We start from the raw sequence: 142426 nt of genomic DNA, 5'->3' as shown, positions 1-142426 counted from the left end.
GGTCATCCTGTGAGACACGAACAAGAGAATCTAGTAAATTCATCACCCATGACCCCCGATAACAGCTTCTTTAGCCCCTGGTCTCTGCGCACCTGGCCAAGTTCTTTGCAATGTCCTGCGTCCATTGTGCCTTCAAACCCTCAAAATAGAACACAAACACAACATCACATAGCGATACAGTCACCCATCCCCATCTTCCCTCCCACTCCAGATCACCACTCACCTTCTCGAGGCGATCCACTCGATACCTAAGTCACAACTTATTCCTCAGCATCTGTGAAAACATATATAAAACGAACCACCCAGAGGCCCAACCACAAACAAACAGTTCCAGAGGTCAACACTATACAAAGCTATTCAGAACTCAATTCCAGCCTCTCGTTAAATCAAATCCCTAGTGCTGGACCTCACACCCACCCAGGCAGAGTGGCTCCGAGCCCTACACCCATGTGCTGACATCGACATCTCAGGGAAGGTGGACACTGATATACAAACAGGAGAAAAGTCCTGGAGAGAGGATGCCAAACTGGAAATGCCATTGAGCAAAAAGGCCCGTCGGGCTGTGATGGTGAGGCAAGGAGGCTCTAGGGCAGCCCCAAACAGGGGGAAAGATAAGAGCCCAGGATGAGAAGCTGCTGTCAAGATAGAGATGGATGCATGAGAAGTCTGCTTCGAGTCCGAGGAAGTCACACATGAAGGAAACAAAACCCAGTCTGGAAAAGGATGACAACAGTCAGTGGACTGGACAACACCACGAAACCAGACTGATGGAAAACTAAGAGATGTGAAACCGATCCACAGTTTCGGATAAAAGGAAAGTGGCGCCCGACCAGCACTGGAATGGTGAGGACTGCGATTTGAGATGGTATGGATAAAGTCTGAGATGCATCCTGCGCTTGAGCACTAAGAGGATTTCAGGACCTGAGGAAGTTCGGAGACACAAAACAGATTACACGACAGACAACACAGAGGCTCAAGCCACCCTGCCCAACCCATATTAGCTACCTGCTAAAAGCTAAACCTAATCCTTCCCTTGCCCAAAGGGGATGGTTCCCAAACCCTCTCTCTCCTCCACTCCCTTTGAACCCCCAACCCTGAGATGACCGATGCTGTCTGCCCCTCCCCGATCACATTCCTCACCTTAACTTCTGTAGAGTCTGAAGTCCATCCCCACTAAAACCAGGGCCCACCTGCGAGTGTCACAATACTCTTAGGCATCTGCAAAGACACTAAAAGAAACCCCACAAATGGGGATCATTGGGGCAGCCCATGTCAACATCTGTTCCGACAACCACCCCCTGTAGCCAGACAGGTTCTGCTCACCTGCTCCTCCCAGAGTCTGATGCCACTGCCATCGTCCCTTTGGCACCTGAGATTCAAAGACAGAAAATAACCATGGCACTCTGCAAAGGCACCGGCCCCGATACCCTCCTTCCTACCAGCCTGGCTCACCACAAATGCTCCGAAGGCTGCGCTCATGGCTCCTGCAAAACAAGTAAAGCAGTTCACTGCCTTACAGCAGGAGAGTTTTAAACACCATCATGGATGACATGTGCCTCACCTTTTCAGTCTCCTCCTTGGTGTATGGCTTCACGTCTCCAAAGTACCTTATGCCACCTGTAGAAACACCATAAACAAACATGAAACTAAAAGACATAAGATACTGTCCAAACTCACACAGATCCCCATCTTAGGATCCTTTACCTAGACATCTAACCCTCCACCTGGGTCACTCGGTCCTGCTGCGTCAGACTCAGGGACCTCCTGTGAGACACAGATGGCAGAACCTTGTAACTTCACCAATAACCCTTGAAAACAATTGCTTTAGCCCCCAAGTCTCTGCTCACCTCACCACATCCTCTCCAGTGCCGACGTCCTGCCTCCACCATGCCTTTGAACCCTCAAGACAGAACACAAACACAGCATCATGTAGCGGTACATACACTCTTCCCTCTCATCCCACTTGATCTCCCACCTTCTCTTGGCAATCCACTTGATCCCTGAGTCGCTCTCTGGGGCGCAGTTTGTTCCTTTGCATCGGTGAAGACACACATAAAACAAATCACCCAAAGGCCTGACTGCAGACAAACAGTTCCAGAACTCAACACTGTACAAAGCTATTCAGAATTCAACTCCAGCCCATCATTAAATCAAACCCATACTGCTGGGACTGACACTCCCCAGGCAGAGTGGCTCCTAGTGTGATGCCCATGTGCAGAGCCCGACACTGCAGGGAATGTGGACGCTGACATACAAAGGAGAAAAAAGTCCCAGCGAGAAGATGCCAGACCGCAAATGCCATTAAGCAAAAAGGCGCGTGGGGCTGCAATGATCAAGCGAGGGAGCTCTAGGGTAGCCCCACACAAGGGCAAAGGGCAACAGCCCGGGATGAGAAGTTCCCTTCCAGACAGACAATGGATGCATGAGAAGTATGCCTTTGAGGATGAAGAACCCGAGGATGAAGAACCCAAGGGTGAATGGAAGGAGATCCTATCTGAAAAAGGATGACTGGAGAGTGCAGCTGCCAATGTGGAATGGGGCTGATGAAAAACTTCAAGATGCAAAAAACGATCCACAGTTGAAGCTTCTTACGCAAGAAAAGTGGAACCCGATCGGCACCAGAACCGTGATAAGCGTCCTTTGACGTGGTAGGGATGACATCTGAGTCTTCAGCACAAACAGGATTTGGGAACTCCAAGTCCTGAGACACAAAAAACAAACTAGAAAACACAACACACAGAGGCTATAGCCACCCTGCCCGGCACATGCTAGCTGCCTGCTAAAAGCTGACTCTCTCTCCTTCCTTGCCCCGAGGATATGGCTCCCAAACAGCCTCTCTCCTCTGCTCCCTTTAAATCGCTCCCCTGCAATGCCTGACCTGGTGTATCCCTCCTGACCCTCCTCTCTGTACTTGGCTTTCAGAGAGCCAAAGGGTTGATTCTGACCTCAAAAAAAGCCACGTTGGTTGAGACCTTCCTGCAGTCACCAGGTTCCTCCTCAATGAAAAACAAAAAAGCACAAATCACAAACAGTACTGATGGGCCACATCTCAGGAACTAACCTCTTCTACCTCACGTCCTCTCAGAAAGACTGTGGCTGTCCTCTTGTGTCTTTCAATGGTTAGACACTGCGGCCTCCCTTCCCCTGCTGTGTCTCAATCCCCAAACTTCAAAGGCTTCTTTTTCCTCCTCTGATCTGTCGGGAAAGGAATCTGCTCCTGCTCGACACTCCTTGCCTTATAGGTCACAGCACTGAACTTTGTCAGCTCACGAGTAACCATTCTTCCCAGCGGGATCCAGGATTCTGTGGGCGCTTCTCATCTTCCACCTTCCCTTAGACCCTGGGCTATGCTCTAAAGCCATAAAGTAAATGAAATGCTCACGTGGATTCAGGTCCAAGGAGTCTTCTGCAAGCTGCTGAACGAGTTGTGAGAGTGACAACAGGCTCTGAATAACAAGGAAAAAGCAAGGGCTGTCCTCTAAACTGTCAGGTGCTCTACCTTACCTGCTGCTGCTTTTCTGGGATTGCAAGAGTTGAAAGGCACCTTGAAAGATTGCCTAGTCAAACCACCCTGCAAAAACTGCAAACATGCAGAAGAGATACTCACCCTAAACCTGTTGAAATTGTCTTACCTTCTGGCCCACTAAAGGGGGTAATGTCAGCAACATACCCAGCTTAAAACAAAAGGGTATAAAAGGATAAGGTATAGCCTTCATCAGTTCAGAATCTGTAGAAAAAAATGATACTCCTCAAAAGAAAAAAAAAAAAAACCCAAACATGCTATTAAATCCTCTCACTACCACTGAATACAAAATTGCTGACCTGAAAAACATCTACTGAATTATAACTTCTACTAGATACACTCAAATTTTGAGTGACTACCTCCATTTATCTTGATAGAAAAATCTCTATGCCCAGATAACTTAACCTCAGTTGAGCACTCAGCTGAGCAAGTACCAAAAGCACTTACTTGAGAGTAACCCAAGAGGAGAATGAGCTTCCTAGGCAGGGGCTGTGGCTCTTATACCCCAAGTCCCTCCCACTGCTCTTAGGGCTGACACCTGGAAGAGTGGAGGGGAAGGGGAGGAGTTACTGATCCACAGCCATAAAACATTCCTAGGGAGGATCCTTCAAGTTTCTTCTCTGCCAGAAAGCTACTGTGTGTAAAAGATTAAATAGAAAAAGCTCCTCTACCTGCAAGACATAAACCGCTCTTGGATTGTGACTGCGTCTCGGAGACCTGCAATGTGACCAGGTAAGAATTTATATTTAACTACACTATAGAGCAAATAGAAAAAGAAATATACTGAACTTAATTGCAGAGAAAACTACATAAATTAGCCATCAATTCTGTAAGTTTCAGATGTGTGCACACAATAAATTTTCAGCAGACTACTATAATGGAAAACAATTCACTAAATTCCACATATACGTACATAAGAAAACCAACACAGTACTCCAATAATCAGACAGAAATTCTATAACTTTCATATACGGGTAAGAATAATTTTACCTGAGTATAACAATTACCAAACAAAAAAAAATCAATAACTTTCACAGAAATGCACACAAAAGATACAGAAGAGCACTATATTAGAAAAAATCTTTAAATTTGTAAAATGTCCACATGATAAATTCAGCAAAGTGCTCTGTAGTATAGAAATTATATAAGTTTCAAAGGTCTGCAGGTAATATATTCAGCACACCACCTGATCACATAAACTCGATAAGATTCAGGGATTCACACATGACAAATTTGCCAAAGAACTCTATTGTGCAGAAATTCTGTAAGGTTGCAACAGCTGCAGAAAAGTCATTCCACAGATTATTCTAATTAAGGCACAGAAATTCTGTAAGTTTTAGATAACTGCACACAACAGATATGGCACACAACTCTATCAGAGAGGAATTCTAAAAATTTCAGACGTGTGCGGAGAATACGTTTGGCAGCATACTTTATCACAATAAAATTCTCTAAGTTTAGGATGTGTGCATGCAATAAATTCAGAAAATTGCTCTATCAGATAGAAAATAGTCAGGTGACAATTAGGTGCACACGAGAAATTAACTGGACTACTCTGTCAGAAAAAAATAAAATAAAATTCAAAGATCCACAAAAAATAAATGTAGCAGAGTACTCTATCACATAAAAATTGTTTCATGTGTGTGCACGTAATAAATTCACCAGAGAAATCCAATTATAGGATAGAAATTCTGAAAGTTTAAGATATTTACAGAAAAAATACAGCTGACTAGATCGATTATCAGACAAAAATTCTGTAACTTTTACAACTATGCAAACCATAAATTTGAAGACATACACCAACTGTGAGATGATTTGTTAACTTTTAGAAATCTATACAGAATGAATGAAGCACGCTACTCTAATTATCACATGGAAATTTGGTACAATTAACTATATACACACAATAAATGCAGAACACTGCTATACCACAAACACATTCTGTAACATTCAAATGTGTGTACGCAACAGATTCGGCAGAGTACTCAAGTTATAGAAATGAATTTAAATGTTTCAGATACATCAAAAAAAAAAAAAATCACCCAACTAGTCAAATTACCTCAAAGACAGCCCGTAAACAGCATAAAAATTCAACCCAGCATAAATTCAACCAAGCCCCGCAATTAAACAGTCAAATTCTATAAATCTCAGATATATACCAGCATTAAATTCAGAAGAGTAGTCATCGGGCAAAAAATCTGTACTTTTAACAATGTACACACTATAAATTCAAATGAGTCATCCAATTATCAATAAAATCCTTTTATCTTCAGATGGGTAACTAAAATAAATAGAGTACTAGAAACCTCAAGCAAAAATTCAGTATATTTAACTGTGTGCATACAGTAAATTCAACCAGCTCCTCCAATTATCAGTCAAATCCTATCAGTTTCACATACCGACCAGCATTACCTTCACAAGAGTTGTCCAATTATCAGGCAAAAATCATTAAAGTTTAAGATATCTACCTGTAATAAATTCAGAAGAGTACTCCAATTCTCAGAAGAAAATACTGCATGCTTCACTGTGTGCACAGAATAAATTACACTAGGTCTTCCAATTAAAAGTCAAATCCACTCAGTTTCAGATAGATATTAGCAATAGATTCAGAAAAAATGTCTAATTAGCAGGCAAAAACTTGGTGTATTTTACTGCGTACACACAGTACATTCAACAGAATCCTCCAAATATCAGTCAAATCCTTTCAGTTTCAGACAGCTACCAGCATTAACTTCAGAAGAGTTGTCCAATCCTCAGGAAAAAATTCTGCATGTTTAACTCTCAGCACAGAAAAAAATCAAAAGACTCTTCCAGTTATCAGTCACATTCTAACAATTTCAGATATGTCTAATTAGCAGGCAAAAAATCTGTTTGTATTAATGCGTGAACACAGTAAATTCAACCACGTGCTCCAATTATCACTCAAGTTCTATCGGCTTCAGAAATCTACCTCTAATAAATTCAGAAGAATACTACAATTTTCAGATGAAAATTCTGTAGGATTACACTGTGTGCACAGAATAAATTCAACAAAACTCGCCAATTCTCAGCCAAATTCTGTAACGTTCTGATATATACCAGCATTAAATTCAAAAGAGTAGTCTGGCAATCAGGCAGAATTCTGTACGTTTTAACTTGTGTGCACAGTAAATTCAATCACATCCTCCAATAATCAGTCAGATCCTTTCAATTTCAGATATTTACCTGTAAAAAATTCAGAAGAGTACTGCAATTCTCAGATGAAATTTTAGTGTGTTTCACTGTGAATGCAGCATAAATTCAACCAAGTCCTTGAATTATCAGTCAAATTCTTTCAGATATATACCAGCATTACACTGAGAAGAGAAGTCTAGTTACCAGGAAAAAATTCTGTATGTTTAACTATGTGCACAATGTAAATTAAACAGAGCCCTCCAATTATCAATCAAATTCTTTTAGTTTCAGATAGCTAACTACAATAAATTCAGAAGAATACTTCAAACCTCTGGCAAAAATTCTGTATGTTTAACTGTAAGCACAACAAATTCAACCAAGTCCTCAAACCCTTTCAATTTCAGATAATATCAGCATTAACTGCAGAAGAGTTGTCCAATTATCAGGCAAAAATTCTGTATGTTTATACCATGTGCACACAATAAATTCAACTGAACCCTTGAATTATCCATCAAATCCCTTCAGCTTTGGATAGAAACCACCAATAAATTCAGAGGAGATGTCTAATTGTCAGGCAAAAACTCTGTATCTTAAAAAGTGTGCAAACAGTAAATTCAACGAGCCTTCCAATTATAAGTCCAATCCTATCAGTTTCATTTATCTTCCAGCATTAACTTCAGAATAGTTATCCAATTATCAGGCAAAAATTCTGCATGTTTAACTCTAAGCACACAATAAATTCAACAGACTCCTCCAATTTTTAGTCAAATTTTTGCAGTTTCAGATAGAAGAAATGCAGGGGAAAACTCAGATAAGTGCAGCTGTGGTACGTGCTATCCGATCAGCAGGGGAAGAAAAGGAGGGAGTGACTGAAAAAGGAGGGAGTGACTGATCCCCGGGTTGCCAGAGCCCACCTCTTCCTACCCAATCAGTAAAAATGAAAGAGAATCCTGGGGAGGAGAGAAAATAGAGCCTGGACCCTGGGTGTCCACTGATGTAAAGGATGCTCCTATAATAACTCCCGAGCAGAATGCAACAAAGGTGCCAGGAGTTAGGGTGTCGCCCACCGCTCCGTTGCCACTTTATTCTACCCCAGTGCGTCGTGCACCACTAGATCTTGCCCAAGTACCACTCTCCATGGATGTGGACGAGGAGGTGCAACCCGGCCCATCACAACTTTATCCGTCCATAAATAACCTTGACTCACAAAAACAACTTCATGATCACGAAAAAACTATGAGAGCTATTGATACAAATGCAGCATCTCGATAAAGGATCCAGTAAAAAATCAGTCAGAGATGCATATGCAAAGGCACATCAAGCTATCACAGAAGGGCTTCATGCGGTGGAAAAACATTTTTCTGATGAAAGCTCCACCTGCAGCCCAAAACTAACTACAAATACTAAAGAATCAACATCTGTAGTGCCTGAATCTAAAAGACAAATACAGAAGGCAAAAGAGTGGGTGTTGCAATGTCTGGAAGATCAAGAATGGACTATAGAGGAGGCAGATAATTATTTACAATCTAAATTTGGTAAGGAGGGATGACTTACTCAACAGGAGCTTGATAGAGTTAAAAAACTGTGGGATCAATTAACACAGGCTCCACAACAGACAAATGATGAGGAGGCAACAGGTTGGACTGATTGGTTATAAAAGAAGTTAGATACTGTGACAACGACATCACCTCAGAAAAATAAAAACTCTATTAGCAATCCACCAGCGCCAGATGATTCCCCATCTCCACCGAGCGATCCTAATTATAATCAAGGACAGAGATGGAAAGGAGGAATTGAAAATGCTGTAATTGAAGGTATAATGCTGCCATCTAGCGTCACAGCCTCGCCAGTGTTGGTTAACAATGATGGAAATCGGCAATGGCATCCCTTTGATTGGAAAACAGTTAGTCAATTACAAAGAACGGTCATGGATTATGGGTATAATAATAAACACGTCCATATGCTAGTACAGGCATTTTTCAAAAATCAAATATTGGTGCAGGCTGATATAAAAAGTCTAATGGAGATTTTGCTAACACCTACGGCATACATGATGTTCAAAGACAAATGAAGAGAGAAGTGTGATTATGCTGTTTATCAGAATTTACAGGACCGTGATCCTACAGATCCTCTGTGGTATGCAACTCTGGCAATGATGACGAGTGAAGGACAATATACCAATGGTGCCATGCAAGCGGCTATGAACCACAGAATAATACAACAAACTCAGGCACTTGCTTTAGCTGCTTTTCAAGAGTTACCACAAATTGGGAAACGATCTTTGCCGTATACAAAAATTGTGCAGGGTCCTGAAGAGCCTTATATCCAGTTTACTGATAGGCTCAAGACAGCTTTGGAAGCAGCAACAAATTTGGAACCAGATGCAAAATCAGCGATAGGAAAAAAATTAGCATTTATAAATGCTAATAAAAAATGTCAACAAATCATTGCCACATTACCTGCTGGATCTTCACTCAGTCAGATGGTAGAGGCCTGCTCTCGAATCCCAAAAATTATGGAAGAAGAAGAAAAAGCAAAGATGTATCCACAAACACAAACGCAGGCAATGGCAGTAGCATTAAAATCAATAGGTATTCAAGGGAAGGGAGATCGCAAACCGATGAGATCTGAGTATTCCAATTGTGGGGATAAGGGGCACTGCAAAAAACAATACTCAAAGTGTAAAAGAGGAAGCTTTGAAGGTACATGTCATAAATGTGATAAGTATGGTCATAAAGCATCAGAATGTCTCGTTTTAAGAAGGATGGTACTCCGATACAGGGAAACTCGAAAGCCAGCGTCTGGACGGGGAGGCACCAAGACAGTGAAATACCCCCAGAGTGCGGCTGCCTCGATGAGCTTTCCGCAGTCACTCGAGGAAGCGCAGGTGTTGATCTGGCCGTGGGTGAGTCAGTAACTCTCCTTGATACTAAAGTGCACACAGTTCCATCTACCTGCACTGGGCCTCTCAGCCATGGACTGTCAGTGCTCCTCCTGGGGTGCTCATCCATGTCTAAACAAGGACTATTTGTTGTTCCAGGAGTCATTGATGCAGACTATCAGGATACCATTGGTATCATGGTGTATAACTCCTCCAGTAACCATCGCTCAAGGAAGCTGTATAGCTCAATTGGTTCCATTTAAGGCTCAAGTACCTTGAGCGATTAACAAAGAGCGAGGTACTCAGGGATTCGAATCCACAGGCTTTCCTATGGTAGCCTTTGCACAGTCTATGACTAAAGAAAAACCTCTTCGAGAGGTTAGCATTAAGAGACCTGGTGGTCATGTTTTGCGACACAAAAAGATGTTATTTGATTCTGGATCTGATGTCACTATTGTCCCTTGTAAAGAATGCCCATCACACTGGTCCTTGTCAGCAGTTTGTGAAACAGTCACAGGCATTGGGGGAGCATCTCCCACCCAAATCAGTACTGAGTTTGTGACAATCAGAGACTGTAAAGAAAACTTGCAAGCACATGTAAAACCATATGTGCTTAACACTACTATCTGGATTCTAGGACGAGATGTCCTTGCACAATGGGGCTGCCAACTTTAACACCTTTTTAGCAGCGGCCATTGATGTAAGCTTCTCCTGACCCACTTTAAAATTAACTTGGCTCACTGCTCAACCAGTGTGGGTGGATCAATGGCCGTTACCTCAAGAGAAGCTTGCCCATCTGGAAACCCTTGTCACAGAACAAGTTGCAGCAGGACATTTAGTACCATCTAATAGTCCATGGAATACACCTGTATTTACCATTCAGAAAAAATCTAGAAAATGGCGTTTGCTACAGGATTTGCGAGCAGTAAATGCAGTTATGCAGGACACGGGAAGTCTTCAACCAGGAATCCCAACTCCAACAATGCTACCCACAGAATGGGATGTTTTGATCATTGATTTGAAAGATTGGTTTTTTACTATTCCATTACATCCTGCAGATTACGAGAGATTTGCTTTCACTGTACCATCTATTAATTGACAAACTCCTGCCAAAAGGTATCAATGAGTTCTTTTGCCACAGGGTCTGAAAAAATCACCTACTATCTGTCAATGGTATGTAGACCTGGGCCTTGAACCATGGCAAAAGAGCCACCCTAATGTGATTTTGTATCACTATATGGATGATTTATTGATATGCCAGAAAGAATCCATCACAGAGAATTTAAGTAATTCTTTGATTAAACAGTTGCAACTATGGGGCCTGGTGATTGCACCTGAAAAAGTTCAGCGACAAGCCCCGTGGAAATATTTGGGCATGATTATTACTAGTTCCTGCAACTATCCTCAAAAGCTTGCTGTCACAGAGACTGTAAATATCCTCAGAGATGTACAAAAATTAGTGGGAGACATTCAATGGATAAGAACCACCTGTGGAATTACCAACGAGGATATGAAACCACTTTTTGAATTGCTTCACAGAGGAACGGGAGCAAATGATTCTCGATCCTTAACACCCCAGGCAAAAGTAGCACTTTCTCAGATTGCTGATAAAATTGCTCATAACGTATGTTACCGAATAGACCCGCAACTGCCAACTGATATTTATGTTTATAACACTGATAAAGAAGTCAGTGGTATTATTGCTCAGTGGGATTCTCATGCAAGGGATTCATTACGCATTTTAGAATGGGTCTTTCAAGTAACCCAAAAGTCACAGTTTTGCCCAGACATGAAGCTATAGCCTCATTACTAATGAAGACACAAGAGTGATTGTATATATATCTGGCAAAAGGGCTGACACAATTATTTTGCCAGTTAATCTTGATATCATTCAACACTGGTGTCAAATCAGTATTTCTTTTGCATTAGCCACACACGGAATGATATTAGTTAATCATTATCCAAAACATCCGTTATTTAAAACTCGTTTGCAATTGGAACCACAACCTGTATTAACAAATACGCCAGTAGATGGCGGGACAGTCTTTACTAATGCAAGCAGCTAAACCAGTAAAGCCGGCTATGCCTGGCGAGACAATGGGGAATGGCATCACAAAACCTTTAAATTAGAAGGTTCAGTGCAAGTTCTCGAATTAAAAGCAGTTGTTATGGCCTTGCAGTATTGGAATAATGAACCAATTAATGTGGTCTGTGATTCATTATATGTAGTTGGTGTTGTGCAGCGTACTCATAGATCTTTGCTGGGTCATGTTAATAACAGACTGTTGTTTCAGGTCATGCTAACATTATGGAATACCTTACAAAACCATCTGATGCCGTTGTTTGTTACTCATATACATAGTCATACTACCCTTCCAGGACCACTAGTAGAAGGGAATGATTATATTGATCAGGTTGTATCTGCTGTAACCACGGTTTCTCCACTCACCCCCTTACAGCAAGCACATAGGTCTCATGCATTTTTTCATCAGTCATCATCAGGCTTGTGAAAACAGTTTTCTATTACAAAATCAGAAGCTCGAGCTATAATTGCTGCGTGTCCACACTGTGCACGCATTTCTGCTATACAAGACCAGGGAGTAAATCCCCGAGGTCTCCAACCACGACAAGTGTGGCAATCTGATGTTACTGAATTTTCACCTTTTGGAAAATTAAAATACGTTCATGTATCTGTTGATACCTGTTCACAAGCTGTATGGGCTACACCTTTAGCTTCTGTAACAGCAAAAGCAGTGAAACAACACTGGACTCAGGCCATTGCGGCTATGGGATCTCCTGATGAAATTAAGACAGACAATGGATCGGCATATACCAATAAAGCTATAGTTCAATTTTGTGAAATGTAGGGAATTAATCACTCTACTGGTGTTCCCTATAATAGCACTGGTCAAGCTATTGTTGAGTGTACTCATCAGTTGCTCAAACATTATTTTCCTACTTTGAAAAAAGAGGGGGAGGTGTCCCCCCATGTCATTGTTCATAAAAGACTTTATATACTTAATTGGCTAAACCTAAGAACTGAGAGTTCGGTTCAACCCGTATTTCGTCATTTTGCAACTAATTCAAAGGATTGAACAGAGAGTAGAGTAGAGGTATCTGTCTTTTCTCCCATTACAAATAACTAGGAAGGACCAATGATATTGTTAACTTGGGGAAGGGGATATGCTTGTGTCGTGACAGGTGACGAACAACCCAAGTGGGTCCCAGCTAAATGGGTAAAACCTTACATTTGTGAATCCACTACAACCAGATCCTGAAACATTTCATCTTCACTTTGGAGCCCTACAAAGACAGACATTCTGAATTGTAAAGACACTGGTTCCGTGGTTGAAGATAATCAGCCCAGAAGCAGAGAAGGCGATCCTCCTTCTCCCTGATGTGAATGCCTTTGTAGCAACAGTTAGCAACATTGGACATTTTACAGCAAAACAACAGCATCAATTACAGACTGTTTGTCCTCATCACAACGGTCTAAGCCAACCGTGGATAAAAGTCTGGTGTAATACATGTAAGAATAGTTGGTGGAGAACAGTTAATCATACTGATCGAGAAAAACATTGGTTGTGTGAACGTTGTGAACAAGCTTCTATGTGTTTTGGTCCTGAAGCACTTTTGGAACAGTTCATTAATCTTGGTCAAAGATCAAATACTGTGCAAGGCCAAGTATCAAGAATTTTGAGACAACAGCAGCTTTGGGAAAATTATTTGTGTATAGAAGATTTAGGATCTAGATTAGCAGGCTTGTTAGTGGCTTATATTATACCAGCTGTAGGACGAGCATTTAACATCAATAATAATAATAGAATAATTGGAAATGAGTGTGGTTTGGTAGCTGCAGTGCCTCATAGATGGTGAGTATCAGAAGAGAATTGGGAACAAGAAAAGAAGAGATGGCACAAAAGGGTGAGATGCAGAAAACTGTGATAACAATCACGTTAATCAGTCTGATGTTTAGATCTGTTGTAGGCTTACTAACCATGACAATGAACAAGTGGATTTGGTGGATGTTTAGCAGTTTGTTAATGGTTGTGGCTATCATAGCTGGACAGAAGTCAAATGATTCTGCTTTTGTTTCTCTCCCTAAACAAAATGTCTGGGTCACACTTGCAAATGTAACTGGGCAAGATACCATATGCCTGGCTACTACTGACCCAAGAAATCTGTTTTCTACTTGTTTGGTAGGAGTGCCAGTGGACAATTGGCCTGTTCCTAAGAGATACAGAGGGATGTTTGCTCGGGCAGAAATTGTTAACAATTGGGATGGTTAAACCCCTTATTTACCTACAACAAGTCTGGAACCACAAGAGCTTGAGCTTTTAGGATCTGTAAAGATGGATTGGTGTGTCAGATTTAATTATGCTGGAAGAAATCAGTCTAAGGCCTGGGATGTTACATCAAGGCACCCTATATACAGAAATGCAAGTGTGTGGTGTAACTTCACTTCAGAAAAGATATCAAAATCTAGCAATGTTCCTTTAAAACTACCATCAGGCATATTTTTCATCTGTGGAGACAGAGCTTGGCCTGCTATTCCATCACATATTATTGGGGGTCCTTGTAGTTTAGGATGACTTACACTGTTAGCTCCAAACATGTCTATGATTTTCCAGCGCAGGCTGGTACGCAAAATTCGAGTTAAGTGTAGCATGCACGCATTTTCTCCTGAGTGTGATGATAAATTTGCGTTTTGGTCTGTAGAGAAGAGATTTACTGCTGCTTTGTTGGCACCAGGCGTTGCAGCAGGGAAAGCACTGGGACTTTTGGACAAGCTTGGCTGTTGGCTTACAAAACAATCTAATGCTACTAGTAAAGCTTTGTCAGAATTGTTAATGGATGTTGATAGTATTAGACATGCAACTTTGCAAAAGAGACCTGCTATAGATTTTTTTGCTTTTAGCTCATGGTCGTGGTGGTGAGGATTTTGAAGGCATGTGTTGTATGAATTTGTCAGATCATTCGGAGTCGATATAAGCTAGTATCAAGCAGTTGAAAGACAGTGGTTTCAAACTTCAAGAGGACGATGGAGGTTTTTTTGAGAAATGATTGACAGATTTATTTGGAACAATCTCTAGATGGCTCCAAGGATTGATTAAGGAAGGCCTACCCATCTTAGTTGTGATTGTGGTGGTTTTACTTGTTAGCTGTGTTTTGCTTCAGTGCATTAGGAGAAGCATAACAGCATTGTTTGAAAAAAGAGGGGGAGATGTTGGGGCCTGGGCTATAATGAATGTTATGGAGTCAGTCAGAAACGAAGAAAGTCTGCAGTTTGTCTTTGAAGTGCCTTTTACAGCAAAAAAGGACAGAAAGGAACGCCCATGTGATAGCAAGTTTGAGCAAGGGGAAAACCGAAACAGCAGATTGTAACAGAAACAAGGTCAAAGCAAGAAGATAGGACATTAAACTAAGCATTGTTAGAAGACTGAATAGAGCATTCAATTTAGCATTATATGATTGATTGTACTTGACTAATAAATTGTAACATATGTAACTAACAATAATATAAAGTTAACTAAATGTAAGGTAAGCATAACCATAGTGTGAGAGAAAACTAACTGAAGGCCAAACAGAGGGGGTGATATTTTACACAATAAGGCTGATGTTTTAAGCACAATAAGGATGGTGTTTTTACACAATGAGGTTGGTGTTTAAGTTGTTACAAAAATGAAACTTTGAGGCCTTATGTATAGTGCGTGATGCTTAGTATTAACTTTCTGCCATGAATTGTAGCACGTACACAGCATTTGGAAAAGGTATATAAGTGATGATTGTGTGATAATAAATTGAAGCTGATGCACATCATATTGGTGTCTAGTCACTCCTGTTTCATGCAACAAAGAAGAAGAAGAATGCCTGCACAAAGAAAAAAGAACCCTGCAGCCATTAACTACCATAGAGTGGGAAGGGAGTTTGGCTGCGAGAATGCATCCCCCAAAGGCAGTAGCTTTCCCACAGGGCAGTCAGCACAGACCTTCCTTCTGACAAGGGCTGTGAACAAATCTCCCCTCCTGAAGTGGGCTCAGGTCTGCTAGGGACACTGTGCAGCCAAGGCCTTTGGTGAGAGCATTGCCAGGGAGCGCTGCCAGGAGACCCCAACAGGGCTCATTCCAGTCTCTCTGGAGCTGTTGCTGAGCTGAGCCTCTGCTGTATCTGAGAACATACTGGGTTGATTCCTCATGGCGTAAAAGATACTGTGGAAAAAGAGAAGAGTAGGGGGGTTGTCTACGTGGAGTTTAGCAACACTTCGACAGCCTCTCATCCTTTCTTGATGGCCAGACTGGAGATGAGTGGGGCAGGTAGAGATAACAAGGTGCATGGAGAATTGACATGAGTGTCAGGCTCAGCGAGCTGTGAGCAGCATTTTGGCCCTGCTCAGGGGAAGCTATGTTGGAAGCTGTTCACAGCAGCCACACTGGCAGCCAGAAGGGACTGATGTCAGCTCAGGGGCAGCTGTGTGCCCTGAGGCCTTCAGGGGTGCCAAAGAAAACACAGGCTGTGTTCCTGTCAAACTGTGTCTCTGTGAGGTACTAGAAAGCGCTGAGAAGCCCCTTTGGCACCTGGATGGGTAAGCAAGCTGTGGATTGGATCCAACCCCCCTAACCCAGCAGGGCAGTTCAACTGTGTGCTCATCCTCAGCTGCACTGAAACGTCTCTAGGGGTGCATTCAGCATCTTGCAGGAAGTGCAGGACACCTGAGAGGGTCAAAGCTTTCAAGTGATATGTGCAGCTCAGCAGCAGCCAGATTTCATCTCCTGTTTGAGAGATGCTGGTTCCAGGGGGCTGAGGAAAGAAACAGGAGATGAGGGAAATAGAAGAGCCTCCTGTTCCCAGAAGTTTTCAGGAGCTAATGCCCCCAGGGAAAGATGGGCAACGTGGGTGGGGAAGAAAGCCCCTGAGCCGCAGAGTGTGTCCCAGCAGTGGGTGTGCAGCAGAGCGGGCACTTGGAGCTGGGGAGGTGAGGGCTGCTCTGGGAGCTGAGCAGGAACAGCCCCTTCCCAGCACCAACACTCCCAGGGCCCTCCCTGCAGAGATGCTGAGGCAGCCACAGGGGTGGGTGGCTGCTGCAGGAGAGCGAAGCCGAGAAGGAGCCTTTCAGGAACAGCAAGAACACAGCCTTTCTCTTCTTCCTTTGCTCTCCCAGCAGAGTCATTTCCTGCAGCTCTGTCATTTCGGGGCTGGCAGCTGCTTTGCTCACTCTCTCTCACACAGCAAACAGGCAGCTTGGTCTCGGCATGCACCTGGGATCCCTCATCCTCACTTTCCTTTTGGGGACACTGCTGGGTAAGTCCTGCCTTTTCTTTTTCCTCAACATCTACTTCTTCTTCCCCTGGGGAAACCCTCAGTAGCCTTGTCAGACCATGTGAGGAAATGCTCTTGAACACCAGGAAAGCGCTGGGAAATGTCAGCTGGCATGTGTGGCTCTGTCCTGCTTCTCTCAAGGTGCTCTTACTGTTTGAAAGCAGAAAGGTGAGATACCTGGTGCCAGCACACAAAGTTCAGGTACGATGGACTGTTCCCTGGTGCATAGGAGTGGAGGCAGGAAGGAGCAGCAGGGACACAGCACAGCTGTCCCCAGGTTCCACGCTGGGCTGAGAGCTCTGAGCTCCTGCCTAAAACTCCTCTCCCCTGGCTGTCCCCAGCATTCACCAGACATTCCTGGGTTGCTTCCCAGAGCCTTTCCCTGCAGAGCTACTGACCTTCTCTTTCTTCCAGGCACCATGGGGCAGATCACCGTCACACAGCCTGAAAGAGAAGTCACACTGAAGCAGAGGGACATTTTCCATGCAACTTGCACATACCAGGGCTCTAACTTTTATAGTTTGCTCTGGTACCAGCAGAGGAGAGGCCAAGCTCCCCAGATGCTGTCGTATCAAGCAAGATCTGACTCCCAGCTCAGTGGCCGTTTAAGGACCGTGCTGAACACCACAGGGAAATACAGCCTCCTGCAGCTGGAGGCAGTCGAGGCCTCTGACAGTGCCTTGTACTTCTGTGCTGTGCAAGACACAATGGTGCAGGGAGCTTCCTGGGCTGTGCAACAAGCCTTGGCAAGGAGGGGATTTTCTTGCCAACTTCAAGAGACAGTGACTGCGAGGGCCCCACTGCCTCATGTGGCAGCTTCTCATTGCTCTAGCACTGATCAAAGCCCAGCTTCTGCCCCCACCTTGTCCCTGCCACCCAAGGTACTGCCTTTGCTCCTTGGCAACACAAGGCAATTCCCACCAGGAAAAGGATCACTCAGAGGCAGAGGCTGGGATGCAGAAAACTTTAATGACTCTGAGGTGGGAAATCTCCAGAGGAGGCTCCCAGAACAGAGAGAGCAGCAGCAGCTGCAGAAAGTCTGTGCCTGTCACCCATCGGGGAGATCCCCAGGGCATTCATCTGCCTGCCTCACACAGGGATAGGGGCCAGCTCATGCCCCAGCTTGGCTTGGAGGCTCTTACAGCCCAACACAACAGGAGACAGGATATGGGAGAGAGAATAAAGCAGGGAAGGGGGATGTTGGCCGTGATTTCAGAGAGCCCCAGGTGCCCTCCTGTGCAAGGGTAGCCCTGGATGCTCAGTCTCTGCCAAAGTGATGGCCATGAGCTGTGTCCTCAGTCCAGCATCTCAGGCTGGATTCCTGGGGGTCCTCATCTGCGCTGGCAACAGCAGCTTTAGCAGGGGGAGAATCTTCTGCCACAGTAGCAGCTGGTGATGCTGGAGAGGTCAAAGTCCCGGGAGATGGGCACTCCCTGACTGCTGAGGATGCTGCCAGTGACAGTGAAGGCGGAGGAACCCACAAGGGTGTTCTGAGGGAAGGAGCTAAGGATGGGGCCAGGTAGGGTCACTAGCACATCAGGAGGCTTTATGAGCACAGTGGAGCTCTGGCACTGCCTGACACAGGGCTCACTGCAGCTGTTGACCAGTGGGGTTGGGTCACAGGGCTGGCATGAGGTGTAGCTTTGTGCCTGAGGTAGCAATAAGACCTTGCAGCCAGACGTGCTGGGGAGTCACTGTGTTGGAAGCAGATCCCCAGAAAAGGATATTGCGGTTTTGGAGACACTTGGGTGAACATAAGCAAGAGATGTGCCCATGCAGTAAAGACCAACAGCATCCTGAGCTGTGCTGGTACAAGGGTTGTCAGCAGGGGCAGGAAAGCATCCCTGACTCTCTGTCCCCTGTGGGACCACGTCTGGAGATTGGCATCCAGACTGGGGCTCCCGGGGACAGGGAGGACATGAACATCCTGAGCAGGGTCCCGCCAAGGCCCCGCAAGGTGTGAGGGCCCTGTCACAGCAGAGCTGGGCTGGGACTGCAGAGAGGCAGCTGAAGGGAGGCTGTCAGACTCCTCAGTGCCACCCGCAGGGAATCGGTGGCCACTGGCGGCGGCCCCGCAGCACGGCCACAGCTCTGGCTGCTGCTCCCTGGGCTGGGCCGGGGCCCTGCTGCTGTGGCTAGGCTGGCGCTGGCGTCGGGCAGCCTTGTCCTTGCCAGGGAGCCCGTGCCGGAGCAGGGGCAGAGGTGGACTGGCAGCAGCCGCTCTTGTGCCCGAGCAGACCCTGGAGCCATGTGAGGCCGGGGGCGGCGCTGTCAGCGGCAGCCGGGCCGGGAGGGCAGGGAAGGGGAGGGGGCGTTGGAAAGGAGGCGGTGGAGCCGGAGCCCAGAGCCGGGGCTGGCGGGGCACAGAGAGGCGCGGGCGGCGGAGCGTCGGGATGCGGCGGGGCCGGGGCACGGAGCTGGCTGGGCTGACCGCGCTGCTGCTGGGTGCGCGGGGCTGCGAGACGGCGGGGTTGCTGGGGCCGAGGCAGGGGCCGAGGCCGGGGCTGAGCCTGGGCTGGCCTCGCAGCTCCCTCGACGCTTCCTTACCAATCTCTATCCCGCACCAGCCTCCTGTCCCCCTGCTGCAGCCCCTACAAAAATCAGCGCTCGCTTCTGTGTCCATCGCTCGCTCTTTCCTGACTTTCCCCGGGCTCCTGCCGGATCGCCCATCAGTCGTTGCTTCCCGCTCGCTTCCTCTTTTGCCTTTACTTTCCTTTCCTTCCTCAACACCTCCAGCCTTCTCCCAGTGTTCCCGCACTCAGCTCTCCCACGGCAATTAACAGCCACTTCCATCAGGGCACCTGCTGACAGCCTATGCAAAAACTCTTCTGCTCATCATGTCGGGACGTTGCTGGCGGCGGCTGCGGGGTTTGTTCGAGCAGCAGCAGGCAGGGCTGGGCACATAGCAGCTTTGGAGCGCTTTTCCTTCTTTTCTCTCGGCAGTGGCTGCGGGCAGAGCCCAGGTGCAGCAGGAGCCGTGGGCAGAGACCACGGAGGACACCGCCATCACTATCAACTGCTCTCACCCCGACATCAAGTTAACCGAGTTCATCAACTGGTACCGTCAGTTCCCGGGCCGAGGTCCCGAGTGGCTCGTGAGCGGTCACAAAGGGTCCCAGGAGCTGCGGTCGCCGTTGGGGCGGCTGTCGGTGTCGGCAGACCGGCGGTCCAGCGGGCTGCGGCTCTCCCGGCCCCGGCGCGGGGACGCGGCCGTGTACTGGTGCGCCGTGGGAGACACGGGGAGAGGAGCCGGGGCTGCGGCCGCGCACGAACCGCCGCGGGCGGCACGGCGGGGCCGACAGGGGGCGCTGCCGCCCGCCGCTCCGGCAGCACCGGGAGAGCGACAGCGGCACCGACACAGAAACAGGGACACAGGGACACAGACAGACGGGCACAGGGACGTGGACACAGGGACAGAGTCAGGGACACGGGGACACAGACATAGGGACACAGGGACAGTGAGACCGATCTCGCAGGACACGGGTAGGAGATAAAAACTGCTCCCACATGAGCTGCTCAAGGGAAATCGTCCTCAGTAATGAACAGCCACAGCACTTTCGCTGTTCCTTATCTGTAAACGCTTGGATGGGCTCCTGGAAAGCAAATCCTCCAGCTACAGGGTTTCAGGGGACTTTCAAAATTTTCCTGAGAGTGTTATAAAGTCATCCCACATCCACACCCAGAGGAGAAGGGGATGTGGAGGTCACAGGCCCTGCCACATGCAGCTGCCCAGGGTTGTCAGAACCAGCTTGTTTGGTTGGACACAACACCTGTGGAGGCCCAGGAGACAGGCAAAAGTGTGGGCTGTATGCCCTAACCGTAACCTCAGGAGATGCCAGGTTCCTACTCCATGAGTGAGTCCAACATGGATTTGCTGAGTTGCCCCAAGAGGCTGGAGGTCTGAGGTGAGTGAGAGCTGTCAGAAGGCCTCTGGTAAGAGACTGTGGGCTCCAGTCAGTTCCCAGCAAGTGCCTCAAGTAGCTGATAGAGCTGTTAAAAAAACCCTGGTCACATGCTTCTGAGGCACAGAGTGAAGGATCATCCTGCACTCTGTCCCAGCGGGACTTCATAACTATGTTTCCAGGGAACAACTGACATGGTGGCAAACAAGGCAGAGCAACAGCCTCAGCCAGGCAAGCACATGGATCAGCCCCATGCTCACATGGGGTCTGCCCCTCTCCCTCCTCTCTCCACTTGTCTCTCACATCTGTTCCTGATGTCCAGCAGCTCCTGACTTGAAGGGATGGGAGCAAAGAAGAGCCCTCCCAGTGCTAAACAACCTCTTCTTGGCCCTTGCACACCTGATACACAGTGAAGGTTGAAGTTTGGGGGTTTTCCTTGTGCTGAGCATTTCACCAACAGTAATTTCTCCCCCTGCAGAGCTTCCTCACAGCTGAGGTGTGCAGTCCCAAACACAGCAGACTCAGAAGTCTCTCCTCTTCATTCGCTCCCATTACATCCATTCCAAACTGCCCTTCCAGCCTTCTCTTCCCCAGGCTGAACACCAACAGCCCACACAGATCATCCTCACAGGAAAGATGCTCCAGTTCCTGCACCATCTTGCTGATCTCAGGTCAATAACTGTCATGAAGAGGAAGGATCAGGTGCCTTGTGCTGCTGGCCATGTTCTTCCCGTTGCAACCCAGGATGCTCTTGGTCCTCCTTGCCATGAGGGTTCATTGAGCCAGCAGGCTCGGGAACAGCCACGAGCTGCCAAAACAGAGCAGGACACAGCAGTGAGTGCTCAGGAGAAGTGTCCCAGCTGCCTGTGCAGCTCTGACTCTTCCCTCAGCACCCACCAACCACCATTGTTGGAGACAGCTCTTGTTGTACCGAGTCTCTATTGCAAATCCCATTTTGGCCCTACTCAGGGGAAGTTGTGTTGGAAGCTGTCCACAGCAGCCACACTGGCAGCCAGAAGGGACTGATGTCAGCTCAGGGGCAGCTGTGTGCCCTGAGGCCTTCAGGGGTGCCAAAGAAAACACAGGCTGTGTTCCTGTCAAACTATGTCTCTGTGAGGTACTAGAAAGCGCTGAGAAGCCCCTTTGGCACCTGGATGGGTAAGCAAGCTGTGGATTGGATCCCCGCCCCTAACCCAGCAGGGCAGTTCAACTGTGTGCTCATCCTCAGCTGCACTGAAACGTCTCTAGGGGTGCATTCAGCATCTTGCAGGAAGTGCAGGACACCTGAGAGGGTCAAAGCTTTCAAGTGATATGTGCAGCTCAGCAGCAGCCAGATTTCATCTCCTGTTTGAGAGATGCTGGTTCCAGGGGGCTGAGGAAAGAAACAGGAGATGAGGGAAATAGAAGAGCCTCCTGTTCCCAGAAGTTTTCAGGAGCTAATGCCCCCAGGGAAAGATGGGCAACGTGGGTGGGGAAGAAAGCCCCTGAGCCGCAGAGTGTGTCCCAGCAGTGGGTGTGCAGCAGAGCGGGCACTTGGAGCTGGGGAGGTGAGGGCTGCTCTGGGAGCTGAGCAGGAACAGCCCCTTCCCAGCACCAACACTCCCAGGGCCCTCCCTGCAGAGATGCTGAGGCAGCCACAGGGGTGGGTGGCTGCTGCAGGAGAGCGAAGCCGAGAAGGAGCCTTTCAGGAACAGCAAGAACACAGCCTTTCTCTTCTTCCTTTGCTCTCCCAGCAGAGTCATTTCCTGCAGCTCTGTCATTTCGGGGCTGGCAGCTGCTTTGCTCACTCTCTCTCACACAGCAAACAGGCAGCTTGGTCTCGGCATGCACCTGGGATCCCTCATCCTCACTTTCCTTTTGGGGACACTGCTGGGTAAGTCCTGCCTTTTCTTTTTCCTCAACATCTACTTCTTCTTCCCCTGGGGAAACCCTCAGTAGCCTTGTCAGACCATGTGAGGAAATGCTCTTGAACACCAGGAAAGCGCTGGGAAATGTCAGCTGGCATGTGTGGCTCTGTCCTGCTTCTCTCAAGGTGCTCTTACTGTTTGAAAGTAAAAAGGAGAGATAGCTGAGACCTTCTCAGTCTCCTCTCTGCTTTTTGAACTCTCTCCCTGTCTCTCTCTTCTGATCCATCTCATCTCATCGCAGGAGATCTCAGCTCTCTCTGCTGTCCATCTTTTCTCCCTTCCCCATGCTCATGAGCAGATCTTGTCAAAGCTGCCCCAGGGGTCTTAAAGCTTCCATCCCACTGACATGAACAGAGGTCCCATTCTGTGTGCTGGCTGCATGTGTCTATCATGACCTCAAGTTTTCTCCTGGTTTCAACCCTTCCTAACACTCAACTCAGCACTGCAAGTGCTCAGAGAGCTTAGGAGTGCTCTGAGGTGACAGGGAGGAGGAAGCAGGAGGAATCTTTTTACCCAGAGCTTTTCCCTGAACAGCTGCTGACTTTTGCTTTCTTCCAGGCACCATGGGGCAGATCACTGTCACACAGCCTGAAAGAGAAGTTACACTGAAGCAGAGGGACATTTTCCAAACTACCTGCACATACCAGAGCTCTTATTTTCAAGGCTTGCTCTGGTACCAGCAGAGGAGAGGCCAAGCTCCCCAGATGCTGTCGTATCAAGCAAGATCTGACTCCCAGCTCAATGGCCGTTTAAGGACCGTGCTGAACACCACAGGGAAATACAGCCTCCTGCAGCTGGAGGCAGTCGACGCCTCTGACAGTGCCTTGTACTTCTGTGCTGTGCAAGACACGATGGTGCAGGGAGCTTCCTGGGCTGTGCAACAAGCCAGGGCAAGGAGGGGACTTTCTTGCCAACTTCAAGAGACAGTGGCTGCGAGGGCCCCACTGCCTCATGTGGCAGCTTCTCATTGCTCTAGCACTGATCAAAGCCCAGCTTCTGCCCCCACCTTGTCCCTGCCACCCAAGGTACTGCCTTTGCTCCTTGGCAACACAAGGCAATTCCCACCAGGAAAAGGATCACTCAGAGGCAGAGGCTGGGATGCAGAAAACTTTAATGACTCTGAGGTGGGAAATCTCCAGAGGAGGCTCCCAGAACAGAGAGAGCAGCAGCAGCTGCAGAAAGTCTGTGCCTGTCACCCATCGGGGAGATCCCCAGGGCATTCATCTGCCTGCCTCACACAGGGATAGGGGCCAGCTCATGCCCCAGCTTGGCTTGGAGGCTCTTACAGCCCAACACAACAGGAGACAGGATATGGGAGAGAGAATAAAGCAGGGAAGGGGGATGTTGGCCGTGATTTCAGAGAGCCCCAGGTGCCCTCCTGTGCAAGGGTAGCCCTGGATGCTCAGTCTCTGCCAAAGTGATGGCCATGAGCTGTGTCCTCAGTCCAGCATCTCAGGCTGGATTCCTGGGGGTCCTCATCTGCGCTGGCAACAGCAGCTTTAGCAGGGGGAGAATCTTCTGCCACAGTAGCAGCTGGTGATGCTGGAGAGGTCAAAGTCCCGGGAGATGGGCACTCCCTGACTGCTGAGGATGCTGCCAGTGACAGTGAAGGCGGAGGAACCCACAAGGGTGTTCTGAGGGAAGGAGCTAAGGATGGGGCCGGGTAGGGTCACTAGCACATCAGGAGGCTTTATGAGCACAGTGGAGCTCTGGCACTGCCTGACACAGGGCTCAGTGCAGCTGTTGACCAGTGGGGTTGGGTCACAGGGCTGGCATGAGGTGTAGCTTTGTGCCTGAGGTAGCAATAAGACCTTGCAGCCAGACGTGCTGGGGAGTCACTGTGTTGGAAGCAGATCCCCAGAAAAGGATATTGCGGTTTTGGAGACACTTGGGTGAACATAAGCAAGAGATGTGCCCATGCAGTAAAGACCAACAGCATCCTGAGCTGTGCTGGTACAAGGGTTGTCAGCAGGGGCAGGAAAGCATCCCTGACTCTCTGTCCCCTGTGGGACCACGTCTGGAGATTGGCATCCAGACTGGGGCTCCCGGGAACAGGGAGGACATGAACATCCTGAGCAGGGTCCCGCCAAGGCCCCGCAAGGTGTGAGGGCCCTGTCACAGCAGAGCTGGGCTGGGACTGCAGAGAGGCAGCTGAAGGGAGGCTGTCAGACTCCTCAGTGCCACCCACAGGGAATCGGTGGCCACTGGCGGCGGCCCCGCAGCACGGCCACAGCTCTGGCTGCTGCTCCCTGGGCTGGGCCGGGGCCCTGCTGCTGTGGCAGCACATGACTGGGGCTGGTGTTTCACCTGGGACACAACAGGGAGGGAGCAGAACACATGCTGGCTGAGGAACAGCCTGGTGATGCTGGCACAAGGTAGCCAGCGCATGACCAAGTGGGGAGCTGGAAGCTGTGCCAGCAGCCACACGCTCTGCATCACCCTCCATGGAGCAGCCTGCACATGGGAAGCTCCTTCCAAATTTCCAGACCAAGTCAGACCTCTCCCTGCTTCCTCCTGGCATGAGAAGAAGAATCAGAGCCCAGGACAGGACAGAACACTATCAGCAGAGAGGTTTCTTGAAGAGAGATCTCCCTTTGGAAGGGGAAGAGAAGGACCTGTCACAGCTGATCTGGGCTGGGACTGCAGAGAGGTAGCTGGAGGGAGGCTGTCAGCAGAGTCCCGGAGCCCTGTGAAGACCCTGCAAGGGGCTGCTGTGTTGCAGATACACAATTATTTTAGTTAACAACTTATCATCACAATAACTAGTCAAGCACTTGTTAAGCACTTATTAATCACCTAGTAATAGTTCAATCAATTAGCTAAGCACTTGCAAACTTAAACACCTATTGAGTAAGTAAGTATTAATTTGAATCACATAGGGATCAAACTGCAAGAGTTACATACCACACCTGTTACCTTATGCATGCTTCTGTTGGCAAATGTGATTCTTTTGTTTGAGCTGTATAAAAACCCCGAGAATGGTAACTAACAAGCAGGTATGGAGAAGCTAACCCCTGTGTTTTCCCAGCGCTGCATAATAAAGAAGTGCCTGCTTATCTACATTCCTGTGTAGATTCCGGATCCGTCAACAGCTGAGGGTTGACACCCGGGGCGGAGCTGTCAGCAGCGACTGGGCCAGGACGGGCCGGGAGGGAGGGGAAGAGGAGAGGAGGCGGCGGGGCGGGAGCCGGAGCCCAGAGCCGGGGCTGGCGGGGCACAGCCAGGCGCGTGCGGTGGAGCGGCGGAATGCGGTGGGGCCGGGGCGCGGGGCTGGCCGCGCTGCTCCTGGGTGCGCGGGGCTGCTCGGCGCCGGGGCTGCCGAGGCCGGGGCTGCCGAGGCCGGGGCTGAGCCTGGGCTGGCCTCGCAGCTCCCTCGACACTTCCTCATCGATCTCTATCCCGAACCAGCCTCTCGTCCATCCCACCCTCTGCTGCAACCCCCACAAAACCCAGCGCTCGCTTCTGTGTCCGTCGCTCGCTCTTTCCTCCCTTTCCCCGGGCTCTGGCCAGATCGCCCATCAGTCGTTGCTTCCTGCTCGCTGCTTCCTTCCTCTTTTGCCTTTGCTTCCCTTTCCTTCCTCAACACCTCCAGCCTTCTCCCAGTGTTCCCGCACTCAGCTCTCCCACGGCAATTAACAGCCACTTCCATCAGGGCACCTGCTGACAGCCTATGCAAAAACTCTTCTGCTCATCATGTCGGGACGTTGCTGGCGGCGGCTGCGGGGTTTGTTCGAGCAGCAGCAGGCAGGGCTGGGCACATAGCAGCTTTGGAGCGCTTTTCCTTCTTTTCTCTCGGCAGTGGCTGCGGGCAGAGCCCAGGTGCAGCAGGAGCCGTGGGCAGAGACCACGGAGGACACCGCCATCACTATCAACTGCTCTCACCCCGACATCAAGTTAACCGAGTTCATCAACTGGTACCGTCAGTTCCCGGGCCGAGGTCCCGAGTGGCTCGTGAGCGGTCACAAAGGGTCCCAGGAGCTGCGGTCGCCGTTGGGGCGGCTGTCGGTGTCGGCAGACCGGCGGTCCAGCGGGCTGCGGCTCTCCCGGCCCCGGCGCGGGGACGCGGCCGTGTACTGGTGAGCCGTGGGAGACACGGGGAGAGGAGCCGGGGCTGCGGCCGCGCACGAACCGCCGCGGGCGGCACGGCGGGGCCGACAGGGGGCGCTGCCGCCCGCCGGTCCGATCCTCGGTACGCCGGAGCCGCAACGCTCTGTGGAAGGCGGGAGCTGAGCGGGCTTCTGTCTGGGTGCCCCCCGCATGGCTCCAAAGCTCTGGCTCCCGGGACACCCGTTGACCTCCGCTACCGCCTGTGAGCGCTGGCCAGGACGTACGTGGCGGGGGGCAGAGATGTGAAGCCAGCCCGTGTCGGGCTGCCTCTCCCCCTGTCTCCCTCCTCCTCTTGCCAACGATGCTGAGCTCTTGTTGTCCTTTACAAATGTCAAGTGACAGCCATAGGTCCTTCACGTTAGGATGTGGCAGAAGGATTTCGTGGTGCCATGAGCAAACATCCCAAACGATCCAGAGTGGTGCCCAGCTCAGTGGTTGTCCCTTTGCAGCAGGCTTTCAGGGGAACACGAGACAACAGCAAAGAAAAGAGAGAAAAGGGAGAGTGAAGACAGGAGATACGTTGGTGGTGTTTTCACAGAGCCAGGACGTGGAGGCCATGCCAAGACATACAGGGGCTTCTTCACCTCATCCTACCATGGCCGAAAAATAGCCACCAGCAGTTACTGCCGAGTCCCTGAGTCCAGAGGCCACCTTGGTACAGTCCCACCTTCCTTCCATCTCCAACCTTCTCTCCACTTCCCTCTACCATGATACACAGTTCCACATCTAGTGCAGAGGAGAGCTGGTGGCAGCTGAGAGGGCCACTGAAGTAAGACCTCCTTTCTGAGAAAGCAGAGAAAATTGGTCTGGAGACTCACATGACTCTTGAGGAGAAGGCGGCAAGACAAGTGGATGAGGGAGCAAGGAGATGGGTTGGCTTTTACTGTGGGCTTTCCCTGCCCCAGGCTGCCAGACGCTTCCTTTGCAGAGGTGATGTTTTTCTGGCAAGGTCATCCTAACTGCAAAGCATCCCAGGTGATGCTATGGGCTGTGTTTTGGCTTCCTGAATCGCTGCCTTGGCAATTTCTGCTTTCTGCCAGGCACATTCCCCAGTGGAGGCATCTTTTGCCTGACAGAATGAGAGATCAGATCCTTTCTGGTGCAAAACACATCACTATGGGCAGTAACTCCATTCATACGCTGGAGGAGTTCAGTAAATTATATCAGCCTGGGTCACACCTTTGGGTCTCTGTCTGTATCCCTCTTGGCAAGTGGCCTGTCTGTCCTGGGTTGGACCCAATTCCAACTTAAGAGTGCTCAGAAAAATTGTGCTGGCCTTTTTTGCCTTTTGGAGGCATTGGGGGAGAAATGGTATGGGCCCCTCTCCAGATCTCAGAAAGGCAGGCTTGACAACAAATGTGTGATAAAATGTCTGGTTTTAAGATCTGTATCATTGATAAAGATGCCAATCAGAACAGACTGCAACACTGAGCTCTGGGGAACACCACAGGTGACTGGCATCCAGCTGGACCACACTCCATTCCCCACCAGTCTCTGGGCCTGCTCATGCAAACAGTTGTCTCCATTTCTCCACTTAGCGTCTCCAAACACCACAATTTTGCCTGTTCCACCCCTTCACAGTCTCAGTCCCTTTCCCCTCTGCCATGCCAGCAGCATGTGAGGAGCCCCAAGCCCTGTCCTTATGCCTTGCACAGGTGTAGAGCTGCACTGGGGATGGGGATGCAGATCCATCCATTCCTGCTCTATCCAGCCAGCACCGAGCCAACCCATGAGAATCAAGATGCCATTCCCCTATTCTAGTATTTTATATGTTCTCACATTAAAATATCTTTCTTTCCCTTTTATCAGTTTTCTCCCCATCTCCAAGTTATTATGCATGGAGAAATATGAACAGCTGCTTCCAAAACGATGGGCTAAACTAAGAGACATCTGAAACCTACACCTGTGTTTCCCAGAGCCCTGAACATTATGAGAAGCTGTTGTGCTTTCAAAAGCCCTCCCACCAACAAAGAGCACACAAAAGCAGATACACTCTACAGTGAGGGAGAGATGTTCCCTTACAGTGAAGAGCTTACAAAGGGAGAGGAAACCCGTGAAGCAGTGCAGAATGCCATCAAGACTGTTCCTGTCTGCTGTGAAGACAAGCAAAGGCAAAGGGTGAATGGCCTTTGTTCTTGCTCTCCTCATCCCATAGGTGTGACTGACACCGGCTCTGGCACGCTGTGCTGCTGAGAGTCTTTTTCTACAGTGTGCCGTTTCCCTAAGAACAGGGATACTGGAGGCAGGAAAAATGATCTTCAATATGGCTGTGCCAGCGTGTGTCCTGCTAATCCAGTCAGGTGAGTGTACAAATATACTCGTATTTGTGCATTTCCTTTTGTCTCTCACAGTTTCTAGTAGGCTACACAGAGGCCTGTGCTGACAAGATGGAGAAGAAGCAAGGGAGAAAGGCAGAGGGATGATGGAAGTAGATACTCAAATATTCCTTTGGAAAGACAGAGAGATTTGGGACAATGTGGTGGTTTAGCCCCGTGTCCACCAAATAAAATCACTTTCCCTCCCAAACTGGACAGGAGAGACAGAAAAATATAACAAGCGGCTTGTGAGTTGACATAAGGATGGAGAGATCACTCAGCAGTTAGCATCACAGGCAAAACAGACTCAACTTAGGGAGAAAAAGGTTTGATTTATTAAAGAAACAGTAAGAGCAGGGAGATGAGAAATAAAACTGTTGTAAAAAGATCTGCCCCACTCCTCCCTCTTCACAGGACTCTCCTTCCTTCCCCCCCAGTGACACAGGGAATGGGGTTCAGGGTCAGTTTGTTACAGATGGACTTTTCCGCTGCTGCTTCTCAGAGGGAGGCCTCCTCACACTTCCCACTGTTACACTGTGGGGTCCCTCCCACGGGAGACACTCTCTCACCAACTTCTCCTACATGGCTCCTTCCCATGGGCTGCAGCTCCTGACAAACTGCTCTGGCAAGGGGTCTCCCATAAGGGCAGCTCCTCACACCCTGCCCAGCATGGGTCACCCACTGGGAGAACAGTCCAGGGACAGACTGCTCCAGCCTGAGGCCCTCAAAGGATCACAAGTCCTGACAGGACTTGTCAGGCCAGGCTGGGGCAGCTGAGGCACGGGTGCTGCCGCGGCGAGGGGCCAAGATGACAGGGCGGGCAGCAGCAGGCCCGAGCGTGGCTCTGCTCGGCTCCTGTGCGGCTCTACCGGGCCCTTGGTCTGCTGATGATGGCTGGGCTGGGGCCATGGCTGCTAGTCTTGGCCTTGGCTACGGGGCCAGCAGGTGAGAGGTGGTGGGCAGGGAGGGCAGTGAGCCCAGGGCTGGGTCCGTGGCAGCGGGAGATGGGGACAGAAGGAGGTGGAAGGCAAGAGAATGGGGAAGAAGAGGGAGAGGGACGGGTAGAGAGAGAAGGAGAAGCTGGGAGAGGGCAAAGGAAAGTGAGGAGAGAGGGAAGAGCTGTGCAAGCGAGGCTTTCGGTGCCCATCTTGCCCCAGTGTTGCAGCTGTGTCCAGGCCGCATGGGGGGCGGTGGGGCGGGGGGTGCCCATCCTCGGGCCATGGGCACACCATGCCCGGTGCCCACATTCTCTGTCCATCCGTCCATCTGCAGGTGTGGGGGCGCAGCTGAGGCTGGTGGAAGCCGGTGGAGGTCTGTGAGCGCCTGGGGACTCCGTGCTCCTCTCCTGCTGCGGACACAGCTTCGACTTCTGGAGTTACTGTGGTACTGTCAGGCACCCAGAGGCAATCTCCAGTGGCTGTCCTTCACCAGAGACTACGTGGTTTCCAGCTTCTCAGCATCAGTGATTGGTCGAGCCAGGGTGTCCTGGAACAATTCCCATTCTGAGGTAACTCTGTCTCTCAGTGCCCTGCATGTCCAGGACTCTGCCCACTACTTCTGCGCCATTTGTACAGAGAAAAAAATCCATCTGAGTTTCAACACAAACCTGCTGGGGTCCAGCAAATGGTGCAGGGGCTGCTGTGCAGGAGAGTGCTGGGGCTGGGGGCCTCACAGCTGTTCCCAGGCAGTGAGGTGCCTTCACTCTGCACAGCAGGTGTTCCTGCCCTTTCCTGCACACTTAAGAACTGTCTTTTTAGTGTCAACTAAAGTTAAGTTGTGAGAAGGAAAAAAACCCCTTCCTCTCTGCCCTCCTTCCTCCCAGGCTCAGATTTCCTCCTTCATTCAGATTCTCTCCTGTTATGGAATAACGTTGGGCTACTCTTAAGTCCTTGTGGAAATACAGTCCTACACAACTGAGTCTTTTGTCCAGTAGTCTCGTGTAGCGGTTTTGCCTGGGCCAGGTTTTTTTGGTAGCAGGGGAGGTACAGGGGTGGCTTCTTTAAACAAAGAGTTGCCAGAAGCTTCCCCTGTAGCTCACAGAGTTAGGGCCAGTCCGTTCTAAGATGGACCCTGCACCTGACCCAGGACTGGCCAATTAGTGACGGAGATGATACCTCTGTGAATAACATATTTGAGAAGGAGGAGAAGTTGCTGGGAAGTTGCAAAACTGCAGCAGCAACAGGGAGTGACAATGTCAAAACATCTTCGCAGACACCAAGGTCAGTGGAGAAGGAGGGGAGGAGGGTGCTTAGGCACTGAAAAGGCTCCCCTGTGATATGTGGTGAGGACCATGGTGAAGCAGGTTGTCCCCCTGCAGCCCATGGAGGCCATGAGGAGCAGAGACCCACTTGCAGCCTGTGGAGGAGCCCACGCTGGAGCAGGTGGATGCCTGAAGGAGGCTGTGACTGCGTGGGAAGCTCACCCTTGAGCAAGTTCCTGGCAGCACCTGGGAGTGCGTGGAGGAGGTGCCCACGCCAGAGCAGGTTTGCTGTCAGGACTTGTGATCCTGTGAGGGCCCCAGGCTGGAGCACTCTGTTCCTGAAGGACTGTTCTCCCAGTGTGGGTCACCCATGCTGGGGCAGGGTGTGAGGAGCTGCCCCTGTGGGAGGTCCCATTCCAAAGCCGTTTGTGAGGAGCTGCAGACACTCTCCAGGAGTTCCCTGTCTGTCTTGAGCTGAGGAGCCCAGAACTGGACACAGGACTCCAGGAGGAGGCCTCAAGCAGGGCAGAGCAGAGAGGGAGCAGAACCTCCTTTGACTTGCTGCCCACACTCTCCTTGACGCATCTCAGGGTGCCATTGACTTCTTGCCTACAAGAACATGTTGTTGCCTTTCCTTGCTTCCAGTATGATAGTATATTGATTTCTTTTCTTTACCATTTGTTTTCTGGTCTTTGAGTCAATTTTTTGGGGGAAACCTTTGCACTTTGCAGTTTTCCCAGTGCCCAAACCAGTGGTATTACTGCATTGGACACTGGAGTGTGTGCATCCTCTTTCTCTTTATCTTTCTGGAGTAACAAACACATCTGGGCATTTTTTGCAGGAATATGGAACTGCACCAATTTTTCAGAGAAAACTGTTATTTGTGCATAACAAACGTCACTCCATCAGAGGTAAGGGACATTGGCATATAGATAAATGAATGAGCGGTATTTCCATTTTTACACTCTATTAATAGTCTGTAAAAATTATTTCAAAGTTCTTTTCCCAGTGGCACCAATTCCATTAATTTTAATGTTATGTGAAGAACATTTACAGTCTGTAAGTACTGAATCAGTTACTTCACTGTTGAGGAAAAAAATCTGTTGTTTCATTCCCCAGCTTTGCAGGAACCAGAGGATCATCTGAGGAGACTTAAGTAAATGCCTCATGTGGCCTTCAGCATGACCCTACTCTGCCTGTTTCTAGGGGAGGTTTTCTTCCTTTCCTCATTGATTAAATAAACATGAGCGATCGTTTTTCCCAGTGCATTTCTCCTCAACAATAGGCATACTGGTTTTCTCCTAGAGCAGTGTTACAGTTGCTGTTGCTGACATCTTTACAACCTCCTTCTCTACCTCTAAATCCTTCTAATGAGCATATAATTTCGATAAAATGTTAGTTTCTGTAATTTATACAGGATCTCATATAGAATATTTTTAAAACAATACTTTCTGTAGTAAAGTAAAAACCAGAGTATTTCTTGTACTGTAATCAGTTGGAGAGCTGAGCAACAACACGCCAGTCTTGTCCATCTTCCGTAGCTCGTTTCAGACTGTCTTTCTGTTCAGCTCTTGCAATGACACGGGAACAGCATTTCAATCAAGCAGCTGAGACAGCCACTTAAGAGATACCCTGAATATGGAGCCATACATAGATAAGAAGATGCATGAGGGCTGAGACCACAGATATGAGGAGAAGGATGATGTCCCTTGACATGCTGGCAGCCCTCTGTGTAACGTAGGCCAGGATGCCACTGGCTGCCTTTGCTGTCAGGGTACATTGCTGGCTCATAGCCAGTTTGGCGTCACCACAATCCCAAGGCCTTTCTCTGCAAAGCGCTGCGGGCGAGCAGGTTGCCAGTCCGCACTCTTGCTGTGCCGCCGGCCCCGCCCCGTGTCCCGCCTCTCGCCGCCCCTTCTCCTGGGCCAAAGGGGCCGCGGCCCCGGAGGTCCGGGGCGGCTGAGCGGCCTTTGGGCAGAGGCGCGGGCTGAGGCGACGGGGTGGGCGGCAGCGGGCCCGAGCGCGGCTCCGCTCGGCTCCTGTGCGGCCCCGCCGGACCCTTGGTCCGCTGATGGCGGCCGGGCTGGGGCCGTGGCTGCTGGCCTTGGCCTTGGCCGCAGAGCCGGCAGGTGAGAGGCGGCGGTCGGGGAGGGCAGCGAACCCGGGGCTGGGGCCGCGGCAGCGGGAGATGGGGAGAGATCGGTAGAGAGAGCAGGAGAAGCCGGGAGAGGGGGGGGAAAGTGAGGAGAGAGGGAGGAGGAGGGCGAGCGAGGCTTTCGGTGCCCATCTTGTCCCAGTGTTGCAGCTGTGTCCGGGCCGTGCGGCGGGCGGGGGATGCCCGTCCTTGGGCCGTGGGCACGCCGTGCCTGGTGCCCACACTCTCCGTCCGTCCATAGGCGTGTGGGCGCAGCTGAGGCTGGTGGAGGCCGGCGGAGGGCTGCGAGCGGCCGGGAACTCTGTGCTCCTGTCCTGCCGCGGACACACCTCCAGGTTCGGGAATTATGAAGTTCTGTGGTACCGTCAGGCACCTGGAGGCAATCTCCAGTGGGTGTCCGGAGGCTACTCGGATTCGAACTTGGTGGCATCAGTGAAAGGTCGAGCCACTGTGTCTTGGGACAGTTCGCAGTCTGAGGCATCTCTGTCCCTAAGTGCCCTGCACCCACAGGACTCGGCCCGCTACTTCTGTGCAACACACACGAGGACAGGAAATCCATCTGAGTTGTAACAGAAACCTCCTGCAAGCGTCACAGCACAGGGTGCAAATGGTTTGGAGACAGGTGGTTTTGGCCTTTCTGCAAGAGCTCCTTTCCTGGCACTGCCAATTTCCAGGCAAGCACCAACCTGCCACTCATCTGATGCTGTGTACTGGGGCTGGACACTCCTGATGGAGCACTGCAGCTCATCTTGAAAGAACAGGTTCATGAGGGCAGCACAGGGGACAACCCTCACATGCCTATGAGAGGTCCTTGTCCCTGCTGTGCTCATTCAGGGACAGGAGAGGGGATTCCTCACCATCCCAGCTTGGGAAGGACAAAGGTCATTGTCCTCATACAAAACCTTCCCTCTCTGAATGGGAAAATAAGGAAAAGCTCATTTGTCTGATTGAGAAAAGGAGGGAGGGAAACATAGTGTGTCGTTCCTTGTGAGTCCAGCTCTATTTCTCAGCCCTTCTTTGTCATCTGGGCTCAAAGAGATTATTTAGTGCTGCCCCCAGTCCAGTGCCACCGCAGTGTTCCCCCGCAGTGTCACTCTGACCTTTGCTGAATGTTGCAATGACCATGGCTTGTTGCTTCTCACTGCAGCTATCACTGGCCAGATGGTCTTGAAGCAACACATGAGGAACCTGGCTGTGCAAGAGGGAGAAGCTGCCACCTTCAGTTGCAGCATGAGTGGGGACAGTAGGAGCAGCCATGTCATGTTCTGGTACTGGCAGGGGCCACATGGCACCCTGGGCTGGATTTACAGGGAGGATGGTGCCTATGGAGAAGATTTCCAGGATGGCTTTAAGGGATCAGTGGTGAGCTTTGAGAACAGATGCACCCTGCAGACCTAGGCAGCAAAGCCAGGGGATGGAGCAGTGTATTACTATGGTGCTGACCTCAACCTGGAGTAGCTCTGCAGCAGCATGGAGCAAAACCTGACTGCCAGAGAAGACAGACTGCTTAGCATTTCTTTCCAGCAGCTGCCAAGCAGAGGTTGGTGGCATATAACAGCAGGTGCAGGAAGCAGAGCCTTGGCTTTCTTGTGGTAAAAAGCGGTGAGCAGAGATGTGGGTGAAGGGCTTAGAGCATTTATGATCCAGGAGGATGTATTCTGAGAACTTCAGAGGCTCTATGGTAAAGTGCAGGTTAGAGTGCACTCTACCTTTGCCCTGACCCATAAATATTGCCCACAAAACCTGACAGTTTGTGTACATCATCTCTTGTCCTGTGTCTGAGCTCCATGTAAAAGAGCTCGGCTCTGTTTCCCTGCACCTCTCTTCATGTTTCTCTACATTGATGAGATTACCCCTGAGCCTTTTCTTCTCCATGGGAAAGAGTCCCAGCTCTTTCAGCCTTGCTTCATGTCAGAGGTGCTCCAGCCCCATTATCAGCTCTTTGGCCTTCACTGGCCTCCTTCCTGCATGCCCCAGTGTCTCCTGTCCTGGGGAGCCACAAAGTGGACCAGGGACTCCAGGATTACCTCACCAGTGCTGAGCACACACAGGATCTCTGAATCCCAGAATGGTGGAGATTGGAAGGGCCCTCTAGAACTCAGCCAATCCAAACCCCTGCTAAAGTGGGTTCCCCTTGACCAGATCACATAGAAACATGTCGAGGCAGGTTTGGTAACCTCTCGAGAAGGGACTGCACACACTCCCTGGGCAGCCTGAGGGCTCCCTCACCTCAACATCAAAGGAGTTTCTCCTCCTGTGCAAGTGCAACTTCCCATGTTCCAGCTTGCGCCCATTACCTCTCATCCTGGCACTGGCCATGACACAACAAGCACTGGCTCCATCCTCTCACCACCAGATGTTTGGGTATTTATAAGCGTTGATGAGGCTGATGGGAAGCATCACGTCCCTGAGCTATGGGCAGTGCTTTGCCTCACGCAGCCCTAGATACCATCAGCCTTCCTCGCTGCAAGGACACATTTCTGGTCCCGTTGTCCAGCAGAAGCCTCAGGTCCTTTTCTGAGAACGAGCCCTCAGCATGCCCTGTTGCACGGGTCTGTTCCTCCCCAGGTGCAGGACTTTGCTGCCGCCCTTGTTGAACTACAGCAGGGTCTGTCAGTCCGTTCCTGCAGGCGGTCCCCAACGTTCCCATGACTGGCGGCACAAGCCTCTGCGTGCCCCGGTCCCTGCGGGCAAAGGATGGGAGCGGGTCAGGGTGGGCTAGGGCTGCGGGGCACGGGGAGAGACCCGCGAAGGGCCGCTGCAGGTCGGCAGCCAGTCCCTTGCACAGGGCCATTCGGGCGAGTAGGCGGCCAGCGGGCACCGCGCCGGGAGCCGCGCTCGTGCTGTGCCGCCGGCCCGCCCCGCGTCCCGCCCCGCGCCGCCCCTTCTCCTGCGCCAAGGGGCCGCGGCGCCGGGGGGCCGGGTCGGCTGTGCGGGCTTTGGGCTGAGGCTCGGGGCCGAGGCGACGGGGCGGGCAGCTGATGGCGGCCGGGCTGGGGCCGTGGCTGCTGGCCTTGGCCTTGGCCGCGGGGCCGGCAGGTGAGAAGCGGCGGGCGGGGAGGGCAGCGAGCCCGGGGCTGGGACAGCGGCAGAGAGGTGGAGGGGGAGAGAGGGGAAGGACGGAGAAGGACGGGTAGAGAGAGAAGGAGAAACCGGGACAGGATCAGGGAAAGGAAGAAGGAGAGAGAGGGGAGAGGGAAGAGGAGAGCAAGGGAAACTTTCGGTTCCCGGCTTGCCCCAGTGTCAGAGCAGATGCGGCCCAGCCCCGACGAGCGCCGGCGGGGCATTGGCCCGGGCGTGGGGCTTTGCCGGAGAGAGGGAGATGACGGCTGTGTCCAGGCCGTGCGGGGGGCGGCGGGGAGGGGGGTGTCTAGCCTCGGGCCGTGGGCGCGTTGTGCCCGGTGCCCGCGCTCTCCGTCCGTCCGTCCGTTTGCAGGCGTGTGGGCGCCGCTGAGGCTGATGGAGGCTGGCGGAGGGCTGCGAGAGCCCGGGGACTCCGTGCTCCTCTCCTGCCGCGGACACGGGTACCGCTTTGAGCTTTTTGGAGTGCGCTGGTACCGTCATGCACCCGGCGGCAGGCTCGAGTGGGTGTCCTACATCAATTTCTCGGGTCGTGAAAACAAGTACAGGGCATCCGTGAAAGGTCGAGCCACTGTGTCCCGGGAGAATTCCCGGTCTGAGGCATCTCTGTTTCTAAGTGCCCTGCACACCCAGGACTCTGCCCGCTACTTCTGTGCAACTCACACAGGGACAGGAAATTCATCTAGAGCTTCTGCACAAACCCTCTTGTCCCAGCGCGGTGCTGAAGTGGCTCAGGGCTTTTCTGAGGGAGAGAGGAGCCATCACTGCAGATCCCAGGTAGTTGTGGCTTTTCTGCAAGATCTCCTTTCCTGGCACTGACAAGTTCCATCTCTTGACTCCCAAATGTAGTGCCAAATTCTGTGGAGGTGCTTTACTGTATTTCTGTCACCCAATCAGGCAGGCTGTCCACTACCTCTCTACCTTCCATTGACCTCCATTCTTCCCCAAGAAACCCACAATACTTGGGCTTTGGCTGCTCTGTTGTCTGGCAGCCCCATTCACTGCTCCTGTTGGCCCTTTTGTGGGCCATTTCCTTGCATCAGGGAGAGGAAAGCAGTGATGGAGCTTTTTGCTTTTGTTTCAGGTGCACTTCCAGGTGATGAGATCCAAGCGACGAGCTCTGCAGTGAGATGGCAAGCGGGGAATAGTGGGACCTTGCGCTGCACCTACAGCTCCAATGCCTCCTATGTTTATGTGGCCTGGTACCGGCAGCACCCCGGAGGCCCACTGCAGTACTTGCTCCAGAGCAAGGGCCGGGGGGGCTCCTACAGCCACACAGCCCCTTTGGCCCAGGAGAGGTTTTCCTGCCAGGCTGATGAGAGCTCTGGAACGCTGATCATCACTGGGCTGGAGCCTGGGGACAGTGCACTCTATTACTGCACCCTGCAGGGACCACGGTGAGAGACATGTGGGGCGTACCTGAGCAATATCAGCTTCCTTCCCTCCTGCACCTTCATGGGAGTCACAGCCTATGTCAGGGGAGAGACAGTATGTGGATAGTGTCTGGGGTAAAGAGAGAGGGTGGATCTCATTGTGGCTGGGTGCTGTCACTGGTCCAGACAACACAATGGAATAAGACTATTTCAGTTGGAAGGGACCTACACTGCTCATCTAGTCCCTCTACCTGACCAGTTCAGCATTCACCAAGTTAAAGCATGTTATTAAGGACATTGTCCAAATGCCTTTTAAACATTGAGGTGCATGGGTAATGGACCACATCTCTGGGAAAGACTGTTCCAATGTTTGACCACTCTTGTGGTAAAGAAATGTTTCCTAATGTGCAGTCCAAACCTCCCTTGCTGCAGCTTCCCATGTGTCCTGTCACTGGATCTCAGGAACCAGAGGAGCCCAGCACTTCCCTGACCACTTCCCCTCCTCGGAAAGCTGTAGGGAGGGATGGGATTGCCCCTCAGTCTTCTTTTCTCCAAGGAAGACAAACCCAAGGTCCTCAGCTGCTCCCCATATGCAGCCTTATGCATATGTGTAATGTGATGTGTTAAAGCTGAGCTGAGCAGATGTGTGGGCAGAGAGAAGCTGGGGAGAGGTGACCAGGAGCTGCTCTGCCCATGCGTAACCCCCTGTACGTCGTTTTGTTGCCTGTCCTTGTAACTGGACAGAGCCAGAGGAGCAGTGGGAGGTTCCACAAGAGAGCTTAGCACTGCTTTTCCTGCCTTGCCTAACCTGAGCTGATGGCTAAGGTTGGAAAGCAGTTGTGGAGGTGGGACGAGCGCAGAGGGCGGTGACCGAGCACCTGCTGGAGCACGGGAGGACTAGCGAGGCTCACTTCTCCGGAGTGAGGGAAGCGGCAAGAAACATCAAAAAAGGACTGACTGCACCCCCTGTTCCCTTCCCCCCGTATCACTTATAGGGGGAAAGAGGTTATGACACCTCGCGCGGGGCCGTTCGGGGCGAGCAGGCGGCCAGCGGGCACCGCGCCGGGAGCCGCGCTCGTCCTGCCCCGCGTCCTGCCCCGCGCCGCCCCTTCTCCTGTGCCAAAGGGGCCGCGGCCCCGGGGGCCGGGTCGGGCCGGGGTGGCTGTGAGGGCTTTGGGCTGAGGGCGCTGCCGCGGCGAGGGGTCGAGGCGACGGGGTGGGCAGCAGGGCCCCGCCGGACCCTTGGTCCGCTGATGGCGGCTGGGCTGGGGCCGTGGCTGCTGGCCTTGGCCTTGGCCGTGGGGCCAGCAGGTGAGAGGAGGCAGGCGGGAAGGGCAGCGAGCCCGGGGCTGCGGCCGCGGCAGCGGTAAAAGGGGAGAGAGGGAGGTGGAGGGCGAGAGAGTGGGGGAGAAGAGGGAGAGGGACGGGTAGAGAGATAAGGAGAAGCCAGGAGAGGAGAGGAGAGGAGAGGAGAGGAGAGGAGAGGAGAGGAGAGGAGAGGAGATGGGCGAGCGAGGCTTTCGGTGCCCGTCTTGCCCCAGTGTTGCAGCTGTGTCTGGGCCGTGCGGGTGGCGGCGGGGCGGGGGATGCCCGTCCTCGGGCCGTGGGCATGCCGTGCCCAGTGCCCGCACTCTCCGTCAGTCCGTCCGCAGGCGTGAGAGTGCAGCTGAGGCTGGTGGAGGCCGGCGGAGGGCTGCGAGCACATGGGGACTCCGTGCTCCTCTCCAGCCACGGACACAGCTTCGACTTCCGGAGTTACCTAATAAGGTGGTACCGTCAGGCACCGGAGACACACTCCAGTGGGTGTCCCTTATCAACTTGATTCACCAGTGATTCATTTCAGACCAGCAGTGGATGGTCGAGTCACTGTGTCCTGGGACAATTCCTGATCAAAGTCTTCTCTGTGTCTGTGGCCTGAGCTCACAGGACTCTGCCCACTACTTCTGTGCTGTTCAAATGCACAGAGGGAGGAAATGTAGACAAGTTTTATCAGCAGCCTCCTAGCAGAGTGTAGTGGTTTTGCCTGGGCCAGGTTTTTCGGCAGCAGTGGGGGCTACACTAGTGGCTTCTTTAAACAACAAGAGTTGCCAGAAGCTTCCCCTGTAGCTCACAGAGTTAGGGCCAGTCAATTCTAAGATGGACCATGCACCTGACCCAGGACTGGCCAATTAGTGATGGAGGTAATGCCTCTGTGAATAACATATTTGAGAAGGAGGAGAAGTTGCTGGGAAGTTGCAAAACTGCAGCAGCAACAAGGGAGTGACAATGTCAAAACATCTTCGCAGACACCAAGGTCAGTGGAGAAGGAGGGGAGGAGGGTGCTTAGGCACTGAAAAGGCTCCCCTGTGATATGTGGTGAGGACCATGGTGAAGCAGGTTGTCCCCCTGCAGCCCATGGAGGCCATGAGGAGCAGAGACCCACTTGCAGCCTGTGGAGAAGCCCACGCTGGAGCAGGTGGATGCCCGAAGGAGGCTGTGACTCTGTGGGAAGCTCATCCTTGAGCAAGCTCCTGGCAGCACCTGGGAGTTTGGGGTGGGAGTGCCCACGCCAGAGCAGGTTTGCTGTCAGGACTTGTGATCCTGTGAGGGCCCCAGGCTGGAGCACTCTGTTCCTGAAGGACTGTTCTCCCAGTGTGGGTCACCCACTGGGGCAGGGTGTGAGGAGCTGCCCCGTGGCAGGCCCCATGCCAGAGCAGTTCGTGTGGAGCTGCAGCCCATGGGAAGAACCCACTTTGGAGAAGTTTGTGAGGGAGTGTCTCCCATGGGAGGGACACCACAGTGTAGCAGTGGGAAGTATGAGGAGGCCTCACCCTGAGAATCAGCAGCGGCAAAGTCCATCTGACCTGACCCCAACCCTCATCCCTCATCCCCTGCACCGCTGGGAGGAAGGAAAGGGAATCACAGGAAGAGGAGGGGAAGGGAGAGGTGTTTTTAAGACAGTTTTGTTTCTCATCTCCCTGCTCTTATTGTTTCTTTAAATCAAACTTTTTTCTCCTTGAGTCTGTTTTGCCTGTGACGCTAATTGGTGAGTGATCTCTCTATCCTTATCTCAACTCACAAGCCATTTGTTATATTTCTCTCTCTCTCCTGTCTAGTTTAGAAAGGGGAGTGATTTTATGACTAGGTGGACATCAGGCTAAACCACCACACAGAGCCCAAACTCTGGGCCTCGAAACTGGGGACTATTCCCACATTTTTCAGTGCTGCTCCCAGAGAGTTGTGTAGTTACAGCATTCAATTTTCCAATGTTTGATTCTGAGAGACGTTTTAATTGGTTTTATCCTCTTCTGCCCTGCCCCTTTTGATTGCCATCTCCCCATATCTCATGCTAATCCTTACCCGAATCACACTCCAAACCTTTTCACCTTTGTACACAGTTTTTGCTATTTGCTTTGGTTCCCACCAGGACAGGTACCTAGCCATGGCCCAGTTGGTGGGGTCTGTGAATAGCCCTGCTCTGGTTTTGGGCATAGCTCAGGTCCACTCAGTCCACCTCACAGCTTAACTGCCTGAGGACTGTACAGAGGAAATTAAGTAAGGAAACTGTCATTTGGGAGCTTCTCAGCAGAATGGGGAATTCTGTGCTTTTTTTCCCAGATCTGAGACTCAGAGCAAGAGACAATCTGATAGCCCTGGGGCCATCTCCAAAGTCCCAGCAGAAGCAGCCTGCAGTGCTGCTCCAGAGGAAGGTCGGTGTGGCCCTACGGCACATCTCCCTTTGCCCAGCAGAGGTTTCGCTGCCAAGTGAGAACTCTGTCACTGCTGCTTCCCACAGGGTGAGAGCCGCACTGTGTCAACAACATCGGCACCTTCTGCCCCTCCAGCTCCACTTGATGCCCACACTGTCGTGCCATGGTTTAGTCCCAGCTGGCAACAAAGCATCATGCAGGTGCTTGCTCACTGCTCCTGCGCCAGTGGGATGAAGAGGTGAATCATAAGAAAATGATGAAAACTCATGAGTGAAAAACTGTTTAATAGAACAGTACAAGGAGAGAAGAAATAATAATAGCAGTAAAAATAATAAAAGGATATCTGGAGTGATGCACAATGCAATTTCTCACCACACCAGTCTGAACCTAAGACATAGAATCATAGAATCATAGAATGGTGGGGTTGGAAGTGACCTTTAGAGATCATCCAGTCCAACCCCCCCTGCAGAAGCAAGTCTGACCTAGGTCAGGTCACTTAGGAACATGACCAGGTGGGTCTAGAAGACCTTCAAGGAAGGAGACTCCACAACCCCTCTGGGCAGCCTGTGCCACTGCTCTCTCGCCTTCACAGTGAAGTAGTTTTTTCTTATATTTAAATGGAACTTCTTGTGTTCCAGCTTCATCCCATTACCCCTTGTCCTGTTGCTAGATACAATTGAAAAAAGGGATGCCCAAACCTCCTGACACCCACCCTTTAGATATTTATAAATGTTAATAAGGTCTCCTCTCAGTCTCCTCTTCTCCAGACTAAACAGCCCCAGTTCCCACAGCCTTTCCTTGTATGAAAGACGTTCCATTCCACTGATCATCTTGGTGGCCCTGCACTGGCCTCTCTCCAGAAGTTTCCTGTCCCTCTTGAGGAACCCAGAATTGGACACAGGAGTCCAGATGAGGACTCACCAGGGCAGAGGAGAGGGGGAGAAGAACCTCCTTCAACCTGCTGCCCATACTTTCTGATGCATCCCAGGATGCCATTGTCCTTCTTGGCCATGAGGGCACATTGCTGGCTCATGGTCAGTTTATTATCAATCAGCACTCCTAGATCTCTCTCTGCAGAGCTGCTTCCCAGCAGGTTGACCTCCAGCCTGTCCTGGTGCATGGGGTTGTTCCTTGACAGCTGCAGGAATCTGCCCGTGTCCTTGTTGAACCTCGTGAGGTTCCTCTGTGCCCAACTCTCAAGCCGGTTTAGATCCCATTGAATGGCAGCACAGCCTCTGGTGAATCAGACAGTCCTCCCAGTTTGGTGTCATCAGCAGACTTGCTGAGGGTCCCTCTATCCCCTTATCCAGGTGCTTGATGAGGATGTTGAGCAATACTGGCCCCAGAACCAATTGCTGTGGAACTCCACTGGCCACAGGCCTCCAACTTGACTCCATGCCATTGATCAGCACCCTCTGGGCTCTGTCATTCAGCCAGCTCTCCATCCACCTCACTGTCCACTCATCCAAGCCACACTGCCTGAGCTTTCTGATGAGGATGTTATGGGAGACAGTGTCAAAAGCCGTGCTGAAGTCAAGGTAGATGACATCCGCTGCTCTCCCCTGGTCTAGCTAGCCAGTTATGCACTCATAGAAGGATATCAGGTTGGTCAAGCAGGATTTCCCCTTGGTGAATCCATGTTGACTCCCCCAGATTACCATCTTTTCCTTCATGTGTTTACTTGCTGCCCTTTTTGAGGAGTGACACACACACACACACACACACACACACACACACACACACACACACAGATGGGTTTGCCTTTGCCAGAGGCAAGCTGACCCAGACTGTCTTCCTTAACATATTCTTCATATGCCCTACAGGGACTTTATCCCAGTGTTTGAAGATCCCACCTCACATTGCTCTCATTGTGGTCTGTAACAGTATTGTTTGACTTTCCTGGATGCTGGTGCATGACAGGGGATGTGACGGACTCAACACTGTGCTCTTTGGTCCAGGTACCCATGAGGTTGTTCCAGAAATTAGCCCCATTGTTTAACTCAGTCTTTCCTGGGTGCCATGTCTGTATAAGGCTTGTTTTTCAAGGCCCAGGATAGTGTTCTGGCCAGTGGATACGACATGGGATATCTTTCAAGCCATTAGGGTGTTACCTCAACTATTGTATGCACATAAAATCATTTTAGTTTGAAAAGACCTTTAAGATCTAACCCAACCACTAACCTGACAGTTAGAAGTTTAGGACCACTAAATCATGTCCCTATGCACCTCATTTACACATCTTTTAGATACCTCCAAGGACGGTGATTCTACCACATCCTTGGGCAGCCTGTTCAAAAGTTTAACTGTCCTTTCAATGAATAAATTTGTCCCAGTGTTTAATCTATACCTCCATTGGTGCAACCTGAGGCCATTTCCTCTTGTTCTGTCACTCAGGAGAAGAGACCATCTCCCACGGGCTACAACTTCCTGTCAAGTAATTGCAGAGAATGAGAAGGTTCTTTCTCAGCCTTCTTCATGCTAAACAACCCCAGTTGCTTCAGCTGCTCCCCATCAGATTTGTGCTTCAGCCCCTTCTCCAGCTCTGCTGCCCAGCTCTGGCCACACTCCAGCCCCTCAGTGTCTTTCTGGCAGTGAGAGGCCCAACACTAAACATAGCCCTTGAGCTGCAGCCTCCCCAGGGCCCAGCACAGGGGGACAAAATAGCCACACTATTTCTGATAGAACCCTGGATGCTATTGGTGTTTTTGGCCACCTGGGCACACTTCTGGCTCATGTTCAGCTGCTGTCAATTAACACTTGTATGTCTTTTCCCTCTAAGCAGCTTTACAGCCTCTCTGTCCTAATCTGTAGCACTGCCTGGTGTGAGTGTTGTGACTAGGCTCAGGGAGGGAAGATGTGGGCATAGCTGGTCTGGAGACAGAGGGAAGCTGCAGAGAGATAAGAACAAGTGGCTCTGACCATGTATGCTGCTGTATGTGTGGTGGTGTTCCCCATCACAGGTAAGTGAAAGGAAGGGGTGATGCCTCCTGGGAACTGAGCTTGCCCCTGTACTCTGCAGGGCTGTATGGAGCTATGCTGGCTGCTGCAGCCTGACCTACCCCCGGCTCCCCTCCTGCCATCCCTTGCAGGGCTCAGTGGCTTTGGACATCCAACCAGTCTCCTCTGCAGAGATAGGATGCATTGACCTGCTGCTCACTCATCTTGTGGGCTGGTGCTGCGCAGTAGGGCTGGACGCTGTTCATGGGGCACTGCAGCCCATCTTGAAAGAACAGGTTTTATGAGGGCAGCATAGGAGACAAGCCTCATGTGCTTGTGAGCAGTCCTTGTCCCTGCTGTGTTCATTCAGAGCCATTTGAGGGACAGGAGAGTGGATTCCTCACCATCTTAGCTTGGGAAAGACAAATGGCTTTGTCCTTCAGGTTCACCTACTCTTTTGAATGGATAAATCAAAAAAGGCTCCTTGTCTGACACAGAAAAGGAGAGAGGGGAAGGTGTTGCCTCCTTCCTCGTGAGGCCTAATTCCTGATGCCAGCTCTATCTCTCTGCCAAACTTTTCACCTGAGTTCAAAGACAACTAGTTAGTTGTCCTACTAGTCCAGTGTCAAATGCTACACCAGCATCACTCTAATCTTTGCTCCTTAGAGTGATTATGGTTTGTTACTCCTCACTGAAGCAGACAGACACTTGCCAGGTGGCCTTTGAGCAACAAATCAAGGAGGCTGATGGAGTCATCAGCAAACAGCACCTTGGAGAAAGAGACACCATGGTTTCTGGTGGCCCATGGAAACAGGGTATCACTTCACTCCCCTATTTCTGCAGCACCAGAGGGCTGGAAAAGGGCACAGGACTTGAAACACAGGCAGGGCCAGGGCAGACCTGGAAAGAGGGGGTTTAAATCTTTCCCAGTCAGTGGTGTTGTCTGCAAGGCAAGGCACTTGCTACACCTCTCTGAGCTGACTTTCCTGGCACGGGGTATAGAGGTATTGTAACAGCGTGTGGCTTGTGGGAGGCTGTGAGGACAGGTGTGTTTCTGCGGCCACCCAAAGGGAAAAGGCTGTTCAACTGCATTTGAGATCCCAATGACAAGCAGGGCATGTTCTCACTGCTCTGAGATGGTTTGGCAGCAGACAAAGGGTATGAGAGAGGCACCTGTATGTACCCAGGTCTGTCACAGGAGGCATTTAGAGCTTGTTCTCTTTCTCCTGCCAAAATTTCAAGAGACTGAAATTATCACATCAGATAACTCAATATCTTTCTGGGAGGAATGAGGGAATAAGGAGAATAACACTTTGACACAATAAAGGGAACAGCAAATGAACATGTCGATGTTAACAATGGAAAATATATCAGCACTGGTACTAAAAAAAATGATTAAAAAAGAGAAATACACCTTTGTACTTGGTAACAACAGCAATGCAAATAAACACGTGGAGTAATACAGCATGGAACCACACGGATTTGTGAATAGGATGAAATAATGCTGTTTCCTTTTGTGTTTTAGAACTGGATTTGAGGATTAACAAACTACATCAAATTAAAAAGCCAGCTTTAGTCAGTCATAAATAGATATTCCCCACCTTCAAACTCAGCCAAAGGCTTATATAAATAAATCAGAAGCCCAAATGTAGCCAACACTGTGGTTAAGAGCAAAGAAGCTGAGAAAAAAATAAAGGTGCATATAATCAGGAAAAGTCTTCCAAGACCCTTATAAAAATAACTCAAACGGGAATTATTAAAAATCAAATACCTGAGCACATAAGCAACTTTAGCACATCAAGGCAGAGTTCATTAAATCTCCATCAGCTAGTCCAAAACAACTTTAACAATTAATAAACATGTTGGTTTTTTTTTTTTTTTATTTAACAGGAAAACAAGTTTTGAGAACATAAATACTTGAAGGCCAGAAAGAGTTAGGAAATTCAGAATTAAACTAAATAGAAAATTTATAACATTGGAGCAGCTGGTCCACAGATATTCTTCAAAACATTTTACTCTCTCTGGAAGTTTGTTATGTCTCTACAGCTCTAACCACTCAAAATGAACACTATCCTTTTTTTTTTATAAATGTGGGCAATATTTCAGTGAGAGTTTGATAATTCCATATTTGCCAAAAAAAGCAATGCTGATAATGTTATTTTAGTGTATAGCAACCTCCCTGGAACAGAATTAGAGTAGTGGAAGTAGAATAAATGTAGAGGAAGATGAAAACAACACCCAGCTCTTCAAAGGACATGAAAGAGGAGACATCACCTGACACTGATAAAAGTGTTTTTGTAGAACTGCCTCCCACCGTGTATACTACGAACCACAGTGACTGAGAAGGGTTGAAGCTCTGCACACAAATTGTCTCACTCACTGACGTCTCTTCAAGGCAAGAAGCATGGTGCCCTGTATAGTCTCTTCTTCCCCAGACAACTGTGTGCATACCCAAATTTTATTCCCAGAATGACCCAAACAGCAGGAAGACCTTTCTATGCCAGAGCAATTTCCTCATTCCTCATTATATCTTGGATCTCACAAGCACATAATTTTAGATACCTGTTTGGCAGCTAAGTTGAGCAAGGGGGATTACTCTACTCTAAATGTTTCCATTTCATCTTAGAACTATGTTCTTCTCTGTCTTAAAGGGCAAAGGATGTAAGATACATTCACTCTTTTATTTTTGAGAAGAATAAAGATCCTTTTAACTTTGTATCCAATAGTGGCTAAGAGCAGATATATGAAGAATAAGATCAGGGGACAGGAAAGGACACTCCATCAGTGATCTCTCAGCTACTACGTACGAGAAAGAGGATTTTGAGTCACATATGGTTCCCTTTGTATTTCCCATTTATGAGTTTTTTTTGGAGGATCTTGTGCATCATTTTTGCTTTCTGCCACCTTTTCTTCATTTTCAAGATGAAACATCCTTGAGCTTGGAGGAGTTAATCTCTGATAATCAAGCAGCTCTAGAGCCCTCTTCCTTCCAAGGCCATAACTCATGGGATTCTTCCAAACAGGAGAGCCCAAATTCTGCTCTCCTGAAGTCCAGGGCTCCGGTCCTGCTTTTTGCATTGTTGTCTCCTCTCTGGATCCTGACCTCAAACACTGCACTATCAATCTGTCTGTATGAACAATCACTTTGCCTACTTAGAAACAGCATAAAGACTTTCTAAGGCACTGAATGACCCTCAGACACCAACTTTTAGAACCTAGATAAGGCACATTCCTCACGCTCCTCAGAACCAAAACTAGATTCAAAGTGAAGTAGGCTGTCATAAATGCTTTGAGATAGCACTGAAAGTACTGATTTTTCCTGTTTCTTCACTATTTACTGATATCATGTTTCTTTGTGTATTGTGTTGAGATAGAAACCACTCAAGAAGTCATATGACTGTATAATCCAAATTCTGCGTAGTAAAGAAGCAGGAAGAGGCAGTTTTTGCACTGAAATATATCACTGTGCTAGGGCTGGGGTAACACAGTGATATAAACAACATAGGGTCCTGTACAAAAAGCTAGAGGAGGAAAATAGGCAACATATTTTGGGGAAAAAAGGAAATGGGTGACTGAAATGATTAAGGAGACAAATGCAACATTCTTTTCATATTTCTATTTATCCGGGGGATACAGAGCTCAAAGGGTTTCTAAAAGACGGAAGAAAGGGAGAACTTAGAAATTCTGTCCTCACTTTGAAATCATTGAACTAGTTAATTATTGTTTTTCCCTTTCTAGTTTTGGCAGAAAATGTGTCTTTGCAAAACTTTATGGGGTTGCACACACAGATGATTAGGACAAATACCAGGCTTTTCAGCTCCTCTTCTTTCAACATTTTTGAATACCACAAGGAAAGAATGATTTATTGCAAAAAGTATTAGCAGCATGAGGACAGATAAGCTTATGTTTGGAAGCGGGACGACTCTCACAGTTGAACCAAGTAAGTATCATTATGTTATTTGTAAAAAATGTTAATGTGGAGGAGGATGAGGGAATCTAATGGTCCGGGCTCATTTGTAAGAACTTTCTGTTGCAATAGTCTTTCTGTCTGGAGTTTCCAGCTGAATCCTCAGCTTGAATCTGCTGAAGAATGCTGCCTCTATATATTGCTATTGCTCCATCATCCCCAAGCACCAGTTGTGCAATACTTAACATGTTGTATCTTATTCCAAGTCTGGATAGCACTCTGGCCAAATTTACTGTGAAGTGTCTTATCCTCTAGTGGATTTTCACTGCCTTATTTTGAGCAGGAATGCACAGCTTAGTGATGAGCTGACAGTGGAGAGATGTTTTGAGATGATTCTTTAGACATGAACACCACATTCATAGTGTCATCAGGTAAATAATTCCACTAGCATGGAAACAGAGGAGAAAGAAGGTTAGATATCCTTGGGCTTAAATTTTCACAGCTGCCTCATATCCAAAACTGCTTAGAATGAAAGAAAATTGTCTATAAAGTTGCCTAAGCTTTGAAAATGCAGATGTGGTAAGTAGGGGTTACAACAAGCCTTAGTTCTTCCCAGCTTTATTTGGAATGTTATGATGCAAAGACTAGGTGGATGTCACCCCAACAGTTTCTGTGGGAGTGTGAATAATGGGACAGGAGGTGAATTTGTTAGGTAGTTCTTTGTTATCCTAAACATCCAGGTGCATACCTTAAGGCTTGCAATGATGCTTCTAGAGGTCTGCATGTCCTTAAAGTACTCAAAAAAATGTCCCATGTAATTTTACATATCTCAGACATCCTGCTTTGCTTCCAGAAAGGCATGGGACTCCTTTAGGTGCTGCCTAATATCAGTCCACGTCTTTTGGGTGTCTTTCATAGGAATAAATGTGTAGTTTGGAACAATTTAAGTCCATTTCCAATTCCAAAGGGCTAAAGGACTAAAAAGTTATCAGTCTGGAGAAAGACCTGTTGTTTCCAACCAGCAAATCCTCAGTTGCGATTGTAGGACCAGAAGAAACTCCCAGGTTCCATTTTTTTAACATCAGTCTACTTTGACTGGAAAGTGGTATTTGCTTGTTTTTTTGTTTGTTAAAAGAAGTAAAATATGCCATAGAGAATTGTTATAGTGGTGCAAGCTATATTCATTCAAAGATATATAGAAGCTAGGTAATGCATGTGCAGAGACGTACATGGCAATGTAGTACAACCAATAGAGTTGACTCAAAGCCATTCTTCCTTTGCTAGCTACTTCCTTATATGCTGCATCTGCCCATGTGATCACCCAGGGCCCAGTTGATTAACACGTAGCATCTGTTCTTGGTAATTGGCAGTAGCTTGCCAGCTGCATTAACTTGTCCTTACCATGTTTATTCAAGCTGTCTGTTCCAAGTCATATTTGTGCCTACAGAGAACAGTAGAACATGGCAAGAAGAAACACTCAATGAAAGACAGGGAGGGGGAAGTTTGAGCAGTGGTATTGCCATTTCAGACATTCACAGAAATGCTGTATGATGCTCTTCTTTCTCACGTAAAGAGTCCTGTATGTACATAAATCCCTCCCAAAAGCAAGCAGTCGTAGGAATTCGTGTGTGCATTTTCAGATAATGCAAAATAGGGGAGCTCAGTTGAGGCTTCTGGGGCCTGATAAAGAAGTAATTCTCTTTATCAACCACAATTGGACTGTGTATATTTTTTCCCTGCTGAAGATCTTACCCAGTGCATTATGCCAGAGAAGCAGCTTGTTAGTATATTGACTGTTTTAAAATGCTGGCGATCAGAAAACATGAAAGCCTTCTCAGACAACAAAGAAGCCACAGGACTAGCAGACTCTGACAGAACCATGTTACAGCACCTGGAAAGGAAATGTATGTGGGATGAATAGCAAAATGAGCCTTTTTTGATTTACATGTTTAAACCGTGTGCAACGGCTGCACTTGTTTTTGGGAACGGGACTCAAGTGACTGTGGAGCCAAGTAGGTATCCTTTATGTATTAACCTTGTCTGAGTTATTCTTGTTTGGATTTTTACTTTTATTCCTTTTCTTCCTCCTTAAATTCAGCCAGTGACTCCCTAATGCTTTAAAGTAGCTACTTAGATGATAGGTTTTCTATGTATTATATTTTCATATGCAGTTAGATGATTTAAGTATTAAAGTCATACTTTGACAGTCTAAAGGGAAATAAAGTTTCTGTGCAGGCTGACATTTAAGCTCTTAAGAATTTCTGTTACGTCAGAATGAGAAAAAGATAGCACTGAGGTAAGGATGATGTACAAAAGCATTGAATGACATCTTATGGACATTTCTATACCACTTTAAACGTACTAAATAATTCAGAGTTGGGGTTAAACTGAATAGATTAAATTAATTCAATGAATATTTGATTCCTGTTTGGTATCTGTTTGCTGTAGCTGAAGCTATGTCAGAGTACTACTTGTCTTTCACCTCAGTTCCTCAGTATTGGGGTATGGGTGGCATAGAGAGTAAAATCAGAGCCTCTTGATCAAACCTCGAAAAAGCACCCTGTGTTGAGAAAAATGTCAGACCTGAAGGATCTCTTCACTACACTGCAAGGCAGATGCCTTGCAAAATTCAAAGTCTGGTGCACCTCTTTTTAGCAAAGAGATGCATCAGCATACTCCTGACTAACTGGACATGTCTTTTCCTGCGTGTCTCACAAGTCTTCATAAGCTGAGGTCTTTCTGGCAAGGAAGCATGCTGGATAATTCCCTTCGGTTCTTGGTTTTATTAAAATTCATGTTGCTAATCTTGTCCTGATATTTGTATGTGAACCACCCTGCTTTCTCCATCTATGATCTGAGGGCAAAGATATTTTATTTTTCAATAAATCATAATGATTTGTTGGCTACTAAATTATTTTAAGATCGGTTGTTTTCTGAAAAGACATCCCCTTCAGGTTTAAGCAATCATGTTTCATTACTCCTATGTCATACGAAATTCCCAGAGAAGGCTGCTGCTGTGTGGTTTAAATTAAGGCTTCTGCAGTTGTGAAACCTTTATCATTCGTGTATGTTGCTTGGAATTTGGAACTGAACTCTAAAATCATTTTGAAATTTAAAAAAATATGTATATGAAAGTTTCAGAGTAACTCTTTGGAAAGGTGCATGAGAGCAAGAATTTCAAATCCTCTGAAAGCTTGTCAGCATCTTTTAGATTCTTTCAAAACTCCAATCCTAGGGCATGTTTGTCACCCCTTGGAGTTTGTTGGTATCTTAACACTGAAGGACTGCCTCTGAAGGTTATTACACTAATCTAAGGAAGCTTGTAAGAAGATTTGTCCATGAACATCAGAAGTTCATTGGCCTCGAGTTGTTCTTCCCTTCAAATCAGTTTATTATACCAATTCTGCATTATACTTCTAACTGCCCCTGGAGCTGTGAAACAAACAGCATGTCACAGCAGATGGATGAGAAAGGTCACACTTTTCAGAATAGGCACGTGAATTTTTGTTGAACCAGGTACCAATATTACTCTTTCTTCACTGTCTCCTGAATGTGTTGGAATAGCTTGCAGCACATGCAATGTCTAGCAAGGAAAACTTTCCCCACAGCCGAAGGTCCTTGACCTTGTCAGGGACCCCTGGAGAAGTGAAGATACACAATGCACAGACTTCTGATTACTTCTTTCCTATTTCTCCATCTTAGAGACAAAAATCCTTCTTGCATTTGAGCATTTGCTATTGAGACGATCAAACTTGTCCCCCAGGCCAGCAGCAGCACTTCATTTCTGCAAGTAATGTCATTAATTTGAGTAACCTTGTACAACAGTGAAGCAACCAACTGACTTCTCTTTGTCTTATTACGCTTGCTGTGGTTAAACCTTTTAACCGCTTCAGAAGAAGATTTGGGGGAGGGGAGGGAGAGTTAAGGAAAGCCAGTTATTCTCTTGAGTCTCATGAATATGCAAAACAGTCCTTGAAATGTTATTTTTAGGAATTAAATTGTTGAGAAGGCAGTATAATTTGACTCTCAGAGTGGCATGCATAGAAGTTCTCTTCTCATTTGCAAGTCCTTTACTTATAAAATAAAGATTTCTCATGTAGGAATGGGCTTTGGAAAAAGGAGGCTTGGAATCATGTGAAATTAAATCTCTCCAAAGAAAACCCTACTCTCTGTCTTTGATCTGATCTTTTAGAAGCAGCAGCAAGAAATAATGAGAAAAAAAAAAAAGCAGTTAGTCATTGATAATGCCAGGAATTAGTCACAGCTGGAGTATATATGAACTTCAAGTGACAGCACTCAGACAAGTTGCCAATCAAACCAAATCATGCCCAGACGATGCTTTCTTTTTACAGACAATGTAAGCCATTCTGACCCACAAGTCATTGTTATGAAGTCAAAGAAACTGGAAGAAGATGGAAACACTAGGAAAGCAGCTTGTTTGGCAAGAAAGTACCATACAAAGAACATCATCTTGAAGGTGTCCTCTAGTGAAGTCATATATGAGCAAAATACACCTGTTTTGACATCAGAAGGGTTGTATGATACTATTATGGTGGTCAATGCGACAAAAGACACAGAGGTGTCCTGCACAGCCAAATACGATGGCAGAGATATTACAGCCAATGAAACATTGCCAGGTATAGTTTTGTGGTACAGATACAACTTATTTCTGGAGACAGCATTTTCTGATGCTTGCTGTTTCTCGTGCTAACCAGCAGAAAGGGGGAAGACATCTGATACTTAAGCAAGTAGAGATGAAAGACATTTAAAAGCATAAATGGTCTGAGCTGTTTAACAATTTAGAGTTACTTTTTTGGGGAGAAAAGTAAGGCACAATATTTTTCAAAAATGTGTATTTAGTTATGATTAAATACCTTGCCAGCAAACATCTTGGCACAGCCTGAAACAGCCTTTCTAAACACAGCAAAAAGCTACAGTGGTGGGGTTTTGTTTCTTTTTCTTAAAAAGGGGGATTGTTTTTTTCCTCATGAAGTTCATTCAAATACTGGACCCGAAACAATTCAATAATTCTCCTGTTTTCTGCAAATGCATGGAGGAATTTTCTCCTCTCTGTTGAAGTTAGAAGTAGTGAGTGGTTATCTGACCCTCAGGCTGTACTGCTAACGTGTTCCTATGGGGTCACATGAACATTTTGTTTAATCCTTATTAGAAATATCAATATCATTTGTAACACTTTTTCATTATCATGCTACAGAAAAGGAGGCTGAAGAATCAGTAACACAGAATGTTTGCAACACCACAGACACCTCTGCACAAGGTTAGTTACCTAAATAAACTGTGAAGTTACATTACAGTGTTGGTGGTAAATGCATGCAAATATATTTTTTCAGGAGTAGGGGAATCAAGATACAAATAAAATCAAAACACAGCTGCTTTTCCAAGGCATCTAGTTTAGCAGCAGACAAGCAACATAGAGCAAAACCGTGTTGTTGCCGTGTATCTATCTTTTCTTTTGCTGCTATGTCTTTCCCTGAATTGATTACCTGTGGGTTTTTATTTTTCCCCACTTTCTGACTATCACAACATCTAAATCTAGACCATGATCTCTCTCATCTTTTCTCTATCACTGAACAGATGCTGAAGGAGAGAAAACAAACATGCTGTCTATGGCTGTGTTGGGCTTGAGAGTCCTACTGGCAAAAAGTGTTGCCTTCAATACACTCATGAGTATCAAGCTATTTCTTTTCTGAGGTAAGGAAGCACATAGCTTGATCTGTAGAAATACTGGAAGTTCATGCGAGGAATGACCCTTTTTCTTTTTGTACTTCTCTATCTTTACACTTGTTCACCTGCTCCCTTTAAATAACTCTTGTAGGTTTCTGGGGGAAAGAACAACAATGCTTAATTAAACCTGACCCCCAACAACAACCAAAAGATCTATCTGAAAATCCTCTCATTGTCACTTCCAAACCACAAAGGAAACAGCATCTTTCATATCCAAAGCTCAGTTCTTGCTGTCTGGTCCCCAGATGTTCTTTGCAGCAAACCTTCTTTGCCAGAACAACTCAAGTATTACCAGAAGTGCCTAAGAGAGATGCCATTGACTATTTCAAGTGGTAGAGCACAAAGCCTGAAGAAAAATGAAGACAATTAAGGAGTTAAAAGCAAGGTTCTGAAAACATTAACATGTGAAGTAGTGGGAGGAAAGAAGGGAGGGGTGAGAATTTTTAAATTAAGGTATACAAAGAGGCACAAAGGATAGTCCAGGCTAAGTTTTGGGAGTGTTTATCTGTCTTGATCTCACAGCTACCAGATAATAGTGTGTAGCCTCAATTGCATTAAATGTAATTTAAATGGCACTTTTCCAGCTGGTGGGGAAGCAAGGCAGCAGCACTCTGAAGAGCAGCTGAGAGAGCGTGTTCTAGCAGCACAACGGGTCAAACAGACAGTGTCAAATCTGCTGACAACAACCATCCAGAACACAACACAGCACCCTCCCTTCCAGAAATTCTATACTGCTGAGTCCTGCCTGGCTAGTTTATTTGATTTTAAGACTTGTAGCTGCTTTTGCTGTTTCTTTTTCTGTATGACCTGAGGAGATTGTATTTTTCCTTATCCCCCTGCTAAGTAGAAGTTGATTACCCCACTGGTCTAGCTTCTGCATAGAAGCATCCAGCTTGCTTCAATAGCTTTGAAAAATCCAGTCCTCATAGACATATGACCCTTTTACAACATCACTTACAGGCATGTTACATTATTGATGTATTACTGCTGAGAGAATTCAGGCAGAGTAGATGCTATTTACAGCTTTAATGTTTTTTAGATAGCTGTAACACCAACAATTTTCTAGTGTAGATGAGAAGACCTGTGTTGGATCTGAAGTGATTCAGTTCAACCAGATAATGTTCAGCCCTGGAAGTGTTTCTTTATTAAACCTGCATTTCTTCTGCAAAATGTGTGGTGCACAGCATTTTAGGTTACAGAAGCAGTGACCAAAATAAAGCTTTACTAAGTCTAAATGCTGTGGTTTCTTCTGTGCTTTTTCTTATGAATTTGAGATGGTGATTGCTGAAACACAATTGGCCTAATGAATAGAATAGAAATTTGAATGAGGTCTGGTCTTTCAGATGCATCTTTCTTTTGCATCATAACAGAGAGACACAGTGTCTAAGGAGCAATCAGTTAAAAGATAGTTTGATATGATAGAATCATAGAATGGTAGGGGTTGGAAGGAAAATGCACATTTCAGAAAAAGCAGCATGTTGTTTTTTGCCACTCATTGATACTAGGAACAGGCCAAGAGGAATTAATGTAAGGTGGTGTGATGGAACGATAGTTTCCATAGCAACTTGGTTATTACTCAAAAAGCCCCCAACATACACGTCCCCCGACTCCTCTTTCTCTTGCAAGCAACAGACAGGATGCTGTGGTCAACATTATGACTAAGTTACACCAGGCAAGACTAAATCCCCCTTGGTTTGAAAAACAAGTTAACCACATCCTGAAGGGGAAATAAGGTTTTTCATATATTGACTGATCTACTGATGGCTTTAAGACAGCTTCTACAGAGTGTATAGGAAGATCAGTTTAATTAAGCTTTGTCAGGTTAGTCAGTCCCTGCACACACCTAGATGACTCTCACTATATAAAGAAAGTAAGTGACGTTTGCATGGCAAATACAAAACCAGCATAATACTTTAGTGCATCCTACAACCATAATGTCTATTAGTGGAAGCCACTCACTAGCAATTATTTTGATCATGGTTTTCTGATGTTACCCTGAACCTGGGAGTGCCATTTCTGTGTCTCTGTGCAAACCAAGGAATGACATTTTCCTGATAGTCCTCAGGAGTCTAAATGAGAAGTAGTAATACAGCAGGTGAGTCACAGCATCTCTGGGAGACTGTGAGCTTTTAGCATTGCAGCTGCTGTTGCAGGACTGCCATGAATGTCAAGTGACAAAGAAGACATGTAGGGTCTATATCTTGTTTAGCATCGTGGAAAAGGACTCACTTGATCCTTCTGTGTACCTTGTTGATCCTAGATATTCATCTATAAGACATGAAAAAGAGAGATAAGAGAGTTCAAGATCCTTGCATCCTCACAGAGATCAGGATCAGAACTAGTGCAAAAACTTTTAAGAATACTTGGCCCAACATGTAGAGTAATTCTTTTCTTTAAAACATTCCAGTGTCAGTCAGGTTGTTCAAGGTGAGGGCAGCACACAATACACCTTTACCCACTAAGTATGTGGAAGAAAATACGGCTATTTTTAGTAACACAAAGCTTTATTGCTTTAATTTTCCTGAGTATTTCTGTGTCTTAGTAGATCTACTGCAATATAATTGTATTTTGAACAGAAACCTTAAGGAACCAATTTCACCATCAGGCCTTTTATTTACACAAAATGGCAATATTTAGAATCCTTAATCAAATTAAAGGCCAATGTCACACCAGTCTTCAAAAAGGGCAAGAAACTACAGGCCAGTCAGCCTCAGCTCCGTCCATGGAAAAGTGATAGAACAACTCATCCTGAATGTTATCACTGAACATATGAAGGATAAGATCGTTATCAGGGGGAGTCAACATGGCTTCACCAAGGGGAAATCCTATTTGACTAACCTGATATCCTTCTATGAGTGCATAACCAGCTGGCTAGATGAGGGAAGAGCAGTGGATGTCATCCACCTTGACTTCAGCAAGGCTTTGGACACTGTCTCCCACAACATCCTCATCAGAAAGCTCAGACAGTGTGGCTGGATGAGTGGAGGTGAGGTGGATGGAGAGCTGGCTGAATGACACGAGTCCTGAGGGTGATAATCAATGGCACGGAGTTGAGTTGGAGGCCTGTGGCCAGTGGAGTTCCACAGGAATGGGTTCTGGGACCAGTCTTGTTCAATATCTTCAAGCTAAATATGAGCCAGCAATGTGCCCTCATGGCCAAGAAGGCCAATGGCATCCTGGGATGCATTAAGAAGAGTGTGGGCAGCAGGTCGAAGGAGGTTCTTCTCCCTCTCTACTCTGCCCTGGTGAGGCCTCATCTGGAGTCCTGTGTCCAGTTCTGGGCTCCTCAGCTCAAGAGGGACAGGGAAGTGCTGGAGAGAGGCCAGTGCAGGGCCAGCAAGATGATCAGGGGAATGGAGCATCTTTCATGCAAGGAAAGGCTGCAGGACCTGGGGCTGTTTAGTCTGCAGTAGAGGAGATTGAGGGGTGATCTTATTAACATTTATAAATATCTAAAGGATGAGTCTCAGGAGGTTGGGACATCCCTTTTTTCTATAGTATCTAGCAACAGGACAAAGGGTGATGGGATGAAGCTGGAACATGAAAAGTTCCACTTAAATATAAGAAAACACTATTTCACTGTGAGGTGAGGGAGCCCTGGCCCAGGCTGCCCAGAGGGGTTGTGGAGTCTCCTTCCTTGGAGGTCACCTGATCTAGGTGACCCTGCTTCTGCAGGGGGGTTGGTCTAGATAATCTCTAAAGATCCCTTCCAACCCCTACCATTCTATGATTCTATGATGATTCTATTAAATTATGACATGTAACAGCTTTCTGCAAGTTCAAGTCATTTTGTTGCAGACTTCAAATAATTGTATAGACTTGGGTTTTATTTTTTATTATGTTTAAAAGACTTTCATTTTCATCTACATATGATCATGGTCATTTCTCTGCTAGATTTAGTTTAACTGTTGAGTAACTCCTATAGCCAAGCTGCTCAGAAAGTTACTTTGCTTTCCTGTATAAGAGTCTACTATAATGATGATATCTAGATTTCAAGTTAAAATCTAAACTACTTTGCTAACTCCTGGAAAATCTAGTCATCTGGACACTGCATGAAGAGAACATCATGTTTTAGGTAAGATGAGATGTTTTACATTCCTCTCTCAATAGCATTTCAGATGCTGTTCAATTTTGTCAGCATCACAAAATTTCTTAATTGTGTTTCTGCTTAGTGCAGTTTTATGTCTGTTCTGCTCTAATCGCTTTTAATTACCTTTTTTGGCATTGTTTTCTTATATTAACTGAATAAGATACATATGGTGTACTTAGCCTTTTTTTTTTTTACCCATTGGTGATCACATCCTGGGTCAGGGAGGCTTTTTTAATTGGATGAAGCACTAAAATCCTGTCACTGCAATGTCTTCTCAAACAGTGAGAAGTTTGCATTTGTTTTCTGAGTGCTACCGAGCCTCATGGACATCCTCTGCCAAAAGTTTACAGTTTGTTGTATGCAAAATGTTCTTGTTATTACTCTAAGCAAACTGCATGAGAATCATAACAAATAGACAGCTTTTTGTACAGCTGAATCCTTCCGTTTCCTTTTACAGAATAAAAAATATAATATACTCCTGCATTCTGCTGGGCATAATATGAGTGGACTGTTCTGTTTCCCCAAAGTACTGAAAGGCTCCTGATAGATACATTGATGTAAACTGAGTTTCTTGATCTCTCCTGCTGCCTACTGGTCAAAGTGTTTATTGTTCTCAGAACATTTTCAGTTTGACGAAATCCAGTAAATAGGTCAAATGGAAAAAAACCTCAAACCACAAAACAACAAAAAAAGCAACCAAAAGCCAAACCCCATAATAAGTGTTGTCTCTGCACCTGCCACAAATTAAACTGGTCACTTCATTTGCATTCTTGCCTTGTCAGCAGGTGCAGATGAAAACCCTTGCTATGTGATGTAAAAGCTTCAGAAAATCCAGTGCTAGAAATGCATAAGGAAAAGAAGATGAACAGCTGAACTGAGATTCAAAGAAGCTCTATTCAAAGATACGAGCTAAACCAGCTCGAGAGGTGTAAGTGATTTGTAACAGAAGAAATGGAGTAGAACATGGGAAACACCTGCAGTACTGCTCTTGAAATTCATTAGTGTTTCTGAGAGCTCAAAGCTGTAAGCTATTGAAGAAACTCCGTGCCAGAATGCCATAGGCTGGAGCAAAGATGTCTTGCTGGGATTAAGGGATATGTTTGTGCCCTGAAAAGCTGTTAAGTCTGAAGCAGGATAGGGTCTTCCAAAGACAGGGATAGCCTGCTGAAGGACAAGAAAGCCTGAAACAGGAAGGAATGTAGCCCAAACTTCCTCCTTGCAGGCTTCAGGCAGTGAAGAGGCTGATTAAGGAGATGGAAGGATACAAGTGCCAAAGTGTCTGATGACCTGTGGTAAAAAAATTGTAGGGCAAGTCGTTACATTTAGGAAGGTTACAGAGGAGATGCCCATAGGAGTTGTGCTCTGTGGGTGAGGCTCTCTGCTCCTTTGAACCGTGATGGTTTCTGCAGAGACTTCTGACTGTGGAAGGACCAGTCCACATCAGTTCTGCCTGTGGACCTGGCTGTTTCTGGAAACAGATAAGTTTGTTTGCTGCTGGCTGGGAATTTTGCATGCCACACACCTGTGCATATAATGCTGCTTTAATTTCATCAGACTGGGAATTCAGGGTGCTCTTCATTGGAATCCTCGTGATGTATGCTGTAGTCACAATAATGGTTACACTGAGGGCTGTACTTTTGAGCAGATGTAACTGGGTTCAGTGGGATGATAAAGGAGTGGAAAGATGTTAAAGGACTGGCCTTTAGACATTTAGTCCTACTTGCTGTAGGACTCTGGTAACAAGACTGTCTACTACGTGTGAAATGAGAGAGAGAAATCAAATTCCTTGAAACTTCTAATGTAGAGGTCTGAATGACTTAAAAATACAGAATGGGTCTATTTTTGCTTTGAATTCTGTTCTATTTATATATTGTAGGAACATTTCTGTTTGTGAACACATTTGTATATCTGGGAACTCTGTGTGGTTTTTGTAAAGCACTTGCTGGCTATGTCAATGAAGGAAACTTTGGGAGATTTACATCTGGACAAGGAATAAAAATTGTTATAAATCCAAGTAAGTGAGAAGTGGAGAATTTCATGAACTTCTGCTTCCAAAGTTCAGGTTCTCATATCAACCCCATTTTACTAATGATACTTTTGTGTGCTTTTTTTTTTTTTTTTTAATTTGCTTGAAAGTTTAGGAAATCTTGTCTCTGTCCTGGTGAGGATCCACAAGACCGAAAAACCTTTCAATATTGATTTTTTTACTTTTTTTTTTTTATGCCAACCCAATGGCCTTCCCAAATATTCTGTGTTACAAGGGCAGTGGTGTGGAATTGTTGCAAATCTGCTGCGGAAGAAAAACTTACCTACAGCAGCTTAGATAAGCAGAGATGTCCTTTATGGACAATGTACTGGGAACACAGGCTCATTCCCAAAAAATGTCCAACCAAGCACTAAAATTAACAGATATTTATCCCCAACATTCTTTTGTTCTTCATTACTCTGCATAAAAGCCCACTTGGAATTGTTCATTAAATTTACCCTTTACCTGGATTGATCATTTGTTACTTTCACACGTTACATCACTCTAATCAATTGGTCCCTTATTACACAGGTTATACATATTCATATATATTTCACAATCACTTGGCCAGTTGACTGATTTCAGCTGTAGATTATCTGGTGCTCTGAACCAGAATGGTACTAATTATCTGGTGCTCAGAACCAGAATGTTACCTGGTGCTCAGCACCAGAAAGCTACAGGGGTTCAGGACAGCAAACAGCCTAATGGCTAATACAACAAACTCTTTTCTTCCTCTGAAGCAATCACTCCCAACATTGTTCTTAGATGTTTTATGGCTTGCAGGTGCATGGATCTAAACAATTCTCCTTGTTATCACTCTTATTGTCACTATGCCTGATTTCTCATGCATGTTCTTCCCTTTGGGAGCAGCTTCACCAAGCAGGCCTGGTTTTGCTTAGTTGTGCTGACTTTTTATGAGTTTTACTTAAAAATATCTATTTGATGAAATTACTTGAATTTTTATACCTTCTATAACACAATGATCCAGACAAAGCTTTTTATTCTTTCAAAATGAGTATGTTGGCATAATAATGGTTTCAGGGAACCGTTGTAATGATGAATACTGTCCTCTTTTTGTATCCATTCTTCATCAGCTTAAAGGGAAAATACTCTCCTGTGAAATTTAAAACTTATTTTCTTTTACAGACCCAAAATTTGAACTAACAGGGACAGTAAAGTGTTCAGTGATACCATTTGTGATAAGGTTTGATTTAGCAAAAAGTTAACCAATAGAAGTAAATTTCTGTGAATACAGAACAGCAAGACATTTTGCTTCATACTGGCTCTGTTATAAATTGCTGTGATAAAGTTCACTGGCCAATTTAAGTGACTCATGGATCAAATTTATTAAGCAAGCGGCAAATAAGCAAAACAGTGCTGGGCGGCCGGGAGACTCTGCTCCACCAACGGCTCGTGACCCCCCCTGTATCACTGTCCTTTTATACAGTCCTTATCAGGTGCATCACTCCCTGGTGCACTCTGCTCATGTGCCCGTCTTGTTACTTAGGGGGTCTTCTTCTGCCTCCTGGTGCTTGTAGGGTGGTCGCTGGGATGAAGTCAGTAGTCTTCCTCTAGTGGCCCGCTCATGAACTCTTCTCTTGGCTCTTATCAGCTCATGCGCAACCTATTGTACCTCCTATAAGCATCTCAGCCAACTGCATCTGTGCACATTGTAGAAACTTTACGGTTAAAGTTTTACAAGACTTTTACAATGACTTTAAAAGGTTCCTTGAACAACTATTCTTTCCTTATTTGATTAACGAACATGACCTTTTCCATTACAGGCTCCTAAAGGTTTGGTAAATGTATAATTCAGAGGTGATGTGGAATCTGTTACATTCTTCCTGTGATGATTTATGTAAAGCCCCTTTTCACAATGTGGCTGGTGGTTATGAGAAGTTCACTTTTGGTGGAGGAACTCACCTGTTTGTGCTTCCAAGTTAAGTCTTCCAGTAAAAACAGTGATCTTGGGCTATAGTGTGCACATCTCAGATCCAGTGAGAGTCCATTCAGTGCATTCTGTCCCCAGCACAGCTGGATGTAGAAGTGTGATTTGCTCACAGAGAGGTATTCTCCCGGAGCACCTCAGATGCTGCACACTCAGATGAATTTGAATTCACCCTAGAAGTGTGCAGCGGGATAAATCAGACAAGCTAACTTCAAGGTTCAGTTAAATTCTGTTCTGCTCTTGGCAATTTCAATGAGGTATTTTATAAGGGAGTTACTTTGTATTCAAAACCTTCAGTGCCCAGTTTTCATTTCCAGGCACTGGAATACCTGATACAGTGCATAGACTTTTCCAGGGGCTGTGAGTCAAGTAGCTATTTTGAGACTGTAGCAACTGTTAAAAATAAATGATTTAATACACATTAACAGAGTCAGAGGGGCCTGTGTAAGTTCTGTTACTATTAAATAGTGGACCAGGTGTCCTAGCCATACATTCTGACTGCTCAGTTACATCTTCCTCTGCAAAAGTGTTCAGGACAAGGGAGTGAAGTTCTTCTGGTAATATTTCTCTCTCTTTACCAAGACAAGGCTTTCAAAAGAAATATTAAATACACTATTTCTGTAGAGAGGTTCTTAAACTACTCCTGGTTATGTCAAAGCATCTCGTGTTCAGGGCACTTCATCTTTCTTGACCTATAAAAAATATTGATATGAAGCCTGCTAGGAGGTAGAGAAGAGAGAAACCAGCCTTCCTTTTATGGGGATATCTAACAGGCATTTGCATATATAGTTTTATTTCATTGCCTAGAGTCCTCTGTTATAGAACCTGAAATGTGCAGGATGGCACAGCAGTCTTTGTAAGAGAGCTTTTGTGTGTGTGTATTCAGGAAATGCAGGCAGATTCGTCTCTGGAAGAAGAACCAAGCTGATGATAAAGCCCAGTAAGTATCTCTTTACCAATATAGAATCATAGAATGGTAGGGGTTGGAAGGGACCTTTAGAGTTCTTCTAGTCTAACCCTAATAAAGAGGTCTTTTAACTAAGGGACTTGGGGAGTGGGGGGAGAAGTAAAACAGAACAAGCTGTCCCCTCTAGCTGGGAAACACGGCAGGACAGGGAATGCAAGGATAAGTGCCCTTCATCTGCACACTGGGCTGAGATATGGAAGGCTGACCACCCTGAGAAAGAGCCAAACCGGGGAGGAACCTCCTGCACCCGCCTCTACACCAATGCAGCAGCCTGGGGAATAAGCAGGAGGAACTGGAGATGTGGGTGTGGATGCAGGGCTACAAACTCATTGTGGTCACAGAGACATGGTGGGACAGCTGCCATGACTGGAGCACAGCCATGGAGGGTTATGTATTGTTCAGGAAGGACAGACTGACAAGGCGTGGAGGTGGAGTTGCTCTATGTGAGGGAGCAATTAATGTGTACTGAACTGTGCCTGGGTGTGGATGAGGAGAGAGTAGAATGCTTGTGGGTAAAAATTAATAGCCAGAGCAAGGCAGGTGATATTGTTGTAAGAGTCCACTACAGACCACCTCATCAGGAGGAGGATGTGGATGAGGCCTTCTACAAACAGCTGAGAGCTGCCTCACGATCACAGTCCCTGGTCCTCATGGGGGACTCCAACCACCCTGATATTTGCTGGGAGAGCCACACAGCCAAGCACACGCAGTCCAGGAGGTTGCTGCAGATTGCTGACGACAACTTCCTATTGCAGATGATTGAGGAACCAACAAGGAGGGATGTGCTGCTGGACCTGGTACTGACAAATAGAGAGGGCCTGGTTGGGATGTGAAGGTTGCAGGTAACCTCAGCTGCAGTGACCATGAGATGGCAGGGTTCAAGGTCCTGTGTGGAAGGGGCAGAACACAAAGCAGGACTGTGACCCTGGATTTCAGGCCAGCCGACTTTGGCCTCTTCAAAGATCTACTTGGATGGAACTCATGGGATATGATTCTAGAAGACAGAAGTGCCAATGAGAGCTGGTCAATCTTCAAGCAGCACTTCTTCCAAACCTAGGATCAGTGTGTCCCAACGTGCAAGAAAGGAGGAAAAGGAGATAGGAGGCCTCCAAGATTAGCAAGGATCTGTTGGGACAACTCAGGCAGAAAGCAGCCATCTATGAGAGGTGGAAACAGGGGCTGGCTTCTTGGGAAGAGTAACAGGAACACTGCCAGGACATGCAGGGCTGCAACTAGGAAGGCTAGAGACCTAGAAATAAATGTAGCCAGGGATGTTAAGGACAGTAATGAGGCATTTTTCAAGTACATCAGCAGCAGAAGGATGGTGAGGGGGAATGTGGGCCCGCTGCTAAATGCTGAGGGTGCCCTGGTGTCTGAGGATGCAGAGAAGGCTGAAGTACTGAATGTCTTCTTTGCTTCAGTCTTCACAGCCAAGGCTGACCCTCGGGAAGCCCAGTCCAGCAAGGATAACAGGATGGCCAGGGCAGCAGAGGACTTGCCCTGGGTGGAAGAGGAGGAGGTTAAAGACTTGTTAGCCAGGCTTAAGGCTCATAAGTCAATGGGTCCTGATGGGATGCATCCTAGAGTGCTGAGGGAGCTGGCTGATGTGATTGCTAAGCCTCTCTTTATAATTTTTGACCAATCATGGAGGACAGGTGAGGTGCCTGAGGACTGGAGAAAGGCCAATGTCACTGCAGGCTGCAACAAGGGCAAGAAGAATGACCCAGGAAACTCCAGGCCAGTCAGCCTCACCTCCATCCCTGGAAAAGTGATGGAACAACTCATCCTGAATGTTATTACTGAACATATGAAGGATAAGATGGTAATCCAGGGGAGTCAACATGGATTCACCAAGGGGAAATCCTGTTTGACTAACCTGATGCCTTCTATGAGTGCATAACCGGCTGGCTAGATGAGGGGAGAGCAGCTGAGTTCCTCAGCTAGATTCTAGAATCACAGAATCATAGAACAGTAGGGGTTGGAAGGGACTTTTAGAGATCATCCAGTCCAACCGCCCTGCAGAAGCAGGTTCACCTAGATCAAGTCACATAGGAACATGTCCAGGCGGTCTTGAAGACCTCCAAGGAAGGAGCCTCCACACCCTCCCTGGGCAGCCTGGGCCAGGGCTCCCTCACCTCACAGTGAAATAGTTTTTTCTAATATTTAAGTGGAACTTTTTGTGTTCCAGCTTCATCCCGTCACCCCTTGTCCTGTTGCTAGATACTGTAGAAAAAAAGGATGTCCCAACCTCCTGACACCCACCCTTTAGATATTTATAAATGTTAATAAGATCACCCCTCAGTCTCCTCTTCTCCAGACTAAACAGCCCCAGTTCCCACAGCCTTTCCTCTTATGGAAGATGTTCTATACCCTTGATCATCTTGCTGGCCCTGCGCTGGACTCTCTCCAGCACTTCCCTGTCCCTCTTGAGCTGAGGAGCCCAGAACTGGACACAGGACTCCAGATGAGGCCTCCCCAGGGCAGAGTAGAGAGGGAGAGGAACCTCCTTCGACCTGCTGCCCATACTTTCTGATGCATCCCAGGATGCCACTGGCCTTCTTGGCCATGAGGGCACATTGCTGGCTCATATTTAGCTTATTATCAATCTGGACTCCCAGGTCTCTCTCTGCAGAGCTGCTCTTCATCAGTTTGACCCCCAGTCTGTACTGGTGCATGGGGTTTGTTCCTTCCCACATGCAAGACTCTGCACTTGTCCTTGTTGAACTTCATGAGGTTCCTCTGTGCCCAACTCTCAAGCCGGTCGAGATCCCTCTGAAAGGCAGCACAGCCTCTGGGGAATCATCCTGTCCTCCCAGTTTGGTGTCATCAGCGAACTTGCTGAGGGTACACTCTGTTCCCTCATCCAGGTCGTTGATATGGATGGAAAAACAGAGTTAATATGGTTAGGAAATACAGAGTACTTCAGGTACTTTTAGTAGATTTTTCCGATCTCCCTTAAAATACAGAGGGCAGAACTTCCAGAACCTCTGTAAAATAAGAAGGAAAGAGAGCTTGGGGAAAAAACACATTCTCTGCAATTTGCTTGTAACTTCTCAGTCATACTGATGTCAGTGGAACAGATTAGGAATTGCTATTGTTTTGCTAAGGTCAGTGAATGAGTTGCTCAGGCACCCTGATAGTCAGGATGAACCATAGAGGGCAATATATTTGATATTAGAGTTCATGAGAAATGCTCAAAAGATTATCTGATTAGTCCCTCTTTTGAGACTTAGATTTTGATCTCTTACTGGGCTCATTGTCAACCAAAAACATTGTCAACAAGAAAAGTTGGAACACTAAATTGGTTTTCTCCAGGAGTCCCTTCTGTTTATTTTTTTTCTTTCTCTTGTGCATTTGTCTCCTTGCTTAGCTTCTGAGACTGTCTGTCTGATCTGCCTGAACTCCTTTAGACCCTAAGAAATTTTAGAAACAAGCATGTTAATGTTTAAAAAGCTGGTGGAAATTTCATCCCATTTTGATATGTCTAACAGTGCCTTCTGGCTTTTAAATGCTGAGGCTTCTCTTCTTTACAAGTTCTATATAGTGGCTTATTACTGAGACAACTGAGTCATCCTGGAAACTCAGCTTTGGGATAGGCACAAAACTGATTATGAAATCAGGTACATCTTAAAATAAATATTTGGTTTTGCATTATAAAGTCAAAACTGAGGTAGTTCTGTCTTCCTAACTATGGCAAAAAGTGTTCTGCTTAAAACCATCCAAGGAGCTTCAACTGAGTTGTGCTAACAGGGTGGTTTTTTTTTTATTTCTGGTGTTTCAGAACTGTTTCTGTCTGCATTTCTGTTGAAAGATCAGAGACATGCAACTAGAGAGATGTCCTAATTTGGAGTCAAGGGTGTGTGACAAGGGTGGCATCTGTTTTTCCCCTTGATCTCTTTTGAAAGTGCACATGCCTGTCTGCACCAGAAGTTGTGTGTCGTTTTTGTTAGTGGATGCATCACTGTGTGAATCATCATCCAACTGGAAATACACCTTTGGAAGTGGGACACAACTGATAGTGAAAGCAGGTAGGTGGAAATTCTGAAGGAGTAAGAATAGTAAAGCCTAATTCCCCTTTTGTACAACAGCTATGAAAATTCCATTGTAGTTCTCCATGTGAGGCAAAGCTACCCAGTGGGCCTTCCACCCTTTCTCCTCCTGCGCTTACCAGCTCTGCAGCTGTAGGGTTACATGCTGATTGATTCCCTCCAGGACAGGCAATAGTCTTCCCAAATGGAATTTGTATCCATAGGTCCAGCAGTGCTCTTGATCCCACAGACAGATAACGGGAGTCTTCCCTTCAGCATGTGGTTGACTGTGAGTGATAATGAGCAATGTCAGGTCAGGATTTGGGAGCCCAGCTTTGCTAATACTCTGCAAAGATTTTTGTTAAGAGAGGAAATGCTGTGTGAACACAGGAGCTGGTGCATATACACCTGTCTTTGGCTCTGGAACAAGACTCACTGTCAGTGAGTCAACAACACAGCTCCTGTGTTCCTGCTTGATTTGGGGCCTTTCCTGGGGTGGCTGAGAGCAGCAGCGTGGCTGGGTGTTTGGTCATTTCTGCGTAACTATATGTGGTGATAGACTTTGTTTTAAGGGAATGTGCCAGCTTGATCCAAACCAGCCTTTATTGCTTGTATTTTGACTATGGTGGATAGAGTGGCCAAACACCTAGTCCCAAAAGTGCCAGATACCCTGTAGGAGGCTGCTCTATGGCAAAGGATCCCAGCAGGATTTGTTCTCTAGTGGGAAGCACTGTCAGTGCTCTGCTGTCCCTCCAAGCCAGGACACGGCTAGTCAAAGGCTTGGGGAGAGGTGCTGCTTCTGAAGGGGCTTGCTGGGCTTTTTGTTATGGAAGGAGATGCTGTGTGATTATGGTTCTGCCAATAACAAGCTGACATTTGGCTCTGGGACCAGACTGTCCATCCACCCCAGTGAGTGTGCAGCTTTCCTGTGTGTCCTTTGTCAAAAGTCCCTCAGTGTCCATTGTAATGGACATTGTCTTTCATATGGAAAGGAGATCATAGGTGCTACTTTAAGGTTCCTTGATGCTTAAAAGTGTTTCCATGTGGAGAATTTCTGCTGTTTAGAGAAATGGGCTCCTGGCTGCTCATATTCCATCAGCAAGTAGGAGTAGAAGTGTGATTCCGGGCAGGCGGGCAGATGGATCGTGATGGCACCTGTGTAGTAGCACTGGAAGCAAGTAAAGAAGCTACAAGAGGAGATGGTGTGCCAAAAATCTGATGGTCTTTAGTGAGTGGTGCAGGTCTGGATTTGTCAAAGATGGAAGTGGAAAGGGAATTGCCCTATGTCTCTTCTTTGCAGTGTTAATGAGACTGTAGTGCAGGGAGGAAGGAGCAGCAGCAGTGGACATGGGGCGGGATGCTATGCACTGCGAGTGTGAGCATGGACAAGGGTGGGATTTCCCCAAGGAATGTTATTCAGGGAGATTGGGGTGCACAGCAATGCACAAAGGTTTTTTGCTATGGCAAACATCACTGTGTCTATGAATAACTACCAGCTGACATTTGGACCTAGAACCAGGTTTGTGGTAAAACCAAGTAAGTTTTGTGAGGTTTGGGTCACTGAGTTCTTTGGTGGAAAGATTCAACCCCCCAAAGCCAAGGTGAATGTTTGCTGAGAGAGTGGTGAAAGGTAGTTGAGAAGCAGCTGCTGCCCAGAAGCAATCGTATCTGCTGGATGTTGTAGCACAGCAGAAATAGTGCACAGAACAATGATGTAGTTTTACAAGCTGTGGAGCTCTCCATGAGACAAAACTGCCACACGGCAACTTCTGTAGGTGCATGAAACTCATGTTGCCCCTGTGAGTAATTTTATACTTGCCACATTGTCTAAGTAAGCCTTGTGTCATGGTTTTCCTTCCAGGAGTTTCAATACATTTACTCTTGGAGGACTTAACCTTCCTCTTTCTGCAAGGATACGAACTTGCTAAGTTAGGTAAATGCTAAACTACAGATTAGTCACCCTGAGCTTTCAAAAATATTCACAGAGAGCTCTGTAGTCTGTATCTTCCTTTCCCCTAGTGAACAAGGAGGGACATGAAGGTGGCTCTTTGCATCTGGAGTTGTGCAGTGCAGCAGCAATGAAACAAACAAAATCAGCTGGTTATTTCCTTTTTAACTTGTGAATATATACTTAACACCCAAGGAACTTTCTTGAGCATTTGAATCAGAAACCTGAAGCAAAGTATTCACCGTTGAAGTGATTAAATGCCAAGTATGTACTCAGCCAGGTGCTTCTGGAGTTTTTTGACTTTTAAAATAGAAAAAGTAGCTCAAAAAGCAAAAGGCTTTTAGAAGCCTGCCAAAATATTGATCTTTTTTTCCCTTGAAACAGAGTGAGAGGGACTGCAGATCCTTCAGCTGTGGCTTAGATGTCTTCTCAGCTTTCTCAAAACCTAAATGCCATTTTCTGTTTGGGAAGGAGAGCAAACTGAATGGTGGCCCTGGTCAGGAGGAAGGGAGAGAGGTGTCACTGGTGCTTGGATTTTGTTTACTCATTAACAAATGAATTAACTATGATCACAATTCCAAGCTCTTCAGAGACAGGAGTTTTCTAGAGGTGAAGTTGAGAGAAGAATACTGGCCTTAACAGTAAGCAGTGAGGGAGTTTTTGCTGCACTGTGCCCTGATCTCCGGTTACATGTGGCTTTGTTTACAGGGCTTCCAGTATGCTCAGGTAGATTTTACCATGCAAAACTAACAAGTTGTGCAGATAAGGAAGATGCATTTGGAAAGTCTTGGCCAAGTAGCTAAGTTTGTCTCCAACTGATTCCTTTTTGGAGTTTGGTTGTGGAGGACTGTTTGGTGAGGTGGTTGTTACTGCTGCTGGTGTTTCCATTTACTGACTTAGATGCAAAGCTCTGAGGGTGCACATCCTGAATTCAGGTTCTGATATTTGATGGGTTCAGGGCTTTGTTTTAAACTTCTGCACAAGGTAAGACCACACCATTTTGAGACTTTGTCCTGCACAGTCTCAGTGCCAGTGAATGGCTGGTATTCTCTAAACAACCTGAGAAACCCATCCCTGAGGTTCTGTCTTTGCTCCTCTCAGCATTGCAGTTCCCAAGGCAAAGGGCATCTCTGGTCCAAAAGGCTCATCCATGTCCTCTCTAAAGGAGACCGCAGGAGGTACCAGAGCAGGCTGAGCCTGGAGTTCTTGTTAGGGTGTGTAGCACTGTGCGAATGCCAACACAGGAAAACTCCAGTTTGGACCAGGGACGAAGCTACATGTCCTGCCAAGTATGTTTTCTTCCACTGTTTCTCCACTTTATGCTGTCTCCTACTGCCTTCATAATTTTAGTCAGATTAAGACCAAAAAGCGGATTCAGAGGCTCAGGAGAAACATGGAGGATTTGTTTTTCCTGAGCCTTATCGTGGCTGGGCAGAGGCTTGGGGAGACGTGCTGCTTCTGAAGGGGCTTGCTGGGCTTTTTGTTATGGAAGGAAACGCTGTGTGAATATGGCTACAAGCTGACATTTGGCTCTGGGACTAGACTGAACATCCAGCCCGGTGAGTGTGCAGGTTGCCTTTGGTCTTCCATATATCTGTCTTGCAACAGGAGGGGTTTTCTACTTAGCCTTTTATTTTGCCTTTGCACACCTGAAATGCCTTCTCTCCCATCACAAGCCTTGAATGTGGTCTTTAGTGAGGCTGTGGTTGGACAGAGCAAATCTCAATTTGAGGTCTGCATGGTTTTTGGAACAGTGTCCACTGTGCCTTGCTGGGAAGGGCCACATTTTAGGGCTGAGTGAGGAGTTGTGATCATAATCGTGCTTCTTTTGTCTACATGAAACAAGGAGGCACTCAGGAGTCATCTCAATCGGAGGTGAAAGGGATGACCAGATGTAGCTCCTGTAACTCAAGTGCCAGCCAGTAGTGCTCAGCATTGGGAGGAAGACTCTAGTGCAAGGGAGACGTGACTGACAGGGTTTTTGTAGTCAAGGCAAACATTGTGCGACTGATTATAGCAACCAACTCATTTTTGGAGGTGGAATTCAGCTTAGGATACATCCCAGTAAGTTTTAAAGCCTTTTTCTGCTGCACTTGGTGGGACAGGTTTGTGGTCATGAGGAGTATATCTGCAGTGGGATTGGTTCAGTCTGTGGGGCTCTGTGCTCTCCTTGCTCTGGTAACAGCAGTACCCTCAACTCAACAAGGCTGTGATTTTGTATCTTCCACTTGCTCCAGCCAGCTCCTGCTCTCTGCCTGTCACATAAGCAGCACAGGCTCCTGAACCCTCTTGCTCGGGAACAGCTCCTTTGTGCCATGGCCATCCATGGTGCCTGTGAACACTGGGGTGAGCTGCTGTTGGCTCTGTCCAGCAGAGCCCTGGGGGGCTGTTCTTTGCTCAAGAAAGACCAGGTTAATAATATTCTTGTTTGCACTGGAATCCTAGCTGTTGTCTCTCCTGTAGATGAGATCCTCAGATTCCTTACCAAGGCTACAGTCATTCCTGCTTCAGTTGCCTGGTGTTGATGAGGAGGAGCAGATCTCCTGGAGATGAGTTGTGGTGTAACTGGGATGAGAGCTGTGTGAACACAGGGAACTACCAACTGACAATAGGGACAGGGACACAGCTGTCTGTGAAGTCCAGTGAGTAGCTGAGGGTATTTCTTGCTATCCCAAACCTCCCTTTCCACCCTGCTGAGCACTTGCCTTATCTGGTGGGATCAGGAGACTCCCAGCCCACAGGGCAGTGGGCTTTCCTGCCTCTCTCCCCTGGGTACTGTGGCTCTTGAGCTGCAGGATTACGTGCTGCCTGCTTTACTCTGGGACAGGCTTTGGCTCAGGAGGAGCACTGGTCCTCAGAAATGGATGTTGTACTCGTCTAAAGATGACCATGCCAGGTTGGTCCAAAGCGACCTGTATTGCTCTCAGTCACCTGGGATGGACAAAGTGCCCCCAAAGCTGCCCCCAGGTTCCCCAACTGCCCTGTGGGGAGGCTGTCCTATGGCACTGGATCCCAGTGGCTTTGTGCTGTTGTGGGAAGCACAATCACTCTTCTGTTGCCTTTCCTAGTCCTTGATGTGGCTGGGCAAAGGCCTAGGGAGAGGTGCTGCTTCTGAAGGGGCTTTTTGTTATGGAAGGAAATGCTGTGTGATTATAGTGCCAGCTATGACAAGCTGACATTTGGCTCCGGGACCAGACTGTCTGTCCATCCCAGTGAGTGTGCAGCAGGAAAGCTTGACTCTTGTCTGTCAAAAGTCCATGTTGACTGGAGCTCCCTGTAGATGTTCATGTTTTGTGGCTCATGTTGCAGATGGGAAGGGTACCACAGGCACTATTTCAAGATGCTCTTGTACCCAGAAGTGTTTCCAGGTGGAAGACTTTTGCTATTTAGAGAAACCTGCTATGGACAAGGTGTTCCAGGATGCTGTTAGTCCAGTAGTGAGCAGGAAGAGAGATGTAGTTTGTGCAATGGTTTGTACACAAAATGGTTTTGCACACTGGTTTGTACAGTGTGGTTTGTACAAGTGGCTGCCAGTATAGCCCAACTGGTGCTGTTGCCAGCTGGGAGCTAACCTTGTGTTTCTGTCTAGTGCTCTGCTGTTGTTGCAATAGCCTCAAATTCATCTTTGGCTTGGACTAAAGTCACAGTCCAGCCAAGTAAGAGTGTTAATGCCTGTGTGTTGTAATCTCACCCAGCAGTTTGTCAAAGGCGGTGCTCCTGCAAAGGCTCATGAGAAGCACACAGGGGAGGAAAAGGAAACAGAGCTCTCAGAGGAAGCTTATGCTGGTGCTAAACTAGAAAACTGGAGGACAATGCAGGAGAACTGAGCAGAAATGTAACATAGACTGGTCAGACTAAATTAGAAAACTGATGGCCAGAGTGTGCTTTTTTTTTTTGTTTTGCACAAGAAACCAAGAGAAAGCGATTTTATCACTCTGTCCTGCAAAGTCTCAGTGCCAGTGAATGACTGGTATTCTCCAAGCAGCCTGCGAAACCCATCTCTGAGGTTCTGCCTTACTCTCCTGTCATTGCAGTTCACAAGAAAAATTCCATCTCCTGTCCATGGGGTTCATCCCCTCCTGACAAAAGGAGACTGGAGAGGATGTCCCACAGGGCTGAGGCTTAGGTTCTTGTAGTAGTATATGGCACTGTGTGATCACTTACACAGGAAAACTCCAGTTTGGGCCAGGGACGAAGCTACACGTTCTGCCAAGTATGTTTTCTCCTGCTTCTCCCCTTCATGCTGTCTTCTCTTGCTGCATTTCTACTTTTAGCCAGATTAAGACCAAAAGGGAAATCAGAGACTCAGGAAAAACACATAGAGGATTTCTGTTTCCTGAGCCTTGTCATGGCTGGGTAAAGTCTTGGGGAGAGATGCTGCTTCTGAAGGTGCTTGCAGGGCTTTTTGTTCTGGAAGGAAATGCTGTGTGATTATGACTCCAACTACAAGTTGATGTTTGGCTCTGGGACCAGGCTGTCCATTCAGCCCAGTGAGTGTGCAACTTTACTGTGTGTCCATGTCAAAAGTCTTTGAGCATCTACCAGACTGGCATGTAAATGTACCTATTATATCCATGTCACCTCTCATAGGGAAAGACGATCACAGGTGCTACCTCAAGGTGCCCCTGATGCTTAAAAGCGTTTCCAAGTAGAGGATTTCTACTGTTTGGGGAGTCATGCTCTGAACATTTCAGTCTAGATAAAGATGTGTCCTTTGTCAAAAGTCTCAAAAGACTAAAGCCACCATCCAGCTGAGTAGGTGGGTTAATGTCTGTATGTTGCAATCTCACACAGCAAAGTCCTTAAGGCTGTGCTGCAACTTACAAGAAAAGGAATTGGCTAGCTGAAATGCATAGCAAGCATTTTAATACTTCTTCAGTTGTGAACATACCCACCTGTAGATGGAAATCTGGACTGGTAGGAAAGTGGATTTCATTGGTTACTGCGACCCTAGACTGGGTTCGTGTTGCTATTCCCATCCCTTTTTGACATTGCATTGCAAAAATACTTTGGAGCAGAGATCATAAAGTATTCCCTGCCAACTAAGGTGTAGGATCTTCTTACCTCTGATACCTGAACTGACTGTAATCAAATCTAGTTATTCCCATGCATTGAAACTTGAAAATGGTGTTTGTCAGGGAGAGGCTGGAGGGGGTCTGTGAAAATCTGGATGAGTGTCAGACCCATGATTTAATGTACCCAAGCCCTCCAACACCCACTGGGGTGTCAGAATGAAGAGCCCATTTTGTAAACACCTGTCACATGGTGATGATACTGCAGAATGGGGAAAACTCACAATAGGGAGTGGAACCAAACTTCTTGTTACCCCAGGTGAGCTGTCTCTTCTCTGAATCAAGGTGCACTGAGAGTAAACAGCATCATGCTGTAGCTTCAGAAATACCCATGTAGTGGCCTTGTGGAGCAATTTGGGATGGTTTCAGTATCCTGGAAAGGAGTGTTAGGCTTCAAGAAGAGTATTGACAGCAGGGTGAGGGAGGTTCTGCTCCCCATCTGCTGTGCCCTGTGAGGGCTCATCTGGAGTCCTGTGTCCAGTTGTGGGCTCCCCAGCTGCAGAGGGACAGGGAACTGCTGCAGAGAGGCCAGTGCAGGGCCAGCAAACAATGCTAAAGGCAGCTCACACACAGCTGAATATGAGATAAAAAGTGTAGCACTTCTATAGTTTCTGGCTATGAAAGGTTTCAGACTTGTTTTTTGCATCTTCAGAATAATATCTAGAGGTTACTGTGAGCAGTGGCGTAGAGATTAGAATTTCTAACTCAGCCTAAAAGAGTATATAATGATTTTTTTGTTTTAAAATCCAAAGCTAAAGTTCCCACTCCATAGCAGCCAGAAACTAGAAAAAAACTGTATTTGGAAGAAATTGTATTTGTTTTAATACTAGACAACTATTTAGTCCATTGAACACTTGATTTCTCCTCACATACTGGGTATTTTCCTTTGTTAGAAGGAAATTAGTTAGGGGTTTTGATGCAGCTTCCCCTTTAAATGTTTGTGAGAAAGATCTTGGATGGTTTTAGCACTCTGAGTTCCCCAAGTGTAATTACAGAGTGTTTTACAGAGTGTCAATGACAAACACTTTTGGGATGGTGACCAGAACTATGCCTGAACCTTGTAAGTGAAGCAGCATATTCATGTTTGCAAACACCGAGTCTCTGCACAGAAACTTTATGCTTTGGATAACTTGCATGATGCTGGAGTAGAACCTGGCTTCTTTTATGTGAGTGCTTCCAGACAGCAGCACTGGAGGTCTGGAGAAAGGTTTAGGTGCTGAATGTGGACATCTAGTTTTGCTGTAGACACCCTGGCATCTGTGCAGAGCTGGCAGATTTCAGAAAAGACCTGTGGTAGGCCTTTTGGAACTTCCATTGCAGGACAGTAAACATCACTAAAGTTCTTGTTAACTCACCAGAGTTGCTTCCCTGGGGTCAAGATTAGCCTATGTGAGTGTGTGGGGGGTGTGCATTTCATCTGAGTTGGGCACTAGCTCCAGGCTGACTCGAGCTGTGGAATATGGTTTAGAGATATGGTTTAGTTTAGTGATAGGTCTGGCAGTGTGAGGTGAGTCGTTGGACTTGATGATCTTAAAGGTCTTTTCTAGCCATTGTGATTCTATAACATAATGTCTCAGGCTGAGGAATGGCAAGAGGATTGAAGACCTCTGTTACATCAATTCTAGTCTGGCCAGAGGTTCAGAGGGTTTGATTTGGACAGCATGGAGAGTGAGATAAATCTCTGTCTTATATGAGCTGTGTGTTAAACCAGTTCTGGATTTCTACTGCAAATTGTCAGGGTGGGGAAAAAAGCACAGGTCTCTGCTGGAATAGGCTTCTGCTGTACCCTCCCTGAAATCAGCCTCTGGAGATTGCTTTCTCTGTAGGGTGGTCAGGAATAGCATCCAATAGCTCCTGTTCTTCCACCTGGAAGATATCCTTCAGTAGAGATGAAACTAGGCAGATTGGACAGTATCATGATTTACTTCTCAATCTCTCCTGCAAATACACATTCTAAATATTAATACAACATCTCTAACACATCCACCAGCTCATTAAGACAGAATAACAGGAAACATAGGTCACAGTGCTGTGGTTATAATAGCTGGTATTTTACCAAGGCTGCTACCTGCAAACTTTCATAGCAGTGTGCAAATGTGCAAAGGAGCTTTTATCGGAAAAGACTCCAGTACTAGACCACTGCTCTGAGCAAGAGTGATAAATGAGACTTGCAGAAAGCAGCTGCTGCTGAAGCTGCCTGCAAAAAAATAGACTTATTTTTTCTGCTCAAGATAAAAGCATTGCACAGATTGAAAGGAAGAAGAACATCCTAATTGGGAGAGAGGTGGATACATAGCTCTTCAGAAAGCATAGTACTCCTTGCGAGAAGCACAATAGCTCGATCAATTTTCACCTCCTTTCTTTCATATCCATGTACTCAATGACACTGATCTACCCTGGTTCATTTGTACTTCATACAGGGATCTACCATCAAGCTTTTTATCTGCTCCCATCTTCCTCTCTCTAACAATCCCTGAAACCTATTTGCAAAACCTGGAAGTATGGGGAGTGGGGTCAAGGAAGTCAGAACACACATCATACCATATTCTTCATAGTTGGGAAGGAGACTCTTATCAGGTTTTTCAAAGCCAGGGCAAAGCTGGAGAAGATAAACTGACATTCAGAAGGACCAGAGAATGAATCATTAGGCTTTGTGGATTAGTATTTTTCTGAGATTATACTAATAAATAAGAAAATAGCAATTTCTCTGATTTTGGGACAGCTTCTAAAAGACAAGATTTAGTCCAAACTTTCCCCATAGGAAGAAACTAAAACTCCTTCATCTGGGAGCTAAGTTGTCTTGAGTATTTCTACAATATTTATCAGTGTGATGTGTGAATAGGGACCAAGCAAATATTAATCCTACACAATAACACTTTGCCAGTTTAGAAATGTGAACTGAAGCTCCAATTCAAACCAAGGATTGTGAAACCCAGTGAAAAATACAGCCAGAGAGCCCCAAATCTGTGTCTGGGCTACAGTGTACCTTTAATGATATTTCATCTGCTCATTATGAGAGCACTCATTATGAGAGCCCATAACAGTTTACCATTATGCATTAAAAGATTCATCCAAAGATTCCTTCTCAAAGAATCAGACTTCAAGGGCTGGAAAAGATGAAATGTGTGCTTAGAGCATGAGCTTACAAAGATAAATGTGGAAACAAAAAATAGTTTAACCACAGGTAGCATTTTTTATGTGTGGAAAATCCTCGTCGGACTGACTTGCCAGCAGAATTTGAAGCAAGAAAACCAAAATAAACCCCAGGTGTCTTATATATGCAGCCTTTAGTTCTCCAATCCCCTCTTCTGTGTGGTAAAATTTGGTTAAAAAAATCTTGAGGTGGTGGAACATAACGAAACATTCATCTGTTTAATCTTTCTTTCCTTGAATGCAATCCTGTGTTCCCACTCTGCAGTGGGTTTCCTACCTTTCTCCTGTAGAAACATAATTATCTGGACTGGTGGTAAATGTGGACACTGCTTGACTTGGCAGTTTATTTGTTGTCCCTCAGGACAGGTGGAGGAACTGGGATTTTGAGTGCCATTGGTGGACTCAACTACACAATTTGCAGAAAAGGCATTGTGCTCAGTTCTCTCCAGACACATCTCGTAGCAATGAAGTAAGAAGAGAGGGCTCCCCAGCCTGTTCGACACATTCCTGGGCATCCAGGCCAAGATCCAAAAGGAAGCCCAGGCTGCTTCCAGAGTTGAATGAGTGGTTACAGAGCAATGACTAGGTTAGATGTGGACATCTAGGATGTGGATGCCCACATTGAGTATCATTTGAGATGCTCTAGGGATCCTGCCTGAGCACTCTCTGTGTCTCCCACAAAACTTACGTTGATATAAGTGACAGGTAGCTCCTGTATCATCTGCTTTGGATGCCTTGGTTCTCTAAAGTTGTCCCAGTACAAGATCCTTGTGATCCTTCCTGTTGGAAGAACAGAAAAGCACCTAAGCACCTGCATGTTAAGACAGAAGCAATCAGGACTGTGCTCTATTATCTAATGTCTTTCTTCTTTATTCCCAGATATCATTCCATCTCCTTCAGCCTACAGGCTGGTCTCTGAAGATGATGAGGATTTGGAAATGTGCCTTATCACAGATTACGCCCCTGAAAACCTTACCTTTCACTCAGGTGATAAGCAGACAAATGCTATCGTGGAGGTGACAACACTCGACAATGAACAGGAAGCAAGCTACCTGTCAACCTACTGGGCCAAGAAAGATGAAATGCAATGTGGTGCAAATCACGGGGGCTTTGGAGAGCTGCAGGGAGAGGATCCTGAAAGTGGTAATGGCGTTGTTGGTTGTATGTAGAGGGCTAGAGGTACTCTGGTCTCTGTGCTGCTAGAATGAGCAGGATTTGGTCACATCTCCCAACCCTGCAAGACATGATGAATTTTGCTCCCAGAATCCAGAGTAACATTGCCGTGTTGCCTCTGTTCTCTTTTACCTTCCTACTTGATGGAAACAAGATCAAGGGTCAATAGACTGGTGCAGTCACAGCAGAGAGCCCTTAAGATCACACTGTGGGGGATATAAATCTTGACATTTCGTTTTCCAAGGGGACACTGAAGTTTAAACAACTCATAATTTATGCTTGTCCTGAAAACAGCAGAGATGAGTATTTATGGGAGGGTTTACTTGCCAGAAACTCTAAGTAGAGATCTTGATGAATTTCTGAAGTAGTACATTTCTGTTAATTAGGTTAATTGTTACTATCTGCAGGTGCCAGCCATGTCTGTGTTACAGGGATGTCTCTACACTTCAGGACAGGTATATACACAGCATATTGGGAGTAAAGCTTAGCCTGATTAAAGGAAATGCCTTCCCAAGTTTTTACTAAAGTTCCAATAGCAGAATTCCAGTTGGAGCAAGAAGCTTAGGCTGGAAGTTTCCAGAAGGGTCCAGAGGCTTTAAACATCAGGGCTGGAAGTCATTGGGTTGATGCAGTCTTCCATATCTAAGCTGGTACTTTTATGTGACCAGTGTAGCCAGTGCCTACAAGCTCTTGCTTGGATGAATAAAATAACTGCTCTCCACCACGTAATAATTTAAGGTACTGGTATGAGTCACCCTTACTGGATGTCTGTCCATATTTCAGACTTCAAAAGGGCTGGTTTTCGTTTTTGTGTGCACAAACACCTAACGGACCAAAAGATAGGCTGGTGGTTTCTGCAATGTGTGCTCAGAAGCAGGGTTGCACTGAAGATACAGTGCGTCTGAGTAAGCTTTGCTGCAGCTCAGGGCTGTGGGAGTACACCAGCCAGTGCTGGAGCCCAAGCAGTTGCAGCTCCTGCTCATTCAAAGGAGCTGAGCCCGCCTCTGCACTTGACCTGTTTGCAGAGTGCCTGTACCTTTGCAAACATGCAGCCTTGCTGAAAAGAAAACAGACAAATGTTTCCAAAGCACCTGTCCAAAAAACTGTCTTCAGTAAACTTGCCTGATTTGATGTCACTTCAGAGACAGATTTTCAAAGGTAAACACAAAATGACTTCTTGATGACAATTCCCTGCTTCCCCAATACAGATGCATGCATTTTCAAATGAAAATGGTTTGTAACTTAAGATTACAAGAAAAACCAAATAGGCTTTGTGTTCTTTCCATAAAATGTAACTGGTTTTCCCCCTGCCTATACTAAGGAATTCTAGGGAGAGGAAGGAGAGATCCGTCCAGCATCGTGGTTTCATGATGCACTCTATTTAAGAGTAGCTAGATGTCTGTCAGATTTGCATGTTGGATAACTGTTACTGGATGAAAACTCTGCCCGTGAACACCACGTGGAAGAAATTAGTCTCTCAGTGAAACAGTCCTGCTCACTGTCTCCTTAGCTGCCCTACCTGCTGACTCAATCACACAAATTTCATTAACAAGTGTTTTTGGGTCTGTTTGGAAGTGAGTCTTGATGCTCTTGTGACTTTTGTCATCTCTTATAGATGAAAATCTGAACCTGCTGTCTTTATCACAGCTGTGCCTGAAAACAATTTTAATGAAAGGAATAATTTTTAATGCAGTGATGACGATGCTTATGTGTAAAAAAAACGTGAGTATGCATGGGAGGGGATAAGGTCTCTGACAGAAAAGATCTGGATCAGTCATTAGCTATGTCTGTTCATTCCTTTGTAATTATTGTTTATTTAGTCTGTCCGTATAACTTCTGTCAACTGACAGTAAAATACCTCCACTCCTTTGGCCACTCCTTAAATCTATTCACTACTCCTCATCTACATACAAATTAAACTTTATTATTTTTCTGGACCTCTCTCCCTTCTATTTCTATATCCATCCTTCCCTTGTCTGTGTGTTTATCCATCAAGTTCCTCTCCTGACCAGCCTCCAGCTGAGAAAGGTTGATGCTTATTGACTTTTAAGACCTCAAACCTAATCTATTAGTTTTGCCCCAACATCATGTCTCTCTCCTCTTCCTATTGCCTAGACAGTGCAGGCCTACAATCGTGCAGCTGTGACTGCATTCCAAATAATGACTCAACATCCCTTTATGTTTCTTTTTTTGTATAGAAATGAAAGTTACCAGATGGTGCAGTCCTGAAGTACCAAAAAAACACCTGCTGAGGACTCTTTAGCAGAGCACTGTGTGCAAGAGGAAACACAGGCTTTCCTGCTGCATGGGACATCACTTGCTCTTTCTGTGTATCATGCCAGCTGTTACAGTCTGAATTGCTTTACTTGCATTGTTATACAGCTACTCAAAAATACGCTTAAAACTTTCATCATTCTTCCACCACAGATGCCTGATTCATTTAACGTGACAGTGCCTGGTTTTATGCATGAGCCATACTTTGCTGTAAATTGCCAAACATCAATATTACTTGCATTAAAATGACACACAATTTCTGCTTGAGGCAGTGCTGTTTGATGAAAACTGCAAGTGAGATATCACTTGTGTGTGATTTGTTCATATTTTGGTAGCTTTCAGGTATGCTCCTCGTAGTGTCTGTGGGAGTGCATTCTATTTCCCCAAGGAACTTACTCAGGGTTCTGGGCACCATGGCTTCCTACCTTTTGCTACGTCAGAGCAAGCTCTTTTCCCTTTTTTTCCCCTCAAATGAAGTCCTGAATTCAGTGACATTCTCACTCATTAACACAGAACAAGAGAATGTCTTCCAGTATTTTTTTTACATCAGTCTGCCCTTAACATTTTGAATTTAAACCAGCTTAAGAATTGGCTTTGCATTTAGTCAAAATAAAAAACATTTCTTTTTGTTTATTTCTAACAATGTCAAGTTTCCCCATTTCTTTTTAAAAATCACTGCATAAGATTATACTGAAATACTTCCCTGTCCTTGTGTGTGCTGCTTGCACATGATACTTGCATGCTGCTAACACTTGAATGGGACTGGCAACCACGCTGATATCTTGGCATTTCTTTGGGCCTTTTGCTGCTATTAAACTATGATTCCTGATCAAAAATAAGAAACTTGTTTGTCTTTGGTAAAACAGTAAAATACATCTGGCTCACAGTGAGAACAGCAGTAAGTGTCCGGGTTCCTGAAGATGGATATCTACTGCTATGGGGAACAGAGGCATCTGAAGGGTTCTGCCTCTGAATATCCCAACTCCCAAGCATCCCTGGAGAACAAGGTACCTGCTGTGCATTACATGAGGGCGAGGGAGCCCTGGCCCAGGCTACCCAGGGACAGTGCGGGGGCTCCTTCCTCGAAGGTCTTCAAGACCCACCTGGACATGTTCCTGTGTGATCTGATCTAGGTGAACCTGCTTCTGCAGGGGGGTTGGACTGGATGAGCTCTAAAGGTTCCTTCCAACCCCCACCATTCTGTGACTCTATGGTTACGACACCAACTCACTGGCCTGTGCCTCCACGTTCAGTCCATCACTGGCAAGGCTGGAAAGGAAATTTTCTCTTTCTATGACATACATTTCTCCATCTTTCAAAATACCAGAGATTCCCCTTGAGGGAGAAATGAGAAGCGTGCTCTGAAAGAAAGACACCCTCTCTGCAAAGCTTGAACCTTGCTTGGGCCTTGTGCCAGTGCCCCAGGTGTCAGGGGAAGCCCCCCCATACTGGGTGGTTTCACCATACGGATTATTTCTCACTCTGATGGATTCACAGCCACTGCTAGAACTCTTGAGTTTGGCAAGGCACAAGCTTGAAATGCTTTTAGCCAAAAGACTTGGTGCTTCATGTGGGAGAGGGCCCCTCTGTGCAGACCATGCCAGCATCCCTGCCACAGGGTCTGACTGCACAGTGCTGAGCAGCAACACCTAGTCTCCTGCCACAGTGCTGCCATGGGTGACAGTGTTACTGACCTCTCCTGCCAAGGAGCAACTTCAAACAGCCCGTGCTAGGTTCCAGCCAGCTCTTGGAGCTCGCGTTTTGCTTACACTGAGATCTGCCACGTCACAGGGACGCAGCTCAATGAAGCTGCCTAAACCAGATTGGGATTACAAAGCAAGTCACTGCATTCCAACTGACTATCCTCATTCCAGAGAACTTAGGGACATGGAAGAAAAGTTGCCATGTTCATTTACCTTCAGCATCTCTTTTAAAATGAATATCCATCTTAGTTTTGTTCCGTTGCACTTCACACCCACTCCCAGTCATATGGGCAAGGAGGTAGGACAGTGTGCTGCCTCTGTTTCCACATCTCAATTTCTTCTCTTGCAGGTTAAGCAACCCCTGTAATAAGATTTGCTGAGTTGAGGGGATGAGTGTATAAATAAAGTTAAATGTTTTGACTAAGGTGATACGTTTGCATGGGACACACACAACACTGAAGTTGTATGTCTAGTTCAAAGATACTTTCAGATATTGGGCTTTCAGTCTCCCATCACCACTTTGTGCTTTCTTGTTTATTTCTAGAAAGAAAACCCACAGTGCAAAGCAAAGGCAGGAAATAACAGAGTAGGGCAGGATGTGGAAGGGGTCTCATAGCCCAGGTGGGGCAGGAAGGGGATGCACCATCAGTCCCATGACGCCATGATCAAGATCTGGGTCACCTTTTGATGCACCTCCACAGAACCCACTTCCTCTGGAAAGCGGAGCACCAAACAAGGGCTGGGGACAGCAGGGCTGCTGTGGCACGCAGCAGGAGGAGGAGGTGTGTGGAAAAGAAGGACAGACGTTAAACCACAAGCCAAATTCAAATGAGGTTAAGGCACCCTCCCTTCCTGCCCCCTCACCACAGCCAGCCCTCAGGTCTGGGGGAAGTTGTTTTGGGTACAGCCGGAATGATTGAGCTATGTATAATGTGGGCAGGGGAAAGGAGGGGAGAAAACACATTATAAAGTGTGGTGAGTGGTGGGAAGAGATCACAAGTGTGTAAGATTTCCAAGTGCTCGTAGATCTCCATGCTCTGTTATACAGGTACTGAATCCCTGCAGAAAAATCTCAAGGGAGGAAGGTGGGGGTCACACAGAGTCTTCTCACAGTGCCATGGTCTATTACCAGCACCTTCTCCCTTGTGCCAGCTCCTGCCCCCTAATACCTACCTAAGGACAGGAGATTAATTTGCATATTTTCTTGGGGTTTAAGGGGCTTTCTTACAGAAAACACCCGCCCCAATGTTTGTCATAGCCCATTAAACACAAAACAGCCTCTCTCCTGCCCTCTTCTATAGTGTGAACACGGATCCAAGCATAGTTTTTATAAGAAGCAGAACTTGAAGAACTGCACAAGCCTGGTGAAGCTTCTTCAGATCATAGAATCACAGCACCATTTGGGTGGAAAACAGCTTTAAGCTCCTGGAGCTTTAAGCCCTAACAGTGTCAAGCCCATCACTACCTCATGGCCCTCAGCACCTCAGCTCCACGGCTTTGGGATCTCTACAGGGGTGGGGACTCCCCCAGCTCCCTGGGCAGCCTGGCACAGGGGCTGACAGCCCTCTCAGGGAAACAGTTCTGCCTCAGCTCCAATCTCAACCTCCCCTGGGGCAACTTGAGGCTGTTCTTGTCCTATTACTAGAGAGAAGAGACCAACCCCTACCTCACTACAACCTCTCAGTTCTAGTGCTAAGTTTATGGCAACAAGAGGCATTGCAGCTGGTAACAGGTAGCAAAAACTCCCACTCCAACAGAAACCCACAGTTCTTCCTTTTCCACTCCCCTACAGTTCTCAGAAGCGGCCTCAGGAGGGTCTCAGCCTGGAACCCTCTTTAAAGCCAGGCTGTGGGGCAGCTGAGGCAGGCAGCCCCATGGGAAGGAACCCAGCTCAGTCATCAGCGCAGGGGCAAAGGGAGACCTGATGCTGCTCCTCTGCATTTAAAACCCCGGCTACCTCTGCCACGGACCTGGCTCAGACCAAGGCCCTTCTTGTAGGAAGGAAGAGCTCAGTGGCTCATTTAATCCCTGTGTGCTGTCCAGTCCTTCCATACAAAGCAGGTACCGCTGTAACCAAACCCAGCTTAACGCCTGGAGCTGTCAGCAGCTCTCTGTTCCTACCACGGACCGAGGCAGCATCCTATAAGACCAGACAGATCTCCTTCATACCTGACTTCAGAGGCTCAGTTAGCAAGAGGCTTAGGAGCAGCAGCTTTCACACTTTGATAGGTTTGCAGAAGGAAAACGGTGGCAAAGAGGAGCCATAATCCAAAGCCATCAGACTGAAGCACTAGGAGACAAGCGCTTCTGTTACACAGTCCCAACACATGTTTTACCTCTCCACTGTTTCACCTGCACAACTTGGATGCACATGAAGCAGCATCAGCACAAGGATGGAGCCTCATACCTGAAGGTAACCCAGGTAAATTCTGCAGCCAAAGCTGTGGGAGAGGCTGGCTGGGGTTAGTATCTCATCCTGTGCCCATAATCAGATCACCACAGGGCTCTAACTTTACATCAGGACAAAGCAGTGTTAGGACACAACACAGGAGCACATCACACTGAAGAAAAGCAAACATCGTGGTAAGGTGGCTGCATCACTGCCCAGCCTTAGTAAGTCTGAGTCCAGTTGGGGCATCCAGCTGAACCCCATGGGCCTATGGGAAGATAGGTACATCTGGGGTACATCACGACTGCTAACCACAGCCTAACCCAAATCTTCCACAGCTTTGAAGGTGGGAGTGGGTTTGAAGTGCAACAGCTTTGAAGCCCGGGGGTACACTAGCAATGCAATTTCTATAAGATAAAGGTGCAGGAAACAGGGAGATGAAAAAAGCAGATGACAGATGAGTTTCCATGATTCCTTGCTTCCTGCTTCCTTCTGAAAGTGGGGCACAGAAAAAAATAGCTGCTGGGGAAGGGAGGGTAAAAACAGGGAGTCATGCCTCAGAGAGAACTTGGGTGTCAGAAGAACCTTTGTATTTGCCACCAACAGGGAAAAGACTGCAGTATTATGAAGGGTTTTATTGACAGAAAGGATTACAGTAATGAAGTAATGTAATGACGCAGCAGCCCCCTCCATAGGACAGCTTGTGGGGAAAAAACCTTGAGCTCTGCCCTACCAAGGAGACACAGAAGAGTCTGATGGTGAACTACACTTCCTGCTGCCAGACTTTGGCAGCAGAGCTCAGGAGCAATTCAAGACCTGGAAAGAGAGAAAGGCAACATGAGCAGAGTTTCTGCAAAGGAAGAGGAAATATCCCACAGGCTTCAGTGATCTCCTAGCCTCTTGCAACAGTAACAATAGGGCCTGTCTTCCACCTTCCTGCACCAAAGTCCCCCTGTCCTAAACTCCCTCCTCTCATCTTCCAAGAAATTCCAGTCTTGAACACCAGTCGTGCTGTGGCCTCAAACAGGACAACTCTGAGAGTCTGGGAGCTCCAGCTTCCAAAGTCCCTTGAATGAGGCATTTCTCTCAGAAGAAACACAGGTAGGTTTCTATAACACTGCCTTTTAAATAACAACAGCCAAAAACTACATGCAGAAAAACAGAAAGTAATAAATCCTAACCCTGCATCAGCCCAGAGGACAACAGCTTAACTGTACTTGGCCAAGATGAAGCTGGGAGCACTGTCTCTCTAGTTCACTCCCAACTCTACAAAAGTACTGAAGCTCTGTGAGCTGCAGTTGCCCCTTTTGTGACCCCAGGGATCAGCACCTCTCAGTCTCCTGTAGAGCTCAGCCAACAAAATTGATGACAACGAGATGGAGGACGGTGTTGGCAAAGAGGAAATCAGCAAATGCTCGCTCTGGTGAAATGCCCTGGAACTCGCCCTTGTTCTGGGGGTTGATCTGGATCCGGAGGCAAACTGCATGGCAGAGAAAGAATGACAAGTCAGTGATCACAGAACGAAGCACAGTCTTCCCGGGGCAGTTCAGCCCAGTCTAGGTCACTGTTCCATCAGGGCACAGGATCAGTAACTCTGTCTTTAGTGTAAGGTGAGCAGGAAGCTGGCAGGGGATTCATACAGGACTTCTATGCAATCAGCTCTCCCACTGTACTACACTATAGGGGAGGCCAAGTGAGTCCTGAGAGGAACTGACATAGCTGGATGGGACTTGCATAGAAATGCACATTTCTATGTCCTCCACCGTGTGTGCTGGGGAGGGCTGCACAGCAAGGTGGTGGTTTCGCGTGGTATTGTAGGAGAGCAGCACCCCAAAATAGTCACTGCATGAGTTTTGGTTTCATACCGGAACAGCTGCTGAAGGAGCCCAACATAAGGGAGAAGCTGAGGCCCCTGGGCTGGCAGGGCCGGCTCAGTGGCCAAGGGGGCAGGATGCCCACAGGGTCACAGCTGCTGCACGGCGGGAGCCCCGGGGCTGGGGCAGAACCCGGGGGATTCACAGAACCCCTGGACAGTCGGCTTGGAAGGGCCTTCCAGCGCTCATCCAGCCCGAACCTGCTCCAGCAGGTTCCCCTCGATCACATCACACCGCAGAAGGCGCTGGGGCTGGTCTGGGGGGGCTCCCTGGCTGCCGGGGACCGACTCGCAGGCTGCTGCCGTGGCTCCCTTGGGCTGCCGGGGAACGACGGCCCGGGGCTGCTGCAAGGGCTCGGGGTGCGTCTAAGGCGAGCGCCCGGCGCCGGGGGCCTCGGGCGCTGCTGGGGGGCCTAAGCAGGGACACGGTGCGGGCACTGACCGCCGAGGATGAAGCTGCCGACGGCGGAGATGAAGCCGCTGAGGAAGGAGTTGAAGGGGAAGGTGCCGACGCCGAGGCAGTAGCCGAACTGCAGCGCGCCGGTCAGCAGCACGTACAGCAGGTAGGCGTCCAGCACCTTCAGGCGGCTCGGCGTGCCGCTGCCGTACTCGGACAGGAAGCGCCGCAGCACCGAGCCCAGCGAGCCCGCGGCCGCGGCCCCAGCCCCGGCCCCCGCCCCGGCCCCGGCCCCGGCCCCGGCCCCGGCCCCGGCCGCCCCCGACACCGCCATCGCCGCTGCGCGCGACGCGCCGGCCCGGCCTAGCGCGCGCCAACGCTTCCGGGGCGCGCCCCCGCGCAGGCGCGGTCCCGCCGCGCGCGCCGCCGCCGCCGCCGCGCGCATGCGCAAGAGAAGTGACACGAGGAGGCGGGGCGCCAGGCACCAAGGCGCATGCGCACGGCCCTCCACTGGGGCCACGCCCACGGAGTTTTCCAGCAGCCAATGGGAGCGCAGCGTTCGCTGTTGCCGGGCGGATTTAGGGGCGGACCCCGCAGGCCGCGTGCAGTGGATGTTTGGTCCTGAGGCGGCTTAATCGTGGTGTCGGGAGCTCGGCCCTTACGGCTCTGCTTTCGGGACAAAGAGATTATCGAGGCCCTGTGAGCCCGGCGGGCCGTAGGGAAGTTGGTGGGAGAGCTGCGGGACGTGCTCCATGCAGAGAAGCATGGGGATGAAGTGGGGTGGGAGGCGGGATCCATCTGCCCCCTCTGAGGGGATGTTCCCAGGGAACCAGAGCCAGGCCCCTCAGAAGCGTGTTGTAAGGGGACGTAGGCTGTGGATCACGGTGTGAGCAAGTAAATCTTCCTGAAAAAGGAAAGCACAGTGAAAAGTCACACAGAGTCAGAGTCTTAAGGGGTGGAAGGGATCTTAAAAGAGCAATTAGTCCAACCATGAGGCAGCACTGAGGGAAGCAGTGTGATGCCTGTGCTTGGAGATCCATCTGTGCTGGCCTAGAGAGGAGGCCATGAGGAGCCGTGAGACAGTGCCACAGCCAGCCTTGTTTAAGCAAGGGACTGCACCTCCAGAGGCCTTTCACAGTCTCTTCTTCTCTGAGGTTTAATTACATTCTTGCTGTCACCATCTGCAAGAAGATGAACTGGTGGCATAGAAGGACTATCCTGGTTGAACAGTGAGCTTCAGCTGGAGCTCAGAAGGAAAAAGAGAATATATGGCCTTTAGAAGAAAGGACAAGCAGCTCAAGAGGACAACAAAGGGTGTTGTGAGGTTATACAAAAGAAAATTAGAAGGGCCAAGGCACAGTTAGAACTTAATCTGAGCACTACTGTGAAAGACAATAGGAAAAGTTTCTATGAATATACCCAGCAACAAAAGGAGGCCTGAGGAGAGTCTTTGTCCTTTAATGGACTTAAGGGATGCAGAGAGAGGTTTTGTGACAAAGTATGGGGAACAGGCTGAGGTACTTAATGCTTACGTCACCTCAGGCTTCAGTGGTAAAACCACCTGTCCTCCCATAACATCATCCTGGAGAGACTGACTGCCTGTGGCTTGGATGAACCCACTCTGCATCATGTCAAAACCTGTCTGCATGGACAAGCCCAGAGAGTGACAGTAAGTTGAGATAAATTCAGTTGTTGGTCACTCATCAGTGGTGTTCTGCAGGACTCAGAGCTGGGACCTGTTGTGTTTAGTGTCTTTATCAATTATTTGAATGAGGGGATTGAGTGCACTCTCAGTAAATTTGCTGATGACATGAAACTGGGCAGAAGCATAGATCTGTCTGAGGAAACAGACAGATCCATGCTCTTTGGAGGGCCCTGGCCAGGCTGGAGCGATAGGCAGAGAGCAGTGGGATGAGGTTTAACAAGGCCAAGGGCCTGCTCCTGCTCTTGGGCCACAACAGCCCCGAGTAACACTACAGTCTGGGGCAGGGCCACTAGAAAGCTGCTGGAGGGAAATGACCTGGGGGTATTAATTGACAGCAGCAGAACATGAGCCAGCAGCATTACCAGGTGGCCAAGAAAACTAGTGGCAACCTGGATTGTGCTAGAAATAGTGTGGCCAGCGGGACCAAGGTCTTGATAGCTCTCCTGTACTTCGCACTTGTGTGTTCAGTGTTGTGCTCTGTGGCATATCAGAAGGGATATGCAGGAGAAAGACAGCAATGTAAGGGCAGAATCTTTGTCTCTGGTTTTCACTATATAAAGACCCACAGACTAAATCAGAGCACACCAGATGTGCCTCAGCAAACACAGCACTTTCCTCCAATCATCTGCATAAAGCAGTGACCTTTCCTGTTGCCTAGGAACAAAGGCTCAGGTCTGAATGTCACCTGTTCTGCCCCATATTGCTCCCCTCCCTATTCTCTGTGAAAACCCTTATCTTACAGGAAGGCCAACGGAAAGTTCAGCTCTTTCAATCTTCTGTCTTCAACTCACAGGAAGGAGAACATTGCTTGACTACTTTACTGATCAAAAGCTCCTGCAGTTCTGCCTCCAACATGCTGACATTTTTTGAATCATGAGTTCTCTTGGAGGTTTTGATGGCATGAATCTGATGTAGATGACTGTTTTATTTCCAAACCAATTGTTTCACACAGCAGTCTGGGTATAGGAGTTCCTGAGGTAGTCTGGCCTTTTGGGGTAAACCAAAGATGTCAGCAAGTGGGATGCAGCAGGAGTCCTTCATCAGGAGTCACTGTTCCTGTGCCTGCTGTTGACACCTCTAAACATCTTTTTCTGGTGTCCACAGCACTCTTGTGAAGACAGAAACCATAGAATCATAAAGCCATTTAGATTGAAAAAGAGCCTTAAGATCACAGAGTTCAGCTGTTAACCTAATACTGCCAAGTCCACCACTAAACCATGTATCAGTGCCAGCATTCTTTGTGGAGGCCAGTAGCTCATTTTGCCAAAGCCTCATTTGGGAAGGGCAACCATTATTGTGCTTCCTTCCCATTCCTACCTCTGCCCAAACCAAGAAGGCTCTGAACTAGAGCTTTTCTCTTAAAGTTCAACGTGACACAGGTTCAGCCAAGCTAGTGTAAAACATGAGCAGTGAGAACTCATCTATACTGTAAGACCTCCACTCTTCTGAGCTATTGGTTGGATGCTGGAGGGGAGGATTGGGTAGGAGGCACTCTTATACTATGTGCCAGCCCATGTTCTGCCTTTCTTATGAGAAAGGCTTCCCTCCAAAGGGGTGCACTAGCACAAGTTCAGCAACTGTGCTTCATTAGTGGGAGGGAGAGGAGCACTGCCAAAGGGTCACTTGTTCAGTCTGGTCTACTTCCATTGTAACAAGGAGATAAGAACAAATTCCAGCAATGTTACTTACATCAGTCAAAGGTAAATTATTGTAGTCCTTTACTTGGAGCATTATCAGAGCTCTGGCAAGGGGTAGTGGGGTATGTTGACCTCGTGGTTTTCATCTCATAGAGCAGAGGAAGAGGTGTTCAAGGTGTAATGTGACAGAGAGAATGGGGGCTGAGGTGCAACATTGAAGTCTCTCTGTGTGAATCCAAAGTGTGAGAAACAAAACAAGCTTTCTCGCGAAAGACTCAGGTCAGACTCTGCAGTGAAGCACTTTTATTAAGCGTTCTTGCAAGAGCGGGTGTCCTAGCTAGTAGGCACACCCGATGGATACAACATTTGGCTTTTTATTCCCTATCCCGGCCGCAAGGTCCCTCCCTTGTTTCCCCATTGATTAGGTACTCCAAGATTTACAACTTCTCGAGGCGCCTAAAATCCTCCTCAGAGGATGTCTGGTTTTTGTATCTTATCGTGGATTCCCCCACAATCCTAAGATTTAAACTCTAATTACAAACAAACAGATAACAGTCTGTCTCATGGTTAGTCCACTGATTTACACTACACAGAGGCAGATAACAGTCATGGTTAGACCACTGATTTATATTACACAGAGGCAGACAGCCGTCAAAATTCCTTGTCTTAATTTCTTTCGGATTCTGCAAAAGCAACATCAATATTTCTCACAAAAGGTGCCTCAGATGGGGTTGGCTGTGAGCTAGGCTGGAGCCTATCTGCAGTCCATGAATGTGTGAGCAGTGTGTGTTGCAGTCACAATGTCTTGGCTGATCATTATTACAACCCAAGCAGGACCTGTGCATCTACCAGTGTCTTGGAAGAGCAAGTTTTGAGAGATGGGCCCAAGGCTTTTCCTTTCCATAAGCCATGGGTGCAGGGGAAAATTGCTGACTGCAAGGAGCACCTTCCCAGCACTTGGGGATTGCTGTTTGATATCTGTAAGGGAAGTTTGATACTGGAGAGGTCAATGGCTTTCTGTGCTGTCTGTAGTCAAATGCTCTAATGAGTTCTGATGGGAAGACATTGTCCAACTATGTTTCTAGCCTCACATCTCACACTGGGCTCCATCAAAACTCCACCTAACTTTTCCTTCTGCTCAGCATTTCTTCAAGGCAGCTTGATGGATTTTGCCAAGGTACACAGTAACAGGGAGGCAGCAGCACACTCCTCAAGGGGCTCATTAAAATGCTGACAGCCATAATGAGCTCTGTGTGTGGTTTTCTGCCACTTCCTATAGAGTTGTAAGTGTTGTGTAGCTAATTAAGAAGCTCTCAGGTGTGTTTCAATGAATGCATACAGCATAATTGCAGTTTGGCATTTGTTTTAGTTACGTATGACAAGAAGAATAAAAATGAAGACACTCTGAAGGGAAATTAGTCTGCCTTATGCCCTGGTGGGAATGAGGCAGAGAGTTTTGTGATCAAGCAACAAGTGGCCACAACTTTGACTCAATCCCAGAACACGAGACATTATTACTGTCTATTCTCTTGTCCCTGCAACCCACAGCAGTGTCAAAGGCTTTATGTGCACAGCCTTTGTGTGCTCTAATTAGCACTGTCTTTACTGCTCTAGTGACTATGCACAGACAGGGAGGGATATTCATCACCACTGCCAGGATTTCAAGGCCTGTTCTTATTCATAGTGACTCTTGCCCTGCAGGCATGCTTTTGTTTCACTCCAGACAGAGTGAAGAAACTGGAGACAAGTAATCAGGAGTCATAGAATCATAGAATAATCGAATGGTAGGAGTTGGAAGGGACCTTTAGAGATCATCCAGTGCAACCCTCCTGCAGAAGCAGGGTCACCTAGATCAGGTCGCATAGGAACATGTCCAGGCAGGTCTTGAAAACCTCCAAGGAAGGAGACTCCACAACCCCTCTGAGCAGCCTGTGCCAGGGCTCCCTCACCTGAACAGTACAATATTTTTTTCTTATGTTTAAGTGGAACTTTTTGTGTTCCAGCTTCATCCCATCACCCCTTGTCCTGTTGCTACCTACTGTAGAAAAAAGAGATGTCCTAACCTCCTGACACCCAGCCTTTAGATATTTATAAATATTAATGAGATCTCCCCTCAGTCTCCTCCAGACTAAACAGCCACAGGTCCTGCAGCCTTTCCTCTTATGAAAGATGTTCCATTCCCCTGATCATCTTGGTGGCCCTGCACTGGCCTCTCTCCAGCAGTTCCCTGTCCCTCTTGAGCTGAGGAGCCCAGAACTGATCACAGGACTCCAGATGAGGCCTCCCAGGGCAGAGTAGAGGGGCAGCAGAACCTCCTTTGCTCTGCTGGCCACACTCTTCTTGATTCACTCCAGGATGCCATTGGCTTCTTGGCCTCGAGGGCACATTGCTGGCTCATATTTAGCTTATTATCAGCCAGCACTCCCAGGTCTCTCTCTGCAGAGCTGCTCTCCAGCAGTTTGACCCCCAGCCTATACTGGTGCAGGGGGTTGTTCCTTGCCAGATGTAGGACTCTGCACTTGTCCTTGTTGAACCTCATGATGTTCCTCTCTGCCCAGCTGTGAAGCTGATTGAGATCCCACTGAAAGGTAGCACAGCCTCTGGGGAATCATCCTGTCCTCCCAGTTTGGTGCCAGCAGGGAACTTGCTGAGGGTACAATCTGTCCCCTCATCCAGGTGGTTGATGAAGATGTTGAACCAGACTGGCCCCAGAACCCATCCCTGTGGAACTCCACTGGCCACAGGCTTCCAACTCCATTCTGTGCCATTGATCACTATTGATCATTCAGCCAGCTCTCCATCCACCTCACCTCCACTCATCCAGTCCACGCTGCCTGAGCTTTCTGATGAGGATGTTGTGGGAGACAGTGTCCAAAGCCTTGCTGAAGTCAAAGTAGATGACATCTGCTGCTCTCCCCTCATCTAGCCAGCTGGTTATGCACTCATAGAAGGATATCAGGTTGGTTAAAGCAATGAAGCAGAACCTGGAGATGTTGTCCCAGTGAGTGGAGGAACCAGTGTATCTGTGGAAGAAAATCTTAATGTAGTGAAAAGTGTGGCAGGTGTGATCTCAGCTTCAGGGCAGCAGGTGGGACTGGACAGAAGGAAGTTGTAGGGTGATATTTTGATAGTTGGGTCCTTGTATGTGCAGTTGGCTCTGGCAAGAGTCAGTAACATGATTGGCATGGCACAATGCTCTGTAGTTTTTCTCTGCACAGCTTTGGCAGAGTCCCAAGTTGGGAGCTCTGGCAGGGGTGTGGAACTCCACAATGTTTAAAGTGAGGACAGAGGCATACAACGTTCTTTTCATATGCAAGAAATTAAAGATGCTGCTAATCAAAATCAGCATATCATTTGAAATAAAACATACATACTTGCTTAGGATTGTGTATGTGTTACAAACATTTGTAAGAAGGTGTAGGGACAAACCCTACAGGCCCTGAGGAAATAGCTGGTGTCTCCTAACCTGCCCTAAGGAGTCTGATTCTGAACTAAATTTACTTCATCTGTATGTCTCTGAAATTATTTTCCATGGGAACCAAAAGTTCAGTGATGATGAAATCAAAGGCATCTCTCTCTTTGCTGGTGGTTTCTCAGTTTGTTGATGTCAGTGCCCTCCTTGCAGCATTTAAAGCTTTTCCTTCTCTTACCAGATGACTATTAACCTATAAGAAAAACACTGAAATATGCCAGAAGTATTGTATATCCTCTAGGAAATGAACTATCTGAAACCTTCAGCAAAATGCAAGCTAGTAAGGAGAAGATTTTTTTTTCTAATGTTTGTTTTTAGATGGTTAAGTCCCTCAACCAACCTCTTCCTCCTTCTCTCTGTTATGGGAATAAAAGAGAGCAACCAATAAAGCAGTGGAAGTAATCATCAATTTACTGAAAGTGAACCTCTAGAATCTCTTTCCCAAGGTGTTAAGCAACCTTATTAACATTTTTTTTTCCCATTTGTGTCAAGAGGATAGAGTTCCAATAACTGTGAGGATGATTTAGAAGTCCATCTCAGGCGGACAAATATCTGCCACCACATGAGAACAGGAGTATATTCTGAGGCATATAGTATAACATTCAGAAGATAATTATGGTCAGGATTTATCTTTTTCAATGTCTTAAAAAAAAAGTAAATCTAGGCAAGAATAAGGGAAAACCATGACCAATAGCACAAGACTGAGCACTTATAGGGCCACCCCGGAATGACCAGGGACAATCATGATGATTCATTTCTTAAGATGTTACATGGTTATTTGATTAATGATTCCTATGTTCTTAAGTAAAGATTTTATTTTACATTAAAGTCATTAAAACCATAAATACTAAGTAGTTTATTAATAGGTGGGCTGAATTAACTGTAGGAGGGCATTCTCCTTTGACAGTGAGGAACAGATCTTTAAGGTACAATTTCAGAGGCAGAGGACCATGCCTTTTCCTTTCTGTTAACCAAAAAGGGAGAGTCACTGAATTCAGAGTAACAAACACTTCTGTGGTACACTTTACTGCACCTTGCTCTGGGTATTCTCTGTGCGGATAGTTTCTCCTTAATAACTGCTGTTATTGTGGTGTTATGAACTTTGATGAAAGCAATGTCACCCTTACTAGCAGCAAAGGTTGACAACACTGCAACCATGAGTGTGAACCATGCAGAACAGAGCTGGAAAGTATGGGCATGAGACTTTGTGTATTAATTTGTTTTGTGAAATGGTACAATTTTCCAGAAGGCACCTTTGATCACTTTGTTGCGCAGGCTGTAGATCAGAGGGTTCAGAGTGGGAGTCACCAGAGTGTACATAATGCTCACTGTTTTGTTTTTCTTCTTTAATGGAGTGCTAGTTGGCTGGATATAGGCATAGATGATGGTGGAGTAGAACAAGCCAACAATAGCAAGATGTGAGGAGCAGGTGGAGAAGGTTTTCCACTTCCCTTCAGAGCCCTGGATTTTCAGGATAGTAGTGATGATGAAGCAATAGGAGAGAATGACCAGCGTGAAATTTCCCATGCCTAAGATGATATCTGCCATGTAAACTGTGACTTCGCTGAGGTAGGTTGAGCTGCAAGACAGGACAAGGACTTCTGGTATCTCACACAAGAAATTCTGGACTAAATTTGGCCCACAGAAGTCCAGCTGTGCCACAAAAAGTGTGTTTATGAAGGAATTAACAGTACCAATTCCCCAAACGCCAGCCATTAAAGAGATGCAGGTTCCCTTGCTCATCATGGTTATGTAGTGCAGAGGCCAGCAAATGGCCAGGTACCGATCATAAGACATAACTGTTAACAGTATCAGTTCTGTTGAGCCTGAGAAAGTGAAGGTGTAAAGCTGTGCTATACAGCCCTCAAAGGAGATGGTGTTCTTGCCCAGGACCAGATTCTCCAACATCTTGGGCAGAACTGAGGAGATACTTAGCAAGTCAAGGATGGCCAAGTTGGAGATGAAGAAGTACATAGGGGTGTGAAGTGGTGGGTAGACAAGGGTAGCTATAATCACAAAGGAGTTGCTGAGGATGGCAGTGAGGTAGAGACACAAAGATATTGTAATACAGAGACTTTGGAGGGGAAGGTTGTCAAAAATACCCTCAAGGATGAATTCAGAGACCTTGGTGAGATTCTGTGGATACATTTGCCTTGGTGTCCCCTATGTAGGAATAAAAATAAAGACATTACTGTGTCAGCACCAGAACATATTCAGTTCAATGTTAAAGACAGAGTGAGAGAGATTTCCAAAGGCAAAAATGCCAAACAGAGAAAATAAGCAAGAAAATATTTCCAGTGTGCTAGGAAAGTTATGTTAATACCTGAATAGAATGACAGGTATTACAACAATAATAGTAATAGATAAATAAGAGAAGTTAATGCAGTTCTTCACATCATTAACAGGACTATTTTTTTTTGACCCTGAAACAGGAGTAGAGACATTTTAAAGTGATCACATTGCATAGTGGGTCTTCCCTGACTGTGGTATGAACTTTGACTTCTATACATGAACGTCAAAACGTGGATGCCGAGACCTAATTTCCATTAGGGCTGTTTATGTACACAATGAATACTCACTGGGTTACAAGCAAGACTTTCAGAAGTGAAAGAGAGGGAAAGAGAGTAGTTGTCATTGTACCAGAGGGTGGTAAGTAGATAGAATTGAAGAGAGATATTAATTTGCTAATTTATGTAAAAATATGCAATTTAGTTACTTTTCTAAAATAACTTTGGAATTTACTGAGGAATAGAGAAACAATGTTTACCAGCAGTGCATCATTCATCCTACATACTTATCTATGGCTGATCTAGGCTATGAAGGGATCTCAGCTACTGAAGGTGCAAACCTATTAATTGCAAGAGAGAAGGCTGACATTTTGACCATTTCTGGTGATTGTCCTCCAGGAATCTGGATGATAATAGAGGTGAGAGACTGCCTGTGCATGAGGATTTACTCAACAACATTTCACCATGATAGAGTGCGTCTAGCTGCAGTTTGTATCTTCTCAAATGCAATTCTTTCTAGTAGACTTCAAATAATTCTGTCTAGTCCGATCAATTTTGACCATCCAAAAGTGTTTGGACTTGATGATCTTAAGGGTCTTTTCAAACCAAAATGATTCTGTGATTCTATGAAAACTCTGTCAGGAATTCCATTTCAAATGGTGAAGAGGAGGCTCTGATACTTCAGTACAACAGATAGAGTTACAGTTTCTGTCTTGGAGTCTAAAATCACAGAATTAGGGCTTAGAATTCACCTCATATCATTGCATTCAATGTCATTGCAGACGATCTATAGACTGCTAGTGGTCTCTCCACTACTGTTAAAGGAGAGAAACTGACTCTTACAGCACCAGTCATCTCTTGATGAAGATAGAAGTCTAAGATGGTTTACCTGAATCACTGTGCAGAGACACTAGCCTTTTCTCTCCTGTGTTGATTAAAACTTATCTCATCGTTAAGTGGCTAACGTGGAGTTGAATGAATCGTGAATTCTCATGTTTTCCATATAATATCAAGGCATTACTGAGATGAACAAGTATTAAGCAAGACTTGTTCTTTTTCTGTTGAATTGAAGATGGTGATACAAATGTTCATGACACTAAAATATTAATTTAAAACTGTAGCATTATTTCTGTTTACCTGTAACACTGAGTCAGACAAATATGTAACACAAAATATACCTGTACATATATCACAAATACATTGTTGCTTTGTTAGACCCAGTGGAGAATATACAAAAGAGAAAACTGCAAAGAAAATAGAAAAGGAACCAGCAACAAAGGATTAATATCCTCACCTTTCATCAGAGGCACAAACAGTGTTGACAAGGCTGAGATAGACCTTAAAATATACCCCATGTATCAAGACAGTTTCTTCTGGAGTTTTCTCCTCCTTCATGAATGCAGAATAGAATGAGCTCAAAAGCATATTCCAAGAGGAGACAAGTGATGGTAACTTAGTTCAGCACTGAAGTCACAAGCTGCAATAACTTAGCCAAATGCCCAGTGGAGTGGGACCCAGACAAGTTTGTTAGCTAATTTGTCTCTAGGGGAGAAATTTCACCTAATTTTCTCTCCTTGACAACAATGATGTCAGTAAAGTTGATTTCTGCTGAAAACTTCAGTTTGTGATTCCTGGGCTTGTAAAAACCCATATCTCTGTGTTATCAACACCGTTTTCAGCACAAATCCAAAATGTAGGTCCATATTAGCTACCATGAAGAAAACTAACTCCCAGCCAAAACCAGCAGAGTTGGTTGTGGTGACTCACAGCTTCAGAACTTGTATGGAGACAGAGCACAGAACACAGGAAAGCAGCCTGTGGAGGCCTTGTTTATCTTTCACATAGTCATTATTGCTGCTCACTGATCCCCTTCCTCTCCTTCATCAGCCCTAATGTACAGTATGAGAGGACTTGCTTCATGGGGGTCTTGGTGGGCAGCAGGGTGATCATGAGCCAGCAACGTGCCCTCATGGACAAGAAGGCCAATGGCACCCTGGAGTGGATTAGAAGGGCTGTGGGCAGTAGATGGAGAGAGTTTCTGCTCCCACTCTGCTCTGCCCTCGTGAGACCCTATCTGGAATATTGTGTCCAGTTCTGGGCCCCTCAGTTCCAGAAGGACGTGGAGCTGCTGGAGAGAGTTCAGTGCAGGGACACAGAGATGATGGAGTGGAGCATCTCCCTTGTGATTAAAGGCTGAGGGAGCTGGGGCTCTGGAGCTTGGAGGAGAGTGAGAGGTGACCTCGTTCATGTTCACAAATCCATAAAGGGTGGGTGTGAGGAGGATGGAGCCAGGCTGTGCTCAGTGATGACCAATGATAGGACAGGGAGCAACAGGTATAAACTTGAACACAAGAGATTCCAAAGAAATACCAGGAATAATTTCTTCACTGTGAGGGTGATGGTGCACTGGAACAGGCTGCCCAGATGGGCTGTGGAGTCTCCTTCTCTGGAGACATTCAAAACCCTCTTGGACAAGTTCCTGTGTGCCCTACTCTAGGTGATCCTGCTGTGGCAGGGGGATTGCACTGGATGATCCTTCAATGTCCCTGCTAACCCTTCAGATTCTGTGATTGTGTGATTTTTCCAGACTTTGAAAATGTGTTAGCTACATTTCACCTTTCACATCTTTATTCTTCTAGAGCCTGCCAGCACAACATCTAATCTGGGTTAGTCTCCTTCCTGGAAGCTTTTTGGCTATCCATGTTCCATCCCACTGAGATATGACAAAAAGCTGCAAACCACTTTGCTTTCCGTGATGTGTGAAGTTCAGTTATCAGAGATGCACAGGGCAAAACTGAGGAGACATTTCAGACAATGCCAAGCTGCAGCACTGAATGATAACAACCACTTGATGAATTGACAGCCTTCTTCAGTATTCTGATGTTTCCAGTGATGTGATGATGTTCTCAGAAATTCATCTCTGGCTGGTAACTGAGACAACTGTAAAGTAAGAGACCCTATCTTCCCAAATGAGAATATACTGTGCATAGCTTGTGACCTCATGAGTGGGCAAGTGCAACCACTGCACATGGAATAAGCACATGGACTGGGGCATGTCTGGGCCCTGCTTGCTGGTGCCATTATGTAATTATTGTTCTGTACAGCTCTGTATTTTTCTGTTCAAAATATCAAAAGGATCAGAGTGGACCTGGTTGTGTTGCAGCTTCCCAGGTCAATGTTTTTAAAGTGAGCACCGAGAATGTGTACTGTCAGGAGATGTAGGGAGGTGATAGGTGATTGGAGAGATTAAACATGTGGGAAAGGGAGGATCAGGAGTTAAACAGACTAGTTGTGTATAAACATTTGGCTTGTCAGTGCAATTGTCTGGCGATGTGTAGTGGTTTTGCCTGGGCCAGGTTTTTTGGTAGCAGGGGGGGCTACAGGGGTGGCTTCTTTAAACAAAGAGTTGCCAGAACCTTCCCCTGTAGCTCACAGGGTTAGGGCCAGTCAATTCTAAGATGGACCCTGCACCTGACCTAGGACTGGCCAATTAGTGATGGAGGTAGTGCCTCTGTGAGTAACAGATTTGAGAAGGAGGAGAAGTTGTCGGGCAGTTGCTGAACTGCAGCAGCAACAGGGAGTGACAATGTCAAAACATCTCCACAGACACCAAGGTCAGTGGAGAAGGAGGGGAGGAGGGTGCTTAGGCACTGAAAAGGCTCCCCTGTGATATGTGGTGAGGACCATGGTGAAGCAGGTTGTCCCCCTGCAGCCCATGGAGGCCATGAGGAGCAGAGACCCACTTGCAGCCTGTGGAGGAGCCCACGCTGGAGCGGGTGGGTGCCTGAAGGAGGCTGTGACTCCATGGGAAGCTCATCCTAGAGCGAGTTCCTGGCAGCACCTGGGAGTTTGTAGGGAGAGAGGAGCCAACGCTGGAGCACTTTTGCTGTCAGGACTTGTGATCTTGTGAGGGCCCCAGGCTGGAGCAGTCTGTCCCTGAAGGACTGTTCTCCAGTGGGTGACCCATGCTGGGGCAGGGTGTGAGGAGCTGCCCTGTGACAGGCTCCGTGCTGGAGCAGGGTGTGAGGAGCTGCAGCCCATGGGAAGAACCCACGCAGGAGCAGTCAGTGAGAGACTGTCTCCCTTGGGAGGGACCCCACAGTGCAGGAGTGGGAAGTGTGAGGCAGCCTTCCCCTGAGAAGCAGCAGCAGCAAAGCCCATCTGTAATGAACTGACCCCAACCCCCATCCTCCATCCCCTGCAGTGCTGGGGGGGAAGGAAGGGGAGTCCTGGGCAGAGGAGGGGTGGGGGGAGGTGTTTTTAAGACAGTTATTTCTCATCTCCCTGCTCTTATTGTTCTTTAATAAATGAAACCTGTTTCTCCCTAGGTTGAATCTCTTTTGTCCGTGATTCTAATTGCTGAGTGATCTCTCCGCCCTTATCTCAACTCACAAGCTGTTTGTTATATTTCTCTCTCTCTCCTGTTCAGTTTGGGAAGGGGAGGAATTTTATGACTTGGTGGACATTAGGCTAAACCACCACACCCTGTCTTGTCTTCTCATGAAACTTTATCTCTCTAATGATTTTGAGAATGAGTTCTCTAATCCCCAAGCCCATGAGAAGGGGAGGAACAATGCTTCTGTAGCAGCCTGGTGGGAAGTGTCAGACCACACATACATGTTATGTGAAACTTGCTCCCCTCACTCCCCACCCCTGCCAGCCCTGGACTGTAAGGGTCATTCAGGTAGGCACTGTCAAACTATGTTGATTTTACAGTTTGTGTGTTTTCTGCCTGAGTGGGAAACATCGAAGGCACAAATTCATTATGAAATCTGAAGCATGGTCTTTCCTAAAGGGCAAAGGGGAAGAGCATGCTCAAGCAATCTCAAGAACCAACAGAGGGTTGAAGGGATGCAAAAGAACACAGAAGGGCTTTATCAACCTGCAGAGGGTGGAAAGAACTCTGTTCCCCGAATTTTGGACTCATGTCACTTTTTGGCAATCTGTGGCTCCAAGAAAGACACAAGAGTTGTTTGAGAGCTTCATTTCCTTGTGAAGGGTTGTAAAACGTAATAACTCCTCCGGGCACTTTGAATGACAAAAGTACCTGCCTTGTCTTTGAGATAAAGCCTAACCTGTCAGGGCATGGGTCTGTCACAGGAAGCTGTTTGCTTTACCAGCCCCTTTTCATGCTCTCCTGACTGCAGCATGGTGTGCTTTACCCATGGAAATCCTACAAGGAAAACCTGGCTGTTCAGAGATGGAAGATTGGTTAAGATCTTATCTGAGTCCCAGCAACCAGAGTAGGGACCATGAATCAACGTGCTCAATGTGGCTGGTGTATCAGGAAATGGAGAGGCCAGACTGCCTGCCTGGGTAGGGAGAGACTTGTAAAGCAGGTATTGAAGTGGCCTAAACTTTGGTTGGGTACTAGACATACTCCATAGTCCAAGAGCTGACTACTGGAGGGACCAGCAGGACCAAGCCGAACATTGCAGAGACCATGAAGTGTGGACATCACACAAGAGACTCATTTACGTGTGTGTGGCTGTGTGAGGCGAGTGGAGATGGGAGGATCCAAGGGCCAGTTACAGTGTAGACTGTGTCTAAGACTCGGCACTGAGGGACTACATCACACATCGTGTCTGGGCAATTGAGTCTGTGTCCCAACAGCTTGAGTGAGCCTGGGGGACTTGCAGATTTGCCTGCAGAGATGGCAGCAACTGGGAGACCTGGGATCCAGGGCAGCTACTAGGTCAACTGTCAAAGACTGAGTGTCTTGGTATTACTGGAAGACCCCCGTGCCTAGGTATAGATGTTGATTCATGTGCAGTGTTTCTGACTTGATCCCTGGCTGGTGTGGGTGTGCAGTTGTGCTCAGAGTACACATTTGTGTACACCTGGAAGGTCTCAGTCACACTAGGGAGACATGATGGGAGCTGCTTCCCACAGATTCAAGTCCAGACCTTACAGCAAGGCACACTCTAGATCCCTAGACCTCTGGACACCTCCATTTCCAACAGTTCCCTCTGGTTGGGCATGACAGCAGATGAACTTTAGGCATCCATTTGGAGGTGGCAGTAAATTGGGCATCACGTGAAATCTGATTTCCTCCTCCTGACTTCACCTCAGCTGTCATAATACACCCTTCACTGAGTAGTAATGCTTCAGATTCCTTCCACCAACACTCCCCAGGGAATCCACCTGATGTCATACTAGGCTCATAAAAATACTGTTACATTTATGATACCACATGTACTAACTGTGGAATAATTGATAGAGACAACTTACTGAGACTAAAGTTACACCTTCTCTTGAAATACAGATGTAATGTTAAGGAAACTTTCAAGGAATGTAGCTGATATGCACAAAATCTGTTCTGTCCTATGATGGTTTCCCAGGCAACAGAGCTTGTAGCCTTGGATGTTGGCAATACCAGGGAAGCTTGGTACAACGACTCTGAGAGAAATGGCACAGAGGGTGGGAGTGGGGACACCCTGGCCAGGCTCCCCACCATTTGGGTGGGGTTTTTTTTGGTCAAAATAATTTCCTTTGGGTAACCTTTGCTCATTATAATGTCACTATAACACCAAACCACCCCTCTATCCCAAAGGCTACCTGTCTCCAAGGTGTGGCCACCCCTCACTGAGCATGTGCTCTGAATTCTTCCTGTCCATGCCTTTAAAAGCAAAGTAAGGAAAATTTTGCACCAGTCAATAATAAAGATCTGAATGACCAAAGTCACTCAAGCTCCACCTGAAAGTAAACAAATAAATATAGCTTGAGAGCAAAGGGATGTTGGGGAAAGGTGCCATCACAGATGAGGCAGGAGGACTCATCACTGTCTCTTCTGGGATCAGTTGATGAGCTGCACGTGTTCTCCCTGACACAGGGAGGCCCCTTGGGTGAGGTTCCAACACTGGGCTGTACCAAGGGCTTGCCAGGAAACTTAAAAATCTCTAGAGAGTCACTTTGTATTTTAATGCACTCATCTCTGGCCATGTTATTCATATTTTAACATTAACAAACAGGGAACAAGTATTAGTTTCTCGTCTTTTCATTTGCCTTCCCCACACCTTCAATAAAAAAACCCACAAGCTTCTTTCAGAAGTGATTTATTACTTTAATCCAGTGGACTTGTTTTCTGCTGGAAGGAATTGAAATCATGAAAGAAGTGGGGGAAAAAAAAGTCAAAGCAACTGAGCTGCTTGCTGTTAATTTATCTGTGCTATCAATTTATCTATGTTTAGCCTGAAAAGTTCACTGTAGAAGAATATTTATTGAGAGGGGCACCTGAGCTCCTGCAATGGAAGTGAGGCTTTCCACCTTGAATACCTGAAGATGATGTGGGAAGTGGGGTGTTTTTTGCTTGCTTTGTTTTAAAAGAAATGTCAGGTATACATTTTGTTCTCCTAAGGAAGAAGCAGAAATGACAATCCTAAATAATTTGCTTCTGAAGCCAGGAATAAGGAGAAAATAATCTCAGGTATGAAATACCTCTTTATTTCTGCCATTTCCAGTGAGGTAGTACACCTTACCCACCCACCAAGAAAGTAAACAACATTTTAAATATACATATTCATGGACAAGAAAAGATTTCTTTCTTCATCATGTCAGCCATCCTTCTGATGAGTACTTCTTTCACATCTTTATTCCTTAGACTGTAAATCAGGGGGTTTAACATAGGAATTATGGCTGTGTATATGAGAGGCAGAAATTTCTTAACATCTTGAGAGTAACTGGCTTTCGGCCTTAAGTAAATCAAGATCGTACCTCCATAGTACAATATGACAACAATTAGGTGTGAGGAACATTTGTAGAAGGTCTTGTGTCTGCCTTCTGAGGAGGAAATCTTCAAAATGCTCAAAATGATGCAGCCATAGGATAGGATGATGAGACAAAAGGGTGTCAAGATGACCAGCACTGTGGCTGTAATGACCTGCTTTTCATACAAAGAGGTGTCGGTGCAGGAGAGTGTAATGAGTGGGGGAATATCACAGAAGAAGGAGTTAATCTTTTTGGGCCCACAGAATGGCAACGTGAACACCCACACTGTCTGCACTACAGACACCACATTGCCACTGCAGCATGAGAACAGGACCAAGCAATGACAAACTCTGCTCTTCATGATCACTGTGTATCTAAGGGGGTTGCAGATGGCCACGTAACGATCATAAGCCATGGCTGCCAAAAGGTAACATTCAGTAGATCCTAAGAAAATCACACAGTAGAGCTGCATGGCACAGCCCAGGTAGGAAATGCTCCTGTCCCCTGATAGGAAGTTTACCAGCATCTGGGGGACAACAACAGATGCTGTGGAAATATCCAGGAAAGACAGGACCCGGAGGAAGAAGTACATGGGTGTGTGGAGGGTGGGATGCAGTGTGACCATGAGAGTGAGAAGGTTTCCAGTGATGGTGATGATGTAAATTAAGCAGAATGTGAAGAACAGCAAGGACTGCAGTCCTGGGTTGCTGGACCCTCCAGAGAGGACAAATGTGGTCAACAGAGTGTGGTTTCCTGGTTCCTGTCCCTCTGATGGCTTCATCTGGGAAGAATCAAGTGAACAGAGTCAGAGGGGTGGTCACTGCACGGAGATCACTGTGCCTCAGCTGGTTCTGCAAGAGAGGGGTCCCTTGGGAATACCTCGGTGCCACTGGATGAAAGGGTGTAGCTGTAGAACTGGCTTAGGTGCACAGAGTGAGATGACAGTGGCTGTGTGTGCTGAGAGTGTGTGGTGTTAGTGCTATCTGCTTCATTGTTTGGAACAGTGAACCAGCACACAACTATGAGGAGTTATGTTGTAGAGTTGGCTCCATGATGGGTGCCAAGTTGATTGCCAAGAACATGTGTTCCTCCCAGATGTCAGGGCTGTGTTTCCCACTGGTTCCATAGGTGTTTTCTGCACTGCAGGGAATGCCCAGCTGACAACCAAACACACACAGTCCAAAGAAGGCAAAACAAAGCAAAAGCAACCCCAATTTGTCTATAGATGAGCAAAGGAAGAAGGAATAATTGGAGGGGAAGATACTCACAGGGAAGAATAAGTGCAGAAAGCAAGCAATTTGTGCCCTACCTGTTCACTGGTTGTGTTGCCTCATCCCCTGATGAGTGTTGCTGTGTGTGATGCTGATGGCAGAGTCACGCAGCTCTGTGCCCGTTGTGGCACCTCTGTGTTTTCCTCCTGCCCAGAATGGGAAATGGAGGCACAGGAGGAGAGAAGAAATAGTCCTGGCAGAGAGGAGGAAGTGGTCTTTAATTCTGTGTTTTTCAGATTTGACACCTCTTACCAGAGGGGCAACCAGCCACTGGCCTCCACTAGTGAATCTCAAGGCACAGACTGCTTTTGGCAGCAGCAACGGATCTGTGTGTGGGGACTGAGGAGGGAAGCAGCTTTTCCGCTGTACGTGCATGGACCTGGCCAACAGACCACAGCACACAGAAAAGGACACTTCATCAAAGCAAGAGCAGTGCATACAGCCCTGCCAGGATCCGGTCACTGCTTGTACTGACCCCATCCAATGTCTCTCTCTGCTATAACTGAACGTACAAGAGATGCCTTTTTGTCCCTGGGCTTTTCTCACACAAACATGAAAGTGAAAGCTGTGGACCTGGAAGCCACAGACAATTTTAGCTCACAGGCACAATAAAGAAACTTTGAATGTTCTCAGGCATATAAAGGTCTCATCTACCTAGAGGAATCTCTCAGGAATCTCTATATTAACATATAGAAATGAAAGAACACTGTTATCTGAAGCTTCACATTTTGAGAGATATCTCAACAGACCCTGTGCAGAACAGAACAGAGACTGACATTAAAAGTGCCCTGCAGTTCATAACCATGCACATTCACACTAGTTTTCTAGTTGGATCTGTGTGGCTAAAGTAGAATGTACTTAATGCTGCTCTTTGATCCCTTACGAAAGTTTGGGAGTTTTGCTTTGGTCATTAGCTGTTTATTACAGCTTTGGTCATTAGCTGTTTATTACAGCAAATAAAAGCCACATTAGTCATTGTTTTAGTGATAGGTCAGTGATTTATTCTCTAATGCAGAACACTTCTCAGAAACAGCTCCGACATTGTGCAGTTCTTGTTTAGTGGCTATGTCACCTTTAAGTTTTGGTCTTTGTTCCTCCTTGGATTTGCCTTATGTACTGACAGGAAGCAATTTGAAATGTCCTACCTTCAGCAGTTCTGACATCCAGTGCCTCCAACGTGGATGATGCAATTTGCACTAGAAGAATTTCCTTTGTTCCCTTGTGTTAGGGACAGTGTTGAGCTGATGACAGCTTGCCTTGCAGAATTAAAATGTTATTTTAAATGCAGATTCACACAGATTCTTTATTGCCAATTGCCAAAGACTCGCCTCACAGAGAGGACGAAAAGGAATTTTATAAGCTTGTTCCAGCTTGGTTGAATTGGATGTAAATGAAAAGGCAAAGACCTCTTCCTCCAGGTTTAAATAGAGTTCTCTTGATATCCCTGTTTCCCCTATGGGCAGGGTTGATTTCAGCTATTTTACAACTCCTCTTTGGTTGTTCAGAACATAATGCTCCCTCTTATGGGCAATGCGTTGCAACAAGCCATACATATATTTGGAACAGCAGATGGAATGATACTTTGAATGGTAGCCTTCCTTCATGTGTCTGTAAAGTGGGACCAGAGTGGCTTCTTCAGACTTAGGCATGTCACATCTGACTTGTCTAACTATGATTTGTGCATCCTGAGATGACTGATGATAAGGTGTTAACCAAAAAGATCTGAAAATCAACTGGAAGCATCAAGGGATGTGTGATTCAAGGGTCAGAATTAGCCTGATCTAGCCTACTGCCTTTGATTGGAGCAGGTGCCTTTAGGGGCAGTGCTGTCTGTCATAGCAGAGATTTCAGTCAGTTCTCACTATTCACTTTTGAATCCTCAGTCTTAACTGACTACTTAACTCTGGCTCTTGATGGGTCTTGCTTCAGTATCTAGTAAAACTTGCAGTCTTTATAGAGAATTTGAAAGTCAGTGGAAAGAAATAGATGAGTGTCTCATGCAGGCAGCTTAGTTTTACACTTAGTTGGAGAGTCTTCCTAATGTCTGAGGAAAGTGAGATTGTTTTTTACTCTTTGATGCCACTTTACTTGCTTTTCAATGACATTTGTACAGCATTCTGAGTAATTTATAGAATCTGCCTGTACATGTAATTCCAGGTGGGATCTCCCAGGTTTCTTCAAGTTTTTCCTGGTCCAAAAAAAAGTCTGTCATTACTTGCAGACACAGCTGCTCAAGATCACCAACCCCTCAAACACAAAGCCTTCTGCATGATATAGCCTGGTGGAGCCTCTCATTTCAACTTTTGGCTGTGGTCTCTCTCTCACCTGCTGTGCACAACTGTGAAAGGCTTGTCTCCATCCTTTAAATAACTTTCTTCTAAGTTTTGAAAACGTGCTAGTAGGTGTCGCCAAGGACTCTCCAACCTGAATTAACCCCCATCTGTCACCCTCCCAGCCTTGACGATTATTATGGCCCCCTGCTGAAGTTGATCCAGTTGATCAATGACCACCTTCTATTGTGGGGTGCAAAACTGGGTGCAGTCACACAGTCTTCTCTAATGAATGCTGAGTAGAGGGGGATAACCACCTTCCTGCGCACACCGGCTGGCTGTGTGTCCATCCATCCAGCTTGGGGTAAAGACAGCTCTAGAGGGCATGCTCTCAGCTTTTTCTTTTTGGCATCATGGTGATTCAGATTAGTATTTGCCAATTAAGTATGTTATTAATGTTCTTGAGGCTATTAATGATCATAATTCATTTTTATTTTGTTGTTATTGTTTATTAGTCTCCCCTTCTTCATCAACATTGACATAATCGTTTTCCTCATCATCACCATCTTCATCACCATAATATAACAACAGTGTATGGGTGCATTATCTCAAAATTATTTATTACATTTATTTCCATAGATGTGAACTTTATTATAGTAAGAGATATTGAGTATAAACCATAATATTCTTCTAAATATAATCAGAGAATCACAGAATGGTTTGGGTTGGAGGAAACCTTAAAGATCATGTCACTGTAACTCCCTGCCATGGGCAGGGACACCTTCCACCACATCAAATTACTCAAAGCCCCATCTAACCTACCTTTCAACACTTTTAGGGATAACACATCACCGTGAAGAACTTCTTCCTAATATCTAACTCTACCCTCTTTCTGTTTCAGCCAAGCTCCATGAAGTAGTATCTCCAGCATATCCACTGTCCACAGCCAAGGTCCCTGAATTCCAGCTGGAATTCTAACATTAGTATCAGCATTCAAAAGGCATTCTTCTGTGATTAAGGACACAGCATTTTACATGTTATGCTGTTGCTGAGCTAGTCATTTGATAGCACATAATGACACAGAAACATTGAGAGATCTCTCTTGCAGTCATCTAGTACACATCCCCTGCTCAAGCAGGTTAATCCCAGCAGGCAGCTAAGCACTACACAGCTGCTCAGTAGAACTGGGAGGCAATCTGAGAGATAAAAGTGCCAGGACTCATGGGTTGAGATGCCAGGTTGTTATGGACACTTCTTTTTTCTGACTGAGATTATGCAGTATACTATGGGATAAAGCCAAATATGTCTGTCATTGAGAACAATCTATATTTGCTCATATATTTAATAAACAGTTGGGTTTAAACATGATACACAGAAAATGCATATAAATGAAGAAGAAATAAGGAAACAGCAAGAAGTTAGAAAAGCCAGCATCATGACCAAGCGAGAGCCCAGCATTAGTTCACATTTGGTTCATACAGACGACCTCCTCCCCTTGTGCAGAGACAGACCAGTTCTGCTAGCACTGTAAGTCTCTGACCACTGGAGTTTTCATGCTCTCTTTCATGGTTCCTTTATTATTTGTCTTTCATTGTCTAAAGCAAAAATTGTAGCAGCTCTCTTTTTTTCCCATGTAATGTACTTACTTATCTAATTCTTTATCATCTGCCATGCTCCCAATTGGCTGTTATTCTGTGGAAAGCCTCTCTCTTTCTCTCTCTCTTTTATCCCCTGTTCTTCCTCTTTGGTTTTTTAGATATTTCTGGGTTTTATTTTTGCTCTTGTTTAGATGTTTTTAAGAATTTCTTTGCAAACACCAGCAACAACATCTCAGCAATTTTGAAGGGAGCCTCATCACCCTTTCATAAACTTTGAGACATCTTGTTCTCACAAATATATTTCAAATGAGTCAACTCCCTAAGAGCTGCATTTTGGTTCTTTCGACTATAGAGGAACATAGAGAGGTGGATTAGATAGAAAAAAATCTGTGTTGTTGTTGTCTGGAGCACAGTATGAAGACTAAAACCAAATGGCCAAAGTGCAGTGGGGAAAAGTTTACCATTCATAGCAATTCATGACATTTTACCGAAGGAAAAGCTGTTGCATTCAGTTGTTTTTATCAGAGGAAGACACAAGCCGTTTTATCTCATCCAGAATCTTCCCACTGTTGTTGGATACATTCAGTCCTGCTGTCTCAAGGAGATCTGTGATGTCTCCCTTTGGGAAGAATAGGTGAAAGGTGGGAAACCTGTTTCTGTATTCCTCAATTTTATCTGGAAAAAAAAAAGATAGACAAAATATGTAAGTAAATGCCAAACAGAAAACCACAAGGTTGTTTGAGAAAAGCGTGGATGCGAGGAAAACATTGATCCCTGCAAGTCTCTTAAGTTTCACATACAAGCTCTTTGTCACATTAAGATCCTGCTGTAGCCAGTGAAAAGAGAGGAGATCAATCAGCCTCTTTCATTACCTGCTTCATCAGTTGTCTGAAAGAGTTGTCTGAGATAAATCTGTCTCTGAATCTGCCAAATCTGTCTCTCCTCACCAATAATGATAAAGGAGTCAGTGGTTAATATCCCAGGCTTGGATACTCGAGCTTCTAAATGTGATACTTCTCCAACTCCTTTTTAGCAGGGCCACAATTTAATTACACTGGTTTACAGAAGAAGCCTGTCTGAGAAGGTGAGTACATAAATGCCCAACAAGCTTCTGTCTACTCTCCTATACATACAGGGTGCCCCATTCCTTTTCTCTGGTATCCATTTGCTGCAGCAGCGCTGAGTACAGAGGAACTCTGACATGCATGGCACGGGCAGCTGAGAATATATAGAGGCAAAGTTGCAGAAGGCAGGTGTTACCAGAACAATTCACGCTGTTGAAGAGTGGAAAGTGCATGACTGTAGGGCATGACTCGTCTCCTCTGAAGATATAGCAATCAGAAGGGTTGTTCTCATCCATTTCCTGATCCTCTATCTTGGGAAATGGGATGCTGTTTGTCTGGCAGTATATAGATGCTTTCTTGATAGTCTGACACACAGAGAAATTGTTTGCACTGTTTAGTTTGTTTGCTTGTTTCTGACCTCCTAGGACAAGTCAATCCTATCTCCAGTAGTAAAACTGATTGCTACAAAACAATGATGGTTGGTTTCTTACACTATACCTAATTGTAACATAATATAAAGTCTTAAGTTTGCTCAGGCATTCTCTAAGGAACAGACGACGTCTAGAATATAAGCAAAAATCTAGCACTCACTTCTGGGGTCACTCCTAGCAAGAACCTTTGTTTGATAAATAACAGCTATATCCAGAAAGGAAATGTGGTTGGCAGTGAGGAGCAAATGGCCTCAAGTTGCACCAGGGGAGGTTTAAATTGGAGATTAGGAAGAACTTTTTCACCAAGGGGTTGTTCACCACTGCCCCAGGCTGCCCAGGGAGATGGTGGAGTCCCCATCCCTGGAGATATTTAAAACACACATAGGTGAGGTGCTGAGGGACATGGTTTAGTTTAGTGATGGGACTGGCAATGTGAAGTTATCATTTGTATTTTATGATCTTAAAGGTCTTTTTGATTCTATGAATCTATGACATAAAAAAATAAAGGGATTTGGCGTCTATAAAACAGTCTGAAGACATCACCAGGTTCACAGACTTTTGGAACAAATTTTGCTTTCTAAAGTAAATGTCCTGTTGCTTTACCATTAACTAAATCCAACACTCCCCATCTGACCGTCAAAAGAGGGACGGTAACCCACTCAATTTGAAGCACACATTAAGTTTAATAGTGGATTGTTTTTGTATGAAGGCATCAACTGGGGTAGCCTCTCCCACAGACAGGAACTTATTGACACATTGGTGTTTCTGTCATGCCACCAGGTTGTCTTTGGGAGTTAGATTCTACAGATTTATCCCTTTTCCTTAATCATTATTGGGAAAAGGTGGAGTTGCAGCTAAAGACATGGTCACTCTGGTAGTCATAGAAGACAATCAGTCTTTTCAGAACACCTTCCTGGAATGATATTAAATAGTAACATTTTTAAAGAGTAGCAAGTTCTTTTTAAACTCAGGCTCACACCAGATCCATCCCTGTGACATGTATGTTTAAAAGGAAGCAATTACAGAAACAATATTGTACATTTACCCTGATCTGTAATGAAATTAATTTATAAAAGGTGAAAGGAAATGGAGTGTATTAGAAGGAAAAGCCTATGCACAGGTTCTCCAAAGCCATAGCCAGACATATACCTCAAAGGGATCTCCAGAGCTGAAGTCGAAGGAGATGATCAGATCTGTTCTCCTCTTTGCTCGAAGGGCTAGAGGATAGGCAGAATTTATGGCCAGGCCAGCATCAATCAAAGAGATTACTTTGTCTTTGGCGAGGTAAGAGGGCTGAATGTTAGCTAATCAAATGAAAAAACAATGAGATGTCATAAAGACTTACATAAATATATGCATATACATGACCAGCACCATAAGAGTCCATTGATCTTCACCTTAAAAATTGTATTGAAACTTGCCTGTCTGTGCCTCTTCTGCCCAACCAGATTCTGTCTAGCTGTACTCTGTCAGGAGGATTCCACATCCCTCTGACCTATCTGTCTCTCTGGCTGTGGTCAGTTGCAGACCAGAATTTCTGATGAGCATTTTGAGGGTCAAGAGATCACGCCTCTAGAACTATCCATAGTTTTGAGATAAGTAGATCTTTGAGCAGAAAAAATAATGCATGAGCCCTCTAGAGATCGTGGTACCTAACTGCAGTTGTCTAAACACAGATTTCTGCTGGTGTGCTGGGTGCCAAAGCTTCCGCTACCACAAGTGAACATCCAGTTAGCGCAGGCAATGGAATCTAGACCACTGTTACTGCTCATACATCAGGAGCACAACTCGGTGTCATAAACTTAGGTATCCAGTTCTAATTATTTAAGTAATTTCATGTGTCCTCCAGATTCCCCTCCAAAAGGGCACAGGGGTCTTCTAACTTAATGCTGTTTTCCACACAAGGAAAGTTTGTGCGGCGTTAGACATTTGTGCTTACATGACAGGTTTGAGCTTATGTATCTGCAGTGATGTTGCAGATTTGGGTTGCAATAGTGTGAAATAATTCCGTTTATTACTAGCTTGTTGGCTAACATCATTGGATATTGCTAAAAGAGCATGAATCCTGGGAAGGAAAACTATTTAACTTGCTGTTTTAAGAAAGTAAATGGCAGAGTTTTATTGGTTTAACATCCTACAAATACAGCATAAAAGCTCTGCCAAACCTCATGCATTCTGCCCCATAGATCTGTCTGGATAGTATAAGCACTCCATTTTCCAAATCCAAACTTGGGTTTGCTTACGGCAGTTGTAAAGGAAGTTGTTAGTCGTTCCCCATTTCCAGGTCAATGTGCATTGGATTGTTTTAATCACCACCCTAATGACATCCTGGATTGAGCCTGGGAAGACACAATACAATTCAGAACATAGTTGGATCTCAAGCACTTCACTTTTAAACTGGTGCAATAAAAGCTTTGAATAAGCCACTAAAGGCACAAACTGTACAGGACTTGAACTCTACACCAGCTGACGCATTCACCGTAGCTGAGGCTCACAGACTCTGCTTACACCAGTTCTGTACAAGTACATGAAACCTGAAAGCTTTGTGGGTATTGCAGAGTAGTCCCTGGAAAACAAAATCACTGGCATGTACTGTGGTTTTCAACAGATCTTGTTACAGTAGCTGTACCCAGGATTTATACTGGAATTCAGGTTCCCAAAACTCCTGTCATGGTTTGCCATGACAGCCTTTTCTGGTAAGGGGGAAGGGGCTGTAAAGGCTCCTGTAAGAAGTTGCTCACAACTCTCCCCAGCTCTGAGCCAGACCCACTGCTGGGGCTGAGCCAATTAGACGCCTCCACCATCACTTTGTAAGAAGAAGCCGGAAAGGGAGGTTTCTTGCTCCATTTTCTTTCCTTCTTCTGCCCCTTCTTTTTCTTCTGGCTCATGGTGGTGCAAGGAGTAGGAACAGTGAGAGAAACAACCATGCGGACTCCAAGGTCAGTGATGAAAGAGAGGAGGAGATGTGCTGGAGCAGAGACTCCCCTGCATTCTATGGAGAGGACTGGTGAAGCTGAGGTTTATTTTCATTTCTTTAAAGACCCTGCATCAGGGGCAGGGACTCATGTTGCTAAAGCTGGCCCCTGACCAGGGGCAGTGTTTCACTTCATTAAAGGCCCTGAGCCAGGGGCAGTGACTATGGCTGGAGGAGGCCGTGTCCCATGGGAAGGACCCAATATCCACAGCTGTAACTGTGGGGAGGAACCCATGACAAAGCAGCTCATTAAACTGATGCCCAGAAGAGGCCTTGTCCCGAGAGAGGGACCCTGCAACTGCAGAAACTGCAGCCGTGGTGAAGAATCCACGCCAGAGATATTCACCAAGGACTGTGTCCCGTGTGAGGGACCCTGTGTGGGCAGAAGCTGCAGCTGCTGGGAACAACCCACACCAGAGAAGTTGCTTCAGGACGGTGTCCCAGGGGAGGAACCCCGTGTTGGATCAGGGGAAGGATGCCTCCTGTGAGCAGAGAGAAGCAGCAGAGCCCATCTGTGAGAGACTGACCACATCCCCCACTCCCTGCCCCCCTGAGCCATTGTGGGGGAGGAGGTAGAGATCTGGGGAACAGTGAGCTGGGCCTGGGAAGAAAGGAGGGATGGGGAGGGAGATCTTAAAGTACTGGGTGTGATTTTCTCATCATCCTGCTCCCTTTCTGCTTTTGTTCTGTTCTGTTTCTTGCAGAATAAACTTTCCTAATGTCCTCCCTCAGTCGAGCACTGGAGGCTGTTTTGCCCAGAACCGTAACTGGCAGCCAGCTCTCCCTGCCCTTGTCTCCATCCATAACAACCTTGCTGGTCTTTGTACTCCCATTTTGCTGGGTCCCCCACCATCCTAACGAGGGTGGGGGTGAATGGGGGCACCGAGTGAGAGACTGTCGTGGTGCTGCTGTGCTGGCTGGGCCAAACCATGACAACTCCAAAGCTGGGAATTTTCAAAGCACATACAATAGAAAGAGTAATGGAATAAAATGGAAAGGCATGAAAAATAAGATAACTTGCCTTTAAGGTTTTCGTGGACTGTTCGTAACTTTCCTAGTAGAACACTTTTTCTAAGCCACGCTAAGGAGGACCATGTGGAAAAAAACCACAAAACCCAGTTACATTAAAAAAACAGATACATGGAAACCTACTTTTTTTCAGAGCACATACAATATAAACAGTAGTACAAGATATTAGAACTGAGATAAACTTACCTGAAAGGTTTTCGTGGAATGATTGTAACGTTCCCTGTAGAGCACCTTCTTCCCCAAGACTCACTGAGGATGACCAGGTGGAGAAAAAGCACAAAACTCACTCACAGTAAAGAAACAGATACGTAGCAACCTAGTTTTTAATACAAATGCAGGTAGATGTTTCTATCTGGAGAGGGCAGCATTGCTATGATAAGCATTAATGTACAGTACTTGCCTTCAAGTTTCTTTTCAATCTCTTTGCCCAGTTCAGCACAGCTTCTCATTCTTTCCTGCTTTGTTTTCATTGCCCAAGTATTGTGCATTTCAAGGCACAGTTGGTAGAGTGAACTTTTCTCCTTGTCCTCTTCAAAAGAGAGAAAAGAAGAATTGGAAATCGCCAGAATGCACAATGGAATCACCATTTGTAAAGCTGTGTTACTGAGAATGCAAGTGCTGAGGAATCTCAGCATCGTTCACTTGCCTGACAGTATATTCAGCAATTTTTCAAAGACTTCCTTAGGATCTCTTCCACTTACAGCACATAACTGAAGGTCCAGTAGAAGAAGAGCAAGCTGATAAGCCGTGAAGATACCTGAATTTCTTACTAAGAAAGATGAGAGTTGTATCAGTGCAGAATTCATCTTGCCAAAGAGCTGATTGGACAATAACAGGTGTAAGTTAGTGCAGATGTAGTCCCTGCATTCAGTGGAATCAGAATGAAAGACTGACTTTGTTCCTAAAGAAGTTGTTTAAGCTGGTGAGAGGAACCACGTTTGACAGAACATATGTGCTGACTCACAGTTCTTTCAGGAACTACAGCAGAGCCATTCCTGATCTGGACTTTCATGTCTAAATTTTAGGTCTAAGTTTTCACTCCAAAAGAGCCACAGACACTGTGATACAGACTGCCCATGGCAGCAAACATGAAGGTGAGTCAGATGTGTTCTATCACCCTTTGCCATCCTTCCTGTGCCCGAGTTTCCCAGGTGGAAGTCTCAGATGGTGTAAAATCTCAGATAGTGTATTGCAATCCAGAGCCAGTGCTGAACAAGAGCATGAGCCTTGGATGTGCATGGTGCAGGCTTCACTTGTATTCCCTGGCCACTGCAGCTATATGAAATTATAGTAGCAACATCTTCCCAGAAGCCCATGAACAAAGTGCATCTGACACAAGTCAATCTCTCCAAAACGTCAGAGTGGTTATTTCAGTTACACGTTCAAGATGTTACAAATCATTATGTATCTGAGGGACAAGGAGGCCTGGATTTTGCTGGGCCTGGCTGACACTCCTGTCAGTGCCCGAAGGAATACATGGGGCAAGCAGAAGCGAATCATTAAAAAAATAAACAGCAAAGAAACACAGTAACCTACCATGAGGTGCCCACGAGGAGATGCTTTCCTGTAATGGAAACATTCCTTGCAGACTGTCTTCAAAGAAGTAAAAGAATAATTAAAATAAAACCCCTTTCAATAAAATAGTAATTGTCTGCAAGTGAAAGATGCCAGACAAGCTAGCCTAAACAGAGCCATACAGTGCTATTTCAGATTCCTTGGAAGATCTCACCAGGCCCTGTGGCTGACACTCCAGAAGGGTACTAATCTTCTGCAGGTTCTGTTCATCACACATAGCTCTGCGTTTGATGCCTCAGGTACCTGATGGCATCTCAGTCACCTCTATTATTCCTCCAGCAGTTTTAATAGCCCCCTACCGAAGAGTTTAAGGTATCATCTCTGATGCTTCCACGTGACAAGCAATGATGTAACGGGAAGAAGACCAGCCTACATTTGCAGATGTGATATTTAATGTTTCCTGGGCAGTACTAAAAGAGATTCACCTGCTGCTAATGTACCTATGGAAGCCCTTCTTGGTGCCCTTCACGTCCTTCACCAGATGTAGTCATGTTTGACATTAGAGATCTCATCTGGCAGTATCTTTGATGCCCGTGATGAGGAGCAGAGAGGGGGTGATAATCTGAGAACCACTTAGGCAATAGCTTTCTCTACATAAAGTCTTTTCAAATCCAAGCCCTGACAAAGAGCAAACGTCCCTAGACAAGCAATCAGATGGGCACACAGGGGTGTCTGTGCACTGCAGCATGGAGCCTCTCACTATCAGCCACCACTTCCTCCTGTGGGTGGTCAGGCATATCTGACTCTCAAGCTGTATTTCTGCTTTGAACTAGAGGCCTGCAGGGATTATATATGAGTAAAGTGAACTATGTTCCAAATTTCAGCAGGTGCAGCAATTGATTTGAGCATGCTGGCAACATAAAAAATAGAATACCTCGTACAAAATACAGATTTTCTTCCATGCTTCCAAGAGCACTCCCCCATAAACCTGGAACAAAACAGAACAAGTGCTTCCTTTGTAACAGTCTTGCTAGGAATTCAAACTGAATGTGCCTTCCAGTAGTACACTTCTTTAACTTTCAAAATCTGCAAGACACATGTTTAAAGTGAAACCACTTGCCTGGTCTTCCCTTACAGCCTACTGAAAGTATTATATACCTCCTGAGATTCTTTACGCCCTCTTCCTCCTGTTAGGTCTACACATTTTTTGTGGACCAGCGTTTGTTGGTACTTAAGTCCAGAATCCCATGGAAACCATCAGGTACTCTCATACTGCAGAACTCCTGGTCGAGCACTTGCCTGGGCCAGCCTCACACATGAGCCTGGAGACAGAATTACTCTTCATGGCTGTGTTGCATTTGTTTTTCCTTCTAAGTGAATTGGATAGTAAGAACTATTTAGGAAGAACCAAGAGGGTTATGAAGCATTGCAACAGGCTGCCCAGGAAGGTAGTGGAGTCCCCATCCCTAGAGATATTCAGAAGTCAAGTAGATGAAGTACTGAAGGATGTGGTTTAGTGATGGGCCTGGCAGTGTGAGGTGAGGGGTTGGACTGGATGGTCTTAAAGGTCTTTTCCAACCATAACGATTCTATGAGCCAGAGTGCATTTTCATTTTCATTCTTTTCTGCCATAGCATGATGCCAGTGTTGCATTTTGAGGAGACTAGGGCATGAGGTCATTAAACACAAGATGTGTTTAAGGATCCCAGATGTGCTTAGTTGTGTCACAGACAGGTGAGGTGAGATTTCACAGAATCATAGAATAGATTTATAGATTTGCAGCTATACTGATTAGGTAGGGAATGGAAGAACTTTGGACTTGGTCTGAAACAGAGTGAAACAAATTGGTAAAATAGGAGCTACCAGTCCTCACAGTAGGATGTCTCTAATTTGGGAAGCATCTCTCCCTGTCAAGTGACTATGCTGAGATGATATAACATTTAGACATCCAGATTGGAACTATTTTATTAACTTCAGTAATCTACATTGTAAGTCTCTAGCTTCCCATAACAACCACATTGGTCAATGTAGACAGTGAAGCATAGGGAGACATTCAGATGCTCCAGTTTGAACTTCAACATGAGACAAACGTCTCTCCAGAATTCATACACTATTATGCATGCATTTGTGGAATAAATATTTCCTGTTAATTACAGAAAGATACAGACTATCTTCAGTATTTTTAGCTACAAATCAGAATTGGGAAGATTCACCTTGCATGTAACAAATGTGCTGCTTCTTCCCCATTTTCTTCAGCTTACCCTTCTCAAATTCACTTCCAAAGTACTTGGTACTCACAAAAGCACCCAAGGCAGTATATCCAGCCTCATGTGGAGTGAACTCAAACCAGGTCCCTGAGAGAAAATAGAACAGTTTTGTCACTCTATTCAGAAGCATGGCTGACCTCACTGTCCCAAAATGGCATTTTGATTGCTTTTCACTTGCTTTCTAAAATCATGTGGATTTAGCTGACAAAGATTAATCGGCACACGAGGAACAAACTAAAGCCATGAGCGTGCAACCACCTACTCTTTGATATGCTCTTACTGTCCTCCGAACCTGGGGCTCCATCTGCCACAGCAGTAAGGTCTTGCTTTCCCACAGCTCATGTGTCATATTGTACAGCTCTGTGAAGATCTCACAGATGTGTCATATCTCAAAGGCCTCTTGATGCTTTTGCACAGGGGACAGAATCTGCCTGCTGTAGCTTCTCTCACAGTCAGCGATGAGACTGGCCCTGTTTCAAGTACCCAAAGATGTGTAACTAGGGACACATGGTACATAGAGACCTATGATGAACTCACTCATCTGCTTGGGCCTGACAATTTTGTCACAGGACTAAAAAAACTCTTTTAGAAAGGTAGATGAAGTAGGCAGAATACAGTAAAGCATCTCAAATGGAACCACAGGCATCTGTGTGGACAACTGAATTAAGTCTGTTCCAGGGAGATGTCAACTCTCTGGATTATAACAGATATGGAAAACAAAAATCAATAGCAAATGTGAAACTTTTTGTTGATTGGGACTATTATCCCATGCCCAGCTACCTAAACTGAGAAGCCACCTACTCTTCATTCCATAAGCACTTCCTTGATCACATTTCCTTTCCAGAATAAAGTTCCTGGCTCTTACTCAGACCTTTCAGGATTATCACAATTCCAGGACAGCTTGTACTTTATAAAACAAGTCCCATCACTGCCAATTAAGGCCCTATTATTGGTAAGTGCAAGGTGGGCTGTCCTCTGTGCAATGAGGGATAGGAGAGACAGTGTAGTGGGCTTGTGTGGCCAGGTTTTGGTATCAATGTACTTTATAGAACAGAATTTTCCTGTAAGCAAGGACAAGTCGAGTATCTTGAGAAACAGGCTCTGGTAGTTAGAACAAGGGGGTGATGTTGAGGCTTCTTAAGGTGAACCTGACTACCCTGCATCCTTGAAGGGGGACTAGAGACTGATAAGGAGGGAACCTCCTGCCTCAGAAGGCCCCAAGGCCCTGGAAGTGCATGTTTTCTCCATTATCTATAGACAAAGGCATAGGCTGACACACTGTGATTGGATGGCAGCACAGTTAATGCCTGTCTTTAAAGGGAACTAATGCATGGAATTTGACATAGTTAGAGTAGGAGCCCATACTTCACCTGGAAAGTGTTCACCTTCTTCACTCAGCTTTTCCTTGTGCACTGCTGCATAGATTGGGTATGGGTTTATTCCACTCTCTGAGGCCTCCTGGTGATCAGCCAGCACATTCTCATCAAACTGCAAGGCAAGGATAGACTTCTGAAGGAACATAAAATGACCCTCCTCTCTGCTATAGCGCTGAAGACACCCCCACTTAGGAGGCTGGATTAACCAAGGAGTTGGATTGACTGCTTCTGTCTTTCCATATCAAGAGATAAGGTATTAAAAAATATTACTTTGATTTATAGGACTCTTCCAGAACACACTCATCAAGGTCAAATTTGGGTGCAGTTTCTCTGAGGTCTTCAAAACCCTTCCTAGATGTTTGTAATTAGCGCTTACCTGATGTAGTATTTGGTGTACAAGACAGGAGGCCCAGAAATCAGTGAGTGAATAAAGTTCATCTTTTGATGACTCCTTTAAAGATTCTTGTGCTTTCAGAATATGCCAGGAGTTATTGCCAAGTTTTTCGCACAGTTCCTTTTCCAAAGACAGCAAATTTTCTGACCACTTCTCATCTCCATACAGGAGGGACATGCACCTTTTAAACAGAAAGGAAAGTCCTGTCTCTGGCATAAGGGAAAGTGAATGGGGCTTTGCTTGTTTTGCCTGAATCTGCACGCAGATAAAGGAGTGTCTTCAAAAATAGACCAGAGGAGGAGGACATTCCAGGCTTCTACAAAAGCAAAGCACTTTACTTCATAGGAAGGTGTCATTATTCCCTGATCACTTCCCAGCTGCATACTGGTAATGTAATTAGGTGACCTGAAGCTGGATTTCAGCTGTATTAAGGGTAAATGGCTACAGGAATACAGATTATTCAGAGAGTAGCACTGGTGAAAAAGATCTGAAATCTGACAAGACACAGATAATCCATCAAAGAACTCAGAACACATTTAAAGAGATTATTGCAATTATGTAATCAGTTTGCACTAGAGACTTGTGACTTTTTTCATCTGTTACTAAGGCCAGTAAAGCTGCTCCACTGGTAGAGTGGCATCATCTCCTAGTAAACTTGCAGCTCTCAGCTCATGCAGGCTACCTGCAGAGATGTAAGGGTCTCTTTTCCAGGACCAACTCCACAGCCTAACTCAGGTGTAAATTAAGGTGTACAGTATTACTTTCTTCAGCTAGACTGGCAGGTGTCCAGACTCTGTGCAAGGAAGGAGATGTTCAGGGTTACTGCAGACACCGTATGTAGGACCAGCCCATAGATGGTCATAGTTGAAGTGACAAATGGAAGAAGAGGTGTGTGGTTCACATACAGATACATATACTGAGACATCTAAATTTAGGAGTGATAGGCTCAGACTGACTTCTGTTCTTACAGGGCAGATGTCTGTATGTGACCTACAAGCTAGATGCTCTTCACAGTCACTTGACATTGACATGCTGCACATGGGCCTTAAGGTAAAATAGCTCATGTTCTTGAATGCTTTTTTATTTCATTGCATGTAAGGTAAGCCTAAAAAAGTAAATGAGGTATAAATATTCAAGACTGCCACATCATCACAGATTTGGTAGATTTGATGCAACACGTGCAGGAGGCTCAGTGCTTTTCCAGACTAGTAGAGGGCTGGTAAAGTAAGTACCTGAAATGGCGCTAGGTCTATGTTTAGACACCTCACTCATCCCCATACTCTTGAGAAAAGTAGCTTCGTGGCTTCTGTTTAAAGAAGCTTCTCTGCTTCTGAGCATGACAAGTTTTCAGTGTTTTCCTGTCTCCTCCAGAAGGCAGGACTAAATGGCCAAGTGAGCTCTGTATTTGCATCACCACTGCGAGGCAGTCTCTGGGAATGAAAGGTCAATCTTGCCAGACTGTAGTTAATGTCACAAATAATCCCTGTACCTCCCAACCTTGTACAGGCAGGTATCTCACCTACCACTCTCTCCTCAGCCCAAGAGAGATTTCTGAACACTGATGAAAACGTCACATAGCTACTGAATCCATAGAGCAGGAAACCTACTGATGGTCACCCCAGACAACAGGCACTTACCAAGTGGATCCTGATACCCCACACAGATACATGACAGCATCTAAGAGATTCTGTTTCTTCATCTCAGCCAAGGTTCCTAGCATGGCAATCGTGGCACGCAGGCCCCCTCCTGATCCCAGAACAACAATAGTGAGGATATTATTCTGGGAAGTGAAATACACAAATACATTTCTTTTAGAGCAGAGGCTTTAAGAAACAGACAGGGATTAAGGCTATGGCAGTTCTCACCTGAAGTGCCTCCTTGCTTTAGGATGCATTCCAAAATCTGCCTCTTTTTCCCCATTTCTGTTTTCCCTTTACATTACAGTCATAGAATGGGTTCTCCTTTGTATTGTGATATCACTTGTTTTCCTACTACTGAATTATGTGGCTATTTCTATAGATAAACCTTGAGCAGTACTCGTTGTGTTTCTACAGATGCCACCTCTATTCCCTTTTTGTCACCAAGAACTTCTTTTTTTTATCCCACAGAAAAGAAAGAGAAGGCTGAGGGAGGCCCTCATCAATCCACATCAGTCCCTAAAGAGCGACTATCAAGAGGGTGAGGACAGTGTTTCTTGTGTGGTGGCCAGTGCCAGGACAAGGGGCAGTGGGCACAGGCTGGAACCCAGGCAGTGCCCCCAGCACAGGAGGAGAAATTCCTTTGGTGCTGAAGTGAGGGAGCCCTGGCCCAGGCTGCCCAGGGGGAGTGTGGAGGCTCCTCAGGAGGTTCCCAAACCCACTTGGACACATTCCTGTGCCCCCTGAGCAAGGGTAAGCTGCTTTAGCAGGGGGTTGGGCTGGGTGAGCCCTGAAGGCCCATTCCAAACCCAACCATTCAGGGATTCAGTGATTCAGTGAAAATGTGATGACATTCTCCTTCCTAGGAACTTCACATGGCACTCTGCATGCCATTCACATCTCTGGAGTGTTAGCCTTCTTTTGTTTATAGCACTGCGAGTGCTTACCTGGTCACAGTGAATCCCAAGGTTTTCCAGACACATCTGTACTTTTTCCCTTCTCTTCTGAGTGGCTTTTATCTCACCTTCTGAGAGATCGTGAGACAGGCGGACTTCATCCTCACCCTGACATAGAAATGAAACACATGCAGAGGAAGATTATTTCTTACTGCAAGAAAATCGACATATGAGATCTATACAGATGACCCAGCTTTCTGCAGAGAAGACAGTCTTCACTCTGAGTCAATACCTAACTGCATGGCAAGGAGGATCAGGGAACTCCTTTTTGTGTTACACTTTAGGTGTGGGATGGAAGAGGCAGTGAGTATGAACCTAATAAACAAAGCAAAGAGTGGGAACACAAAACTTCTTCCAGATTAAAAAGTCTTCCAACTCCTGACTGAACAAAAGAGTCAGTGTTTAAAAAGAAGTATTATTGTGCTGCTCAGCATTTGTTCTCAATAGCAACCCCAAATATGAAATTTTCAGTCATGTTGAAGTGATTTATCAAACTCAATGCAATTCACTAGTGGATGTCCTTGAGCCAGTGTGTGTTTTTCAGTTCAAAACAAATGTCTAACTTGAATTAATGTTCATAGTAGCCTAAAGAATCCTAGGTTTTTATATAGATCAAGTATATATGCCTATGACAGCATTCATCTCACCTAACCTTCAGCTTCAGCCTGAAATCTGTGGTCCCCTGAACATCCTTAGACATCATTGAGGAGCAAGCAGTGCTTCTGGAGTCTCACTGCTAAACCTTATTTCAGTCACCCCAGAGGTGCCTGTTTATCTCCACTATGAAATGCATTCATGACCAGTTCATATGTAGAAATCTATAATGTTTAAAGTCAGGTGAGATGAATCCTACCCTTGTTCTGGTTCATGTCTGTGTCATCTAGAGAGGAAGGCTTAAAAAATTGAAAGTTAGTTCTTAGAAGTACTTTGCAGAGTAATAATAGGATGAAGTACATAGAACATGCATTTTAAAAAAGCAATCATGACATGGGATTGTGTAATAGAATGTGGACAATGAAGGAGCTAGAAGAGAGATTAGGAACCCTGGGGTAGAAAGAGCATACCTTGGTAGCCATTGAGATGTCTGTCGTTGCTTCCCGGAGACCTAATGAAAAGGAAAAGAAAGCACAGCAATGTATTAGCTCAGGGTAACTTTCAAACTGCAAAGGAGCTGAATTTATTTTCCTACTTACTGCCCTCTTTCAAGGTAAAAAAAAAAAACAACAAACAAATGTTTAAAAGAATTGAATAATTGTCATATTGCATCATAGAAGTTGTTACCTAGAATTAATGATTCACAGCCTGAGCACCTTGACTGCTCCACTTTGTCAATATTGCCTGTATTGACCTAAATTTAATAGCATGCTAGCATATGAATGTGAGGTGTTTGATGCCAAAAGAACTGATAAATGTTGTCTATATCCAAAGGCAATCAAATGACCATCATTAGCCTAAACAATTACACTACCATTGGCTGTTACTGCTTACTTGATTCAGTCTGATTTGATAACATATGAAAAAGTTTCCAACATTCTGGTTCCCAAGGGGAGAATCAGGGCTTCCTGATACAAGTTGAATATCCTTTTGTCCTAACACCCATTTGTTAACAACCTAACCTCAAGAAACAAACAAGGGTGTGTGCTTATGTATATAAAATGAAAGACGTTATTCTAGTTCCCTGTAAGGGCTGAATGTGAAGTGCAATATTCATTATTTACCTGCCTAGTTACTAGCTTCTCCCTCAGAGTATAATGTCACTGCAGTGCTCCTAGAATGACAGGCTTCCAGCTGCAGTACCAGAGAGGAGTGCATTTCATCTATGATATGTGTCAGGCACACGTGAATGGCTCACACACCCTAGAAGTCACCACACACTTGACATGTACCTTTACCAGTTATCCCATGAGCCTCAACCTTTATGCAAGCATCAGTAAAATAAATGAAAAACAACATCTTTTGTTTGTGTTTCTGGGGAGATGTTTTAAAGCACAGTTTTTTGTCTGCACCCTCTGTGGTGGGCCACAAAGGTTGTCCTGTTACTTTGGTACAGTTATGTAGACATTGTACAGATGCTCAAAACATCAACTATTGTTTTTCCTTCACTTTGAAGATTCCTGTCAGTCTGCACAGAGAAAGGCAGGAGCTCAAAGAGATTTTGATAATACAGGGTATTATTATTCATTGCAGTCATTGTTACTGCTGACTTTGGTGTGATGAATCCAAAGATATCCCCATATTACCATCTGCAAGGTCGACTCACTTCACTCTCAAGACAAACAAAACCACATTCAAATGAAGAAAGTCATGGCTTCCTCAGATCTGCAGGAGTTGATGTCTGTGCCTTCAGAAAGTGGTTTATTTAATCTTTCATGCATTCCTCTCAGCAGCACACATTTAAGGGAGAATATTTTTGTCTGTTTTCAGCTATTTCATGCACAAAGTGGTGAAAATCTGTGCATATGTATTCACAAAGCAAAGGAAAAATACTCTTTCAATGAAGAATGGAAAACTAGAGAAATTGCGAAGACAGAAGGGAGGCAGATAAACTGTGACAAGTGGACACTAAGTTAATTTGCCTAATGTTTAAAGGAGCCACAATTGGTTCCTTATTTACACAGAAAGTCACAATCAGTTCCTCTTTACACAGCAGAGATACATTACATATACAGACTTCAGGAGGCACAGCTCACTCTGGATCTCTCTGTATGCACTTAGCCAGTCTCAGGAATGTTCTAATGAGGAAGAGGGCTATAACCTCATAGTCCTTGCAGTTGCCTGAGATCATGTTTTATTGAAGACAATAGAGAAAAGGTGTTCTGTCCAATCCTTGCCCTGGGCTTTTGGAACACATGTTGCTCCTTCAACAAATATTTGACTGTCCTCATCTGATCAGGAACAATGGCTGTCGCAGACCTGTGCCACCCATCCTGACCAGTCCTCAGTTGGCTTCTTCCCATGCTGTAAGGACATGTGCTTTAGCTCCGGTGTTGTATGACAGAGAGGTTGCAGTAACCTGAGGCAGGCTGGGGGTGCCTTCTGTGCTTCTGGCAGGGGCTGGAGGTTGCAGTGTGGCAATTTTAGTCAATATCAGAATAATACTGTCATAATCAGTGCCTAGATGTGAATAATTTCTCCTTGAGACTGGATGGGTACACTCTCCAGCTTTTGAAAAGCCAAAGGTCTGAGATTAGTTTCTAACCATTGAAAGTGCTGGCTCCTCCACTAAAGATTGAAAGCTCATGCCTCTGCATCCTTAGCTTGCTGTTCAGCATCTTGAACTCACTGCTCAGCACTGTTTAGCAGGATATCTGTGGCCATCAATGTGTCTGTGAGAACCCTGCTGAAAGGTCCATTGCCTTTGGAAGTTTCCTTCCACTTCTGAAATTCTGTTCACCTTGTCTCCCGATCAGGGCAACTTTCAGTGATGAATTTCATGTCCCACCTCAGTGTTTTCCATCCTTTCTTTTCTTGCATTTTAGCTGTTCTTCTACAGCCTTCTCCATGACCTGTGTATTTACAGAATCCCACTTCTGATGTCAAATAGTGTCCCAGCCTGTGAGGGTTCCCCGACCCACAGGGCTGTACAAGTTGTGATCATGGTTTTGAAGGATTCTGTAATACACAGGGACATGGAAACTTTGTTTCCATTAATTACTTTATAACAAATTACTGTTAGTAAAGCAAGGGCATGCTGTAAGTTACAACAAAATTACCACTAGTAAAGCAAGTATGAACTTGAGTTCGTTTACCTGTATGTGCAGCTATATATGTATAGTTTGAGATGTTGGCAATATGGCACTCACCAAACAACCCCCAGGAGCGGAGCCAATCCATTGCACAGATGTTCACTTTGAAGATGATCTGCGTCACAGAGTGCAGAGTCAGCCAGGCATTCCAGAGGAGAATCTGGTCTGTCAGGGAGGTGTCACGGAGAAGCTCACTTTGGGTGGATAGAGAGTTATTTTACACCTTTGGTGTGGATACATAAATGGGCATAAGTGGTGTAGGTACATAATTGGGACACATGTTCCTGGAACAGTTGTTGACTTCTACTTTCCTAGAAGGTCAGCTTGTTATTGTGGTTTCTTTCTTCTGTGCTTGTCTTGGGGTCTGATCTGTGCATGTCAAGATGCCCTGGGTCCCAGCCAAGCAGACACCTTCTCTGTCAGTATTTTTCCATTATCACTGGGCTACCTTTATGGCTGTTCTATCATGGAATTTGTTCAGTCCTAAGTAAAGAAGGCTTAAGAGGACCTTACTTCTTCCTAGCTAACAGAGGAGTACGAAGAAAGTGGAATCAAATCTTTAACACGAGAATAAGACACAGTAATATAAAGCTGCTAGAATGCTTCCAATCAGTTGTCACTGTAAGCTGGCTGCTGGTGCATATCATAAAGTTCATTTTAATTGAAAAAGAACTCTTCAGCTCAAAGTCTGCCCTTCTAAAATCTAAGGCAGTAGTTGTGCTGAGTTCTCCTTGCTTCTCGGAGGATCAAGAACTCCATCGTTTTTGTGATCACTATGCCCAAGACGGTCTCCAACTGTCACATCTCTCACAAGTCCTTCAATGTGTACAAACACCAAGTTCCCTTGTTGACTCTCTCACTAGCTGTATGAGGAAATTCTCTTTCACACACTGAAATTCTCTTTCACACATTGATTGTGTCCTCTGTGCTTGTGGTAAATTCCCAGCAAACGTCCACTAAGCTGAAGTCCCCCATGAGATCGAGGCCAGCGATCTCCAGACTATTTCCAGCTGCCTGTAGAATATTTCATCTACCTCCTCACCCTGGCTGGGTGGTCTATAGCAGGATCCTACCATGACATCTTCCTTATTGTCGTTTCCTCTAATTCTTACCCATAAACACTTAACCCTATCATCACCATCATTGACCTCTAAACAGTCAAGATACTCCCTAACATAAAGGGCTGTCTCTCTTTCCTTGCCTGTCCCTTCTGAAGAGTTTGTGGCCATCCAGTCACAACCTCAAACTTGCCTCTTTTGTTTTCTCTTCTGTTTCACCCTGCATTGCTGAGCACTCAGACCAGCAGTTGTATTACTTCTTATTGCTATTGCAATTATAGTATCAATTGGTTTTGTTCTGTCGATTTGTAGCAGACAGTATGAGGCAAATATCTGTTCATTTTACTGACAAGGTTCATACAGTATCTGTGTGTTTGTTGGCTGGTGATGGCTTATTTTTCTTCTGGCTTGCCTGGTCAGTTTACATACTGCTAGTTTTGAAACAAATACACAAGACATTAACTAAAACCACTTAGTTTTTGTATATTTTATTAAAGCTTGTAGGAAGCAGACTTTTTTTGTCTTTTGAGGCAAATGTTTCTTAATAACTTTCAATAATTTAGAGATAAGAAAGGACAGTATGATATAGCCACTGTCATGGCTGGCATTTTTTTTCACAACCAGTTTTAAAGCTTCTAGGAAAAGTGCTAAGGAAGTTATTTTGCAAATGATTAAGAGTGATTAGATGAAGAGAGGTGACATGGCGCTTTTTTTTTTTTTGTCCCAGGAGACAAATAACATGAAGTGAGATAATCTGAAGCCTTTCAGGTGTAGTCAGGGTTATTTACTGAGAAGGTGGAAGCTCAAGTACAAGCAATCTATAAAAGATGAACCAGAAACTCTCATACAATTGCATAAAAGTCTTCGAGTAGGACACAGTGAAAGTCTGATGATGTTCTACCCCAGGTAAACTCATCCACCAGGAAATCACAGAATCACAGAATGGTGAATGAATTAGCATGGTAAGGTCTTTCAAGACTAACAATTAAAGGGGAGAAGCTGTGTTATGATTTTCTTGTCACTTTGTGCATTTACAACATTTCTCTGTATAGTTTTAGCCTTTTTTTAGTTTGTTTCCTTTATGAAAACTGTTTAAAACATGAAAAAATCCCTAATTTTCAACTGTCTTTTGCAATGAAAAGAAAAAAAACTTAGATTTTCCCCCTTCTATCATACAACTTATGAGAATGAAAAAATGAGAGTAAAATGATGTTAGAAACCATTTTCAAGTAACTTTCAAAAGCCTTTTCTTTCTTCTTTTAAAAATAAGTATTGAAAAATCCCCCAAATATCCCATCAAGTTTAAGGACAGTGGAAACTGAAAAAAAGGAACCATTATTTTTATGCTAATAAAATGTTGGGGGGGAAAATAAGTTTTAAAGATTAATGTATCCTCACCATGTGGGTTAAATCCAGGTGTTATCTCTACCTCACTGTCTTTCTTTCCTTCTCAACCTCATGGCTCAAAAGATCCTTTGGTCTAATTGTGAGATTCAGAACTTAGTCTGAAAAACATTGTTCAGCACTGGCAGCTGAAGAATAATGAAAGACAATTGTTTTGGGCTAAAAGTAAAGTGGAAGATGACGTAGAGGTTTTTCTTTTGGTGTCCTGTGTAGATTGCAACTGAGCTGCCTTCATTAGGGCTACTGAAACAGAAAGCTATTACCCATGTGGAGCAATAATACAGCTTTGGTTGTTCCTATAGATACGAACATAAAGGGGTTATGTATTTGCTTCTACAACTCTTGAGAGTGAGTGTGGTGTTGTACCTGTAGTTATAAGCATGAGGGGGCTGGAAGGGAGAGTTGGGGATTCTGCATCCAGATGCATAAACACACTTGTATTTCTGTGTGATTGCATGTGTGTTCATGTAAGTGCATCTCTGAGTGATTGTGTGAGTGGTTTAAATATGCAAGGGCATCAGGGAGTTTGCTTCTGAACATGTTTATGTGCCGTGTTGTAGATGAGTATCTAGACCTTCAAACTGAAAAATACTGGTTATTTCTTTAAGTCTGTTTGAGTGGCTTAAAAAAGCCCATCTTAGGGATTAAAGCTCGACGTTTTCCCTCAGATGGAGAAAGAGGAAGATCTGAGTTTAGAAAACATTACAAGTGTAACTCACTTCATCCTGCTGGGTTTCACTCATCTTGCACAAGTCCAGCTCTTACTTTTTGTGGTAGTTCTCTTGGTCTTCACAGTCACTATGATGAGAAACATTCTCATTCTCTTCATTACAACCGTTGACGCTGTGCTTCATACACCCATATGCTACTTTCTTAAGAATTTGTCTTTGATTGATATCTGCTATAGCTTAGATATTCTTCTAAAAATTCTGATAGATTTGTTGTCAGAAAGGAAGATCTCCTCTTTGTTAGCTTGTTCTTCACGGTTGAACTTGATGATACTGTTTATCACGTCTGAGTATTTCCTGTTGGCATCTGAGTGTTTCATGGCTTGTGACATATATGTAGCAATATGCCACTCATTATATTGCACTGTCACCATGACCAGAAAGACATGCAGGCAAATGCCAGCAGTAGCTTGGCTCTCTGGGTTCCCTGTAGCAGTTGTGTTCAATGGGTGGCTATTCAGCATGCCTTTCTGCAAGTCAAAGTAAACCGCTTCTTCTGTGACATCTCACCTGGACTGAAATTGGTGTGCTCAGATACCTGCATATTTGAGCTTCTGGTGTTCTTTACCACTCTGCTTGTCATGGTGCTGCCATTTATCCTAATCATCATCTCCTACATCTGTGTCATCTATACCATAGTGCAGATGCCCATGGCTGAAACCAGGCGACAGATGTTCTCTACTTATGGTCATTACCCTCTTTTACCCTACAGCTTGTTTAATTCATTTATATCCCCAGTCAAGCCTCTCACCAAATAACAAAAAGCTTTTGTCTCTTTCCTACACAGTCATTACACCAACGCTCAATCCCATCATCTACAGCCTCAGGAACAGTGATGTAAGGGAAGCATTAGAGAGAGCTTTTGGCAGAAAGATGTTAATAGAAAGACTCGCAACATTATCCTTTTTCCAGTTGCAGTTTCAGAATTTGCCTACAATCTTTAAACACCATTACTATTGTCTAAAATTAAAAGGCAGCTGGATAAATATTCCAAGTCTGGCAACACTGTGTCTGCCTATGCATAAATCCAGCATGCATTCATTTATTCACACTCTTCATAAATGTCCACATTTTCCAGGTTTTAAAACACAAAAAGATTTCTCGGTTATTTCCTTTATAATATTTTTACCACATGAAATCCTCCATTTTTAAATAAGATTTCTTCTTTCTTTCATTAAAAAAGGCCTTGAAATCCTTTAGCAATGGCAATGAATATCCCTCCCTGTCTGTGCATAGTCACTAGAGCAGTAAAGACAGTGCTAATTAGAGCACACAAAGGCTGTGCACATAAAGCCTTTGACACTGCTGTGGGTTGCAGGGACAAGAGAATAGACAGTAATAATGTCTCGTGTTCTGGGATTGAGTCAAAGTTGTGGCCACTTGTTGCTTGATCACAAAACTTTTCTTCTCTCTGCCTCATTCCCACCAGGGCATAAGGCAGACTAATTTCCCTTCAGAGTGTCTTCATTTTTATTCTTCTTGTCATACGTAACTAAAACAAATGCCAAACTGCAATTATGCTGTATGCATTCATTGAAACACACCTGAGAGCTTCTTAATTAGCTACACAACACTTACAACTCTATAGGAAGTGGCAGAAAACCACACACAGAGCTCATTATGGCTGTCAGCATTTTAATGAGCCCCTTGAGGAGTGTGCTGCTGCCTCCCTGTTACTGTGTACCTTGGCAAAATCCAGCAAGCTGCCTTGAAAATGCTGAGCAGAAGGAAAAGTTAGGTGGAGTTTTGATGGAGCCCAGTGTGAGATGTGAGGCTAGAAACATAGTTGGACAATGTCTTCCCACACACTGCATGTGGAAGGAAAAGGCTTTGGACCCACCTCTCCAAACCTTCTCTTCCAAGCATTCCCTGCTATTTGGGAGAAGGAGGATGCTCTCAAAGGGGCACAAAGAAAGGAGGGGAATACGCAGCCATGGGGAAGTATCTGGGCTGGTGCAGAGGTCTGCAGGAAATGGATGGGAACAGAGTTATGGGGAAAAGGGAAGCAGGAGGACAGAGGAGCAGACACATTTCCAATTCAGTCTCACACTGGACTCTCAGTACTGCTGGCCACCTAGTCTTGGTTTGCAGGGTGGGAACAGCCACATATGTGAAGCAGCCCCAACTACCTCCTTGTCACATTTGTGTGCACAGATGGAAAAGCATCTCTCGCAACAGGATCCTTTTTACTGGGGAAGTGGCTCCACACACTCCTGTACACAGTGCCTCTGTGTAGTGCCGTGGTGGATGTTGCTATCCAGGATTATGTGGATGACATGGTCTCTGAACTCATCTACTAGAACAAGAGTTAAGTCTCCACAGATGTCCTCTGTGTCTTTGCCTTGGCTCCCACATGGCCATTTATTCTTTCCAGGCCAGTATCAAGGACACCAACGTCCAGGCTGTGCTCTGGGTTGAGGTACCAGCATCCAATGAGGAATAGGCTGATCAGGGAAGATCAGCCTATGTTATGTCACTCTCTATCGTTTTTATCTCTATCATATCTATGCCTCTCTCCATCATTTTTGAACAATCATGGAGGACAGGCGAGGTGCCTGAGGACCGGAGAAAGGCCAATGTCACGCCAGGCTTCCAAAAGGGCAGGAAGAATGACCCAGGAAACCCCAGGCCGGTCAGGCTCACCTCCATCACTGGAAAAGTGATAGAACAACTCATCCTGAATGTCATCACTGGACATGTGAAGGATAAGATGGTTATCAGGGGGAGTCAGCGTGGATTCACCAAGGGGAAATCCTGTCTGACCAACCTGATGCCTTCTATGAGAGCATAACCAGCTGGCTAGATGAGGGGAGAGCAGCGGATGTCATCTACCTTGACTTCAGCAAGGCTTTGGACACTGTCTCCCACAACAACCTCATCAGAAAGCTCAGGCAGTGTGGCTGGATGAGTGGAGGTGAGGTGGATGGAGAGCTGCTGAATGACAGAGCCCAGAGGGTGGGGATCAATGGCACAGAGTCGAGTTGGAGGCCTGTGGCCAGTGGAGTTCCACAGGGATGGGTTCTGGGGCCAGTCTGGTTCAACATCTTCATCAATGACCTGGACAAGGGGACAGAGGGACCCTCAGCAAGTTCCCTGCTGGCACCAAACTGGGAGCACTGGCTGATGAACCAGAGGCTGTGCTACCATTCAGTGGGATCTCGACCGGCTTGAGAGTTGGACAGAGAGGAGCCTCATGAAGTTCAACAAGGACAAGGGCAGAGTCCTACATCTGGGAAGGAATAACCTTCTGCACCAGTACAGGCTGGGGGTTGAACTGCTGGAGAGCAGCTCTGCAGAGACAGACCTGGGAGTGCTGATTGATAATAAACTAAATATGAGCCAGCAACGTGCCCTTGTGGCCAGGAAGCCAATGGCATCCTGGGATGCATCAAGAGTGTGGCCAGCAGGGTGAGGGAGGTTCTTCTTGCTCTCTACTCTGCCCTGGTGAGGCCTCATCTGGAGTCCTGTGTCCAGTTGTGGGCTCCCCAGCTGCAGAGGGACAGGGAACTGCTGCAGAGAGGCCAGTGCAGGGCCAGCAAGATGCTCAGGGCACTGGAGCATCTTCCTTGTGAGGAAAGGCTGCGGGACCTGGGGCTGTTCAGTCTGGAGGAGACTGAGGGGGGAGCTCATTAATATTGACAAATATCTCACTGGTGGGTGTCAGGAGGTTGGGACATCCCTTTTTTCTATAGTAGCGAGCAACAGGACAAGGGATGATGGGATGAGGCTGGAACACAAATGTTCTATTTAAACATGAGAAAAAACTCTTTCACTGTGAGGTGAGGGAGCCCTGGCCCAGGCTGCCCAGAGGGGTTGTGGAGTCTCCTTCCTTGGAGATCATGTTCCTATGTGACCTGATCTAGGTATGACCTGCTTCTGCAGGAGGTTTGGACTGGCTGATCTCTAAAAGTCCCTTCCAGCCCTCGCCATTCTGTGATTCTGTGATTCTATGATTACTCTTTGTTATTTGTTCTGTTCTGGGCAGTCTCTAGTTATATTCAGGAAGATGCTTCTCAGCTGAAATCATCACCTGGCTCTCTCGCTCTACTGATGCTCTTTTCTGACATTCCACATTATGCACAAACTCATACACATCTAGTACACACCTTCCCACTGTTAACAGAGGGACTGTTTTGAAGGTATTCAGATGCAAAATATCTCTTCCTTTACAGAGGTCAGAAATTATCCCTCTGCATATAGTGATCTCCAAGCCCTCTGGACTGCATGAACTGCTTCCAAATAGAGTCTGTGTAAAGCAATTCAGAAACACAGTCCTTTGACTGAGCGGACTCTTGTAACTGAATCAGTGAAACAAAGGCCTAAGAGCATCTTGCAAGGCAATAGCCTACAAGATTTCTCTCTTGGCCTCTTTTGCCATCTTATAGTCTGTGTGAGGAATAGCTTCTCCATGTCAAACACAATATAACACAGCTGCCTTCTGCCAAAGTATGTTTACTGAGACTTGACATGGTCCCTTTAGTGTAAAACATAGGCCTGTGTAATTAATCTTGTTAAAGCAAGATGAATCCTGTTGGTTAAGGCTCAAGAATTTCTGTCTTCAGCCTGTGGTTAAACTGAACACAGATATGAAAGATGCAAGCACACATGGTCACCAAGACTGGCCCAGACAGAGCAGAGCTTTTACATGAACAGGACCAGCATAAACAACTCAGGCTGGCTGATGTTACTCTTCTTTCCTGCTCATCAGAGCTGTAGTTCACAAGTGGATAAACATATCCCCTCATTCTGTTGTTCCACAGGGATGCACATGCCTGTGAGCTCCTCAAAGCCTAGAGCAGACCATAGCTCTGTCCATACTCAAGGCCCAGACCTAGGGAACAGAGCAGATTTATCCAATCTCCAGCTCAAGTCTTTCCAGATTCTGGTCTCCTCCTGCACACAGGCTTGATCAGTTTGACACCTGCTGACATATCCACCTGCATGCACGAAGTAGAGAGCAAGGTGGATATCCAAAGCCGATTCCAGTATGAGGTCAGCTATCTCTACTCCATAGACATTGATGTCCAGCTGTTTGCACATGTTGGTGTGGAGACCATTGACACACAGGTGGGGACCATCAGCTCCCAGCAGTACAGCACACGTCGTGAGAGTAAATCATAGAATCATAGAATGGTAGGGTTGGAAGAGACCTTTAGAGATCATCAAGTCCAACCCCCAATCTTCAGAGACACGCGCCGAGGCAGGAGCTGCTGTCCCTCAGGGAGAAGGGGACTTCTATTATACAGACAGCTTCTATGGGGAAGTGTGGCCGAGGTCTACACAGAGCCTGTTTTAAAGACATCCTGGAGGACAGAGTAAATGGCATTGAAGCTAGGTGATGTGATGAGAGCCACCTCAACAAGTATCTGCTGTACCACGAGCCCACACACCTGCTCCCTGTAGAGTACTGCTGGGATGTAGATCTGAGCTGGCCCCACATCATCCAGGTGAAGAGATTGTGCTCTGTGAGCAGGGACAGCAGGCAGTGAACTGCTGGAACAAAGCAAGTAGGAAAGTCATCAGTGTCAAGAGAGTAAAACAAATGTGCAAGTTACAAAGTCAAGCGTCTTTCTGCATTTCTGATCTAATGGGGAAGGCCAAATTATTCTGTTTATTGAGATTTTCTCTGTTAAACCAATCTTTGCTGCAGTGTAGAGGTGGTGAGAAGCAATGATCTATATGCCTATTTGTCTTTTAACTCCTGTATTCAGTGCTCATGACTCCTGTGAGCCCATGTGGGCCGTGGTGTTCTTGCCTCTACATTTTATAATTGGAGTCATTATTCCAGGCAAATCCTTTTCTTCTTCCTTATCTTCTAAAATATTCATGATTAATGTTTTAGCCTTTGCCTGAGTTATGCCTCTTTCCAGCCTCTCACACATCAATTTGCCACAACATAGAGTCAGCTGCACCCACTCATACACCACCAGCAATGCTAATAATCTCAACAGGACAGATTTCAGTGCTGTCTTTGTCAGCTTACTGGAAGAAGCCTGAATGTACTGAGGTGCCAGGGGAAAAAAAAAACCTAATATGCAAGTGCCAGTCCAATTAACAGGTCTATTCTGTATCTTAGAGACACCTACCCCTCATAGTCTTTCATTCTCGGTCATCTCAGATACAACAACACTTACAGGTGAGTTTATGACCAGTAACAAAATAAACCCAAATACAAAATCCCAGAGCAAACAAAGTTGGAACTTCTGAAAACAATCAACGGGTTCAATTCTAAAAATCAGATCATCAAAGCCCCAAAACAGAGGGGTCACAAGTCCTTAGGTCTTCTAAGGGTTATGGGAAACTTTGCTGCAGACAAGGAAAGCACCCTCTGATCTTTCTCCCAAGGTCTGGAGGCTGTTCTTCCAACCCTTCCCACAGGATCTCACTTTGTTCCAGGATACTGGTATGACTGGTGAGGTGTGGGATGAGGGAAAGGAGTCTATGGAAAGAAGTCTCACATGCTCAGCTCCAGCTCTTGCTGAATGACACTTGAGCCACTGGAATCAGCTCAACAGCACAAGTGAGAAAAGGAGACAGCACAGCCAGACCTGACCCATATGCTGAGGACATAGGAACAGGCCAGGCCATGCAGGGAGTGTTGGGGAGTGGGACAGTGTCTCACACAGGTCTATTTGTGTGGGTTTTCATAATATCTATTATGAATGTGTTGCTCTGTGCTCTGTAAATGGCAGCTTGTTGCCTTCATGGGTCAGGCTCACTCTGGTAGAATGTCAGCCTGAAGGAAATGCAATGCAGTGCATCCAAAAGAACTCCCAGGCATGAGCCAGTTTCTCACCAGGGAAACGGTGAACATGGGTCTGTGCATTTTCATTAGCATCTGAGAGAGCAGGTGGCTCGACCTGTCCAGGGCAGCAGAATACTGACAGACCAGGCCAGTCCAGTTGGCTGTGTGGAAATTTTTGTGTGTGGAACAGGCCAAGTGTCAGGCTGAGGTGGAGCAGTGACAGGTATGAATCAGAACAGAGCAGTGTCTTACCACCTATGGACTAGACTGCAGCAGGAGAAAGCAGCAGCATAGGATGGGAGGGATGGACTCTAAATAGAGGTACTAGGCGATGGGTCACATTGATAGGAGCAGGGTATGGGATATGAAGGCTTCTGAGGAAATACATATGGACTAGGCTAGGCAATGGGTCAAAATGAATGTACCAGAACAGGGCAGCATTCGTAAAGACCAGAGCAGTGGGCAAATACTAAGCCAGGCCAGGTTAGCTGTGATGCAAAAGTGAGTCAAGCTAAGGAAGGAGTCAAAGATCAATCTTCTGGCCACACTGTTCTCCACTGCCAGTGAATTTCCCAGCTGTGCACCAAGCCATCCTCAGAAATGCAACTGCAACAATGCCTGTGGCAGAGTTCTGCACATCTGCTGAACTGTCTCCCCCTCACCTCCAACTCCCACCTCTGCAGCAGCAGCAGCTCTAGCAGTCAGGGCTCTTGCCTCTGGAGATGGTGCCTGCAGCACACAGGCTGCTGCTTCCATCTGCTGCCCGTGAGCGCTCATTGCAACCCACCTGTGGGTCACAAGGCAGAACAGCAGAAAGCAGCAACCCGAAGTAATCTTCCCCCAGCCCTGTCACACCAGGGTTACCCAGTGTACAGAAGGGCTGAAATTTATGTTCAGGAGATCAAATCAGAACATAATTCACAACTGAGGAATGAGGCAAGGCCTGTGACAAAACACACGGGGAGAGCAAACAGCAGTACAGGATGAGTAAGGCAGGAAAGAGACGAGTTTTGATAAACATGGTCAGGGAAGTCAGTTATATCTCAAAGGCCAGCCTGGGAAAGTCGTTTATTTTATGTTCTCTGAAAATGCCAAGTTGAATCTTGCAGCCTCCTGCAGTCAAATTCATCAAAGGTCCTTTGCAGCAGCTGCCCTGCCAGGCAAATCTGGACATGCTTTCAAGTGTGATTAACTCATAAAGCTGGAGAAGGACGCTGGAGCAAAAGGTTCAGGGCTTGAGCTAACAACCTGAGTTACTAGGATACTGGTGTGTGTCAAACCAGCATGATTGAGTTCAAAACTCTGGGCTACTGTGTGCTTGGAACACAGGTGAGGTTTATCAGTAAATGCCCTGTAAGGTCATTAATTGCTTTCAGATGGCAGTCTGACCACTTTGATGAGGCCTAGGCTGGGAGCTGTAGCCTAGAAAAAGGGTTCTGCCTGGCCTGGCCCAGCCCTACCTGCCACGAGAGGCACCCTGTGCAAGGGCAGCGCTTCAGGACTGGGGAGATGAAGGTGTCTGTAACTCAGGAAGGTATAGTCTGTTCCCCTCTCACTCTGAGCCTCTCTCCTAATGTTCACTTGTACTTTCTGGTGTAAAAAAAAAAAAAAAAGGGGGAATGGGCACATTAGTAGGAAAGGATCAAATTCTAATATACCTCTTTATATATTGGTAACAGTGAGAAAGAGGAGGTTAGTCTGAGGATTCCAGGGAGCTTGTTGATGTTTTGCACCAGGGTACGCAGGAGGACATCCTGTCTTGCTCCTAGTGTTTTACACTCCAGCATGGGGCTTTGCGCTTTTGAGCCTGATTCAGTAGGACTACATGAGCTTTGGTTAAAGCAATTTACCCCAGCCAGGAGTGTAACCTGTGATCTCTGTCCCTTGTGGAGAAGCCATTGTTGCTGCCTTTGGCCATTGCTCCTGTGAGCTGTTAAATCACATGATGCTTTCTCTGGCCAGGGTTAAGCAAGGTCCTATTTGCATGCAGTTGCATGTTGGCTTGGTGACCCCAATGCAATGTCCTGATAGCCCCTGCAGCTCTTCAGAAGTTTTTGAAGAGTCTTATCTCTGTCCAGCGCAAATGTTACAAGTGAGACTGGTGTTCCCAGTCTCATCTAGGTTTGGATTGATGTGGTACTGGCTTTCCTTCAGGCAATTAAGTATTTGTCTACAGTAAAAAACTAAGAGTGACTAACCAGAGCTAACAAGGACTTCTGGGATGAGACTCACTCCTGAGACTGAAAACTTTTCTAGGTGGTGGTTGGCCCTCTCCCCAACTCTCTGCAGCCCAGTGCTTCCCCTGAGAGCAACTCAGCTAAACACAAAGGCCTAGTTAAAACTTGGTGAAACTGTAGTGCCTAGGGATGGATGCACTCAGCATCTTGGAAAGAAACTTCATTGTCCTGGGAAGAAGGGACAGGAAACAAGGAATATAAGCAAAGGTCGATCTTCCCCTCTGAGAGATGGAGAAACTGAAAGACGTAGGCAAACAGGATATTTTTAACATCAGTGGAGTGTGTTTACACGGGTCATTGGTTATTGTGCTTGTCTGGCCAAGTCCTGAGTCTTATCACAACTATGTCTGGTCTTGTTTAAATTTATTCCTAGTTATTTTCTTGAATGACAGTGGCTTCTGTTTTGAGGTGTTTGACACTACTAAGCTGCAGTAGCCAGGAGGTAAGTGAATATATCTGAGAACCAGCTACACCACTGATCTTGAGGCTAAATATTGGAGACGCAGAGTCTGAGAGCCTGCTGCTAGGGGAACCCCATTCCTGTCCCAGCTGCCTGTTTTATGCATGTCATGTTGGCAGGTTGTAAGCAATGACCAGAGGCCTAAGCACACTGTGTACAGTAAGTACTGAGGGCTGACTGGAAAGAAGCTCTGCAGGGATGGGCCTGGGAGACCCAAGCAGCAACAAGCTGAGCATGAGCCAGCAATACACTCTCACAGCAAAAAAGACCAACATAGAATATGTGTACTCCTGACTAGATGTGGTGGTTTAGCCAAATGTCCACCCAGTCATAAGATCACTCTCCCTCCCAAACTGAGCAGGAGATAGACAGAAATATAACAAACAGCTTGTGAGTTAAGGACGGAGAGATCACTCAGCAATGAGCATCACAGGCAAAAGAGACTCAACTCTGGGAGAAAAAGATTTGATTTATTAAAGGAACACTAAGAGCAGGGAGATGAGAAATAAAACCGTCTTAAAAACACCTCCTCCCACCCCTCCTCTGCCCAGGACTGTCCTTCCTCCCCCCCTCCCAGCACTGCAGGGGATGGGGGACAGGGGTTACGGTCAGTTCATCACAGATGGGCTTTGCCGCTGCTGCTGCTCAGGGAGAGGCCTCCTCACACTTCCCACTGCTGCACTGTGGGGTCCCTCCCACGGGACACAGTCCCTCACCAACTGCTCCAGCGTGGCTCCTTCCCATGGGCTGCAGCTCCTCACCAACTGCTCCAGCCTGGGGCCTGCCACTGAGGCAGCTCCTCACACCCTGCCCCAGCGTGGGTCACCCAAGGGGAGAACAGTCCTTCGGGGACAGACTGCTCCTTTCTTTTAGGGGTTGAGGTAAAATAGAGAGCTCTGCAAAAGGAAGGAGAGCTACCCATGCTGGCTTAGACATTGCTCCCTTTTCCTTTCTTTTTGCCTACTTGCATCTTCTCTTTCAACAGGTCTCAGGTTCTCTCAGTCCTGCTCGGACTCCTGACTCTTTGTGGTATGGTTCACACAGAGCATAATACAGCCTCGCTACTGACCTTCTAAGGGCTTCTTTGACTTCCTTGTTCCTCAGGCTGTAAATCACAGGGTTCAACATGGGAATTGCCAGAGTATAAAACACAGAGATGATCTTGTCGTGCTCCACAAAGTATTTTGAACTGGGACGTAAGTACATGAAGGAGCCTGTCCCATAGAACAAGGTGACAGCAGTCAAGTGGGAAGCACAGGTGGAGAAGGCTTTGCATCTGCCTTTGGGGCATTTGATCTTGTGGATGGCAACCCCAATGTAGATGTAAGAGATGAGAATGAGGAGCATGGTTGAGGTGACGAGCACAGTAGAACAAGTGAAATGGACCAGGTCAGTGATGTAAGTATCAGAGCAGGAAAGCTTCAGGATGGCAGGCACATCACAAAAGAAGTGATCAATGGTGTTGGAGCTGCAGAAGGACAGGTGAAATATAAATAACGTCTGAATAGTTGCATTGATGCAGCTCATGAAGCAGGAGCTGCACACAAGGAGTACGCAGAACCTCCTGGACATGATAAGGGAGTAGAGCAAGGGGTTGCAGATAGCCATGAACCGGTCGTATGCCATCACGGCCAGGAGGTAGCACTCCCCTGTGACTGCGGTGCAGAACAGGAAGAGCTGAGCTGTGCATGCTGTGTAGGATACGACTTTTGTCTCAGCCACAAAGGTCATGAGTGTACTAGGGATAATGATGGTGGAGTAGCTGACGTCTAAGAAGGAAAGGCTGCTGATGAAGAAGTACATGGGAATGTGGAGCTTGGAGTCAACCTGGATGAGCACAATCATCCCCAGGTTTCCCACGAGGGTCAACAGGTAGATCAGTAGAAACACCACGAAGAGAAGGAGCTGTAACTTTAGGTTGTCTGTGAGTCCCAACAAGATAAATTCAGTCACCACAGTGTGATTCCTGTGTGCCATCTATCCTAGGTGGGAGAGCCAAGGTCACGCTGCAGAAAACAAAGCAAACACGGGCTGGCTGTCAGTGGGTGCTTTCATCAGGCCCATCTATGATGGAGTTATATATTAATATTTTCTTCCCATTCATGTTTTTCAAGTTCTGAGCTCTTACTTACCTTATAGGTGCTTCCTGCCTTTCAAAGGGTTGTGTTCTTTCTGTGTACTTTGAAGGAAAACCTCTCTCAACCCTTGTAATACAACTTATAAGGCTGTAATCTGCACAGATTACAGTTAGCAGGCACTAACTCCATAGTGTTTTTTTCACCTCACAAATTTCAGTTACCTTGAAAATCTTGTTTTTCCCATTTTATATAGACACCATCAGCTAATTAACTTTATACATTCGTGAGATATTAAGGTAAATACATACTAAACTAGGAAAATCTCTCAAGGAGGAGAGTTTGGGCCAGAGGTTGTATGACAAAGTGATATTGTGTGACAACTGTGGTAAGCAGAAGGCCAAAGCTAAGGGGCTTGGAAAAGCTCTACTATGCTCAACTACAAATATTAGTGTTATTTTGGGCTGAAAGAGAGCAGCCTGTTGTTACTTCCAGACACCTGAGAGGAAAATGAAAATCAGATGAATTCTCAGACATAGTCTGCTTATGAAGCCTAAACAGAAACTTTCTGTTCCCAGGAATTTTTTAAAAATATTAAAAATAGGCCTTGGAAGAACTGATTTTGTCCATTTCCCAAGGAAGAATGTTGTCTACTTATGCGACTACTTGAAACATCGGTCTAATTTGTGATGTAAAATCTGCAGTACTGCAGATTTCCCATGGTTCCTGGTCACTTTTGTTTCTTTTGTTTTCTTCACTTCTTTTCTTCACTTTTGTTTTATCCCATTCTCTTCTAAATATTAATCTGATTTTTTTTCATTGTAATTTAAGTCAAAAAGCTTTCTTTGTCATGTCCTTCCCCCCAAGACATTGTGGGCAGATGAAGCCTCTTTTCCCCTTCCACTATTTCCTACTGTCATGAGACCTGAT

General features: G+C 46.2%; 6 protein-coding genes, 1 long non-coding RNA gene, 1 pseudogene and 2 gene segments (V, D, J or C); 6 read left to right on the top strand and 4 right to left on the bottom strand.

The window, feature by feature from the left end:
- The first annotated feature begins 19267 nt into the window (after positions 1–19267).
- On the top strand, positions 19268–20368 carry LOC133628901 (T cell receptor alpha variable 26-2-like). The segment is given in 2 exon segments: positions 19268–19319; positions 19818–20368. Coding segments are annotated over 2 exon segments (603 nt in total).
- Positions 20369–22575: 2207 nt separating this feature from the next.
- LOC133628764 (T cell receptor alpha chain MC.7.G5-like) lies at positions 22576–81446 on the top strand. The gene is made up of 7 exons (XM_062017750.1): positions 22576–22649; positions 23242–23522; positions 68085–68160; positions 78304–78567; positions 79005–79052; positions 80213–80319; positions 80796–81446. Exons 1-7 carry the CDS (start codon positions 22601–22603, stop codon positions 80799–80801), a joined length of 831 nt encoding a protein of 276 aa, XP_061873734.1. The 5' UTR covers positions 22576–22600; the 3' UTR covers positions 80802–81446.
- LOC133628765 (T cell receptor alpha chain MC.7.G5-like) lies at positions 25930–55368 on the top strand. The gene is made up of 9 exons (XM_062017751.1): positions 25930–25972; positions 26483–26759; positions 36249–36262; positions 44449–44472; positions 48436–48480; positions 52800–53084; positions 53663–53725; positions 54043–54159; positions 54777–55368. The coding sequence occupies exons 1-8, from the start codon at positions 25930–25932 to the stop codon at positions 54156–54158; spliced, it is 867 nt and encodes a 288-aa protein (XP_061873735.1). The 3' UTR covers position 54159; positions 54777–55368.
- LOC133628766 (uncharacterized) lies at positions 31523–32560 on the top strand. Its single transcript, XR_009820824.1, has 3 exons — positions 31523–31588; positions 32147–32216; positions 32425–32560. It is a non-coding gene; the product is annotated as an uncharacterized LOC133628766 (long non-coding RNA).
- Positions 36416–38205, top strand: LOC104556251 (immunoglobulin kappa variable 3-20-like). The segment is given in 2 exon segments: positions 36416–36499; positions 37626–38205. Coding segments are annotated over 2 exon segments (375 nt in total).
- A 4132-nt stretch (positions 81447–85578) lies between the features above and the next one.
- LOC104554491 (dolichyl-diphosphooligosaccharide--protein glycosyltransferase subunit DAD1) lies at positions 85579–87510 on the bottom strand (the record flags this gene model as incomplete). The annotated part of the gene is made up of 3 exons (XM_062018871.1): positions 85579–85779; positions 86293–86443; positions 87279–87510. Coding segments are annotated over 2 exons (363 nt in total), but the record flags the coding sequence as incomplete, so codon positions are not given.
- Positions 87511–95259: 7749 nt separating this feature from the next.
- Positions 95260–96195, bottom strand: LOC104550297 (olfactory receptor 13G1). Its single transcript, XM_010206679.1, has one exon. The coding sequence runs from the start codon at positions 96193–96195 to the stop codon at positions 95260–95262; it is 936 nt and encodes a 311-aa protein (XP_010204981.1).
- A 7878-nt stretch (positions 96196–104073) lies between these two features.
- On the bottom strand, positions 104074–108571 carry LOC104552535 (olfactory receptor 10A2). The gene is made up of 4 exons (XM_062018870.1): positions 108562–108571; positions 107079–107112; positions 105785–105911; positions 104074–105042 (listed from the first exon to the last, which is right to left on the bottom strand). Exons 1-4 carry the CDS (start codon positions 108569–108571, stop codon positions 104074–104076), a joined length of 1140 nt encoding a protein of 379 aa, XP_061874854.1.
- A 21348-nt stretch (positions 108572–129919) lies between these two features.
- LOC104561118 (olfactory receptor 10A7-like) lies at positions 129920–132279 on the top strand (annotated as a pseudogene).
- An 8120-nt stretch (positions 132280–140399) lies between these two features.
- Positions 140400–141398, bottom strand: LOC104552416 (olfactory receptor 5J3). The gene has a single exon (XM_010202027.2). The coding sequence runs from the start codon at positions 141396–141398 to the stop codon at positions 140400–140402; it is 999 nt and encodes a 332-aa protein (XP_010200329.1).
- Between the last annotated feature and the right edge of the window lie 1028 nt (positions 141399–142426).

Source organism: Colius striatus, chromosome Z (genome assembly GCF_028858725.1).
Source record: "Colius striatus isolate bColStr4 chromosome Z, bColStr4.1.hap1, whole genome shotgun sequence".
Lineage (NCBI taxonomy): Eukaryota > Metazoa > Chordata > Aves > Coliiformes > Coliidae > Colius > Colius striatus.
This window is presented reverse-complemented; position numbering and strand designations above follow the sequence as displayed.

Coding starts and splice junctions, on each gene's coding strand:
- LOC104552535 (XM_062018870.1), bottom strand. Junction 105,912..107,078: donor CTGTTCCAAATATATGTATG/GCTTGTTGCAAC, acceptor TCTGTTGGCCAG/GTCCATGCACGTACAGCGGA. Junction 105,043..105,784: donor AGTGGCTGGTTGCCCCTCTG/GTAAGAGGTGTC, acceptor GATTCTTCCCAG/ATGAAGCCATCAGAGGGACA.
- LOC133628765 (XM_062017751.1), top strand. CDS start 25,930: ATGCGGTGGGGCCGGGGCGCGGGGCTGGCCGCGCTGCTCCTGG. Junction 44,473..48,435: donor GGAAGATGTGGGCATAGCTG/GTCTGGAGACAG, acceptor GCATGAGGACAG/ATAAGCTTATGTTTGGAAGC. Junction 48,481..52,799: donor GACTCTCACAGTTGAACCAA/GTAAGTATCATT, acceptor TTCTTTTTACAG/ACAATGTAAGCCATTCTGAC.
- LOC104550297 (XM_010206679.1), bottom strand. CDS start 96,195: ATGTATCCACAGAATCTCACCAAGGTCTCTGAATTCATCCTTGAGGGT.
- LOC133628764 (XM_062017750.1), top strand. CDS start 22,601: ATGCACCTGGGATCCCTCATCCTCACTTTCCTTTTGGGGACACTGCTG. Junction 78,568..79,004: donor GGGAGAGGATCCTGAAAGTG/GTAATGGCGTTG, acceptor TACTATCTGCAG/GTGCCAGCCATGTCTGTGTT. Junction 79,053..80,212: donor GTCTCTACACTTCAGGACAG/GTATATACACAG, acceptor CATCTCTTATAG/ATGAAAATCTGAACCTGCTG.
- LOC104552416 (XM_010202027.2), bottom strand. CDS start 141,398: ATGGCACACAGGAATCACACTGTGGTGACTGAATTTATCTTGTTGGGA.